Source organism: Elgaria multicarinata, chromosome 7, assembly GCF_023053635.1.
Source record: "Elgaria multicarinata webbii isolate HBS135686 ecotype San Diego chromosome 7, rElgMul1.1.pri, whole genome shotgun sequence".
Taxonomy (NCBI): Eukaryota; Metazoa; Chordata; class Lepidosauria; order Squamata; family Anguidae; genus Elgaria; species Elgaria multicarinata.
In genome coordinates, this window is record NC_086177.1 from 115,368,073 (window position 1) to 115,479,924 (window position 111,852).

At 52.3% G+C, this 111,852-nt stretch overlaps 3 protein-coding genes across 4 annotated transcripts; 1 reads left to right on the plus strand and 2 right to left on the minus strand.

Annotated features, from left to right (window-relative positions):
- The first annotated feature begins 18,298 nt into the window (after positions 1-18,298).
- LOC134401237 (fucolectin-like) lies at positions 18,299-23,943 on the plus strand. Its single transcript, XM_063129987.1, has 3 exons — positions 18,299-18,645; positions 22,141-22,298; positions 23,894-23,943. The coding sequence occupies exons 1-3, from the start codon at positions 18,299-18,301 to the stop codon at positions 23,941-23,943; spliced, it is 555 nt and encodes a 184-aa protein (XP_062986057.1).
- A 12,328-nt stretch (positions 23,944-36,271) lies between these two features.
- On the minus strand, positions 36,272-64,225 carry LOC134401901 (casein kinase II subunit alpha-like). 2 transcript variants are annotated; one of them, XM_063131245.1, is made up of 14 exons: positions 64,082-64,225; positions 59,693-59,923; positions 49,225-49,363; positions 47,192-47,303; positions 46,100-46,201; positions 44,888-44,938; positions 43,206-43,265; positions 42,591-42,674; positions 39,750-39,860; positions 38,889-38,990; positions 38,577-38,677; positions 37,717-37,865; positions 37,033-37,122; positions 36,272-36,799 (listed from the first exon to the last, which is right to left on the minus strand). In XM_063131245.1, the coding sequence occupies exons 3-14, from the start codon at positions 49,323-49,325 to the stop codon at positions 36,684-36,686; spliced, it is 1,179 nt and encodes a 392-aa protein (XP_062987315.1). In that variant the 5' UTR covers positions 49,326-49,363; positions 59,693-59,923; positions 64,082-64,225; the 3' UTR covers positions 36,272-36,683. The 2 variants fall into 2 exon arrangements, with proteins under 2 accessions (XP_062987315.1, XP_062987316.1); XM_063131246.1 differs by lacking the exon at positions 59,693-59,923.
- Positions 64,226-72,759: 8,534 nt separating this feature from the next.
- On the minus strand, positions 72,760-106,000 carry DGAT1 (diacylglycerol O-acyltransferase 1). The gene is made up of 17 exons (XM_063129988.1): positions 105,660-106,000; positions 92,231-92,318; positions 88,655-88,695; positions 86,170-86,255; positions 85,667-85,719; positions 85,281-85,386; positions 83,515-83,634; positions 82,255-82,329; positions 81,856-81,959; positions 81,199-81,237; positions 80,512-80,553; positions 79,889-79,933; positions 78,512-78,624; positions 77,499-77,564; positions 75,267-75,354; positions 74,261-74,323; positions 72,760-73,946 (listed from the first exon to the last, which is right to left on the minus strand). The coding sequence occupies exons 1-17, from the start codon at positions 105,998-106,000 to the stop codon at positions 73,800-73,802; spliced, it is 1,617 nt and encodes a 538-aa protein (XP_062986058.1). The 3' UTR covers positions 72,760-73,799.
- Between the last annotated feature and the right edge of the window lie 5,852 nt (positions 106,001-111,852).

Below are 111,852 nucleotides of genomic sequence, written 5' to 3' on the forward strand. Positions count from 1 at the left end.
ACAGCTAAAGAACTCAACCAGCGCTGAAATACGGTGGGCTCTGCTTTTTCCGCTTATCAACTTTCCAACTATTGTGCATTCCACTCAGCCAAATCCTCTGGGCTGATGCTCTTTCTTGGAAACCTGAAGATCTGTAGAAAGCGTCAGGTGGGATCCTTGCAGCCACGGAATTTTGCAGCCACCATCCAAGGCTCCGACTTGCTAACCCTTGTCCGCCAATGGCAGCAAGAAGATGCATGCACCCAAGTGCAGATTCAAGCACCGGCAGAAGATGACAGCCCTCCTGTGGGCAATTATATACCTGATGGGCTTCTATATATGCATTCTTGCCCGTATTTCCCTGCTGGTCTCGCTCACTGTCAGGTTCTTGACCTCTGTCAGGATGGCCTCTCAGGCCACTTTGGACTCTTTAAAACACTCCACAGAATAACCAGAGATTTCTGGTTGTTTATTATTATTATTATTATTATTTATTTATTTATTTATTTATTTATTTAGCACCATTAATGTACAAGACACACAATGTTATGTTACCTCCTGTGAATTGTGTGTCCATGTGAAGGATCACGCTGGGAAAGCAGAGGGCCTGGTACCTCCTGTGTCAACTCCAGATGGACCCTGGGAAACAGTGATCCTAGACTTTCGTACAGAGCTAACTCAGCCTCCATAACACACAATCAACCTAGTGGTAGTTGATCCCTTCAGCTTATTTTGTACCATGCACAGGCTCTTCTACACTAGACGGAAAAGAACAACTCTATTCCCAACGAATATTTTCACAAGACCTCCTGGACCAGCTGGTGTATTTTTCAGTCATTGGATATAGGATTGCTCTCCTCTGCTCATCACCCTCCAACAGATAGGCAGCTGGAATAGACAAATCAACCTCTGGAACTGCATCTGCGTTGATATACGACCGATCCACATGATAACTGAGCCTCACCAACTCATTCAACCCATGAATGAGTTGGCCTACAACAACGCTGTTCATGTGTTTACGCAGTGCAGCTCATTCTTCTCAATTGATGACTTCCACACCCAGTATTTCCCCAATCCCTGCCCACATCCGACTGGACCATTGGCAGATGACCAATTCCTAGAAGAGTTGCACGTGTCCCGAAGGGCCAGAGAAGAATGGGAACAATCAGAACACTCGTATAAGGCCCAGGCTGATAAGAAGCAACCAGCAGACCAACCCCGAAAAATCAGAGATAAAGTTCGGCTCTCCACAAAGTATCCCAAAATTGTTCACCGCTGTTGAAAGCTGGATTATCACATACTGGGACTTTCCGCCATAATCCAGATCATCGTTCCTGTGGCTTTCGATCTCCACCTTCCCAGCTCCTTCAGCATTCATCCAGTGTTCCATCTTTCCTTGTTGACTCAGACCCACATCAATATCAAGCCCCCCGCCTCCAATACAAATAGATTGAGAAGAAGAGTTTGAGGTTTGCCTGAAGAACAGGACCTTAGAGAGGATCTTCCAGCCAGAACTTCCTGCTCTCCACGGCCCGGCCCTGCCTCCAGCCTGATCTGATGTGGCTGCTGCCTTGCTAAGCATAACCCAGAAGAGACAGGGGTCACTGCGTGACGACCTCTTCGCTTGGGCCTGGACTGGAGCGAGGAAAGCCATCCCTAAAGCTTCAGGGGAAGGATTCAAGGCAAATGCCTCCACCTCCCCTTCGTCCAGCTCACGGGGACACCTCCATCCCCCTCAGTCCACTCTTGAGTCCAAGCGGCACAAAGACAGCTGCTGGACTGGGAATCAGGTGAGCCTGCAATGGGAGGCGGAGGGTCGAGGTCAGGTATTGAAAAAGGCCACCTCACATCAAACTTGAAACCCACCACGCGCCCATAGTCAGGTGGTTTAGCCCCGCCTCTGCCAGAAGCCCCACCCCACCCCCGGAAGCCCCACCCAGATGGAGGCATCTCCTGACGGGGGCCATGTGCCTCTTCTAACAGATTCGTCCCTTTAGCCCCCTGCCATACAAGTGGGGGGATGGAAGCCGTTAGATATAGGGGTTAGGGATGTCCAAGTAGAAATTTGTGTCAATTCGGCTATAAATTGCGCACACTGGCATAAGATTGGCAGAAACGCTTTGTGCACCAAAAAGAGAAAAATTGCAGAAATTCCGCCAGCTGGCCTGTCTTTTTGCCACAGCTGGTGGAAGAGGGAACAGAGTCTGGGGGGCTGAGCTGAGAAAAATGTGTGGAGCTCCACCCCCCAACTGGATCCCTCCGACATCCCTAACGGGTTCGGGCTAAGGCAGGAGGGGTCGACACAGCAGTCAGAGGGCAAAACACAGCCAGGCAGTCACACACACGTTACACAGCCCTAAAGCAGAGTCACAAAGGAGTCCAGGGCCCAGTAGAAATTAGCACCAGTCGTAGGGCAAGATCCGGGAGGGAAGGCAGCAGACCCTGGATCATCCCCCACCCCACCCCAAGACGTCCCAGTTACAAATGTCCTTCCCTGGATGGACGGCATCTCTGATGGGGTGACGTGACCCCTCTGCAACCTCCTCATGCCCTCGATGGGTTTGTAGACAGGTCACCTGACCTCATCCGGTGATCCCTCCCCCCAGAGTAGGACTTCTTGGCATGGGGTCGGAAATGACCCATACGGGGTCACTTCCAGTCCCCCACATGTACAGCAGGGGTCTACGGCCTCATCCTATTGGTCCATGGGGTCCTGATGAGTTCGTTGAGGGGTCACATGACCCCCATCTGGTGATCCCTCCTTCCGGAGCAGGGCTCCGGACGTGGGACTTGCGGGGATGGGATCGGACTTCCGGCAGGGGCAGAGTTAACCACCTCCCACGTTAAAAGAAGGCGCAGGGTTTCCAGTTTGATGTGACGTCGCCTTTTTCCCCCCTCTGATGGGTTTGGTGCCCAATGTGTGGGGGAGACGAGACCTCTCTCTGCCCCATTGCAGGCTCAACCGGCCACAGAGATAGTGCCCCATAACACAGTTCAATGGGGCACAGGGGAGAAAACACCACGGGAGTCCAACTCCTGGGAGGCCCAGGCCCTCTGAGCCATTTCTTCTAGGACTGGACGATATTTTTGGGCCTGGCAAGGCAGGCGTTGCTGCAAGAGGCAGCCTGACATGGAAGAGGCCTCAGAGGATGATGATGCACAGCAGGAAGGGAAGAAGCTTTGATGATTCAGCAATTCCGAATCCTCTGCAACAAAGCAAAAGCAATTTGAGGTCCTATCGATGGAAGTAAATTTCCAAAAATACGCAAAACAGAGAGCCACATTCTCCTCTGCACAAGTCTCCTCCAGCCTTCTTCTGGCTTCTCTGGACTGCAGACCTTTGCCTGAAGAACAGGTCCTTAGAGAGGATCTTCCTGCCAGCATTTCATGCTCTCCACGGCCCGGCCCTGCCTCCAGCACGAGCTGATGTGGCTGCTACCTTGCTCAGAGTAACCCGGAAGAGACAGGGGTCACTGCGTGACGACCTCTTCGCTTGGGCCTGGACTGGAGCGAGGAAAGCCATCCCTAAAGCTTCAGGGGAAGGATTCAAGGCAAATGCCTCCACCTCCCCTTCGTCCAGCTCACGGGGACACCTCCATCCCCCTCAGTCCACTCTTGAGTCCAAGCGGCACAAAGACAGCTGCTGGACTGGGAATCAGGTGAGCCTGCAATGGGAGGCGGAGGGTCGAGGTCAGGTATTGAAAAAGGCCACCTCACATCAAACTCGAAACCCACCACGCGCCCGTAGTCAGGTGGTTTAGCCCCGCCTCTGCCAGAAGCCCCACCCCACCCCCGGAAGCCCCACCCAGACGGAGGCATCTCCTGACGGGGGCCATGTGCCTCTTCTAACAGATTCGTCCCTTTAGCCCCCTGCCATACAAGTGGGGGGATGGAAGCCGTTAGATATAGGGGTTAGGGATGTCCAAGTAGAAATTTGAGTCAATTCGGCTATAAATTGCGCACACTGGCATAAGATTGGCAGAAACGCTTTGTGCACCAAAAAGAGAAAAATTGCAGAAATTCCGCCAGCTGGCCTGTCTTTTTGCCACAGCTGGTGGAAGAGGGAACAGAGTCTGGGGGGCTGAGCTGAGAAAAATGTGTGGAGCTCCACCCCCCAACTGGATCCCTCCGACATCCCTAACGGGTTCGGGCTAAGGCAGGAGGGGTCGACACAGCAGTCAGAGGGCAAAACACAGCCAGGCAGTCACACACACGTTACACAGCCCTAAAGCAGAGTCACAAAGGAGTCCAGGGGCCAGTAGAAATTAGCACCAGTCGTAGGGCAAGATCCGGGAGGGAAGGCAGCAGACCCTGGATCATCCCCCACCCCACCCCAAGACGTCCCAGTTACAAACGTCCTTCCCTGGATGGATGGCGTCTCTGATGGGGTGACTTGACCCCTCTGCAACCTCCTCATGCCCTCGATGGGTTTGTAGACAGGTCACCTGACCTCATCCGGTGATCCCTCCCCCCAGAGTAGGACTTCTTGGCATGGGGTCGGAAATGACCCATACGGGGTCACTTCCAGTCCCCCACATGTACAGCAGGGGTCTACGGCCTCATCCTATTGGTCCATGGGGTCCTGATGAGTTCGTTGAGGGGTCACATGACCCCCATCTGGTGATCCCTCCTTCCGGAGCAGGGCTCCGGACGTGGGACTTGCGGGGATGGGATCGGACTTCCGGCAGGGGCAGAGTTAACCACCTCCCACGTTAAAAGAAGGCGCAGGGTTTCCGGTTTGATGTGACGTCGCCTTTTCGCCCCCTCTGATGGGTTTGGTGCCCAATGTGTGGGGGAGACGAGACCTCTCTCTGCCCCATTGCAGGCTCAACCGGCCACAGAGATGGTGCCCCGATAGGGGAGAAAACACCATGGGTGTCCAACTCCTGGGATGCCCAGGCCCTCTGAGCCATTTCTTCTAGGACTGGAGGACGTTTTTGGGCCTGGCAAGGCAGGCGTTGCTGCAAGAGTCAGCCTGATATGGAAGAGGCCTCAGAGGATGATGATGCACAGCAGGAAGGGAAGAAGCTTTGGTTATCCAGCAATTCCGAATCTCTGCAACAAAGCAAAAGCAATTTGAGGTCCTATCGATGGAAGTAAATTTCCAAAAATACGCAAAACAGAGAGCCACATTCTCCTCTGCACAAGTCTCCTCCAGCCTTCTTCTGGCTTCTCTGGACTGCAGACCTTTGCCTGAAGAACAGGTCCTTAGAGAGGATCTTCCTGCCAGCATTTCCTGCTCTCTACGGCCCGGCCCTGCCTCCAGCCTGAGCTGATGTGGGTGCTACCTTGCTCAGAGTAACCCGGAAGAGATAGGGCTCACTGCGTGACGACCTCTTCGCTTGGGCCTGGACTGGAGCGAGGAAAGCCATCCCTAAAGCTTCAGGGGAAGGATTCAAGGCAAATGCCCCCACCTCCCCTTCGTCCAGCTCACGGGGACACCTCCATCCCCCTCAGTCCACTCTTGAGTCCAAGCGGCACAAAGACAGCTGCTTGGACGGGGAATCAGGTGAGCCTGCAATGGGAGGCGGAGGGTCGAGGTCAGGTATTGAAAAAGGCCACCTCACATCAAACTCGAAACCCACCACGCGCCCATAGTCAGGTGGTTTAGCCCCGCCTCTGCCAGAAGCCCCACCCCACCCCCGGAAGCCCCACCCAGATGGAGGCATCTCCTGACGGGGGCCATGTGCCTCTTCTAACAGATTCGTCCCTTTAGCCCCCTGCCATACAAGTGGGGGGATGGAAGCCGTTAGATATAGGGGTTAGGGATGTCCAAGTAGAAATTTGAGTCAATTCGGCTATAAATTGCGCACACTGGCATAAGATTGGCAGAAACGCTTTGTGCACCAAAAAGAGAAAAATTGCAGAAATTCCGCCAGCTGGCCTGTCTTTTGCCACAGCTGGTGGAAGAGGGAACAGAGTCTGGGGGGCTGAGCTGAGAAAAATGTGTGGAGCTCCACCCCCCAACTGGATCCCTCCGACATCCCTAACGGGTTCAGGCTAAGGCAGGAGGGGTCGACACAGCAGTCAGAGGGCAAAACACAGCCAGGCAGTCACACACACGTTACACAGCCCAAAAGCAGAGTCACAAAGGAGTCCAGGGGCCAGTAGAAATTAGCACCAGTCGTAGGGCAAGATCCGGGAGGGAAGGCAGCAGACCCTGGATCATCCCCCACCCCACCCCAAGACGTCCCAGTTACAAACGTCCTTCCCTGGATGGACGGCGTCCCTGATGGGGTGACGTGACCCCTCTGCAACCTCCTCATGCCCTCGATGGGTTTGTAGACAGGTCACCTGACGTCATCCGGTGATCCCTCCCCCCAGAGTAGGACTTCTTGGCATGGGGTCGGAAATGACCCATACGGGGTCACTTCCAGTCCCCCACATGTACAGCAGGGGTCTACGGCCTCATCCTATTGGTCCATGGGGTCCTGATGAGTTCGTTGAGGGGTCACATGACCCCCATCTGGTGATCCCTCCTTCCGGAGCAGGGCTCCGGACGTGGGACTTGCGGGGATGGGATCGGACTTCCGGCAGGGGCAGAGTTAACCACCTCCCACGTTAAAAGAAGGCGCAGGGTTTCCGGTTTGATGTGACGTCGCCTTTTTCCCCCCTCTGATGGGTTTGGTGCCCAATGTGTGGGGGAGACGAGACCTCTCTCTGCCCCATTGCAGGCTCAACCGGCCACAGAGATGGTGCCCCGATAGGGGAGAAAACACCATGGGTGTCCAACTCCTGGGATGCCCAGGCCCTCTGAGCCATTTTGTCTAGGACTGGAGGAAGTTTTGGGGCCTGGCAAGGCAGCAGTTGCTGCAAGAGTCAGCCTGACATGGGAGGGGCCTCAGGGGCTGTTTCTCGAGAGCAGGAAGGGAAGAAGCTTTGATGATCCAACAATTCCAAATCCTCTGCAAAAAGCGCAAAAACAATTTTCCATTATATCAATGTGTCCAGATTGGGCGCCACACATGAAGAAGGATTGAGATGAATTGGAATGAGCTCAGAGAAGGGCAACAAAGAGGATCAGGGACTGGAACCCGAGTCCTGCAAGGAAAGATGGAAAGAACGGGTAACATTTAGCCTCCCGAAGGTGGATATGATGGCACTTTCCAAGTATCTGAAGGGTTGTCCTGCAGAAGAGGGCCTTTCTCATCCAAGACAAGAAATAACAGGTGTAACTTAGCGGAAAGCAGACTTCGGTTGAACCTGAGGAAAACATCCCTAATGGTCACAGCCATCGGACAATGGAACCAGATGCCTATGGAGGTGCTGGGCTCTTCATCACCCAAAGTATTCAAGCAGAGACTGGGCAGCCGTCTGTCACGGACGCTTGGAAATGCATTCCTACATTAAGCAGGGGGGTTGGCCTCAACGGCCGCTTCCTAGTCTAGGATTCTCTGATTCCCCTGATTCTATCATCAAGGCACGGAAGAATGTTACTCGCAAGAGAATGGCCATGGATGGGCCAGGCGTTGTCTGAACGTCAGAAGGGATGGTCGTTATGTGGGCATCGTAGACCTGCCCCAGTTCCCAAGGCGTGGCATCAGTGGCACGCAGACGCCCATCGTGCCATGAGAGGAGAAGAAACAGAATGACCTCCTCCAACACAAACAGTTGTTGGTCTATCTTGTTTGTTAAAATTGCATATTTTATTGATTTTCTTGTTTCAATCAGTTCATGTGAACTGCTTTGTGAGGTCAGTCTGTATAGCAATGAATAAACACCCTTCATGACTCAAAATCCAGTTGCTCATTGCGTGAATGATGTCATGGCTAGTTTTGCCTTAGATTGAGAGTTTCTGGAAGGCCCTTGTAGCGGCAATCAGTCTAATCACTGGTTTCTCTCTCTGATGTAATCCCACTTTCCCTACCTGCAATCCCGTGAGGTGGTGGAAGTCATGGGACCTCCGTTCAAACAGGGGTGAATTGGGTGAGGGAGAAAATGGCTGACCTCAAACCAGACTGAGCAGCCTCTCTAGAGGAAGGGACATTAAACAGAGGACTGTCTTCTGAGGGACCTTCAAATAGAGGACTACCTTCAGTAAAATAGCACTTCTGGCCACCCTAGTCGTGGGCTCTACAACATGGTTTCTGTTGGTGCCAAAATGTCCTCAGATGCCTCTTTTTGTGTCTGCCAGGGTCCCTCCTTTTTATTTCATAATATTTTTTAAAAAATTAAATGCATGCGTGGTTTTTTTTAAAAAATGATAAATCCTGGCTTCTGAAAGGAACAACAAGCCAGGAACCTGGGTTTGGACAATATGGTAAACGTTCCATTTCTGGTTAGTGTAGCCACTCCTGCGGCCATTGTGTTACACACCAAAATAAGAACGGATACAGATCCAGCTTCTTGTTTCGTGCAGTCAGGGGCGAAGTGTATTCTCTGCCCAGAGCAGCTGTGATTCAAAGGTTTCGTGATATTTGTTTATCATAACTGGCAGATAAATTCACAGAGGAGAAATCTAACGCAGCCTTCCCCACCCTGGTGTCCTCCAGATATTTTGGGGTACGACTACCATAATCCCTGGTCGTTGTCCAAGCTGGCAAGGGATGATGGGAACTGAATCCTAAACAACTGGAGGACACAATGTTAGGGAAGGCTAGCCTTCTATAAACAACACCCTTTGCATCATTCTCAGACGAGTAAAATGCTCGGAGGTCCCCTTTTTATTAACAAACTTTTAGGAGAAAAGTTGACTGCATTTCTGAAGCGAAGAGAGATTTTTCGCTCTTCATAAAGCCTATCTTGTTGCGGAAATGCAAGGGCTGAACACAAAGCCTAGCAGGAACGAGTTTGCTCTTCTCGTAGAGGAAAGTTCAGAATGTTCTCTGCAATAAGAGTTCCTCTCTATTCGGCCCTGGTTAGGCCTCCTCGAGAGTATTGCGTCCAGTTCTGGGCTCCACAATTCAAGAAGGACGCAGACAAGCTGGAGCGTGTTCAGAGGAGGGCAACCAGGAGGATCAGGGGTCTGGAAACAAAGCCCTATGAAGAGAGACTGAAAGAACTGGGCATGTTTAGCCTGGAGAAGAGAAAACAAGCTTATTCAAATCAAGGTTGCAAGTTGCCATAAAAAGCTAAACAGGGGAAAGGCAACTGATAAATCCATGCAATAAATGCATACGCTCAAACCAAGAAAGGGGAACGGTAAAAGGGGGCCACATTCCCTGACAGAGCAGATGTCATATAAACCTGCCTAGGTGTTATTCTCTGCAGAGGCGATGAGAGTGAAGATTAGGAAGAGGGCCTTCTCTGCTGTGGGCTCCCATCTATGAATCTTTATCCCTGGGAGGTTTACTTGGCACACCCACCCCAGGATTTATTTATTTTTTAGGAACCAGCAAAACACTTCATTCTGTTGTTGTTGTTTTTAACTCTTCTGCTGCTTCGTGCCATTTTTAGGCTGGTTGTATTTTTTACTTTTTTATTGTACAAGCACGCCACAATTTTAAAAATATTAGCATTAAGGGTGCTCTAGAAGTTACCTAAACAAAATAAACAAACAGGATGGGGTCAGGATGGGGACGAGCTTGGCTGGGACACTTGATTTCCCCTTAAGGGTGGGCAGAAACTTTCTCCTCACACAAGATATTGGGGAGGGGGTGGTCATGATGGAAGGGGGGGAGAATCAGTGGAGGTGGAGAATGTTATTCTGGCCCGCAACCTCTGCCCCCACCTTAAGATTTGACAAAAATGTTAGTGGGAGAAAAGAAGAACATGAGAAGTACTATTATGGATCAGACCAAGGGTCCATCTAGTCCAGCACTCTGTTCACACAGGGGCCAACCAGCTGTCAGCCAGGGACCCACAAGCAGGACACAGGTGCAACAGCACCTTCTCACCCATGTCCCCCAGCAACTAGAGTACATAGGCGAGGGTGACCCTATGAAAAGGAGGACAGGGCTCCTGTATCTTTAACAGCTGTATTGAAAAAGGAATTTCAGCAGGTGACATTTGTATATATGAAGAACCTGGTGAAATTTCCTCTTTCTCACAACAGTTAAAGCTGCAGGAGCCCTGCCCTCGTTTAAATCTGGTCACTCTAGTATAGCTCCTGCAGCTTTCACTGTTGTGATGAAGAGGGAATTTTACCAGGTTCCCCTTATATACAAATGACACCTGGTGAAATTCCCTTTTCTATGCAACTGTTAAAGATACAGATATCTCCTTTTCATAGGGTCACCTTAACAAAGGCATACTGCCTCTAATACTGGAGGTATTCTTCCTCCCAAACCTAAGAAAAAACAATTTGGGATGGAGTTACAATGAGGGGGGGCAGCTTGCTCTTCATGCAAGCAAACTAGGTAGGGGACGATTATGGGGTGGGGGGATTGTAGGATGGCTGTATGGCCTCTTTTACAGAGAACAGTCCTCTAATTAAAGGGCTGCCAGAGGGACTAGATGTTCTTACAAAGTGATGTATAATCCGGTTTGTTTATTATACATCACTTTGTAAGAACATCTAGTCTGGTTTCAAGATAAAGAACCACCGGAAAGGGGAGCAGGCAGATGGGCTTTGAATTTGCCCACCCACAGGTGGCACCTAGTCATCCCACTGCGCACCTGGCACCCAGCACACCTGGTCACCCTCTTCAACGTGATGGTGAGATGCACCGTATTTCTTTGCTAATTGTAACAAGTCTTGTTGAAATTTGCATGCATACATGGAAATTGTATGCAAATTAGCACATGCAAATTGTATGCAAATTAGCACCCTCTTTCTGGGCGGTTCACACCTGGCCACACCCTAGTGGGGGCAGCTCACCTCACCTGCCCTCCTAATCCCCCCCCAAGAGGCCACGGGGGGGGGGGGTTAGGAAAGAGGTAGCAGTGCCCACCAACCGCTATGTCCCGCCCCCTCATCGGAATCCTCATGAGCCGCTCCAACTTGAGCCACTGCTCCTCCGCGGCACTCCGGGGAATGACCAGCGGCTGCGGCTCCTTCCGGGGCCGGGAATGCCGCGTCGGCCCCGCCGCCATCCCACCCACCCCTTCCCTTCTCCTTTTCCCTGCTCAAAAGGCTGCGGCCCCGACCGATGACGTCACGGAGGGCGACGGTCAGAGAAGAAAGTCCTGCGGAGGCGACGGCGGGTGGGAAGGGGGTGGGGCATCCTGGTCCCGCCCTGTGGCGTTACACCCCACAAGTCAATTCCAAATGTATGTCTGCAGTTTGTGGTTTTTAGAATGTTGGCCGAAGTGGGCGGAGTTAGAATGTCTTGGGAGGGGGAGGAGGGATATATAAGGGAAGGACGGAGGGGATTGAGAGGGACTTGTTAGGTCCTCTTAGAGCAGCCTTTCTCAACCTGGGGCGCTCCAGATGTGTTGGACTACAACTCCCAGAATGCCCCAGCCAGCTGGCTGGGGCATTCTGGGAGATGCAGTCCAACACATCTGGAGCGCCCCAGGTTGAGAACCACTGCCTTAGAGTCTGTAGTGCTCTCTGTGTTTATGGTACTTAAGTTCTGGGAAATTTGAGGGTCAGTGTAGTGAGTGGTGTCTCTGGAGTGTGGTGTGCACGTAGTGGATGTATATTAATCAATACTGATAATAAAGAAAGTTCAAGAGTGATTGTGTGAGAGAAAGGAAAGCGCGAATGTGAATGAGTGACAGGATTGTATGGAAGGTTTCAAAAAGGTTTTTAAATGTTGTTATTTGATTATTATTATTATTATTTATTTATATAGCACCATCAATGTACATGGTGCTGTACAGATAACACAGTAAATAGCAGGACCCTGCCGCATAGGCTTACAATCTAATAAGTTGTAGTAAACAATAAAGAGGGAAGGAGAATGCAAACAGGCACAGGGAAGTGTAAACAGGCGCCGGGTAGGGTGAGGCTAACAGTATAGAGTCAGAACAAACTCAATATTTGAAGGCTACAGGGAAAAGAAAAGTTTTTAGCTGAGTTTTAAAAGCTGTGATTGAGTTGGTAGTTCTCAAGTGTTCTGGAAGAGCGTTCCAGGCGTAAGGGGCAGCAGAAGAAAAAGGACGGAGCCGAGTAAGGGAAGTGGAGGTCCTTGGGCAGGCAAGAAGCATGGCATCAGAGGAGCGGAGAGCACGAGCGGGGCAATAGTGTGAGATGAGAGAGGAGAGATAGGCAGGAGCTAGGCCGTGAAAAGCTTTGAAGGTCAACAGGAGAAGTTCATATTGGATTCTGGAGTGAATTGGAAGCCAATGGAGAGATTTCAGAAGTGGAGTAACATGGTCAGAGCGGCGGGCCAAGAAGATGATCTTAGCGGCAGAGTGGTGAACAGAGACCAGCGGACTGATGTGAGACGAGGGAAGGCCAGAGAGAAGGAGGTTGCAGTAGTCCAACCGAGAGATAACCAGTGCGTGAACGAGAGTCTTGGCAGAAGAGACAGACAAAAATGGTCGGATCCATTTGAAACAAAGCTTGTGAACTTTTAAAAATAAATTTGGATTGTTTGTTTTTAAACTACCACAAAAATCCCACGTGTCTGTTTGGCATTTATCATCTTAAGTTTACACATTTAACACCCACTCTGACAATCATTTACCTCAGCAGATATAACTCACAGCGCATTATTATATATATTAAAATCCTTCTCCAATTTTAACCCCTTTCTCCACATAGTTTGGAGGAAGGTGGGCTTTATCCCTCGCCTCAGGCATATCAAGCGGTGGTGCTGGGCTTGAGCAGGGAGTAGCCTCGGCCGGGTCTGTTGTTCAGAGCCTGTGTCGCCCCATAAGAAGTGGTGGCAGCAGTGGGATCTGGTGTTCAGAGCCTGTGTCGTGGCACGCCCCCTCTACTCTCACTCCTCCTCCTCCTTCTGACGAATAGGTATTTATTTATTTATTTATTTATTTATTTATTTATTTATTTCACTTATATACCGCTCCCATAGCCAGGGCTCTCTGGGCGGTTTACAGAAATTCTAAAATTGAGGTAAAAACAAGTATACAAAATTTAAAACTCTAAAACACAGAATATTAATAAGGCACTTAATATTAATGAGGGTGCGAAAACTCGGCCAGAACTGACGGTTTAAAAAAAGAAGAAGAAGAAGCGGATGGGCACCGCTGCTCCTGAGGCGATTGGAGAAGGGATTCGCGCGAGGGGAGAACTCCCAGAATCCCTCACGGCCATGTTGGTGTTCTTCGTTATGAGCGTGCAATAATAATTCCTGAGGCGTTTTAGTTTCAAATATAAATATAAATATATTTATACAAATATAATTTATACAAATATAAATATACGCCCTGACTTCATGAAAGGTAACAAAATAAAGTGGATTTTTGGCATGGAGGGAGAACCCCAAAAATGCCATTATGTTTTGTTAAGCTTTCGCTGTGTGAAATATAATAAAAATACCCAGGTCACAGTAAAACATAGGATTTTAAAAATGCGCTTTGTTGTATTTTTAAAATCTTGTACTACACCTAAGAAATAGTATACTGAAAAGCACTTTATAAATACTGTCAATAACACACCCGCATACAAGATCACTTATTATATTTGTACTAAACTTCTGACAGGCTCTCAACTTATACAAAATAAATTAACTAAAATCTCCCTTATAATTTCCTCCCACTGATTCTAGTTCTGCCCTCTGGAGCAACAGAGAACAAATCTAAGTGTCTTCTGCATGAAATCCTGTCAGATATTTGACTAGTATGGTCATCTTTTCGGCGCCAGGTCAAGACTTTTCTCCCAGGCATTTAGCAATATGTAATGACCCTGGGTCTGCTTTTTTTTGGCTCATCGTTTTTAAAGTTGGTTTTAAATGTATGTCTATTTTGCTGGTTTTTGTGTTTTTTAATCTTTGTATATTGTTTTTAAGCGTTTTATCTTATGTGAAACGCCCAGAGAGCTTTGGCTATGGGGCGGTATACAAATACAAATACAACAACAACAACAACAACAACAACAACAACAACAACAACAACAACAATAATATATGTCCTCATGAAAGCGGTATATAAAAGGCAGGAGCCACACGACTGCTTTATAGCAGTATTGAAGTGCACTGACAACTGTTGGGACCCATTGACACAGACCATATAGCACTTTCATACTGCAATATCCTGCTTGGTGTGGCTCCTGCCTTTTATATACCGCTTTCATACTGCAATATCCTGCTTGGTGTGGCTTCTGCCTTTTATATACCGCTTTCCTACTGCAATATCCTGCTTGGTGTGGCTCCTGCCTTTTATATACCGCTTTCATACTGCAATATCCTGCTTGGTGTAGATTAGGCCAAGGTTTCTAGATCCTGCACCACCCTGGTTGCTCCAGGATGCTCCAAACTATTCTGTAGCCAACTGTGAATTTATTTATTTATTTATTTATTTATTTATTACATTTTTATACCGCCCAATAGCCGAAGCTCTCTGGGCGGTTCACAAAAATTAAAACCACAATAAAACACCCAACAGGTTAAAAACACAATTACGAAATACAGTATAAAAAGCGCAACCAGGATAAAACCACACAGCAAAGTTGATATAAGATTAAAATACAGAGTTAAAACAGTAAAATTTAAATTTAAGTTAAAATTAAGTGTTAAAATACTGAGTGAATAAAAAGGTCTTCAGCTGGCGACGAAAGCAGTACAGTGTAGGCGCCAGGCGGACCTCTCTGGGGAGCTTGTTCCACAACCGGGGTGCCACAGCGGAGAAGGCCCTCCTCCTAGTAGCCACCTGCCTCACTTCCTTTGGCAGGGGCTCACGGAGAAGGGCCCCTGTAGATGATCTTAAGGTCCGGGTAGGTACATATGGGAGGAGGCGTTCCTTCAGATAACCTGGCCGCAAACCGTTTAGGGCTTTAAATGTCAATACCAGCACTTTGAATTGGGCCCAGACCTGGACTGGCAGCCAATGAAGCTGGAAAAGGACTGGCGTAATGTGATCTCGCCGGCCAGTCCCTGTTAGTAAACAGGCTGCCCTATTTTGTACCAGCTGAAGCTTCCAGACCGTTTTCAAAGGCAGCCCCACGTATAACGCATTGCAGTAATCCAAGCGAGAGGTTATCAGAGCATGGATAACTGTAGCTAGGCTATCTCTGTCCAGATAAGGGCGTTGTTGGTATATCAACCTAAGCTGATAAAAGGTGCTCTTTGCCACTGAGTTCACCTGTGCCTCAAGTGACAGTTCTGGATCCAAGAGCACCCCCAAACTATGGACCCGATCCTTTAGGGAGAGTGCAACCCAGTCCAGGACAGGGCAAACATCACCCCGCCGGACAGATGAAACACCCGCTAACAGTACCTCCGTCTTGTCTGGATTGAGTCTCAGTTTGTTAGCCTTCATCCAGTCCATTACCATGCCCAGGCACTGGTTCAGAACAGTCTCTGCCTCACCTGGGTTTGATGAAAAGGAAAGGTAGAGCTGGGTATCATCTGTATATTGATGACACCTCAGTCCACATCTCCGGATAACCTCCCCCAGCGGCTTCATGTATATGTTAAACAGCATAGGGGATAAGATAGAGCCAGGTTAGGCTTCTTCAGGAGTGGTCTAATTGCCGCCTCCTTTAAAGAGGCCGGCACCACTCCCTCTCTCAAGGAGGCATTTACAACCTCCTGGACCCAGCCGGCGATCCCCTCCTTACTTGATGTAATGAGCCATGAGGGGCAAGGGTCAAGCACACAGGTGGTCGACCGGACTTGGCCAAGCACCTTGACCACATCCTCGGGCCTCAATAACTGAAACTCATCCAATAAAACTGAACCGGACGGTGCTCTGAACGCCTCTACTAGTGGAGCTGCATTAAGTGTGGTGTCCAATTCATGACGAATCTGAGCGACTGAATCCTTGACTTCCTTGTATTTTAGGACCCTGGATTGGAAAAGGACTCTTCTGTGCCTCAGTGTATGTACTTTGTGGAACCGGTAAACTCCCAAGCTGGGCATACAGCCTTGCCTTGGCCTCCCCTCCTCTCCTGGCCTTGATGGGTTAATTGCTGGGGGTTTATCTGCAAGAGATTTACAGCGATCCTCATAATTCAGACTTGGTCAGCCGGCAAAGCCTGACACGCCGTGACCTATCAATCAAGATAACATTGTTAAATGGGAGACCTCGAGAGACATGTTAGGCAACTTTCAAATTAACTTGCTCATGGTTACGGCGGAGTTGTTTCCGAAAGGCATGGGCATAAAACGTGGGGGTGTTGGCGGATAAGTGGACATCTTTCTTCCAGCTGGTCAATGGTTGGTCAGGCCACCCGTGCACCTCGCTTTTGATTGGTGCTTGGTTGTTTCTCCACTCCTCGTGGCTCCCACTCTGACCAGAGCAGGCGCATAAAGGCTTAGGTGGTGAGAGCGTTTGCACAAGTGGGACTTCATTCACTCGCAGGCTTCTGCTTGGTTTTGCTTCAGTTCTTTGCGAGATTATTGGACCACAGGATTTGGGTAACTATGGCTCTCCTTGACACTTGAGCTTCGTACTTCAAATTCCAGATAAATTAAAAACGTTTACTTTCTGAAGTTGGGTCTTGGAATAGTTGTCTCACTTTTAAAGATGGGTCTTAGATCTCTCTCTATATGTTGAACTGTCTTTGAATCAAACTTAGCTAACCGTTTCAGCTCCAGATTTAATTAACCTTTAAGTGCCTATATATTTTAGGTTTTGAAAAGTGATGTAACACTTTTAGAACTGACACATACACTCCCTTCAGGATGATCATTGCCTGGACTTCGCTGCTGGTCCTGGCCCTGCTGGCAGGACCTGCAGAGGCCCAGAGCTGCAAGCCACAGCTGCAAGGCATTTGTAAGTACTGGGGAAAGGAGGAGGATTTGGGCAAGGGCGGGGGCCAGTCCCAGCCCCAATTGTGCCTCTGCATTGGGGCACGCTGCTTCCTTCCCAGACTGGGGACGGCGATGCTGCTCTTGTGTCAGTGAAACCCACAAGAGTCACAGGCTGAGCAACACAGAGGTTGCACACTCACACGATCCATTACAAAAGGCTGAGGTGAACCTACGGCTTGATCCCTGGGCTGACAGGCTGTGCGGCACCAAGAGGTGTCCCGTGGAAGCCTCCACCAGCCCACGGGTCAACGGGCTCTTCCTCAAGAGCGAAAAAAGACTCGTGCCAATTGCCACCAATAAGATGGCCGGAGAAGGCTAATAACCTTTTACACCGTATATAAAATATTTTCACAATGCATCTTGCAATAATGGGAGTGCATAGAGAATAGAGAAGTACAACTCATCCAGATTAGTAGATCTGGATCAGGCCTGTCCCACTCCATCGTCTTGGTCTCCTGGGAAATGCCAAACCACAATGTGAAGAATGAGGGGAGACGATTGAGGGGCGATTGAGGGGAGACATGATTGAGGGGAGACATGAGGGGAGACACGATAGCACTCTTCAAATACTTAAAAGGTTGTCACACAGAGGAGGGCCAGGATCTCTTCTCGATCCTCCCAGAGTGCAGGACACGGAATAACGGGCTCAAATTAAAGGAAGCCAGATTCCAGCTGGACATCAGGAAAAACGTCCTGACTGTTAGAGCAGTACGACAATGGAACCAGTGACCTAGGGAGGTTGTGGGCTCTCCCACACTGGAGGCCTTCAAGAGGCAGCTGGACAACCATCTGTCAGGGCTGCTTTAGGGTGGATTCCTGCATTGAGCAGGGGGTTGGACTCGATGGCCTTGTAGGCCCCTTCCAACTCTGCTATTCTGTGATTCTATGAATGCCCCAAAGCAGGCACCAGTCTCAGCCCGTCTTCGTAGTAACCACATGGTCGGTATAATCACTTACCTGGGACTCGCACACGTTCACAACACAGCACGTGAGCTTTTGAGCTGGCCCCCGTTCTGACTGCGGCCTGTCTGGGCCGCAACGACCCAGGCTCATGCATTGGTGCTCCTTCCCGGCATCAGAACAGGAAGGAGCACCAATACGCCGTTCGAATACCGAGGAGAGGGGAGGAACAAGGCAACTGGCTCTCCTTCCTCTGACCTCTCTCTGGCTGCCCCGTTCCTCTCTCCTCCTGTTTCTTTTGGGGGGGAAATATCCGTAGATGCCCTGCTGCCACTCTGAATCCACCCCAAGGCAAACCCTTTGTGAAGACAAGCCCTACAGAAATCTGCATCAGCTTGGATGTTTATGGTAAAATTATGCACTGGAAAAATAATATTTCCGGTAGTGAAGAGCCACTGTTCTTCCCCAGAAGCCCTTCTGTTTTGGCGTCTTTCCCTCTGCACAGTCCTAATTGCCCTTCTCTTCCCCACCATCTCCACTGGCAGGTGGGGGGGGGCACTGTTGTCCCAAGGGGTTGGCACATTCCTCCCCCGCCCCATTCTCTTGCAGACCCTGTCCTCCTTGCCCAGAGAAGGGGGGTTCCATGACACTCTCTGATGACACCCGTTTCTGCCCCCACCCCACCTTCTCTCCTCCGTGCTGTGTCTTTAGTTCCTAACCTGGCCAGGGGCCGCCCGGCCTTTCAGTCTTCCATCTATCCAAGCCCAAAGAATCCTGTGGCAGAAAGAGCAGTGGATGGGAATTGTGGCGGAGACTTTTACACGTCTCTATGCGTCCACACTAAGTATGACTACTGTCCCTGGTGGTACGTGGACTTGGGCGACCAGTACGACATCTCCGCTGTGGTGGTGAAAAACCGCGAGGACTGCTGCGGGGACAGGCTCAAGGGGGCCCAGATCCACGTGGGAGACTCTGTGGATGCCAATGGCCAGTGCAGCTTCCTGTAAGTCCCAGTTTCCCAGCTCTTCCCTCCCTCACTGTATTCACAATTGGGGAAAGGATCTTCCCATAATTTCAAGGAACACTTCTGGATGGAAACATGACTCTCATCCATATCAGGAGCTGGAAACAATGATGGAACTGGGGTGTGAGTGTGTGGGTGTGGGTGTGTTTGGGTGTTGTGATTCCAAAGTGCTGATTCTAGCCTGGGGGGCTGCTTCCAATGGGGCTGCACGTGTGCTATCGCCCCGCCTCCTTTGCAGTACTTTACATGAGACCCAGATGACGTCATCCTGCATTTGTAACTCATTGGGGGGATCCATTAAGAGAAAATTCTATTTCAGGCTGCATTAATAGAAGTATAGCTTCCAAATCACGTGAGGGTTTAGCCTCATCAATTCGGCCCGGGTTAGGCCTCATCTAGAGTATTGCGTCCAGTTCTGGGCTCCACAATTCAAGAAGGACGCAGACAAGCTGGAGCGTGTTCAGAGGAGGGCAACCAGGATGATCAGGGGACTGGAAATAAAGCCCTATGAAGAGAGACTGAAATAACTGGGCATGTTTAGCCTGGAGAAGAGAAGGCTGAGGGGAGACAGGATAGCACTCTTCAAATACTTAAAAGGTTGTCCCACAGAGGAGGGCCAGGATCGCTTCTCTATCCTCCCAGAGTGCAGGACACGGAATAATGGGCTCAAGTTAAAGGAAGCCAGATTCCAGCTGGACATCAGGAAAAACTTCCTGACTGTTAGAGCAGTATGACAATGGAATCAGTTACCTAGGGAGGTTGTGGGCTCTCCCACACTAGAGGCATTCAAGAGGCAGCTGAACAGCCATCTGTCAGGAATGCTTTAGGGAATTCCTGCACTGAGCAGGGGGTTGGACTCGATGGCCTTATAGGCCCCTTCCAACTCTAATATTCTATGATTCTATGAAAATAAGACTGAATAGCTGCAGAAGGGCTTGCAATTAGTAGCAGCAGGAGCCCTCTGTCTGGAAACACTCCCCCCACCCCCAGGAGAAAAAATGGCCAGTTAGTGCATCATATGACTTTAGATTTAACTATGCTCGTTCCTGGATAGGGATAGCCTTGCCACGGTCATTCATGCACTGGTAACCTCACGATTAGACTACTGTAACGTGTCCTATGTGGGGCTGCCCATGTGTGTAGTTGAGAAGCTGCAGCTTGTGCAGAACGCAGCAGCGAGGGTGCTCACAGGGACGCCTAGCTCTGCCCACATAAAAACTGTGTTAAACGAACTGCACTGGCTGCCTGTTAACTACCGACCCACATACAAGGTTATGTTGTTATCCTACAAAGCACTAAAAGAGCTTGGGACCAGCATACTTAGCAGACCACCTTCCCTTGTATGCACCCGGATGACAGCTGTGATCGTCAGAGGAAGTCTTGCTGGCCATTCTGAAAAGAACAGAATGTCGTTATGAAGAACCTCAGCAGCAGGGCCTTCTCTGTGGTGGCCTCCACCCTCTGGAAAACCCTCCCTTGTGCGGTTTGGGAGGCAGAAAATGTAAGATCTTTTAAACTAGGGTGACCATATGAAAAGGAGGACAGGGCTCCTGTATCTTTAACAGTTGTATTGAAAAGGGCATTTCAGCAGGTGTCATTTGTATATATGGGAAACCTGTATATATGTATACAGGTATATATGTATATATGTATACATATTGTTGTTGTTTATTCGTTCAGTCACTTCCGACTCTTCGTGACTTCATGGACCAGCCCACGCCAGAGCTTTCTGTCGGCTGTCGCCACCCCTAGCTCCCCCAAGGTCAAGTCTGTCACCTCCAGAATATCATCCATCCATCTTGCCCTTGGTCGGCCCCTCTTCCTTTTGCCTTCCACTTTCCCTAGCATCAGCCTCTTCTCCAGGGTATCCTGGCTTCTCATTATGTGGCCAAAGTTTTGCCTTTAATACCATTCCCTCCAGTGAGCAGTCTGGCTTTATTTCCTGGAGTCTGGACTGGTTTGATCTTCTTGCAGTCCAAGGCACTCTCAGAATTTTCCTCCAACACCCCAGTTCAAAAGCATCTATCTTCGCTCATCTTTCCTTATGCTCCAGCTCTCGCAGCCATAGGTTACTACGGGGAATACCATTGCTTTAACTATGCGGACCTTTGTTGTCAGTGGGGTGTCTCTGCTCTTAACTATTTTACCAAGATTTGTCATTGCTCTCCTCCCAAGAAGTCAACGTCTCCTGATTTCCTGGCTGCAGTCAGCGTCTGCAGTAATCTTTGCGCCCAGAAATAAAAAGTCTGCCACTGCCTCCACGTTTTCTCCCTCTATTTGCCAGTTATCAATCAAGCTGGTTGCCATAATCTTGGTTTTTTTGAGGTTTAACTGCAACCCAGCTTTTGCACTTTCTTCTTTCACCTTCGTCATAAGGCTCCTCAGCTCCTCCTCGCTTTCAGCCATCAAAGTGGTGTCATCTGCATATCTGAGGTTGTTAATGTTTCTTCCTGCGATTTTAACTCCAGCCTTGGATTCGTCAAGCCCAGCACGTCGCATGATGTGTTCTGCATACAAGTTGAATAGATAAGGTGAGAGTATACCACCCTGCCGTACTCCTTTCCCAATCTTAAACCAGTCCGTTGTTCCGTGGTCTGTTCTTACCGTTGCTACTTGTTCGTTATACAGATTCCTCAGGAGGCAGACAAAATGACTTGGTATCCCCATACCACCAAGAACTTGCCACAGTTTGTTATGATCCACACAGTCAAAGGCTTTAGAATAGTCAATAAAACAGAAATAGATGTTTTTCTGGAACTCTCTGGCTTTCTCCATTATCCAGCGGATATTGGCAATTTGGTCTCTAGTTCCTCTGCCTTTTTTAAACCCAGCTTGTACATCTGGCAATTTTCGCTCCATGAATTGCTGGAGTCTACCTTGCAGGATCTTGAGCATTACCTTGCTGGCATGTGAAATAAGTGCCACTGTCCAATAGTTTGAACATTCTTTACATATATGTATATGTATATATGTATACATTGTATATATGGGAAACCTCTTCATCACAACAGTTAAAGCTGCAGGTGCTCTGCCCTCTGTTAAATCTGGTCACTCTAGTATAACTCCTGCAGCTTTAACTGTTGTGATGAAGAGGGAATTTCACCAGGTTCCCCATATATACAAATGACACCTGCTGAAATTCCCTTTTCTATGCAACTGTTAAAGATACAGGAGCCCGGTCCTCCTTTCCATATGGTCACCCTATTTAAACGCTCCCTGAAAGCATACCTTTTCATGCAGGCTTTCTCTAGATTTTAACTTGGATGGTTTTATATTGCCTTTTTCACTTTAAATGTTTTAAATTTATCCATATTTGTTGTATTTCGTGGTTTGAATTGTGCACTGCCCAGAGACACTCAACTACTGGGCAGTATAAAAATGTAATAAATAAAATAAATAAAATCAGCTGTGTGTTTGTGGGGGGGGGGGAGACGCTGTGCTGACTTAGTGCTGACCCTGCCTCTCTCTCTGCAGCTGTGGGACCATCACAGACAACAGCCTGGGCTCCATCAGTACCATCCATTGCAATGGGCGCAAGGGCCGCTACGTGAGCGTCAGCATCCCCGGTCGGGCAGAATTCCTACAAATATGTGAGGTGGAGGTCTATGGGGTCAAGTGTCCGACCCCCAGCTGTGCGTCTTGTGCTGCTTTTCCAAGCCAAGACTTGGCTTAAAATGGCTCACAGCCTGAGCAGGAAAAATGCATAATAAAATAAGCCATACCTTCTGAAAATTTGCTAACAATGGAAGATAGTAACAAAATGTCAGTGGTGTTAATGATAACTCTGCAATAACCTCTTGCTGCAAACTTCTCTTGTCTCTCTGATGTCTTTGCCAGGCCCCAAGAAGGGCTTGTGCCACAGAGCAGGTCAATGGCCGGCTAAGCAAGGCCAGGCTGGCAGTGGGGGCGGGTGGTGGTGGTGCAGATCAGGATCAAGACCTGGATTCCTTGAAAATCTGTCCCAGTCATGAGATAAAACTTCACAGCCCTCATATAATCATAGAATAGCAGAGTTGGAAGGGGCCTACAAGGCCATCGAGTCCAACTGTTAGCACAACCACCTCCATTTTCTAAAGGAAGCTATATAGTATCCATTATACACCAGGCGAGAAGTCACGTACTGAGAAAGTCTTCAAGGATGTTTCCCATGTAACTATCCTATCCATCTTAAAACAATGGCTTCATGTCCCCGGGCGGAACGTACTGTTACAAGGAGATAAGGGGGCTCAGTTACAGAGGAAATGTTTTGCAAAAGATAAGGGGGCTCTCTGGTGTTACATTTTGATTGGTTAATATTGCTGTGGGGCACTGCCCCCTTTCAGGCTTGAAAAGCCCTGCTGAATTCCCAATTCTTTGTCTGACTGTTGCTTTCAAAACTATCAGATCTTGATTATAATCAATAAAGCGCTTTGGACCCTCTGTCGCTGTAAGTGTGGTGTCGTTCTTGGGGGCTGAATTGGATCTCGTCCTCGCGACAGACGGAAGGGAATCAGGCAACAACGGTCAGATGTGACAAAGAGACGGGCAGACTAACCTACAGCTGTTTGGTGAGTTGAACCTCTAATCCCTGGGATCCTAACGGAAAAAGGAGGGAGTTGGGTGTTCACAATTGACCTCAGAAATGGGAAGCTCTCAGTCTGTAGTAACAGAAAGCCCTCTGGATTGTTGCCTTTGTTGTTGGAAAGAATTTGTGAAAAATGCAGATTACGGTGTAAAAATGTGTAAAGATGATTTAAGAATGTTTTGTGAGCGGGAATGGACAACTTTTGGTGTTGGATGGCCACCTGGTGGATCTTTTGATCCAAAGTTAATTTCAGCTGTGCATGTTGTAGTAACAAGGGATCGCCACTGGGACCAACTCCCATACATAGATACGTGGCAAAAGAATGTACCTCCTATAGGATCGCCGGCTCCTTGGGTGTTAAAATGCAAGATTCAGAGACATAAGGTTATGTTGATGCAAAAACGTAAGAAAAAGAATTGTCAGTTTGTGTTTCCACCCGGCCCAAGTGATGAATTTGATATTTTAGCTTCTTCACCTTCAGCTCCACCTCCACCCCCACCTTCATTGCAACCGGCTTCTTCTTCCTCCTCTTCCCCTCCTTTGCAACAACTGGCCTCTCCCCCTCCGTCCTCATCTTCTCCCCCTCCGTCCTCATCTTCTCCCCCTCCGTCCTCATCTTCTCCCCCTCCGTCCTCATCTTCTCCCCCTGTTCTGACTCCTCAGCAGACTCTCTACCCCCCTATTCCTTTGCCTCCGCCTTCTCTGAAACCTGAAGGAGGGAGCCCTGAACTGCTCAATCCCTCTTCTCCTATTGCTGCTTCTCTTGTTGATGACTCCCCTGCCTTAACACGCGCCACGGCTCGGGAGAAGGGAATAGCCCTCCCTTCTTTGTGGAAAAAAGCTGAGCCGAGCCTCCAAATGCCTCTACGTGAAGTGATTCAGGGAGATAGAGTTGCCTTCGTCTATGCGCCTTTTACAACTTCAGATCTTTATAACTGGAAAACACAGAACCCCACTTTCACAGAAGACCCCTCAAAGCTCATTAGCCTCATGTCCTCCCTATCCCACACCCACATGCCAACTTGGGGTGATACTCAAATGCTTTTGAATACTCTGCTGCCTGAAGTTAAAGCCCAAATCCTTGCTGGGGCCAGGCAAGCCCTTTTAACACAGGCTCCAAATGCCACAGAATCACAAATAGCAGAAGTGTTGCCAACTGGAACTCCTGATTGGAATCACTTGGTTACCTATTTTGGCTTGGTGCTTGCAGGTATGCGAAAAGCTGCACGAAAGCCTCCAAATATGAGCAAAATTATGGAAATAAAGCAGCAAAAGGATGAGGCCCCCTCTATTTTCCTACAACGCCTTAAAGATGCATATAGAAAGTGGTCTGATCTTGATCCAGATGCGGTTGAAAATAGGGGTGCATTGGTTTTCCAGTTTATTGCTAATTCTCAGAGTGATATCAGGAGAAAAATTCAAAAGCAGCCAGGGGCGGCAGGGAAGACTATAGAAGAATTGGTTTTGATAGCCCAGGATGTTTTTGAAAGAAGAGATGAAGTTGAAAGGAGAGAAGAAGTTAAGCGGCAGGCTAAGTTCATTGGCATGGTTTTTGATCAAAAGAGTGGGAGTGGCAAAGGAGGGCGCGGAAAAGTTCGCCTTGAACGGGATCAGTGTGCATTTTGTCGGAGAAAAGGTCATTGGAAGTCAGAATGTGAAATGCTCAAAAGAAAGCAAAGGCAGGAGCATGAGAGTCCAAATGCCAGCGCCCCACCTCAGCCCCCAACTCAACAGCGTGTCTTTTATGCAGATGAAGATTGACGTGGTCTCAGGACAGGGTATCCCCTTTTAAAGGCTACCAACGCCCACCCTGATCCTATAGTAAAAATTAAAGCAGGGGAACAAGAGTACACAGCGCTCATTGACACGGGAGCGTCCTTATCTCTTTTGCCAACTTCTAAAGCACCTGGTGGCAGAGCAGGGAAAAAGGCCATCGTAGGGGTGGATGGTCGAGTTCAAAATCTTGACATCTCGCGCCCCCTGCTGACAAAAATTGGAAATACTGAATTGCAACATTCCTTTGTTTGTTCTGAAAATTGTCCAGTGGCTCTTTTGGGCAGAGATATTCTAACTAAACTGCAGGCCCAGATTTCCTTTGGCCCTAATGGAACACTTGAGGTCAGATTGCCCAAGCAGCAAGGGAGCAACTATCAGATGGCTTTGTTTGCTCTGCTCCAAGATGAGTCCCCAATGCGAGAGAGCAATGAAGACATGCTGATTTCTGAAGTTGATCCTGATGTATGGGATGATTCTGGACCAGCAAGAGCCCTCAATGCTAAGCCCCTGCAATTACAATTGAAACCTGAAAGCACCCCTGTGTCCTTGCGTCAGTATCCCTTGAAGTTAGAAGCCAGAAGGGGACTACAGCTCCTTATAGATCGCTTCTTAAAGAATGGGTGGATAAAGAAGACTACCTCTCCCTACAACACACCCCTGATAGCGGTACCTAAGCCTACCCCACCTGGCCAGGTACCCCAATGGAGAGCGGTTCAGGACTTAAGAATGGTGAACAGTCAAATAATTCCCCCACATCCAGTGGTCCCTAACCCCCATACCCTTCTGACACAGCTTGAAGGGTCACATGGGTGGTTTTCTGTATTAGATCTGAAAGATGCCTTTTTCTCCATCCCTTTACATGAGGACACTCAGCCATTGTTTGCTTTCACCTGGACTAACCCACATACAGAAGAGGTCTGCCAGTACACCTGGGTTGTAATGCCTCAAGGACTGAATTGCGCCCCCTGTGACTTCCAGGCGCAATTGCAACAAGACTTGCTGCCTTGGAAAGAGAAAAACCCTGATGTTAAGGTCCTGCAGTATTGTGATGACCTGATTCTTTCGACATCTTCAGCAGAGGCCTGTCGTGAAGCAACTGTCTCGCTCCTGCATCACTTAGGAGCCTGTGGATACAAAGTATCAAGAAAGAAGGCCCAGATTGTCAAGCAAGATGTAACCTTCCTCGGATACCACCTGTCACAAGGGAAAAGATGCCTGGGCAATGAGAGGGTGACTGCCATTCACACTTTTCCCACCCCGTCCTGCCCAAGGGCCCTACGAGCTTTCCTAGGCCTAACTGGCTTTTGCAGACTTTGGATACCTGATTATGGAGGAAAAGCTCAACCCTTGTATAACTCCTTGACCAGTGAAGGACTCCAAAAATGGAGGTGGACTCGTGAAATGGATAAAGCATTTGAAAATCTCAAGCTTGCTCTCACCTCACCACCTGCTTTGGCTTTACCTGACGGGAGAAAACCCTACAGACTGTACGTCCATGAGAGAAAAGGAATAGCCTCAGGTGTGCTGTGCCAAAAGTCAGGCCCCACATGGAGACCAGTGGGGTACTACTCAAAAGTCCTGGACTCTGTTGCCAAAGGCTGGCCAGCCTGCCTACGCGCTGTGGCAGCTACAGCACTCTTAGTCGCTGATACAGACAAATTGGTGATGGGAGGTGACATGGAAGTACTGGTGCCTCACGGAGTCCCACAGATATTGGGAAGTGGCGGAGGAAGCCGACACCTGAACCCCGCCCGCCAGTCCAGATATGAGATCAGCCTCCTTATGGATCCAAGACTCACCTTCAAAGCCATAGCTTCATTGAACCCTGCCACCTTGATGCCTGAACCTCAAGGAAATGAAGAAGCTCCAGAGCATGATTGCCTTGAAGTCCTGCAATTTGACACCAAACCACGACCAGACCTGTATGATGAAGCCCTGACAGATGTAGACCTAGAGTTGTTTACAGATGGATCCAGCTATGTGCAAAATGGAAAAAGATACACAGGGATGGCAGTAACTGATGGACATGAAAATGGAGCCCAACTACAACTGAAGCTCCCTAACAGCTTTTCTGCACAAGCAGCTGAACTTGTAGCATGCACAGAGGCTCTGAAATTGGCCTCAGGCAAAAGACTAAATCTATTTACCGACTCAAAATATGCGTATTCTGTAATCCATGCGCATGGGCAGATTTGGAAAGAAAGAGGATTTGTGACTGCCAGTGGGCAACCAGTGGCCCATGGGAAATTAATAGTTGATTTGTTGGAAGCCTTGATGTTGCCAAAAGAAGTTGCAGTTGTCCATGTCAGAGCACATGGAGGAGAATCAGACCTTCGCCTTCGGCAAGGGAACGCCTACGTAGACAAATTGGCTAAACAGGCTGCCATGAGTGGAGCCAGCCGAATCTACCTAGTGCAACCCATCTCTCAGCATCTAAACCCACACTATGAAGAAGAAGATTTGAAGTTGGCTCAAGAACTTAAAGCTTCAAAGAACTCAGAAGGATGGTTTATCACCCCTGATGGTCGATTTGTTGTGCCAAGAACCATCATGACTACTCTTCTCAAAGACTTACACTCCCAAGATGGACATTCATCAGCCTCTTCAATGGTTGAAGGACTTTTAAGAACTATGATCAGTCAAGGAATATGGATGGATGCTCAACGAATTGCCTCTACCTGCCTTATTTGCCAAAAAGTGAATGCATCAAGAAAAGCACCTGCAGCCATGGGAGGCAGACCATGGGCTTGTTATCCTTTTCAAAGAATCCAGATTGACTTTGCTGAAATGCCCCCATGCAAAGGCTTTAGATACTTGCTTGTTCTTGTTGACCAATTGACTGGTTGGGTGGAGGCTTTCCCCTGTCGTAATTGTCAAGCTAAAACTGTAGTGCAAAAGCTCTTACAGGAGGTGGTGCCCGTTTCTCTCTGCCCGAGACTATAGAATCTGATCAGGGAGGCCATTTTACTTCTCAGGTAGTGCAGAACTTGGCAAAAGCCCTACAAATAGATTGGCACCTTCATACCCCATGGAGGCCCCAATCTAGCGGACAGGTAGAGAGAATGAATAGAACTCTGAAAGAAACCCTAGCGAAAATTCAGTTAGAAACTTCCTTGAAATGGGTGGATGCACTTCCAATCGCATTGTCAAAAGTCAGAAAGACCCCCAGAAAGGGTCTTAAATTGTCTCCTTTTGAACTAATGTTTGGTTTTCCTCCTCGGGTTTTGGTGGGGGAGCGAGAAGAGATTAAATGGGAACTGGGGAATGACTTTCTCAGGGAATACGTAACTGCCCTCAAGTCTGCTCTTTTACAGCTACATCGCTACGCTGCACCTTTCCAGAGATTGCCACTTGAAGGACCTATCCATCCGTTCCAGCCTGGTGATAAAGTCCTGCTGAAGAAGTGGAATCCTGAAAAATTGGGAGAAAAGTGGGAAGGACCTTACTGTGTTGTACTTGTAAGTCATTCAGCTGTGAAGCTGTTGGGGACACATAAATGGACACATTGTTCTAGAATAAAACATTTTCATCAACCTCTGCCTCCCCTGAGCAGCCGGAGCTCAGAGGACACAGGCAACGATCATCTGCCTTCTGGTGCACTGGAAGCCACCAGCAACACAGGCGAAGAAACCAGCACGGAGCAGCCAGAGTACTCAGCTCAACACTTAGGGGGCACAAAAGTTAGATTTTACAAGCAGAGCCCATGAGCTTACATTCGTGTGAAGATTGTGTAGCTTTAATTCTGATAATTCTTGTCTTGCTCACAGGTTTCTTACTTTAGTGGTTCCAGGTTCTATCTTAAACGTCATGGCAAAAGTCTTTTGCTTATATCTGTGCCTTACACTACTTATAAGTTACCTAACTTTATACTGTAATTGTGAAACGTTTCTGGCAAACCCTCATAATCACCCTCATCTTCCTGCCCTACAAAAACTTGTGACCACCACACAAGCTAAGAACTGTTGGGTTTGTGAGCAACTAGGGAAGAAAGATGCAGGTAACAAATTACTTCCAGTCCCTGTACCCCTAACCTATTGGACCTCAAAGATAAAAACTGGGTGGTTAGCTGACTGGATCTTAAATTACACACATTCTGCCAAAGGCTTATGGGTGCGAAATTCACGCTCCAGAGGACTCATAGCCTACCAAGTAATACCAAATGAGATAAAACATTCAATATGTATAGAATCAGAGAATTCAACTGGTCAAGATGTAGGATGATTAAAGAGTCAAAATTGTGCACATATATTATGGTTTGATTCTATTCAAGGGCTTTTAGAACCCTATGTAAATAATGAAATGAAAGTTAACAAAGAAAAGTCTACCTGCAGTGGTGTTTACAATTTCACTGACATGCCCAATTATAGTCTTACCAATCCTACACTCCATAGCTTGAATTTCACAGATGTCGCTTGGAAAAATGAATCAAAGGCTCTATTAAATAACTCTGTATTCTTTTTCAGTGAAAACGGAGCAGTTGTCAAAGCTTTACTTAATAGCTCCAGTCCAAAAGCAGATGGAGCTTCACCTGATGTTGTCCCAGTCAGCCTTTTAGAGGTCCTGGCTACCTCCATCTTTTGTGGATTTAAACATACCACAGGATGGGAAGAACGAGTTAAACAATGGCATAAGAGTACTAACCACTATGACAGATGCACATACCACTACATTGATGGTGTAACTATGGTAATGAAGTTTAGAAAAGACAGCAAAATAACTACTGCAAAAGGTAATATCCTTTCTCTCACTCTTGTTGAGCAAGGAATGTACTTCTTATGTGGAGAAAATCTATATAAAACCCTCCCTCCTAAATGGAGAGGAAGATGCACTGTGTCATTTGCTGTGCCACATTTACAAATTGTTAAGAACCTTACTTCTGATCAGATGACTAATTTTGGTAGTTTTGCACACAGAATTGTACAAAGATCTGATAACCCTTTAGCTAGAAGAAACATTGGATTTCATGCTACTATATGATGGCTATTTCCTTGGTTGGGAGTATCTGAGAGAAAACTGTCAAGAACATCTCACTAGAATTAGAAAAAGCTTTTAATAGTACACTGGATGCAATAGAAAGCTTGCAAACTGAAGTTACCTCTCTCAGCAACGTTGTTGTGCAAAATAGAATGGCTTTGGATTTGTTGTTAGCTCAACAAAATGGTGTATGCGCTGTGCTTAACCAATCTTGTTGTTTTTATGTAAATGAACAAAGTAAAATTGAGACTGATGTGAAGAAGATAAAAGAAGCAGTACAAGTCTTCCATGAGACAGGACAACCACCCACTTATGATCTATTTGGATGGCTTACTAGTTGGTTACCCAACCTGGGGTGGTTGAAAGAAGGATTTCTTGCATTTTGTCTCATTCTAATGATTTTGCTAATCCTTGCTTTTTGTCTCCCCTGTATTTTGTCTCTTTTGAAAAATCTTGCAAAATCTGTAATCCATCAGCAAATGTATTTACATTATGAAGCCTTAGCCATGGATGATCTAGAAGAAGTTAGCAAGCTTGATTTTTAATTGCTTTAAAGGAGTGATTGTTAGCACAACCACCTCCATTTTCTAAAGGAAGCTATATAGTATCCATTATACACCAGGCGAGAAGTCACGTACTGAGAAAGTCTTCAAGGATGTTTCCCATGTAACTATCCTATCCATCTTAAAACAATGGCTTCATGTCCCCGGGCGGAACGTACTGTTACAAGGAGATAAGGGGGCTCAGTTACAGAGGAAATGTTTTGCAAAAGATAAGGGGGCTCTCTGGTGTTACATTTTGATTGGTTAATATTGCTGTGGGGCACTGCCCCCTTTCAGGCTTGAAAAGCCCTGCTGAATTCCCAATTCTTTGTCTGACTGTTGCTTTCAAAACTATCAGATCTTGATTATAATCAATAAAGCGCTTTGGACCCTCTGTCGCTGTAAGTGTGGTGTCGTTCTTGGGGGCTGAATTGGATCTCGTCCTCGAGGGCTAAGAACTTGTCTAACACAACCCCCTGCTCAATGCAGGAATCCACCCTAAAGCATCCCTGACAGAGGGTTGTCCAGCTGCCTCTTGAATGACTCTAGGGTGGGAGAGCCCACAACCTCCCTAGGTCACTGATTCCATTGTCGTACTGCTGTAACAGTCAGGAAGCTTTTCCTGATGTCCAGCCGGAATCTAGCTTCCTTTAACTTGAGCCCGTTATTCCGTGTCCTGCACTCTGGGAAGATCGAGAAGAGATCCTGGCCCTCCTCTGTGGGACAACTTTTTAAGTATTTGAAGAGGGCTATCATGTCTCTCCTCAGCCTTCTCTTCTCCACCCTAAACATGCCCAGTTCTTTCAGTCTCTCCTCATAGGGCTTTGTTTCCAGGCCCCTGATCATCCTGGTTGCCCTCCGCTGAACACGCTCCAGCTTGTCTGCATCCTTCTTGAAGTGTGGAGCCCAGAACTGGACACAATACTCTAGATGAGGCCTAACCAGGGCCGAATAGAGAGGAACCAGGACCTCACGCGATTTGGAAGCTCTACTTCTATTAATGCAGCCCAAAATAGCATTTGCCTTTCTTGCAGCCATATCGCACTGTTGGCTCCTATTCAGCTTGTGATCTGCAACAATTCCAAGATCCTTCTCGTTTGTAGTATTGCTACAATTGTCTGATCCAACATAAAACTACCACTTTTCTAAATATGTCGTGGTTGTTATTATTATTATTCACATTTATATACCACCACATAGCCAAAGCTCTCTGGGCAGGTTTCAAAGATTAAAAACATTAAACATAACCGCCCAGAGAGCTTTGTCTATTGGGCAGTAAAAAATGTAATAAATAAATAAATAAAAATTAATATATAAAATTTAAAACCATAAAAGCACAAAATTTAAAAATAAATACACACACACACACTTAAAACAACTGTAAACAGAGAGCTTCGGCTATTGGGCGGTATAAAAATGTAATAAATAAAGACTCATGACACACTAAGCCATAGGGGATGTGTTCAGACATCTCAGGGACTGTGGTTAGCAAAACTGTGGCTCTCTGTGGTTTGCACTAACCACACGCCATACTGTCGCACACAACACTGTAAGCCCAGAGGGATCACATAACAATACTTTAAGCCAGGGTTACAGCGGCTAGCGTTGTTGCTGAACTGGGTTAGTGAAGATGGTCTGACTGTGGTTACAAAGTGACCAGGGTTTAGCAAAACGTATCGCACACAGCACACTAAAGCCTGCTGCTTAACCAGAATCCCTTAATCAGCAGGGTTTGGCATGATGTCTGAACAGGGACAATATAGTCAAAAAATTAAGCAGTGGAACCCGAAATTCATATTTGGACTGAAGGTGGGCCAAGGGACTCTAAAATATCCTCTTTTTTTAAAAAAAAGAATGGTGACCAGAACGGTACACAGTTTTCTAAGTGTGGTCACCCCACAGATTTATATAAAGGCAGTACGATACTGGCAGTGTTCTACTCCGCTCCTTTTCCAATTATGCCTAGCACAGAGTTTGCCTTTTTTACGGACCCACTCTGGGGTATTCATGTTTAACCATTCATTTCCTGGGTTGTTCATAGTTAACCAACCATGGTTTGTTAGTGCAGCAATTAATGGCAAAGTGCCGTTGTGGTGGAAGGTTGCAGTACCATCTTCTTCAGCCATGAGGCAGCCGACTTCTCAGACCAGCGCGTTTAAACCAGGGTTGATTAGGAATGTGGGACGCCTCCCCCCAGGGGAATGGGGTGGGCAGACCCTCCCTCAGGGGGCTATAGGAGCGCCCCAAGACAGGGGCTGTGCCCAGGAGGCCTGGCTTCTTTCAGGTGGGGCAGGCGCAAAGTGTCCCACTCGGACAGGTGCAATCACTTCGCTGTATCATACTAAAGTCTCTCCCAACCTGTGCAAAGCCGGTCCTTTTGCTAATGTGTGTAAATCCCCTGGGGAGCCCTACCTGGGACAAGAAGCGGCTCAGGAATGTACAAATGAAATGAACTAAAAAAGTCACATGCCTTGGGCTTGACCTACAACCCCCCACCTCGCGACAGCCTTCCAGCCCTCTGTGCTGAGGCGTCCCTTCAGCTGCTGCAGCTGCCGCTGCGGACTTTGCAATTTCAGCTCCCCCTCCTCGCACGGCCCCTTGCCCCCGGACAACTGCATCTTGCGCCCCTGGCCATCAGCTACCAAGGAACACTTGCAGGAAATGCTGCACTCCCTCGACGTGGGGCGCAGGGTGAAAGCGCCACCCAGTCCGGTGCCGGCTCTTTTGGCCCAGATTTGGGGAGCCGGGGGTCCGGAATAAGCAATGAGAGACACAGAGGGAGACCCACCTCCTCCCACGAGGATCGTAGAGGCTGGAAAACATTTCTGCACCCCAAAGAACACAGCTGTGGGTTCCCTTGGTCTGCCTGGACTTGCCTCTTCTCATGCTGGGCCGAGAAGCATCTAAACCAGCCTTCATCACTGGATAGAGGATGGTGGGAGTTGTAGTCTAACACATCTGGAGGGCACCGGGTTAGGGAACACTGTTCTAAGCAACAAGTGTACTTTGCTGCCATCTAGAGAAGCCGTTGGGCTACGGCTGGCCTTGGGGGTGGAGATGAAGTGTTCATTTCTAAAACGGGCGGGGAGGTCGTCTTCTGCCCCTGCAGACCACACTGATACACAGCCCCAGGACGTTTCCCGTGAATCCAGCCACAGCAAGCCCTGGGATGGAGATGAGGGAGGGAGGGCCTCTCTGCTTGTCTCTTGCAGGCTTGCGCAAGGCAAACACTTCCAGAGGAGCGGTCAAGAGCTTCCCCCCATGTTCAGCCCTGGGAGGGGGCTTGTGCCTGCCTTCCTGCGGTGTCCCCAGGCAAGTAGCAGCCCCAGCCCTGCCTTGTCTCATCCCTCGCTGTGACCGTGCCCTGAATGACGCCCGTCCTCTGGAGGCCAGCGTCCTGGGCTGGGACGAGAGCCCCAGAGGCAGGGGCAACTTTGGGGTACACTCAGGACTTGCCCACACAAAAGGGGGCGAGGGGCGAACAGGGACTTGAAACTTCCCACCAGAAAACGTCGATTCCACAGGAGGCTCACCCCAAGACCTCCATTTCCACTTCATATCCCAGTGCTGGGTTCTCTCTCCAAGCATCGATCCTTCTCGGAGGACACGGACAGGGGATGGTGCTTGCACACACTGGCCTTGCTCTGCCACCCTGGGAAGTCTGGGGCCCAGGCCCTGTCCTCCTCCCCAGGGAGCCTGTGCTGCACACCCTGCCTGGCAGCCCATGTGCAGGTGGCGTCCCACCCACAAGGGGAGTTTGAAGCATGCCAAAGCTGCAGGGAGTTTGGTAGTGGTCCAAAGGGACCTCTTAAGAACAGAAGAAGAGCCGTGAGGCAAGGGTCCATCTAGTCCAGCACTCTGGTCACACAGGGTCCAGGCAGCCATTGGCCAGGGACCAACAAGGCAGGACACAGGTGCAACAGCACCCTCCAACCCATGTTCCCCAACAACTGGTGCACACAGGCTTACTGCCTCTGATGGGAGAGGTGGCACATAGACATCAGGGCTAGTAGACATTGATAGCCTTTTCCAGGAATTTATCCAACCCCATTTTAAAGCCATCCAAATGGGTGGCCATCACTACACCTTGTGGTAGTGAGTTCCATAATTTAACTAGGCGCTGTGTGAAGAAGTCCTTCCTCTTATTTGTCCTGGATCTCCCACCCATCAGCTTCATGGGATAATGACCCCACTGGGTTCCAGTATTTTGAGAGGAAGAAAAAGGTCTCCCTGTCCACATTCTCCACACCAGGCATAATTTTGTACACCTCTATCATGTCTCCCCTCGGCCTCCTTTTTTCCACGCTAAACAATCCCAGTGGACGTGACTTTCCCTCGCAGGGGAGATGCTCCTGCCCCCTTGATCATTTTAGTCGCCCTTTTCTGCACTTCTTCCAGCTCTATAATATCTTTTTAGGTGTGGTGACCAGAATTATACACAGTACTCTAAATGTGGTCGCACCATAGATATGTTTAAGGGCAGTGCGATACTGGCTGTTTTATTCTCAATTCATAGAATCATAGAATAGCAGAGTTAGAAGGGGCCTACAAGGCCATCGAGTCCAACCCCCTGCTCAATGCAGGAATCCACCCTAAAGCATCCCTGACAGATGCCTGTCCAGCTGCCTATTGAAGGCCTCTAGTGTGGGAGAGCCCACAACCTCCCTAGGTAACTGATTCCATTGTCATACTGCTCTAACAGTCAGGAAGAATCTGGCTTCCTGCCACTTGAGCCCGTTATTCTGTGTCCTGCACTCTGGGAGGATCGAGAAGAGATCCTGGCCCTCCTCTGTGTGACAACCTTTTAAGTATTTGAAGAGTGCTATCACGTCTCCCCTCAATCTTCTCTTCTTCAGTCTAAACATGCCCAGTTCTTTCCGTCTCTCTTCATAGGGCTCTGTTTCCAGACCCCTGATCATCCTGGCTGCCCTCCTCTGAACACGCTCCAGCTTGTCTGCGTCCTTCTTGAATTGTGGAGCCCAGAACTGGACACAATACTCTAGGTGAGGCCTAACCAGGGCCGAATAGAGAGGAACCAGGACCTCACGCAATTTGGAAGCTATACTTCTATTAATGCAGCCCAAAATAGCATTTGCCTTTCTTGCAGCCATATCGCACTGTTGGCTCCTATTCAGCTTGTGATCTACAACAATTCCAAGATTCTTCTCGTTTGTAGTATCGCTGAGCCAAGTATCCCCCATCTTGGGAGATTCCTTTTTCTTGCAAAGCCTAACATGGAGTTTGCCATCTTCACAGCGGCCGCACACTGGGTGGACATTTTCATCGAGCTGTCCACCACAGTCCCAAGCTCTCCTTCTTGTTCTGTCACCGCCAGCTCAGATCCCATCAGGTTATGCTTGAAGTTGGGTTTTTTTGCCCCAACGTGCATCACCTTACCCTTGCTTACATTGAACCGTATTGTAGAGCGCTGACCCACCATCTTTGGTTTGACAGCTGTGTGGGAAATGAGGGAAGGAGGCCATTGCTCAGGCGCAGAGGCCCTGCGTTGCCTGGAAGAGGTCCCAGGCTCACTTGCTCACCCCCACACCGGACTCTCCCCTTAACATATCTCAGGCAACAGGACTGAGACCCCCCCTTGCCGGAGACAAATGGCCAGGCAGCAGAGAATGAACAGTCCACATCCCAATTTCCTGGCTTCCAGAAGGAGCGTTTCTGTCCTCACTTCTAACTCCTCTCAATGAGGGACCCCCCTCCCCCCCCCAGGAATGAACTGCGGCCCACGCAGCCGTTAGGGACATAGAAAATAAATTTTATTCTCCGTTTAGGTGTCTACGCTGTAGTTGCATCACTAACCACGGCCCTCGTGGGAAGAATGCAGCCCCCGTTACTGGACACAGACAACAGGGAAGCCGCTGTCCCTCGCCAGAGTCCGCGTTCTTCGTCGCCGCACAGAGGGGGGGGGTTGGAGGAGGGGCGGCAGCAGCAACAGCAGCCCAGGCTTGGCTCTTTGACATACTCAACAGAAACAAAAAAATATCAAATTCCAGAGACAGACCCCCACCCCCGCCCCCACCCCCTCCTGGCCGCCCTCCTGCCTGCTGCAGGCGGGCGGCAGGGCCTTGCTGAGGCAGGCGGGCGGGCGGGCGAGGGCAAGGCGGCGGCCTTGGCGGTGCGCGAAGCCAGAGGTGGTGATGTTGAGGTCAAGGCTGGGCTCCGGCGGCGGCAGGGACTGGCGAGCCCAGAGCGTTTGGAGAGGAGATGACGGGCGAGGCGGCCAGGCTGCCGATGGGCTGAGAGGCAGACATGGAGGCGATCCCTGGGCAGGCGGAAAGAGAGGGGGTGGGAAGAAAGAGTCGGCCAGGGCAAGAGGGGCCGGGGGGGGGGGGCGCCTCGGTCCCAGCAGCCCTCGGCGTGGAAGACACGGGCTGGGGCACGCGAGGCTGAGCAGGGAGCGGGGGTTCCTCCAGGACTCCCCTGCCCAGCCCAGGACCCTCACAGCAGCCACGTCCCCCCAACCCCGGCCCTGTGCTTGGGGGTGCGGAGACCTACCTGCCAACATGCTGGAGGAGCTGACAGGCGTGTTTGCTGACGAGAGCACAGCGGAGGAGCCCATCCTGGTGGGATCTTTCACTATCGGATCTGCACAGGCGAGAAAGGGCGGTGACTGACTCCAGGGAGCGCGGGCCAGCCGTCGACTCGGCCCGCCCCTAACCCCGCCCCCACCTGCCGCAGGAGCAGCCCGGCCGGAAGGGCATAAAGGAGGGGGAAGCGGGGAGGGCGGCTCTGCACCCTCGGGGGTGAGGGGGTCGGGCCAAAGGGGGAGGCTTCGGGGGCTGGAGAATTCCGTTCAGATGTTCCAGTGGGGAGAGGCAGGCCAAGGGCGGGGCGGGGGGGGGGCTGTGGGCATGGACGCAGCAGCTTGAAAGGCTGCAGCAGCAACACACACACACACACACACACACCCCCCACACAAAGAAGGGCGCCTGATCCCGGGGGCCCTCCCCACACAGCCTCTCCTTGCTGGGCATCAGCGCCAGAAAGGCTGCCCAACAGAGCCTCGCGGAGACCAAAGCAACAGCCCACCAAGGGGTGGAAATGCTAGTGAGTGAGGCCCAGGCCCAGCTCCCACGGGCGGCATGGGCGACGGGGAGGGGGCCTTGGAGCCAGCGGCCGCCTCGGAGAGGGGAGGGCAGCAGGGCTGGCGGGGGAGGCAGAGCTGTCCGGGCAACGTACAGAAGTAGGGGTGCTCCATGGCCTCGCGGGCCGTGAGCCGCGTCTGGTGGTCGTAGCGCAGCAGCTTGTCCAAGAAGTCCAGGGCCTCGGTGCTGACCAGGTGCTGGTTCTCACTGTGCACAAAGCGCTCCCATCGCTTGCGAGAATGTCTGGCCGGGAGAGAGAGGGAGGGAGGGAGGGGGGATGGGGGCCGTGCGCTGCAGGAGCCCTTCTTTCGCAAGAGCCACGGCGTCGCTGGCAGAAAGGGGGCCACCAACCACAGGGGCCACCGACCCACCCTCAGAGGCAGGGGGAAGAGTTCCGGCAGGCCAGAGCCCCTCTTGATGGGCCCTGAGCGCCACCCCCACCCCCATCCACCCGCCCCAGGCTCTTCAGTACCACTCGAGCACAAAATCATAGAACAGCAGAGTTGGAAGGGGCTTCCAAGGCCATCGAGTCCAACCCCCTGCTCAACGCAGGAATCCACCCTAAAGCACCCCTGAAAGATGGTTGTCCAGCTGCCCCTTGAATGGCCTCTAGGATGGGAGAGCCCACAACCTCACCAGGCAACTGATTCCATTGTCGTACTGCTCTAACAGTCAGGAAGTTTTTCCTGATGTCCAGCTGGAATCTAGCTTCCTGTCACTTGAGCCCGTTATTCTGTGTCCTGCACTCTGGGAGGATCAAGAAGAGATCCTGGCCCTCCTCTGTGGGACCTTTTAAGTAGTTGAAGAGTGCTCTCATGTCTCCCCTCAATCTTCTCTTCTCCAGGCTAAACCTGCCCAGTTCTTTCAGTCTCTCTTCCTAGGGCTTCGTTCCCAGGCCCCTGATCCTCCTGAGCAAGGCGTACCGTGCCCAGGGGGGCGAAGCCTGGCACTCACCTGCCGAGGATGTCGTTGAAGCGGGGGTCCAGTTCGATGTTGTACTTGTCGATGTAGTCGTAGAGGTCCTCCGTGCCCAGCACCTTTGCGATCCGCACCAACTAGGAGCAACGGAGGTGGCGAGAGAGCCAGGTAGGAGTGGGGACATGATCCCACAGCCCCCGCAGTGCGGGGGGGGGGGAAACACCCTCCCCAAGCGGCAGAAGAGGGCTCTGCCAGGATCCGTGAAGCAGCAGCCACCACCGGAAGGGGGGGAGGCAGGGAGGGGGGGAGGGAGGGGCAGGCTGGCCTCTTGCCCCCAGCTGGCCTCACCTGGTCGTAGTTGTCGTGGCCGTGGAAGAAGGGCTCCTTGCGGAAGATCATACTGGCCAACATGCAGCCCAGGCTCCACATGTCCAGGCTGTAGTCATACATCTGGGAAAGGGGGGGGGGGCAGAGCGAGCGGTGAGGGGGGGCAGGAGAGGGGGCAGAAGGGGGTCCTGAGCAGTGGACAGAAACACACACCCCTCCCAGGCAGGGGGCATCCCGCTGGAGCAGGGGGGCCCTGGAGGGAAGGCTGCCCTGGAGTCGCCGTTCTGTGGCTGGAGTGCCTCTCGAATGCCCCTTCTCTCCCTACCCCCCAGCAGCCACAGCCACCCCTGCCGGTGCTGGGCTCCCTTGTACCCCACAGAATGAGGCCCACTCAGCAGCCATCCCAGGGAGCTCAAGCTCCCCACCCCACAGCCCTCCTCCGGCTGTGACACATGTGCACCCCCCACCCACCCCCAGGATTCATCATTTCCCTTCTGGATCACAAGGCTTGTGCTTCACACCAGCTGCCTGCCGAGTCCAGCAAGACCTCTCCAGGGTCTCCAGCAAAGGTCATCCGCAGCCCAAACTCTCGAATGGAGACGGCTGGGAAGGGGCCACGGCTCAGCCGCAGCAGCGCTCAGCTTTGCCCGCAGCAGGGCCCAGCTGCACCAGCTCCAAGTGAAAGGCCTGGGAAGTAGCAGCGGATGAGGGGGAAGAACCCCCGACGCTGCAGACCCTGGGGAGCAGCTCAGAATAGATGATGCTGGGCCAAGCGGAGGGACAGCCTGGACTGGCCTGAGTCCGCCTCTTACGGCCCCAGAATTGTGCTCCGGCTCCTCGTTCCCTCCCTCACGGCTGGCCAGGGCTCCGCTGCCGACGTACCTGGTAGTCCACCAAGAGCTCTGGCCCCTTGAAGTACCGGGAGGCCACCCGCACGTTGTACTCTTGCCCCGGGTGGTAGAACTCCGCCAGACCCCAGTCAATCAGACGCAGCTGCAGCCAGAAGGGGGAAGAAAGAGCAGTCCTGAGCCAAAAGTCTTTACATGAAGCCGCTGGGGGCGCTCATCCGGAGCTTTGGAGGGCGCCGTCATCAGTATGCTGACGACGCGCAGCTCTACGTCTCCTTTTCATCTTCAGCAGGAGAGGCTGTGGATGGGTTGAACCGGTGCCTGGCTGCGACAATGGACTGGAGGAGGGCTGATAAACTGAGACTCAATCCAGACAAGACTGAGATGCTGTTAGTAGGTGATTCCGCTGACAGGATGGGGGGTGTTCTACCGGTTCTGGATGGGATTGCACTCACCCTGAAGGAGCAGGTTCGTAGCTTGGGGGTTCTTTTAGATCCATCATGGTCACTTGAGGCTCAGGTGACCTCAGTGGCACGGAAGAGTGCCTTCTACAAACTCCGGTTGGTGGCCCAGCTACGCCCCTATCTAGACAGGGATAACCTGGCTTCAGTTGTCCATGCTCTGGTAACCTCCAAGTTAGATTACTGCAATGCCCTCTACATAGGGCTGCCTTTGAAGACGGTTCGGAAGCTGCAGCTCATGCAAAATGCAGCGGCCAGATTGATTTCGGGAACCAGAAGGTTCGACCGTATAACACCTGCTCTGGTCCGCTTGCACTGGCTGCCTGCATGTTTCCGAGCCCAATTCAAGGTGCTGGTTTTGACCTATAAAGCCTTACACGGCTTGGGACCACAATGTTGTAAACCGCCCAGAGAGCTTCGGCTGTGGGGCGGTATATAAATGTAATAAAATAATAAATAAATAAATTAAATAAATAATACCTGACGTGTATATTCACACCTCTCCCGACGTGAATATACCCGGTCGCTACGTTCAACATCTAAGGTCCTCCTCTGGGTGCCTACTCCGAGAGAGGCTTGGAGTATGGCAATGAGGGACAGGGCCTTTTCGGTGGTGGCCCCCAGACTGTGGAACGATCTCCCTGACGAGGCTCGCCTGGCGCCAACGCTGCTATCTTTCTGGTGCCAGGTTAAGACTTTCCTCTTTGCCCAGGCATATGGCGGCACATCTTAATCACCCACATGTTTAGTTTTTTAACGGTTTGTAATGCTTTATGTGTGTATGTTCTGTGTTTTAAAATTCTAAATTTTGTATACTCGTTTTTATCTTAATTTTAGAATTTCTGTAAACCGCCCAGAGAGCCCTGGCTCTCTAAATAAATAAATAAATAAATACCAGCAGAACTCTGAGGCGGAAGCAGGAAGGGTGCCCCTTGCTCCTCTTCCTCAGGGAACCCCCCAAATTAGGCGGATGCGCGGACTGGGAGCCAGGAGCAGCAACCGGCCCAGGGAGATGAAACAGCTGGTCGAGGCCTGACGCTTGGGGATAAAAACGTCCCACCTTCTGCATTTTCCAGCAATCAAACTGTCTCAGGCTCTGTGTGCATCAAGTTCCAGCTCTCAGCGGCCAGGACATCTGCCATCAGTTGGAGCTACCCCTCTTGCCTCCCATTTCTATGGGAAACCTCACAAATGTCTTCCAGACTGCCCTGGGGACATGTGTGCTAAATTTCAGCTCTCTACGTGGCTCAGAAGTACTAACTGTTGGGGTGCTTTGGACCTTAATATACTGTAAAATGTATTGAATTTCAGGGTTGGGATTTCCAGGAACAACCTTAGCCATTTCAACAACACCCCCCTCCAACACAGGGACACACAGAGTCGGGGCAGGTGAGAGCCAAATCTCTCTCTCTCTCTCTCTCTCTCTCTCTCTGTCTCTCTCTCTCTCTCTCTCTCTCACACACACACACACACAGTTTCACTTGCCTTTTTAAATGGCTATTATTTTAAGGTTATTTTTAGAGCTTTTATTTAACTATTGATTTTATCTTCTGAATTTTGTGTAAATCGTCTTGGTCGGCTTCAGAAACACGGTATAAAAATACCGTAATAAGTAAATGAGGAACTTTTACAAAGAACACAACAGTATTCAAAGTCGCAACGCTTTGGGGTCAATAGTATTATCAGTTAAATGCAGCTTGGTATTTCCAAATAGACATTACTGGAATAGAATCCAAAATGTGGTAAAAACCACCCTTCAAGAATATTACTTTGGTCTATCTCCCCAAAAGCTTGTGTTTAATCCCAACAAGGTCCTGCATCTCTGGAAACAGGTTTTATGCTTCTTGCGGTTATACTGAAACTGAAATGTATGTTTTATATTGTAAGCCACATTGGGAAGACTGCAGTCATGAAAGGCTGCCAACCCCTGCATCACGCTAAGCGGGAAACACTGACCTGCTTTTAATTCAGAAGCGCTGCGACCCCGGGGTACTGCAACTTCAAATACTGGCGTGTTCCTTGCGGTGTCTCACACACGAGGACGGCTTTCCTATCCTCCCCCCCGCTTCCATCCCTTGCAAAAAGGGCCGGGTGTTCAAAGCAAGTGCAGGTCAGAGAGGCTGGACCAACAGCCACTGCCCAAAGCTCTGAAGAGGAGGAGGGTCCAGTTTAGGGCTACCTTTGCCAGCCAGAGTAACATGGAAACAAAAATCAAGGTCATCTAATAGGTACCGGGGTTGATGCATCTCTAATCTCTGGCAGGCACTCCACAGCTGGACCCTCCTTGCCTCCCCTCAAGAACCGCCCGCTGCAGCCCCCCGAGCGAGCTGGTGGAGGAGAAGAGGCCTCCCTGGTGTCCTGCGAGAGCTTTCCGGCGAGGGCAGAAGGCGACGCGCCCTCGGAAATGGCCTTACCTTCCGGTGCTCGTGGTCGATCATGACGTTGTGTGGCTTCACGTCCCGATGCATGACCCCCATGCTGTGGCAGTAATCCAGGGCCTGTGGGGGGCAGGAGGAGAACCAGAGACAAGGGTCACATCAGGATAGCCTCACCTCGCTCCAAAAGCAAACGCGGGCGAGGAGAACGCCAAAATCCAGACTTGGGCTGTTTTCTTATGGCTAAACAACGCAGGGTACAACACCCGGGCAGTGGTGGGCCAGGGGAAGCGGGCCGCCTGAGCTGACAATATCAGGGCAAGCTAGCCCAGTCCGTGGCACGAAAAGTTGGGACTCTCCTCCGTGGGAAGAAGAGGGCTACGTTCATCAGCCCTTTGCTGCCCTGTGCTGGACCTGCACAAGGACAGCCCCACTTCCACCAGAGTGTTGCACTGGAACAGGGAGGTCCACAACGGAGTCATAGAGTCATAGAATAGAATCATAGAATAGCAGAGTTGGAAGGGGCCTCCAAGGCCATCGAGTCCAACCCCCTGCTCAAGGCAGGAATCCACCCTAAAGCATCCCTGACAGGTGGCTGTCCAGCAGCTGGCAGGGCAGCCCATCGCCTCTGTTCCCGTGGGCTCGATCCCTTACCTTCAGGATTTCATACATGTAGAATCGGATGTCGAAGTCTGATAGCGTCTGATACAATTGCTGGGCGAGGGGAGAAGAAAGATGGCAGGAAGGCGGTTAGGCAGACCACTCCAGGGCTGGGCTCACCAGTGTTTAAGAGCAACTCTCTCCCCTAGCACGGGCAAAGCACTAGCAAAGTGCCTTTGAGCATGTGCAGAGTGCCTATCATTGCCAGTGAATCTTCACAACCACCCACACCGGTCTGGATTTGAGACTGGGCACTGGTCCTCCACACTACTCACGTTAAAGCTTCAGCCCTGCCTGTCCGCCCAGCGGGCCTCTGCCCTTTGCCAAAAGTGAGGAGGAGGAGGTGGCCTTTTGCCTGCTCTGGCTACTTGGGCCCCACCCACCACCTATTATTATTATTATTATTATTTATTTATATAGCACCATCAATGTACATGGTGCTGTACCTAGGATTCAGGATCTGAGAACAGCTACTCCCGCCTCGTCATGGCACGTCTCCTCTGGCCCTGTTCTCATGCCCCGGAACCATCTCCTCAACTGGGAGAGGAACGAGCTGCCCCACCACCCCGCCTCAGCACCGCACAGGGATCACCCTGCATCTCGGCCGTGGCAGGAAGGGAGAAGGAAGTCATCCCAGGACTGGCGAGAGGGAAGACGAAGGAGGGCAAAACGCCTGCTGGTCTGTTCCAAGAGGCCCTTCCTCCAAGGCTCGTGGCAGCCTAGGGAAAGGAACGCACCCCCCGCCCCACGGCCAGACAATGCCGGGGCGACTGGTGCAGCCTCTGGACCTTCATGGGAAATGACATTAGCAAAGGGAAGGGAAGAAGGAACCTGCCCACAGGGCAAGGACGGGTTCTCGGGCCTGAGCAACTGCAGGACACAGCCCAGAGGAGGGATGAGCTGAATCTGATAAACGCCCCCCCCCCCCCGTCTCTCTCTCTCTCTCTCTCGGGGTGTTCAAATGATCATGGGGGTGGGGGGAAGAACGCATCGTGGCTTCTCCCCCAACCCCTGCATGTGCTGCACACACGCCCGTCGTTTGCATGATTCCCCGCCCTGCAGTGCAATTTGACACGTCATCTGAAATCAGTGGGTGGCGGTGCAGCTTCATACCCACCCTGCAAATCATGGTTGTAGGGTGGGTTCGAAGCCACGCACACGCACACGCATACACACGCGTTCAGATGACACCCCACTGGGTTCGGAGGGCACGCCAACTCACACTGCAGTGCGGGTGATTGTGCAAACAATGGGCGGCCGTGCAGCCTGCGCAGGGCAGGGGGAGAAGCCACGGTGGCTTCTTTTAGCCACGTGATCATCCCAACCCAGACTTTCTCTCTCTGTCTCTCTCTGACTCTCTCTTTCTCTCACCCCCAATTCAGGTCACAGTGAAGCAGTATTTAACAGCCTTCTGTTTTATTTCTTATCTTTGGAAGCCACTCTGGAAGCCTTTTTGGCTGAAAGGCAGGATAAAAATGCCTTGAATAAACGAATTTTTATTATTCTCTTCACAACACTGATTCCAAGACAAAGAGAGGCTTTCTGGCCATCCCAGAATATAAGGGTTACAGCAAGTAGCCTCTACTGGGCTCTAGACCCGTTTTAAGCCCCCCGCCCGCCCGCCCGCCCACACAGCAGTGGAGAAGCAGGGGTCCAGGAGGACGGCAGGCGCTCACCTTAAAATCTGTGTTGTTGACATGCTCAAAGACCAGGGCGGGGGTCCGAGACTGCAGGGCGGCAAGAGCAGCAACGCCACCACCAGCACGCATTCCCAGGCAGGAGAGGGAAAACAGAGAACGGCCAAGGTTTAGTCTCACATCTCTAGGATGAGCACCCTGCCCCCCGCCCCACCCCACCCTGGGACCAAACCAAGACAAGCAATAGCCTCCCTCGCTCCCTTTCTTCAGCTTCTTTGCAAGATACACCTCCTCTATGGGGCGTAGGAGCACAGGGAGGGAAGGGCAGGAGGCAGACCGTGGCCCCCTGGTAGGCCACTAGCCAACTTCCAGGGGTGCCCACACAGCACCAGATGGGGGGGGGGGAACCCACTGGGCTGGGCAGACGTGGGTCTGAGCCAGGAAGAGTATTGACTCAGGGTCACAGGAAAAGCCCACTTTGTGTGTTCTAAGAGGCCCTGAGCCTGCAGTCTTGCTTTGCAAAGGTAACCTACATTGGGAGAAGGAAGCAGAGGCCCTGTGCCAGTGTGCAGCGCTGGCCCTTGACCCTGGGGCCAAAGGAAGGGGGCGCAGAAATGCCCAGGGGGAAGCTGACCTGCCACACTCTGCCCAGCACCACCCAAGGCTCGCCTCTGGGTGCAAAGCGCTTGGGACAGCGCAGGCTCTTGATGAAGACAGATGCTCCCCATGCAACTGGCAGAGGACTTGGGATCCCAAAGGCCATCTAGACTGACCCTGCTCCCCTGCCCCCAAAGACGACACCATCCTTCAGCATCCCCACCCTGCCCAGGCCACACGCAGAGAGCAGGGGGAATCCCAGATGGGGCGAGTTCAGCAAATCGTGCCAAGCGAAGCAAGCACTGGGCTTGGGTGGGAGGCGCCTCTCCTCAGCCTCCCAGGCCGCTAGCCAGTCAGACAGGAAGGGGGAAATGTCCTGCCTCGCCATCACAACTACCCTGCATTTTTCGGGTGCCCTTGGCTCACGCATCCCACGTCACTCTCCTCCCTGGGCCAGGAACCTGACCCGCTGTACGGCCTCCCTGCCCTCTGGAACGCAACAGGGCTCCTTCTGCCCCAGAGAGTTCCTCCACCCCACTTCCAGGGAGACCCCCTCCAGCTTTTTAGAACCAGATTGAAATGGGGCTGGGCGCTGCAACAGAGACACGAGATGCTGTTCTCCAGTCAATCCAAAAGACACGCCACGTTGCTTACCACGGGGTCCTTGACTATATCTAGAAGGCTGATAATATTGGGGCCGCCTCGAAGGTTCTCCAGAATTTTAATCTCACGTTTGATTTTCTTCTTTTTTACTGGCTGAGAAAAGAAGAGAATTACACCGTCACAAGAGACCGTCCCGAAACCCATTGGTTTGACTCTGCCCTCGCCAACCCAGGCTCTGAAGGAGCAACCAGGGAGGACAACAGAACCGCCCCCGAGGGCCACGGCTGCTGCTTTGCATTGAGGGGACCCCCCTGACTCCACTGAGACACTGCGTCCAGGGAAACCGTGGCAGGAAGCTGCCTGCCTGCTTCGACTTTGCCCCCCTCCCCTCAGCACGGAGCTTTCCCACCTGTTGCCTCCCCTAAGAGTCCTTCTCAACCCCCAAGCGGACACACCTCCAACCCTCTCTGCCGCACCCCTGCTGACACAGGTCTGATCCGTAAGAAGTGGCAGTGACAGCCTTAAACCCCCGCAGGGCAGCCTCGTCCCGTCCCCCAAGAACAAAAGGGGCCCTGCCAAGCTGCATCTTCGAAACTAAAACGGGGAGCCACCCAGCGGCACTCAGGCAGCCTCTAAGTCCCAGTGCAGTGAGGACACAGGAGCACCACCGCCACCTCCCGTGGCTTCGGAGCCTTCAAGAGACGCGGCAGTTGGCCGTAATTTCAACCCTGACTTTTGCGAGTGCAACGGATAAACCTGACAAAGCCAAGATCCTCAGGAGTACAGATTCATGCTGTGCCCAAATGAATGAGTGGCCAACGCAGGGCTTCCTCAGCCACCAACAGCAGCAACCGTCAGTTATAACTGTTGAACGCGCTCACATACATGATCTCCGCAACCGTTACGACAGCCCTGTAAGGTGGGCTGGTGTTATTACCCCCATATCCAAGGATGCTGTGTGTGTGTGTGTGTGTGTGTGTGTGTGTGTGTGTGTGTGTGTGTGTGTGCCTGAAGCGGAGAGAAGGGGGGCTGGCCCATGGCCACTCATTGACCCTACGACCACGATGACCTCCATTCCTTCACTCCGGCGAACACAGGAAGGGCCAACGGCCAGGAAGCCCAGAGTCCAGGCTCCATACGCACCTTGAGGATTTTCACCACGACCTTCTCGTTGTTGGTGATGTTGATGGCTTCAAAGACCTCACTGTATTTGCCGCGGCCGAGTTTCCGCACAAGCTGGTAGTCATCTTGGTTGCTGTTGGAGGACAGGGAAGGCGGAGGGGGAATAAATCAGGCTGCTAGAGGCCCCCAGCTTTGAGCAAGAGCCCCCCCCTCTCTCACCCACATTTCCAGGGGCGTGAGAATTCTCCATGGCTGGCCCCCTCCCCCTCCTCAGCACCTACGGCCCACCAGGGACCAACAAGCCCCAACCCTTCCTTCCCCTCAATTATTCTTCCCTTCTTTCAACAAAAAAGCCAATATATGCAGCAAAACCAAACCAATAATCCAATGAAAATTTGTTCCCCCTTCCTAGCTCTCTTAGATTTTTATTCCTCCGAGTAGCCCGGGGTGGAATATATGCCAGCCACCCCTCGCCATTTCATCTCCACAACCATCCTAAGAAGTAGGTTAAGCCGAGAGAGTGTAATTGGCTGAGCGTGGAGCTGGCCTGAGTTGGCCCTCAATGACCTGCCAGCAGCTGCGCCAAGATGCAGCTGCACCCATCTAAAGGGAGAGAAGGGCGAAGGCTACAGGCCGGGCCTCAGCACCCCTTCAGAAAGGTCCAGACGTCACCAATGGGCCACGCATGTTTGCCCCAGGAGGAGAGGGACGGGGAAGCTCCAGGTGAGGATAGGCACAGCCGTCCCAGCTCACCTGTCTCTTCACCTGCCTTTGACAGAACAGGCAGGCTCTCTGTAGGAGGCAGGGCTTTGCTTCCCTGAAAGAGGTCGGATCCTGCCCAGCAGCTGATCCTTGCCTTGCCTCCCCTACCAGCAATGAGAAGCCCTGGTCTCGTCAGAAGAGCCGCGTCTCCTGGCCACTAGCTGGGCCCTTCTCCACCGCCCTTCCGCTGAGACTTGGGATGAGGATAGAGGCCAGACGTGGGCCTGAGCTGATCAGGCGTATCCCTCAGGAGAGCTGCCCTTTTCTTGCCAGGGGGTGAGAGGAGGGACCCAGCTCCTCCACCCACCCTTTCTTTTGCAGGGGCCTTCTCAGGGTGCAAAGGCACAGGGCTAAGTCCCTGCCACGACCGTCTCAAGCCCTGGCCCACGGCCCTTTTAGCTCTGTGGACTCAACCCTCTTTCCCAGTGCTCCCCCTGTGTCTCCAGAAACCTTTGAAGACGGTTCGGAAGCTGCAGCTTGTGCAAAATGCAGCGGCCAGATTGATTTCAGGAACCAGAAGGTTCGACCGTATAACACCTGCTCTGGTTCGCTTGCACTGGCTGCCTGTATGTTTCCGAGCCCAATTCAAGGTGCTGGTTTTGACCTATAAAGCCTTACACGGCTTGGGACCACAATACCTGTCGGAACGCCTCTCCCGACGTGAATATACCCAGTCACTACGTTCAACATCTAAGGTCCTCCTCCGGGTGCCTACTCCGAGAGAGGCTCGGAGTGTGGCAACGAGGGACAGGGCCTCTTCGGTGGTGGCCCCCAGACTATGGAACGATCTCCCTGACGAGGCTCGCCTGGCGTCAACGCTGCTATCTTTCTGGTGCCAGGTTAAGACTTTCCTCTTTGCCCAGGCATATGGCGGCACATCTTAATCACCCACATGTTTAGTTTTTTAACGGTTTGTAATGCTTTATGTGTGTATGTTCTGTGTTTTAACATTTTAAATTTTGTATACTTGTTTTTATCTCAATTTTAGAATTTCTGTAAACCGCCCAAAGAGCTCTGGCTATGGGGGCAGAATATAAGTGTAATAAATAAAATAAATAAATAAATAAATAAATAAATAAACCAAGTATGCACATCGCACTGGCTATGGTTGCATTTGCAGCATTTGGGGGTGGAGTGGCGGAAGCACAGCAACTTCTGGCCCAGTAAAGAAAAAACAGAGGCGCAGGGAATCAAGAAGAAATGGGACCCCTCCCCAAGGAGGTTTAACAGGTGGGGGGACCCACTCTAAAAAAAAATATATCCTGCAATTGCAGAGCCCGAAGTCATCCTACCCCCATTCCACGACATGCGACTCGTAGTCCCAATATTCGCGGGGTCTCTGCGTGTTCACGTCTGCGTAGACCCTCGCTCGGCTCGGCACCGGGCCCGACATGCCGTCCCAGCGTCGTCACGGTCAGCACCTCAACTGCTCTAAAAACAAACGAAGAGATTGCCGCAAAAACAGAACTGATCAGGCACACAGAAAAGAGAGCCAACCTTGAACCTGGATCCAGGGAACGGGCCCCAAGACTTCTGCTCAAGGAAAGGAAGAAGCCACTCCACAGAATCTTACACACACCCACACCCACACCCACACACATCTTTTTCTTCCAGCCTGGATGCTTATAAGTGTTAGAGAGGGCAGAATATGCCTGGTTATAGCGAGCCTGGAAGGAGAGGAAATCGTGGGAAGACGCACCAGCAACTCTAACAGCTGGTTCGCATGATTCCCCGGAGGGCAGCGAGAGAGAAGGCGCGTGTGCGCACGGACGCACACCGTCCCCTCCTTGTCCCTTGGCTTTCCAAGCCTCGGAGCGAACACCGTCAAACTCAAACCTGGCGGAGCGGCATGGAGAACAGCGGTACCAGCAGTGCGTGCAGCATCCTCAGGACTCCAGGAAGTCATACCGTTCACCAGATAGGGTGCCTGCTTGGATCTGAAGATTTTACAGACTTGGAAGTAGGGCAGCAATCCAACTGCACCGATTCTGGAGAGCTGGGGGGGTTGGGGGCGCAATAAGAACCTCAGAAGCGCCCTGATGCTGGATCACACCAAGGGTCCATCTAGTTCACACAGGGGCCCTCGCACCAGCTGTTGACTGGGGACCCACAAGCAGGACACGGGTGCAACAGCACCCTCCCACCCATATTCCCCAGCAAGTGTGCATAGGGTCACTGCCTCTGATACTGGAGGTGGCTGCCATATATGAAATCAAACCATCGGCCCATCTAGCTCAGTCTGACCCACACTGGCTGGCAGCAGTGGCTCCCCTGGTTTTAGACCATCTTTCCAGCCCTACCTAAAGCTGGTGCTGGTGTTGCGGAACCCGGGGCCTTTGGCATGCCAGGCAGGGGCCCTTCTGCCACTGAGCCACGGCCCTTGCTAGGAGAGGGGGCAGAGGGGGCAGGCAGCCTGCAATTTCAGAGGGGGGCTGCCAGTTTCCAGCGTCAGGACCCCACCTGGGTTCCACCTGAGGCCAGGCTCACCAGGCACAACCAGGCTCAGCCCTGGAACATGGAAAACAAGAACCGTCTGCCCATTTCCCTTGCTGATCCAGGCCTGGAGGTGGACCGGAGCACACACACACACCCCGGCACCTCTCTTTTGGGAACGCAGGCCCTGCTCAAGGCCTCCACCACCTGCCAGGCTGTCACCCTCAGGCACATCCTGTTTGGGGCCGTGCGGCAGACCTCCATCAGGGCTGAGGGGAAGCAGCCAGTGCTGCTGCTGCTGCTGCCGCTGCTGGCCTGCTTCCAAGGAGACCCAGCACTGCCTACAGAGCACGTCGTGGCTTGCTGATCCAAAACCCGCCTTAGCTGCCAGCAGCACAAACACTCCCTCCGCCTTGCACCAACCCCACAGACTATCCGCCCCGGAGGCCAATTAAGCCAGCAACAGAAACCGGCTCTCTGATTTCCAACGCTCCACAGCAATTAAGAGCAAGCCCTGAAGTGCCCTTCCTGAACCCGTCAGCCGCTGGCCCCGCCAAATGCCTGCTGGGGGAAAGACCACCATCTCGGCCTCTGACAGCCAGGGTCAGAGCAGGGACTACGGAGAACGAGAGAAGGCGGCCCCTCCTCAGGGTGCCTCTGGGCAACGCTTCCTAGCCCAGCGACGTCTCTCCAGAGGACACCTTTTGCCCGCACTGCTGGGGAAAGGCAGGGAGAGAAGCAGCTGGGACACCTGACCTGCCCACTTTCTGCCTGCGAAGTACGTCAGCCCCAAACTCTAACCATCCCCACTCCAGACCCAACCCCCGGCCTGGTCTCCAGGTTCAACAGAAAACTGGTGGGAATTCTGCAGCCCAACCCAGGCAACGTTTTACGGAATCACGTCACCTAGTTCCACCAGGGGGAAAGGGACTCCAAGGCCCATCCAGACATAAACAGGGAATGTGGGGAGCCAGGCAGAAGCAACATGGCGCCATTGAGGACTCCGGGAACCCAGGACTTCACTTTAACATGCAGCGTCTCTCAACTCTAGGGCCCTGCAGGAGCTCCAACCCAGCTCCGGTGGCCTCCTTTGCCGGAACGGGAGGAGCAAAGGGCTAGGAGGGGCTTGCTCTGGCCAGTGGCCCAGGCAGCCCCCTCCGGTTTCGCCGTTTCCCATAATCACCCCCTAGCCAGCTGTATAAAACTCAACGTGGCTTAACTAGAATCAGAAAAAAGAAGAAGAACAGTTGGTAAACAAGACAAACTTTCTCTCTCACACGCAGAGACGTGCAATAAAGCAACCAACACTTCTGTAGAACCATTTCACACGACCGCTTCTAATATACAGTAAGATAAAATTCAGATGTACATGGTGTGGCACAGTAAGCCCATAAACAAACAAACACTCTTCAAAGACTTCAAAGGTTGTCCCACAGAGGAGGGCCAGGATCTCTTCTCCATCCTCCCAGAGTGCAGGACACGGAATAACGGGCTCAAGTTACAGGAAGCCAGATTCCAGCTGGACATCAGGAAAAACTTCTTGACTGTTAGAGCAGCACGACAATGGAACCAGTGACCTAGGGAGGTTGTGGGCTCTCCCACCCTAGAGGCCTTCAAGAGGCAGATGGACAACCACCTGTCAGGGATGCTTTAGGGTGGATTCCTGCCTTGAGCAGGGGGTTGGACTCGATGGCCTTGTAGGCCCCTTCCAACTCTGCTATTCTATGGTTCTCTGATTTTGTAAGGCCACTCTAGGTCTAATGTTATCCCCATCCGCCCACCCACACTTTTGTCTATGGGCTTATTGTTTTGCATCATTTCCGATTGAAATTTATCGTACCGTATAATAATTTCATCTGAAATCATTATACCTAACAGTTGGGTGCTTTACAGCATTTTGGGGATGTTAATGAATCAAGGGAGGGCTCAGATCAGGAAACAAGACCGTGGGACGCTGAGGAAGCCATCTCCCCTCTGCTAGTAGCGTCTTAACGAGGCTCTGCTAGTCCAAGGCTACGGGGGAGTTCGGAAACGCGCCCATTTTGCAGCTCCTCCTCACCTCCAGCCAGGAAAAGAATCATAGAATAGCAGAGTTGGAAGGGGCCTACAAGGCCATCAAGTCCAACCCCCCCCCCCGGCTCAAGGCAGGAATCCACCCTAAAGCATCCCTGACAGTCGGGCATCCAGAAGGCGCATAAGACGAGGGATCAGGCCGAAGGGCCACCCAGGTGCCTGAGGGAAAGCACCAAGAATGCAACAGCACCCTCCCGCCCGCGTTCCCCAGCAACTGGAATAGAAAGCCATCAGATACTGCAGATAACATACAGCCATCATGACGGGCATGAACAGCCTTATTCCCACGGATCTGTCTAATCACCTATTAAAACTATCCAAGTTGGCAGTCGTCGCTACAACGCGCAGCAGCAAATCCTAATTCAACTCTGCGCTGTGTGAAATAGTGCTTCTTATTAATCTGTCCTGAATCTCCCACCACTCAGCCTTCATGGGACGATGACCCCCTTGGGTTCTAGCATTATGAGAGGGGGACAAAAAAATCTCTCCCTCTCCACTTTCACCACACCAGGCACCATGTTATGCTCTCTCGTCATATCCCATCTTACTTGCCTTTTTCTAAGCTGAAAAGCCCCAGTTGTAGTAAACTTCGCTCACAGGGTTGCCCTTTTCTGCACCTTTTCCAGCTCTACAATACCCTTTTGAGGTGCAATGACCAGAACTGGGGGTGGGGAGGTGGAGGGAAGGAGCTCAGTGACAGAACCCTTTCTTTGCAGGCAGAAGGTCCCAGGTTTGATCATAGAATCATAGAATAGCAGAGTTGGAAGGGGCCTACAAGGCCATCGAGTCCAACCCCCTGCTCAAGGCAGGAATCCACCCTAAAGCATCCCTGACAGATGGTTATCCAGCTGCCTCTTTAAGGCCTCGAGTGTGGGAGAGCCCACAACCTCCCTAGGTAACTGGTTCCAGTGTCGTACTGCTCTAACACTCAGGAAGTTCTTCCTGATCTCCAGCTGGAATCTGGCTTCCTTTAACTTCAGCCCGTTATTCCGTGTCCTGCACTCTGGGAGGATCGAGAAGAGATCCTGGCCCTCCTCTGTGTGACAACCTTTTAAGTATTTGAAGAGTGCTCTCATGTCTCCCCTCCATCTTCTCTTCTTCTTCTCTTCTTCACATACCCAGTTCTTTCAGTCTCTCTTCATAGGGTTTTGTTTCCAGACCCCCTGATCATCCTGGTTGCCCTCCTCTGAACACGCAGCATCGCCAGGTGGGGCTGTAAAAACTCCTGCCTGAAACCCTGGAGAGCCGTTGCTGCTGCCACGATGGACTCGAGGGCCTTATAGGCCCCTTCCAACTCTACTATTCTACGATTCTATGACACTTGGCTCAGCAATACTACAAGTGAGAAGGACCTTGGAATTGTTGTAGATCACAAGCTGAATATGAGCCAGCAGTGTGATGTGGCTGCAAAAAAAGCAAATACTATTTTGGGCTGCATTAATAGAAGCATAGCTTCCAAATCACGTGAGGTCCTGGTTCCTCTCTATTCGGCCCTGGTTAGGCCTCATCTAGAGTATTGCGTCCAGATCTGGGCTCCACAATTCAAGAAGGACGCAGACAAGCTGGAGCGTGTTCAGAGGAGGGCAGCCAGGATGATCAGGGGTCTGGAAACAAAGCCCTAGGAAGAGAGACTGAAAGAACTGGGCATGTTTAGCCTGGAGAAGAGAAGATGGAGGGGAGGCATGATAGCACTCTTCAAATACTTAAAAGGTTATAGAATCATAGAATAGTAGAGTTGGAAGGGGCCTATAAGGCCATCGAGTTCAACCCCCTGCTCAATGCATTGTCTCACAGAGGAGGGCCAGGATCTCTTCTCGATCCTCCCAGAGTGCAGGACACGGAATAATGGGCTCAAGTTACAGGAAGCCAGATTCCGGCTGGACATCAGGAAAAACTTCCTGACTGTTAGAGCAGTACGACAATGGAACCGGTTACCTAGGGAGGTTGTGGGCTCTCCCACACTAAAGGCCTTCAAGAGGCAGCTGGACAACCATCTGTCAGGGATGCTTTAGGGTGGATTCCTGCATTGAGCAGTGGGTTGGACTAGATGGCCTTGTAGGCCCCTTCCAACTCTGCTATTCTATGATTCTATAAAGGAGGCTGCAACATGCAGCTTCACAGCACTGGGAGAAAAGGAAGTAGCGGCTCTTTGCCTCAAAGGAAGCTGGCTGAGAGGGGCCTCTGGAGAGCATTTCCTCTGCTTTTGCAGCAGCACACACACACATGCAGAGCTGGGAACAGGCTCCACCCAGCTCCTCATTACGCTAAGGGAAGGAGCAGGGGAGGGGAAGGTTTTCTCAAGAGGCTGAGCAGCAGCAGGCCTCCTCCCAGCCGGCACCAGCACTTGGAGCACTCCTGATGACAGGGTCTAGGCAGGGGCCTCATGGAGGTGGCCCACCTGTGGGTCTGAGCTGTGCCACTTCAGGGAGGCGGGAGCTCCTCCTATACCACCGCAGCAGCAATGACCCTGCATGCAGAAAACTGAGGGCTCTGATCCAGTTGTCATCTCCTACTGTTCTGTGTGCAGGAATTCGTTTATGCACTGTTGTAGGAAGTCATGCAGTCAGGTGTGCCCCCACCTGCAGCAGCCTGAAGTGGTCAAACCCACACACAGGTTTATGCCCTCAGGGATAAACCACACATGGGGTGGGGAGAGAATCCATAGTCAGATCCCCACCCTCAAGTTTCTAAAGTTTAAAGCAGCTGTGAAGGCTCAGGTTTTGATCAAGGTGGTGTTGCTAGAGGAAGGGGTTGGAATTCTGCCCTCTCACACACACAGAATTTTCTGCATCTGAATTGCCCCCACCCAAGGTACAATTCCTGGAAGGGAATAATGGACTCAAGTTACAGGAAGCCAGATTCCAGCTGGACATCAGGAAAAGCTTCCTGACTGTTAGAGCATACGACAATGGAAAGTTGCCTGGTGAGGTTGTGGGCTCTCCCACACTAGAGGCCTTCAAGAGGCAGCTGGACAACCATCTGCCAGGGATGCTTTCAGGTGGATTCCTGCATTGAGCAAGGGGGTTGGACTTGATGGCCTCATAGGCCCCATCCAACTCTACGATTCTATGATTCTATGTCCCTATATCATCATGCCAGTTTTGCTCCCAGCCACCCAGCTACTAGCAGACGGGGAAGGGAGACAATTTAGGTTGGGAAAACGATTCGAATGGTGGTCAGGAGCTCTCTGTGCAGCCGGTTCAAACAAACCACCAAGATCCCCCTGTTTGAAACGTGGCTGGAAGCAAGAGAGCCAAGTGACACGTTACACACAAGACAGAGCGGAGAAAAGGATCCAGGGTCTCCTCCCACACTGAGTTGAGGGGACGATTTCTCCCCAGCAGTGGCAATAACTAGGTCCTGATCATAGAATCATAGAATAGCAGAGTTGGAAGGGGCCTACAACGCCATCAAGTCCAACCCCCTGCTCAAGGCAGGAATCATCACCTGCCCCCCAGGACCCCCCACCCAAGAACAGTTCACAAAGGCAGGGGGTCCACACATTTTAGCTGGCCTTGAGAGCATTCAAACTGTGGTCGTCGCTGGGACCCTGCCCACCCCCAGCCCCCAAAAAGAGCAGGTCCCATTGACATGGGCCTCCAAAACCAAGGTTAAAGAGAGTCTACCACGCCAGTGCCCGGCTCCAAACTCAGAGGGGAGCTCATCAGCAACACACCACATGTCTAAGGCGCTAAGAGCACCTCCAAAGGAAAGCACAGCACAATGGTGGGGTTTGGGTGCGCTGCCTTCATGCCCTGGCGACTGGCATTCTGGAGGCTCCCAGCTGACCTCCACAGGAATCAGGATGCTGGGGAATAGATGGGCCCAGCGTTGGCTGACCGAGCTCTTCCCATGTCCTTAAAAGGCTGTCAGAGGCCTCAGTTAAGATCGATATTCTGCCCTTTATTTCTCAGCAACGTTCTACCTTTTCAGAATCACTTCCTGAAAACAACGGAGCATTTCACTTATTACTAAAGCAAAGACTACGTTGGCACTTCACTGATGGATTACCGCAGTAAAAGAATTCTGCTGCTACAGATCAATGGAGCTACCTAAGGAACTGGATATTCACACACTAAGAAGAAGAAGGTTCTCTACAACCTCCGTCCCTTTGGGTACCAACCCATTCCGGGCACAAAAGGGAAACTCTGAAAGCACGGCAAGGAAACTGAGCCAGGCCACTAATATCTCTGACTGCCCTCTGTTGACTGGCAAATGAGCACAACACTGATGTAGCACAGATTGTCAGCACCACGGTTTCCTTTCACTTGGAAGCTGCAGCCCCAGGTGACTTGCAGGTCAAAGATATCCTCTCAAGCCTCAAATCTCCCTCTACCTGCAGCAGCCACAGACGGCCTTGCTTGGAGTCCTAACACGAGCCGCTTGAATATTTTACCTCTAAAAATCACACACACACACCCCTCCCCACAACCACATGTCAAATCCTTATTGCCAAACTGCCGTGGGGGCACAACACGGTACAGGGATGCGAATCAATAACCAAAGCTGGCATGTGGGCAAGCGCCTACATTTGCAGGTATTTCAGCAATAGCCACACTGAATTTTAGCACTGCAAAGGGCCAGCATCTCGCATCAGCTTATTTTGTGGCCACTGAGCAGACCTAGAGATATCCAAGCTAGCTGTCAGGGGTGGTTTAACTCTTGGGAAAAGCTTTCGGCGTCGCCTTCAGCTTTGCAAGTGACGAGCACCCATGACCAGCGAAATACTCTGCTCTGCACTCAGGTGAGATGGAGCATCCAAACCAGCTACAGCATGGCCCTCCATACCCTTTCTGGGGCACGCTATCAAAGCCCCCAACTACTTGGTCCCACTCCCCAGGTCCCACTCTTCCCTACAGGGCATCTTACATGTTTGGTGCCTTTTGAAGAAAGCCCCAGGTCTTTAGGCCCAGCCCACACAACTCCAGCTGCCCCCAACAAGACTTAGGAGAAGAAATGGGCAAACTTTGAATACCAGCGACCCTCTGAAGTATTGCACCCAATTCTGAAGCCATGCGGTTTCATATTCCCTCCCCCTTTTTCCTGCTAACTCCAGCAAAGGTAAACATGGAAACAAAAGGGTCATTCAGAAGGGCCCTTTCACACGTTCACGAAATGCATGGAGGGAGGCCACGCTTGCTCGCATGTTCAACCGGAGGTTGGAGGCATGGCCACCGGACACGTCAACGTTGGGAGCATCGTCTGCAGGCATCGCCCTGTTTTCCCCTCCAAGCATTTGGGGTGGGGAAGAGGTTTGTAAAGGAAATGATCTGCATAGATCTCGTTCCTGTGAAACTGCACTGGCTTCTAAAATGACACAGATCCACAGGCAGAAGCAAGTATATCCGGGATTGACAAAGGTCAGTTGAAGCACTGGTTAGATCGCTGTTGCACACAATCACACACCTGGGTACTCATCAACTGACACAGCGGGAGTTGAATATACTCGGCACAGCTCAGGAGCAGAATTTAGGGTGCTGGAAAATTCAGCTTTAATTTAAAAATCAATTCTCCTGTCCCCACTTTTGTGGGAGAAAGCACAAACATGCATATTCAGACCAGCGCATACTTGTAAGCCTGAGCAAATGGGGAGTTTTAAGTAAAGCTTCCACTGGTTGAGATGAGAACCCTTCCAGCTTCTCTCCCTTCTCCAATGGCAGAAATAATCTGAGGCCAAAATATTTAAAGTCTGCATTGAGGCGGGACATAACCAGGAGAGGTTATGCAAACATAGCATCCATATTTGCCTAATGTCTGAATGTGGTGACAACTGGTACTTCTGAACATGCGTAGAGCAGGACTGTTTTAAAATGTAATTTGAACTCTGGGTGGACAGGATTCTGTGTGTTTAAGAATACAAGAGAACACTGATACAAGAGGACATTGAAGCAAACTCTGTACCAGACTTGTGTACGTTTAACTCAGTATGCATCACTTATTCCTAAAGTCACTGGCCCCATTAAAGATGCATACATAGGTACACATGAGGTGCACCACTGCATTTCATATGGCTGCACACCTCTACTTCTCAGCATACATCAAGCGGAGAGCAAACACAACGCCTGGTGACTGCAGCACAGGTACACACGGCCCCTTCGAACAGGATACTGTATGCGGTACGTCCTTTGTGAATGCAGCCATTGTAAGAACATAGGAAGCAGCCTAATAGAATCATAAAATCATAGAATAGCAGAGTTGGAAGGGTCCTACAAGGCCATCGAGTCCAACCCCCTGCTCAATGCAGGAATCCACCCTAAAGCAGCCCTGACAGAGGGTTGTCCAGCTGCCTCTTGAAGGCCTCTAGGGTGGGAGAGCCCACAACCTCCCTAGGTAGCTGATTCCATTGTCGCACTGCTCTAACAGTCAGGAAGTTTTTCCTGATGTCCAGCCGGAATCTGGCTTCCTTTAACTTGAGCCCGTTATTCCGTGTCCTGCACTCTGGGAGGATCAAGAAGAGATCCTGGCCCTCCTCTGTGTGACAACCTTTCAAGTATTTGAAGAGTGCTATCATGTCTCCCCTCCATCTTCTCTTCTCCAGGCTAAACATGCCCAGTTCTTTCAGTCTCTCTTCATAGGGCTTTGTTTCCAGACCCCTGATCATCCTGGTTGCCCTCCTCTGAACACGCTCCAGCTTGTCTGCGTCCTTCTTGAATTGTGGAGCCCAGAACTGGACGCAATACTCTAGATGAGGCCTAACCAGGGCCGAATAGAGAGGAACCAGGACCTCACGTGATTTGGAAGCTATACTTCTATTAATGCAGCCCAAAATAGCATTGGCCTTTCTTGCAGCCATAGCGCACTGTTGGCTCCTATTCAGCTTGCGATCTTCAACAATTGCGATCTACAACAATACTACTGCCCCGTCTAGCTCAGTATTGTCAACACTGACTGGCAGCAAGGGCTCTCCAGGATTGCAGCCAGGAATTTTTCCAAACCTACCTGGAGAAGCTGGAGAGCGCACCTGGGACTTTCGGCATGCAAAACAGGGGCTCTCCCACTGAGCCACGGCCCCTTCCCTTTCAGCATTCCGTCTTTGACAGCGGCCAGCCAGATGCCACAGGAAAGTTCAAGCACGCGGCATGCATGAGGGATTGCAAGACACAGGATGCAAACGCAGGGTGAGCATCCTGTGTTTACATCTCAGCAAACACAAGTCCCAGGTATGCTCTCTCTCTCTCTCTCTCTCTGAGAAGAGGGCTGACAACTCAGGTCATTGACATAGAGTTCGTGTTACCCAGCATCAAAGATTACTACCTTGAGCCTTGGTTAATCTGTAGCCCCAAAGCTACCGGGAGCCGTCCTGTGAGAGGCAGAGCAAGGCACGTACAGCATTCCAGGCAGGGAGAAGTTGGATGGGGGGTGGAGACACTGGCCAGGCAGTGCCCAGGAGGTACGTTAAGGTGCTCCCACGGTGTCAGGAGGTGTCCATCCAACACAACGGGAGAAACACAAAGCTGGGCGTTCGTTCACAGCATTGCCCTGTCCCTGAAAGAACAGCAAATATGTCTGTAGTGTATCTTTATCCCCTCCTTCCCCCACATTTATTTTTACAGTTGCTTTGGCACACAGGTGTCGCAGCAACTTGCAAACGTATACAAAAATAAAAGCCGTAATGAAAAAGTTGAATGCATCATTCACAATTGGCTAATGCCAAACAAATTAAAACAGCACCAACAAAGGTCTCAGCAGCTAATCCAGAAAGACAAAAGGGTTCCTGAAATATATTTCCCATTTAGGCTGAGGCAGCCTTCCCCAACCTGGTTTCCCCAATATGTGTTAAGACCATGGCTAGCTGGGGAGAACCGGAGTTAATGGTCCAAGACATCTTCAGCGCACTTGGCTGAGGAAGGCTGGGCTGCGGCACGTCACCCCACATCTACATGGAACACATGGATTTAAGATGGGAAGTGGGAAGGGAAGAGAAAGGATTGTTGCTTAAGTTGGAAGTTTAAAACGAATTCCTTGTAACGTAAGAATAGAAGGATGGTCATGCTAACAGCGCCCTCTCGCTCATCTCTCCCAGTAACTGGTACTGAGAGGCAAATCTCCTGGTCAGAACCTATATAAGAAGAGCCCTGCTGGATTAGACCAAGGGTCCATCTAGTGCAGCGCTCTGTTCACACAGTGGCCAACAGCTGCCTGCGGGAAACCCACAATCAGGAGATGCGGGCATGAACACGTTCCCATTCATGATCCCCAGCAACTGGTGTATCTAGGCGTACTGCTTCTGATAATAGAGGTAGCAGAGCCATCAGAACTAGTAGACACTGATAGCCATATTCTCCATGAATTTATCTAATCACCTTTTAAGTTAGGGCACGGAATAACGGGCTCAAGTTAAAGGAAGCCAGATTCCAGCTGGACATCAGGAAAAACTTCCTGACTGTTAGAGCAGCACAACAATGGAACCAGTTACCTAGGGAGGTTGTGGGCTCTCCCACACTAGAGGCCTTCAAGAGGCAGCTGGACAGCCCTCTGTCAGGGATGCTTTAGGGTGGATTCCTGCATTGAGCAGGGGGTTGGACTCGATGGCCTTGTAGGCCCCTTCTAACTCTGCTATTCTGTGATTCTATGATTTATTCCACAGTTTAACTATGAGTTGTGAGAAGAAACATACCCTATTTCTTCAATTCTAAGACGCACTTTCCCCCCCCCATATAAACATCTCTAAAAATGGGGTGTGTCTTAGAATCAAGGGTGTGTCTTAGGGTTGTTTTTTTCCTGTTGGTGGTACTGTTTTTTTTCCTGTTGGTGGTACTGATCGTCTTACAATAGAAGAAATACGGCAGTAAACATCACTGTCAGATTAAAGGCAAATAATCAAATCCCTCTTAAAAAATGGCATCGAACTACTAAGCAACACTGAACAAATGGGCAGAAGCTAGACAGTGATTGACTGGATGAACACTGGCTGAAATGCTGGACCTCGGTCTGACCCAGGATGCCATTTTTATATTATTAAGCAAGAGTGCATATTCAAGATTACTTACTACAGATTACACCACAAGCAGGTGCTCATAAATTTAAAACAGTGGATCACACAGATTCTATTTTGAAAAAGAGAGGGCAGGACCACCAAGCAAGGCTCAAATCAACCCATCCCTTCTTCCACACCTTAGCGCCCAGTGGTGGGTCTGTAGTGGCCCATGGAAGAGAGCTGCCCAATATCTTGATAGCCCAAAGTGCTACAGCTGCCATGAAATGTTCCATGCTTTTTTTTTTGGTTTTTAAATGCGTTGCTGTGTTTTTTAAAATCGTTACCCTGCCACTGGCTTTTACTCTGGTTTTATTCCGTTTCAAACTTTTAAAAGTTAATATATTATGTTTTATCATGAATCATTCGGGGGCTTTAATTTTTGTGAACTGCTCACAGCACTTTGGCAATTGGGTGGTTCAGAAATGCAATAAAATAAATGAATAAATGAAATGAAACGATCTCTACCAACAGCACTGGCAGGGCTTTACTTATCTTCCCATGCCTGAAATCAAAACCGCAGACTTTGCAAAGAGCAGGGTGCAAATGCAGCCTTCCATATCCTAGTGCCCTCCAAATGTTTTGGACTACAACTCTCAACATTCCTGACCACTGAACATGCTAGCCAGAGCTGATGGGAGCTGAAGCCCAAAACATCGGGAGAGTAGAAGGCTGGTTTGACCGTGAAGGAAAGGCCACAAATCAGTGGCAAAGCACTGGATTTGTGTGCAGGAAGTTCCGGGTTCAATCCTGGCATTTTTATCAGGAGGATCTCCAGTGGCAGGGTTGCGAAAACCCAGTGCCCAGGAGACTCCAAGACTCTTCTGCTGGTTGGCTGGATGGAACAATGGTCCAATTCAGAATAAGTCAGCTTCATCTGCTCAGGTGAATCCCACAGAAGGGATGCACAGGCTGAACATAGAATCATAGAATAGCAGAGTTGGAAGGGGCCTACAAGGCCATCGAGTCCAACCCCCAGAGAGCTCCGCCCAGAGAGCTCCGCCCATTGGGTGGTATAGAAATGTAATAAATAAATAAATAAATAAATAACCCCCCTGCTCAATGCAGGAATCTACTCTAAAGCATCCCTGACAGATGGTTGTCCAGCTGCCTCTTGAAGGCCTCTAGTGTGGGAGAGCCCACAACCTCCCTAGGTAACTGATTCCATTGTCGTACTGCTCTACCAGTCAGGGAGTTTTTCCTGATGTCCAGCTGGAATCTGGCTTCCTTTAACTTGAGCCCGTTATTCCATGTCCTGCACTCTGGGAGGATCGAGAAGAGATCCTGGTCCTCCTCTGTGGGACAACCTTTTAAGTATTTGAAGAGTGCTATCATGTCTCCCCTCAATCTGCTCTTCTCCAGGCTAAACATGCCCAGTTCTTTCATCAATGTTCTTACATCAATGGATATAACATCTAATCATGTTTATTCTAATTTTGTTACAAGCTGCATAGGTTCTAGCCTAGCAAAAGTGTATTTCTAAAACTTTTAAGTCACTTAAAAGCTAAAGGCTTCACAAGCACATACAGCCCAGAGCAGGCCGGCTTAACTTGTTGCAGCCTCTCTGGGTGCTTGTCTGCTGCTCCGTTTTGGCAGCAAATACAAGAGAATTACCACTATACGCAACTGGGGACCTGGGGTTGAGTTTAGGGGGGCACAAGTGGTGCTATCCAAATCTGAATGAATACTCTAGGTCTGCTATGCACACCTTCACAAGAAAATTTGGGAGTCCCATCATTCCCAATTACCTAAGAGAGATGATTTAAGGAAAGCCCTATAGACTTTAAAAATACATACACAAATTAAAGAGATTTATGTCAATGTGCATTATTTATTCCAGCTGCAGAATGTGTGCTTCTGATCTCAGAATTCCTACATTTCTTTTAATGCAGGATCGCAGAGGGCCTTTGGGGCATCTGAACCATATGTGAAGGATGGGTCATTTTGGACGCTACCGGCGGCGGTGGGGGCAGAGGAGCCGTGAGTGGGGTGCCCCACAGATGCCCTGTGAGAATGCAGCAGTGTGTCCACAGCGCGCCCATCACCCTATGGGTCGCAACGACCCAAGAGTGACCCTAACGCAGACCCTGGTGGGGTCTGAAACACCATTTCAGTGGCAGGATCCCAACGCTGCTTGCGGTGGGGGGAGAATAATTGATTTCTAATGGCAGGAAGAGAGAGAGAGAGAGAAATGACAGGCAGGGCAGGGCTGCTGCTCCCCATCACACATACAGCTCCAGAGACTCCGAGGGAGCAGAGACCCCCCCTCAAGACCTGGACCCCCTCCCCAAAAGCACATATGGGAATCAGGCCCCCCTCTCCTCCCCCTCCCTTTCCCCCCTGCCTTCTCACTCACCCCACTCCCCACCGCCCTGAAGGAGCCCCACCCCACCCCCCACCCCATCTCCCCCTTCCCACAGATCCTTCACAGCCCCCCCCCTCAGCATAGCCCCCCCCATCCTCTTCCTCCATTAACCCACTGAACAGAGCCCCCACCCCGGGATTCATCCTGCCCCTCTCAGGGCCTTCCCCCCCCCACCGCAGCCCCACAGGGTATGGAGGGGGGGCTCTTCCTGCCCCCTTTACAGTGGCCTGAAATCGGGGTGGGGGGCGCAGGCCCAATATTCCCCCCTCCCCCCCCCTCCCCGCCTCTCGCCCTCGGCCTTTACCTCGCCAGGCCGCTGAGGCGGCGGCGGCAGCAGCAGTGACAGGGAAGAGCTGCTCTCTCCCGGGTCCGCTCCTTGTGGGAGGGGGAGGGGAGGGGGCTGGGTGGCCTCTCCCCGGTCCGCTGTGTGTGTGGGGGGGGGTGACAATATGGCGGCGGCGGCGGCGGCGGCGAGGGAAAGAGGGGAGCAGCAGCAGCGGCAGCAGCGGCGGCAGCCGACGCCTCCCCCGGCGGGCCACCAGGGGGCGCTCGGCAGCCAGCGCCCGGCCAGGCCTCCGGCTTCCGCCTCCAGACCATAGAGAGCGACGGAGGCTGCTGCTCTGGCGCCGGCCAGCGGGGGTGCCGAGGAAGGCAGGGCGCGCCCGCTCTGGCACAGCGTTACCATAGAGGCAGTCCGTGGCCTCATTGCGGAGCCGCGCCCCCCCCCCACGTGCCTTTCGCAGGCCGGAGTTCAACCGGAGAAGCTCCTGCAGAAAACATGCTTATGCATGGTGGAACAGCCTGGGGGCCTGCAGATGTATTGGGCTGCTGGTCCCATCATTTATTTTATTTTATTTATTTATTTATTTATTACATTTTTATACCGCCCAATAGCCGAAGCTCTCTCACAAAAATTAAAACCACAATAAAACAACCAACAGGTTAAAAACACAAATACAGCTGCGATGGGACTTGCAGTCCCAACACATGTAGAGGATGCCAGGTTTCGGAGGATGTGTTAAAAGCAATGGCGAGGGGGTTGCTATCCGTTGGGAAGGGGTCCAAACACCAACACCACCCTTGGTCCATATACTAAGCCTGGAGTGGGTGCGTGGGCCTGGGGTTAGATCAGTGGTTCCCAAAGTGGGCGGTACCGCCTCCTTGGGGGCGGTGGGATTGCATAGGGGGGCATTAAGAGGCAAGGGGGGCACTAAGAGGCAAAGAGGCGGCGGGGGGGGGGGCTCTCGAGGTGGTCTTTTCCGAGAAGCGCCTATCCAGAAGGTCTTAAAACCCAGGGACATTTTTATGGGAGAAGGTAGTTTGGTCCCAAGCCATATAGGGGAAGAATCCACACATGTATTAATACCGTTTAAGAAGAGTCCTTTTAACAGTGAATTGAAAAGTTTCAAAAGCACCAAAACGCTAATGAAGAAACATACCCTGCTTGGTGTGCCCTGCCACACCGGCTGCAAAACAGAGGCGTTCGCTCTCTTTTCCCTCCCTCCCTCGGCAAGCCTGCGGTGGGTGCTTCCCATTTAAAGGAGCCGCGCACAGGGGGCACTGGGCATGAGTTTGTGGAACCAAGGGGGTGGTTACCTGAAAAAGTTTGGGAACCACTGGGCTAGATCGAGGCCTCTGCAGAACACTCCCATGCAGAACAGCTGCCCCTTGTTTGCTACAGTGAAGAAGATGAGGCCTCTGTGGGAGGCCGGAGGGCAAAACCTGCCTTACCTATTGACCCCAAGGGTAGGCCAGGTCCGATGGCCTGCCCCACCCAAGGCCACAGCTGGGCTGCTACCGACGGCCATTCAGAGAAGCACTGACCTAGAACAACGTACAATGATGAGGCGTGCTGTGTGCTAAAGAGACCCTGCCCCCTCACCCCCAATTATTATTAATTGGGCATACTTATTTATTTATTGCATTTTTATACTACCCAATAACCGAAGCTATATTAGGTGTCCTGCCCAATATGCCCATGCCTGGTTCATATCAGATACTGTTCTTGAATGGCATCAACTGCCCTCAAGTGGATTATTGCAGTTCCTCTTGTTAAGATACAGAAGCAAAGAAAGGCTGTTCTGAGCAGCCCTGTACCCAAAAGTATGTGCCCAGCCCACTGGAACCCCCCCCCCCAAAAAAAGACGAAATGCATTGACACAAATTTGCATACAAATTCATATGTATTAATCCAAATTTTGAAATGAATTTAATTTCCCAGCACAGTAAACCTCACCATAGAACTGAAGACTGTATCCAGGAGAAGGCAGTAAAGCCTACGTACACCAGTTGCTGGGGAACATGGGTGGGAGGGTGCTGTGGGTCCCTGGTTGACAGCTGGTTGGCCTCGATCCTCAATCTGCTCCAGCAGGGCTCTGCTTATGTACGGTGATGAGGTGACCTGTGTGCTACCTGCCCATTTGGCTGTCCAAGTGCTAAACTGTTGATGCGCTAACGGTTCTTATGCTTCATTACCTTGTAACTGGAATTGAGCAGGACAGTCCTCCATAAAAGAGGACACATGGCCACCCTAACCGGAACACAGCACCCACACTTGTGATCCGAAGGCTGTCCTGGGCTACACTCAAGTTCATCTCATTTAGAGTTGGGTTTGCAAGGAGAGGAATAAAGACGAGCCCAGTGAAAGCAGCCTCCACAGTCCGTAGGGAGTCAGGACAGACGCCCTGTGACCGGTCGCAAGCTGAATATCGCAAGCAGAATATGAGCCAACAGTGCGATATGGCTGCAAGAAAGGCAAACGCTATTTTGGGCTGCATTAATAGAAGTATTTATTTATTTTATTTTATTTATTTTATTTATTACATTTTTATACCGCCCAATAGCCGAAGCTCTCTGGGCGGTTCACAAAAATCAAAACCACCACAAAACAACCAACAAGTTAAAAACACAAATACAAAATACAATATAAAAAGCACAACCAGGATAAAACCACGCAGCAAAATTGATATAAGGTTAAAATACAGAGTTAAAACAGTATAATTTAAATTTAAGTTAAAATTAAGTGTTAAAATACTGAGTGAATAAAAAGGTCTTCAGCTGGCGACGAAAGGAGTACAGTGTAGGCGCCAGGCGGACCTCTCTGGGGAGCTCATTCCACAGCCGGGGTGCCACAGCTGAGAAAGCCCTCCTTCTAGTAGCCACCTGCCTCACTTCCTTTGGCAGGGGCTCACGGAGAAGGGCCCCTGTAGATGATCTTAAGGTCCGGGTAGGTACATATGGGAGGAGGCGTTCCTTCAAATAACCTGGCCCCAAACCGTTTAGGGCTTTAAATGTCAATACCAGCACTTTGAATCGGGCCCGGACCTGGACTGGCAGCCAATAAAGTTGTAAAAGGACTGGCGTAATGTGATCTCGCCAGCCAGTCCCTGTTAGTAAACGGGCTGCCCTGTTTTGTACCAGCTGAAGCTTCCGGACCGTTTTCAAAGGCAGCCCCACGTATAACGCATTGCAGTAATCCAAACGAGAGGTTATCAGAGCATGGATAACAGTAGCTAGGCTATCACTGTCCAGATAAGGGCGCAGTTGCTATATCAGCCTAAGCTGATAAAAGGTGCTCTTTGCCACTGAGTTCACCTGTGCCTCAAGTGACAGTTCTGGATCCAAGAGCACCCCCAAACTACGGACCCGATCCTTTAGGGAGAGTGCAACCCTGTCCAGGATAGGGCAAACATCACCTCGCCGGACAGATGAACCACCCGCTAACAGCACCTCCGTCTTGTCTGGATTGAGTCTCAGTTTGTTAGCCCTCATCCAGTCCATTACCGTGCCCAGGCACTGGTTCAGAACAGTCTCTGCCTCACCTGGGTTTGATGAAAAGGAAAGGTAGAGCTGGGTATCATCCGCATATTGATGACACCTCAGTCCACATCTCCGGATAACCTCCCCCAGCGGCTTCATGTATATGTTAAACAACAGCATAGGGGATAAAATAGAGCCCTGCGGAACCCCATGGCTTAGGAGCCACGGCACAGAGCAATAATCCCCCAGCACCACCTTCTGGAATCGGCCATCCAAGTAGGAGCGGAACCACTGCAACGCAGTACCTCCAACTCCCAGCTCAGACAACCCATCCAGAAGGATACCATGGTCGATGGTATCGAAGGCCGCTGAGAGGTCCAGGAGAACCAACAGGGTCGCACTCCCCCTGTCTCTCTCCCGACAGAGGTCATCCCACAGGGCCACCAAGGCAGTTTCCGTTCCAAAACGAGGCCTGAAACCCGATTGAAATGGATCTAGATAATCCGTTTCATTCAAGAGTGCCTGGAGTTGTCCTGCAACCACCCACTCAAGCACCTTGCCCAGGAAAGGGTATTTGCCACCGGCCTGTAGTTATTAACGTCCTCCGGGTCCAGATTAGGCTTCTTCAGGAGTGGTCTAATTGCCGCCTCTTTTAAAGAGGCCGGCACCACTCCCTCTCTCAAGGAGGCATTCACAACCTCCTGGACCCAGCCGGCGATCCCCTCCTTATTTGATGTAATAAGCCACGAAGGGCAAGGGTCAAGCACACAGGTGGTTGACCGGACTTGGCCAAGCGCCTTGTCCACATCCTCGGGCCTCAATAACTGAAACTCATCAAATAAAACTGAGCCGGACGGCGCTCTGAACGCCTCTACTAGTGGTGCTGCATTAAGTGTTGTGTCCAATTCATGACGAATCTGAGCGACTTTATCTTCAAAGTGCCGTGCAAACTCGTCACAGCGTGCTACCGAGGGTTTCACCATCTCACGCCCTGGCCCAGAGTGTAACAGGCCGCGAACCGCCCGGAAAAGCTCTGCCGGACGACACTGAGAAGACGCAATGTTGGTGGAAAAGAACTGCCTCTTTGCCACCCTCACCGCCACAGAGTAGGCTCGATAGTGAGCTCTAGCCCGTGTTCGATCAGACCCAGCACGAGTTTTCCTCCACCTGCGTTCTAGCCGTCTCCCCTCTTGCTTCATTGCCCTCAGCTCAGGTGTATACCAAGGAGCTGACCGGGCTCTGCTCAGAGGGAGAGGGCGCTTGGGCGCGATCGTGTCAACCGCCCGAGTCATCTCTGCATTCCACAGAGCGACCTGGGCTTCGACAGGAGTATAGCTTCCAAATCACGTGAGGTGCTGGTTCCTCTCTACTTGGCCCTGGTTAGGCCTCTTCTAGAGTATTGCGTCCAGTTCTAGGCTCCACAATTCAGGAAGGACACAGACAAGCTGGAGCGTGTCCAGAGGAGGTCAACCAGGATGATCAGGAGTCTGGAAACAAAGCCCTATGAGGAGAGACTGAAAGAACTGGGCATGTTGAGCCTGGAGAAGAGAAGATTGAGGGGAGATAGGACAGCACTCTTCAAATACTTAAAAGGTTGTCACACAGAGGAGGGCCAGGATCTCTTCTTGATTCTCCACCAGCATTACCAGTCCCCGGGTGAACTAGCCAGTTGCTTTCAGGGAAGCCCAAGACTTGCTACAGCGGTGTTGGACTACAACTCCCATAATCCCCAGCCATGGCTGGGGATTATGGGAGTTGTAGTCCAACACCGCTGGAGCACCACCAGGGTGGGGAAGGCTGTGCTAAAATTTTTTTAAAAAAAGGTTCATTGTGCAAACCCCAGATTGGGTCTCGGCTGCCACCTACCAAAACACTGGGGACGCTCAGCCTCATAAGGACCAGATCCTCAGTCAAGGAAGCCAATGGGAAGAAGGAACTAGGAACCAGCGCCGACGTTATTATTATTTATTTATTGCATTTTTATACCGCCCAACAGCCGAAGCTCCCTGGGCGGTTCACAAAATTAGACGTTGGCCTAATTGTTTCGCTTGCTTTACTGATGGATTCTGCTTTATCTTGTTTTATTATATTGTGAACTCCCTCTATCCTTCCCCTTGCTTTGTTATAGCGAAAACTGCCTTGAGGATTATGTAAAATGACAGAAAGCTGATTGATATACATCTAAATGTTAAATCAATCCACCCCCACCTGCTTGCTCGCAAGCCTGTTGCTGGAGGCTGCGCATAGGTACAGGAGTGTATTTTCATAACATAAAACCACAAGGAGCTAGAGAACACGCATGCCACCTAAAGCGCCTGCTGGATACAGGACAGGGAAGGAACCACACATGTACAGGGTGTTCAGTCTTGCATGCAGCTCCTAAAACGTTTCCTAATGCCGTGCAGGCTGTGTCTGCCACAAAAGCTTAGTCAAATGCACATCTGGGGACACTCCAGCAGTTCATCCATGTTTGGGTAGCACCGAGGCAGCCGGAGCAGCGAAGGAGGGCCTTTCCTGCTGTGGGACCCCAGCTTTGGAATGAGCGCTTTAGAGAGGTCCGCCTGGCACCTACATTGTACTTTTCTGGTGGCAGGTGAAGACCGTCTCACTTCCCCAGTACTTTTAACATTTTACCACCCGAGTCTTTTAACTTACTGTTTTAAATCTATATTTTAAATCTCTGCCTTGCTGCTTGTTTTTATCCTGGTTATACTTTTATGTTGTGGTTTAAGTTTTATACTTCACTTGTACTTCATGGTTTTAATTTTTGTGAACCACCCAGAGTGTTTCAGCTTTTGAACGGCATGGAAATGCAGTGAGGTAAGTAAGTAAATAAATGTAGTGGAGATAGGCATGCTGGGATGCAATGCCAGCACTTTTTTCTCCTTCTCCCATAAGAGAATCACAGAATAATAGAGTTGGAAGGGGCCTATAAGGCCACTGAGTCCCCCCCCACACACCCCGCTCAGTGCAGGAATCCACCTTAAAGCATCCCTGACAGATGACTGTCCAGCTGCCTCTAGTGCAGGGACGCCCACCACCTCCCTAGGTCATGGGTCCCATTGGCGTACTGCTCTAATAGTCAGGAAGTTTTTCCTGATGTACAGCCAGAATCTGGCTTCTTGTAACTTGAGACCATTAGTCTGTGTCCTGCATTCTGGGATGATCAAGAAGAGATCATAGAATAGGGGCCTAAAAGGCCATCGAGTCCAACCCCCTGCTCAATGCAAGAATCCACCCTACAGCATACTTGACAGATGGTTGTCCAGCTGCCTCTTGAATGCCTCTAGTGTGGGAGAGCCCACAACTTCCCTACATCATGGGTTCCATTGTGGTGCAGCTCTAACAGTCAGGAAGTTTTTCCTGATGTCCAGCCGGAATCTGGCTTCCTGTAACTTGAAGCTAATACTAGAACCCAGGGTCATCCCATGAGGTTGATGAGTGGGAGATTCAGGACAGACAAAAGAATCCTAGAAGAGTAGAGTTGGAAGGGGCCTATAAGGCCATCAAGTCCAACCCCTTGCTCATTGCAGGAAGTCCTTCCCTCAGCACATGATGTAATTCTCTACCACAAGCTGTAGTGATGCCCATCAACTTGGATGGTAAGACACATTTATGGAGGACAAGGCTATCACTGGCTACTAGTCAGCTATGTGCTACCTCTAGTATTAGAGGCTTTAAGCCTGTATGCACCCGTTGCTGGGGAACATGGGTGGGAGGGTGCTGTTGCACTTGGTTCCTGGCTGAGAGCTGGTTGGCCACTGTGAACAGAATACTGGACTGGAGGGACCCTTGGTCTGATCCAGCATGAGGGCTCTTCTGATGTCCTTCAGACCCAAGAGCTTCCCCAAAGACCTGCTGCTGGTAGAGATCAAAACTGCTAGCAAGGGTTTGTTGATCTGGATCCACAGAGCTGCCTGAACCTTGGGACTCCCCTTGGGCACTGCCACGCTGAGCTCCTGCACGTCAACACGGACTGCTGAGCCTGAGGCACCGGCTGGCCGCAGTGGATCAACACAGAGCAGCAAGTAAGAGCTGAACACTTAGCAGAGGGTGCCTGCATGTTTTCAGGTTCCCCCGCCCCCGAGACAACATACTGCGTTCGTGTCCGCTGTAAGCCTCCACCCTGAAGCTCCAGCCCCTCTGGCAGGGCCGGCCCTATCATCAGGCAGTGAGGCAGTGGCCTCAGGGAACAAATGCTGGGAGGCAGCAGCATGGTGTTGCAAGAGAAAGCTGTGGGTCATGGAGCCTGCGGCCCCTTAAGCGACTCTGCTGCCTTTACGGGGTGGATGGGGGCGGCTTTCCCATTGCTAGCGTTGAAGGAAGATTCAACCGCCAGGCCAGATGGCTTTTATAGGTGGAATGAGAGCGGGCGCTGTCTTGTCCTCCACCCACCCACCCAAACAGCAGCAAAATGTCTCAGGCTGGCCCTGTCCTACACCCACATTCCTCTGGCCGGCTGATGAAACTGAGTTTTGCAAGCTGTGCTGCAGCAGCAACAGGAGGAAGGCGCCTCTCCTCCCCAGCCCACCCAGGCGTGCCGCCACTTGCTCCACGCGACTCTAAGTGAAATGGAATCAGTTACCTAGGGAGGTTGTGGGCTCTCCCACACTAGAGGCCTTCAAGAGGCAGCTGGACAACCATCTGTCAGGGATGCTTTAAGGTGGATTCCTGCATTGAGCAGGGGGTTGGACTTGATGGCCTTGTAGGCCCCTTCCAACTCTGCTATTCTATGATTCTATGAAAGACTTGAAAGGTTGTCACACAGAGGAGGGCCAGGATCTCTTCTCAATCCTCCCAGAGTGCAGGACACAGAATAAAGGGCTCAAGTTAAAGGAAGCCAGATTCCAGCTGGACATCAGGAAAACCTTCCTGACTGTTAGAGCAGTACGACAATGGAACCAGTGACCTGGGGAGGTTGTGGGCTCTCCCACACTAGAGGCCTTCAAGAGGCAGCTGGACAACCCTGTCAGGGATGCTTTAGGGTGGATTCCTGCATCGAGCAGGGGGTTGGACTCGATGGCCTTATAGACCCCTTCCAACTCTGCTATTCTATGATTCTATGAAACACACGCAACGGACTCTACTGGGGTATGCCTCGAAGAGGGGTGAACCGCAGTTGTCAGCCCTGACCAGGGTTACCCTGTTGGCCCAAGCAGGGCTATGGTGTCAGTAGGTGCCTCCCCCACCCCCGCCTTCCCATAAGCACATGAAGAGAGTCAGTTCTTTTGGAAAATATGCTTTAATCACTTCGCATTAGGCAGAGACAGTCTACAAACTCTAAAAAGTTGCTGGGTTGACAAAACATGGTAGTACCACACAGCGCCAAGGCCTACCCTGGCGAGAGAGTCGGGCAGCAGCCGTCATAAGGTACAGGGGGCCATGGAAGGGACCCGTGAGCTGCAGGAAGTCAGCTCTGGCGCTCCAAGGACGGACTGTGGTCAGGAGGCCACACGGACAACTGAGGCAGCTCTAGAGGAATGGTGACAAATTCAAACACGGCCAGCGGCTGGGATGCCGCCGGGACGCCAATGCCCCATCGAGGCCGGAGGAGTCCCAGGGACCGGGGCGACACCTGTTCCCGTAAGGCCAGTGGAAGAGAGAAACTCCGCCTTTCGCCGCAGGAGGGCTGCCCGTAGCCACGAACTAGGGCAGGCCTGAATGCCCGGAGCCCTTGGCCTGGACTGCAGAGAACCCAGTGAGCAAGAGCCCTATAACGTGCCTTGGAAGCAACTCCGACCGGAGGGAGCTGCCCCCGTGCTTATACATTCCAGGGCCCCCCCAGCCCTCGGAGGAAGCTCACGGGACGCCTCCCTCTGGGAAGGGAGAACAAGCTCCCTCTCGCCGCACAGCGGGGTTCAGGCCGTGATTTCTCTTGGGACGGGTTCAAGGAGGCCCCAGAGCCACACCGGGGAAACCCAGGAGGTACCAGCCCCAAGCCTCAATCCTGCCTGAGGCACGGCTGGAAACGCTGGGCCGCCCCGAAGGTTATTGCATTGATCCAATGTTCAAACTGAAGAGTACCTGACCAGCAGCCGTCACACGCACACACACGCACACACACACACAGTAACACACACAGCAACTTCCCAGAGCAAAGGTGACGGCGGCGGCATTGCTGCCCCTGTGCTGGTGCTACGGTGAGTCGTGGGGCCCGCAGGGAGCAGCAGGAAGACTGGGCCGTTCAGCCCCCACCAGGCATCCCGCTGATCGTCAGGAGTGTGCGTGGGGGAGGTCAGGAGAGGCGCAGCTCAGCTGCAGCGTCACTGGCTCCCTTCGTAGTTGAGCACGTAATAGTCGTGGACGTACATCAGGACCGCAATCGGCTGCCCGATAATCAAGGAGATCCACACAGCGGCGTTGCCGTAGTTGCCCTGGAGAAAGCGCCCCACAAACCAAGCCAGAGGGATCTGGGGGGGGGGGGAGGGAGAGAACAAGCGGGAGGTCAGCCCAAGCCAGAGAGGCCAGTGCAGCGGGCAGCGGAGCGCTAGCCGGGGGCTTCTTAGTCCGCTGAGAAGGGAAGGGGTCTCTCCCCGACCCCACGGCCAACCCAGGGAAAGGGGAAGCAGCAGCAGCTGACGACCGGGCTCCCTTCGGAGCTCACGGCAGGCCGAGCCCCTGGATGGCCTGGCCAGGATCCAACCCAGCCTCTCCGGTTGGCTCCTCCACCCCTCCAGCGCAGGAGGCAGAGCTCGCGCCCAGCAGGGGAACTCCCGAGCCTTACCTGAGACATCATCCCCATGAACGCCCAGGGCCGGAACATCTTCAAGGGCACGCTCACCAGGTACTGGGGCCAGAGGAAGGAAGGAAGGAAGGAAGGAAGGAAGGAAGGAAGGAAGGAAGAGCACAAAGGCGTCAGTCCGGAGAGAGGAGGGCACGGAAAGGCGTCCCCCGCCCTGTGCCTGGCAGGTGACACTGCGGCCTCCCCGGGGTCTCGCTCCCTTCTCTCAGGCTGGGAAGGGGCGCGCCTCGGCAGGAGGACACAGGAGCGAGCCCAGGAAACAGCTGGACCTGGGCCACGGAAGCCGCCAAGGGACAAAGCGACGGGGGGCCATCTCCGCACATGACCAGCCCGCCCGACCTCCCTGCGAGAGAGGGAGCCACTTTTCCCGATACAAACCCCGTGCTGAGGAGGGGAGGGGAACACGCGATTCCCCTGCTCAGGGCCAACCCCCGAGGCAGACCTTCTCTCACCCCCCCCCACCCTAATCCGAAAGATGCTCCTCCTCCATCCTCCTCCAGAACAGGAGCCCCCCCCCCATGTCCCCCAGCAGCACCTGCCTGGCCCAGACGCACGTTCACACCCCCTCTCCTCCCCCGGTCCGACATCAAGCAGCCACCTTAAATGTTGCAACGTGCATTTTCCAGCCGGACCCTTCATTCTCCTCCCTAAGGGCAAGTCCTCGGAGAACTGCCATTGACCCAGCTCACAAATATGGGCCCGGTTTGCGTGGTGCAACAACCCAGGGGCTGTTGTTGTTTAAACCATGGGCTGTTGGGAGTGCAGGGTCCTGCTAGAACAGCCTGCCACGTCCCTCTTGCCAGGGCCAGGGCCTCGACAGCCCAGGGATAGGGCCCCCACCTTCATTCATTGATTGATTGCATCTCTATACCACCCAATAGCCGAAGCTCTCTGGGCGGTTCACGAAAGTTAAAACCAAAGTATAAAAATACTACATAAAAGCACACCCAGGGACACGAGAACCAGAACCTCGAGGGCATGTGCTAACCTCATGGAAGAAGGCAGAAGCCAGGAACACCGCAGCCTGAGCCGTACATTTGCTGACGCCCCTCCTGATCATGGGCTTGTAGAAATGCCTACAAGCACAGGAAAGACAGACAGAGGGGGGGATTACTGCTGGGTCTTCAGCAAATGCAAGGAAGCAGCGGTTGCATTTGCGGGCCCAGGCTTCCCGTCACGGCAGGGGCATAGGACCCTTTTTCAGCCCAAGGGCCAAATTCCATCACAGGGAAGGTTTCGGGGGCCACGTTCCAGTGGTGGGAGGGGCAAAGGCGGCGTGGGGGGAACACCGCAGAGCAGCAGCCCTGCCACTGAGCCACAGCCTTCCCCTGGGGAAAAAAACTATCACCCAAACAGACATTCTACCATTACATGGCCCTCCAACACACCTCCTCCTAACCTAGTGAGCTGTAGAACAACTTCCATGTCCGGGAGCTTGCTATGGTTTAAGCCAGAGAACTTGGTGGCCCTCTAGTTGCTGTTGGACAAAAGTTCCCATCATCCCTGAGGCACCGGCCATACTGGCGGATGAGAGATGCAGTTTAGCAGCGCCTGGAGGGCTAAACTCCATTCGCCACCAAACCTGAATGAAACTAGAAACTCCTTTAACCACTTCACAGCTGCTTTCATGGCGTGGGGTCATCGAAGGGTTCCCCGGGCCCTCCTCTCTCCTGCTCTGACATTTATCAAGTCACACAATGACTTGAGGGCTTTTAATGGTTTGAGGGGGAGGGTCTTAATGGAATTATTTCAATGTGGGTTGAGGATTTTAATGGAATTGATTTATATGTTATTGTAAAGTGGTGTGTCAACCGGTTCTGGATGGGGTTACACTCCCCCTGAAAGACTGCGTTCACAGCTTGGGGGTGCTTCTGGATCCGACGCTCCAAATGACAGCCCAGATAGATGTGAAAGCCAGGAGTGCCTACTTTCAGCTTCGGCTGATACGCCAGCTGCACCCCTTCCTAGAGTTGGAAGACCTAAAGACGGTAGTGCACGCACTGGTAACTTCAAGGCTTGACTTCTGCAATGCACTCTACATGGGGCAACCTCTGTGCCTAGTCCGGAAACTTCAATTAGTCCAAAATATCGCAGCCAGGCTGGTCATTGGTACACCTAGGGGTGACCACATTACACCAGTTTTAAAATCTCTTCACTGGCTGCCGATTAGTTTCCGGGCGAAGTACAAAGTGTTGGTTATTACCTTTAAAGCCCTACCTGGTTTGGATCCAGGCTACCTGCGGGATCGCCTTCTCCTGTACAATCCGCCCCGCACACTCAGGTCCTCTGGGAAGAATCCACTTCAGCTAGCAAAAACTAGATTAACAACTGTTACCCAGAGGACCTTCTCTTCTGCTGCTCCCAGACTGTGGAATGGCCTGCCGGAGGAGATTCGTCAACTTGACAGTCTTTTAGAATTTAAAAAAGCAATAAAGACTGATCTATTCCGGCAGGCCTATCCAGTGAAATTTTAGAATGTTTTCAGGATGTTTTAATCATGTCTGGTATGTTTTAACTCGTTTTAATGTGTATTTTATATCATGTTTTTTTACTGTTTGTTTTACACGTTGAAATGTTTTAGTTTTTGTGAACCGCCCAGGGAGCTTCGGCTATTGGGCGGTATAAAAATGCAATAAATAATAGTAATAAAAATAAATATGCTTTAAATAAATAATAAATAAATAAAAACACAATGCCAGCCGGTGTCGGCTTGTGGGTCCATCCTCCATTATCAAAGGGGCAGGTGACGGCACGGCCTCAGGGCACATCACACGACCGCCTAGGGCACCTTCAGGCACATGAAGTTCCCAGGATGGTATTTTGTCGTTCTTATTATTCCAGCCTACCAACACCAACTGAATTCCGGGCCATCCTGAATACACACGCCCTTCATGAATGTGGATCATTCTAGATCATCCATATTAATAATTATTGGAATGAAAGCTCATTTGTATTGGAGGGAATTTAGGCTGTAGTTTGATGGTATTTCTGTGACTAGGAGTGAAGGTGAGAACTGGTGTGGACACAGAGCCAGGAGTGGCAGTAAAGACAGGTTGGGGAGAGGCACGTTAATCTCAGGTGACGCTCCTCTCTTTCCCAAGGTTTTGTGAAACCGCTTAGCTTAAACCGAGCCAATCCAATTAGGCCCATGGGAATTTGCCTGTTGCTTCCTTAATGATTTCCTAAGATGAGGCAAAGTCACGGCTTGGCTGAATCCTACCTCAGGCACCATTTGTGGACAGGGATGTTCCAGTTCTGCCAAAAATAGGTCACTGTCTCAGAGTTCCTGGAAGGAAAAAAGAAAGAAAAAGGACCACGTTGCGAGGCAGCATCACGGTGAAACACGGTTAACCAGGTACTTTCCTTCGTCACTGCACAGTGGGCTCCGCTTACCCCCCCCATTAGAAACTTATGGGACAAAAATACCCCCCTTCCCCACTCTCCCTTTTGGACTGGGGCCAACCTCCTTCAACCTCACGTATGAGCAGCCAGGCTGCCCTTGCCGCCGTTCAAAGCCTCCGCAAGGAAAGGCAGCAGGGAGCCGGAGCCCCACCGCCCTTTACTGCTTATCGGGACCCCCATCATAGAATCATAGAATAGCAGAGTTGGAAGGGGCCTACAAGCCCATTGAGTCCAACCCCCTGCTCAGTGCAGGAATCCACCCTAAAGCATCCCTGACAGATGGTTGTCCATCTGCCTCTTGAAGTCCTTGAGTGTGGGAGAGCCCACCACCTCCCTGGGTAACTGGTTCCACCGTCGCACTGCTCTAACACTCAGGAAGTTTTTCCTGTTGTCCAGCCGGAATCTGGCTTCCTTTAACTTGAGCCCGTTATTCCGTGTCCTGCACTCTGGGAGGATCGAGAAGAGGTCCTGGCCCTCCTCTGCGTGACAACCTTTGAAGTCTTTGAAGAGTGCTCTCATTTGAAGAGAGCTATCACTACCCCACGTGCCGTGCAGGCCTGAAGACCTACAACCCAGAGGGAAGGGAAGGAGGCGAGGGGGAGAGGCCCGCGTCGCCCATCGTCCCTCACAGTTGCAACAAAGCAAAGAAAAGGGGGGGAGGGGGGCTCCCCTAACTGCTCAGGCCGAGGGAAGCCTCTTCCAATCCGTCCTTGGCAAATGCAGGGAAGCCCGCGGAATCCGTCTCTGGCCATTCGGCACAGTTGATTCTGAGCGCCCCCAAATGGTGGCTCTTTGGGCTGCAGGCGCTTGTCGCCAGAGAAGCCAACTCACCACCAGTCCCTGTAGAACTCCCGGTCTCCAAACTGCATGACTTCCGCGATGACGTTCAGGGTGGAGTGGAAGAACCAGTAGAAGAAGATGAGCCAGATCAGGTGGTTCGGGACCTGGGTCAGGAGCCACAAGGCAGAGGCCCCCGTCATGCGCTCGGCTTCCCACCAGCAGAGGGGGATCCAGTGGGGCACCCCCCACTCAACTACCGTAAACCAAAGGTGGCACAATGCAACTAGCCCAATGTCAGCACACCAATGGCGCTAGGAAGGGTAGACCACCGGATCTTATCCACAGCCAGGACAGGTTCTCCACTACCTGAAGCAGCCTAGCCCCAGGACCAGATGCGGAGGAGAAGCAGGGGGCAGACACACACACAGACACACACACTCACACACAGACACACACACACCATGCTGCCTTGAGTGAGAGCTTCCTCTGGACATTTTGGGACCTTGGTACTTGAGGGAGCGCCTCTCCCTATATCTGGCTGCCTGGGATTTGAAATCTGTTGGAGGACCCCTCCTCCATGTCCCACCATTATGGCGGGACGTGGGAGAGGGCCTTCTCTGTTGTGGCACCCTGGTTGCGGAATGCCCTCCCCTTGGAGGTCCGACTGGTGCCGGTGCTGGCTTCATTTCAAGGCCGAAAGGCTTTTTATCAAGGGTTTTGAGGGTTAAATTCTCCACCATCACACATAGCTTTAATTGCATTTAAAAAGAATTCGACTGTTTTTAATTGATTAATGATTTAATAGGTCTTTAGCTATGCAAATTAGTTATTATATTGTTCTGATTTTATCTGTACACCGTCCTGAGATCCCAGTGATGTGGGATGGGATACGAATGTTTTAATGTATAAATAAATAAATAAAATCTTGCTGGCCACCAAACTGGATGGGGCTTGTGCCTCGATGAGGATCAGGCCATGCATAGAATCATAGAATCATAGAATCGCAGAGTTGGAAATTGAATTTTTGTGAACCGCCCAGAGAGCTTCGGCTATTGGACGATATAAAAATGTAATAAATAAATAAATAGGAAGGGGCCTACGAGGCCATCGAGTCCAACCCCCTGCTCAATGCAGGAATCCACCCTAAATCATCCCTGACAGATGGCTGTCTAGCTGCCTCTTGAAGGCCTCGAGTGTGGGAGAGCCTTTTCCAAAAGATGCTGCCCTTCTCTCTCTCTCTCTCTCTCTCTCCCTCTTTCTCTCTCTCTGCTACTCAGGTCCCAGAAGCACCGTGCATTAGGCCAGCAGAGCTTCAGCGCCCGCCTGGCTGTGCTGGATCGGACTAAGCCCTGCTAAGCCCGGCTCCCCTTCCCAGCCCAACCCTTTGCCTGGAAGGCCTGGGGAGGAAGCTCAGCGAGCAACACTCACCGCCAACTTCAGGAGGCGTTCAATGATCCTGGAATAGTCCATGTCCTGCAAATAGAAAGCACCCTCAGGATTCTCACCCAGGCCCACGCTGCCTCCACCTCCTCTTCCTTTCTTCCCTTCCCAGGTCGGAATGGGTCACGTATCGCCACCGCCACTGCCACGAACCCATCACGCCCTGACCCATTTGCCCTCCCAGACTGCTTCAGGAAGGTGCCAGCGTGCTGGGTTACTCTCCCCTGGCTGGCTGATAGCGGGAAGGGAAGAAGCAGACAGGATCTGGGCGCTTCGTGGTCTTGGCATGGGCCAACGCCAGCTCCCTCGTGGGCAGGGAGGGGGAACAGGCCCTCCCTGCCTCCTCTCCCGCAAGAGGGGCCAAGTCAGGCACCCACGGGCCTGCTGCAAGGCCACCAAACTGGCAGCCCTGGGGGCAGGCAAGCTGGAGCAGCCGGCGGAAGACTCTTTGCAATGGAGCACACCAGAGCACAGCTCCCATCTGCTTCCTCTCCCCCACCCCAAACACACCGGGTCCCCTGGGAGCCCCCTCCCACGACACTCCCACCGAGAGCTCCTGGGGTACATTGCAGGCCGGGGCAGGCCGGAAGTCCACCCGCAGCACAACCTACCCGGAAAGGCTTCATGGAGTTCTGGATCGTGGGAACCATCCACTGGAACGAGAAGACGTGAAATCGGATTAACAGGGCTGTTCCAATCTGACACCTTTGCGCGTCCCTTGGGCAAAGACTCCCATAATCTGCAACTAGCGTGGGGGAAGTTATGGGAGACGCAGCCCCACGCACCTGCAGGGCAACCGCGCCTCCCAATTCGCCGTTTGTCCAAAGGCACGCCCTCCTGCCCCGGACGGAAGGAAGAGGGGCCGCCTTTGCGGGATGTTGAAGGGGAGGGTTCTCTGGAGCATTTGCTGCTCAGCTGCAAGGCGGGAGGCAGCCAGGGGGAGGCTGGTGTTGGGGCTCTCGCCTCTGCTCCAATGGAGCCATTTCACAGAGACCCTCATGGCAGCCACGGAAACACGGGGAGGGCCGTGGCCCAGTGGCAGAGCCCCTCTTGGCGTGCAGAAGGTCCGAACCCCCCTATCCCCACGGCTGCCGTCTTCACCGCCTGGGTCCTTCAGCCACTTCCTCCTCCGCCACCCCATCCTGCACCGGGCACCTCCAGCTGCTTTACGAGAGGGCTTTCCCCCTTCGAAGTGCCACAAGAGCCTGCCCAGCGGCCGCCTCGCGCTCTCTTCCTCCCCAGGGGTGGCCCCACGCGCTGGCCCTCAAGCAGGCACAAGCGCCCCCTGCCCCACTTACCTGCTGGATCAGCCCCACCAGCAGCTGGATGAAGAAGAGCTGGAAGGAAAGGAGGAAAGCGCACGAGTGGGCCCGGGGCCTACCAGGCCCATCAGCCTGCATCGAAGCCCCCGCCACCACGTCCCAGACCACGAGTCCCGCCTGCCCTCCATCGCAGGCTCTTAACAACACGGACCCTTGTGACCCCACCCAGCCAGGAGAGGCAAGCACAGCGGGGCCCGGGTCCGTCGAGGCTCCTGCCTTCCCGTCCGCCCCTGGCAGTGACGTGTCCCAGCTGACGAGCCAACGGCCACAGCTCAGTGGCCGGACGCCTGCAAGAGGTTCAAGCCCTGGCACTGCCAGGCTTCACCGGGAAAGACCCCGGCGCCTGAAACTCGGGAGAACAGCGGCTGGCCCAGAGCAACAACGCCGAGAGAGCCCTGGCTACAGGGGCGGTATAGAAGGATAATCAATAAAGAAACAACGATTTTGGCGCGGAGGGAAGCCCGTCTCCCCCGCTTCTAGTCCGCTTGGCCAGGGGCAGGCGCCTTAAGAGGAGCCTTCGCTGCGCTCACGGTTCAAGCCTCTTCACCGCCAGGACACCCGGGGCGCATGAAGAAGCAGGGCGAAGAGGACAGGAACACGCGCGCGCACGCACACACGGGGGGGGGCGCTCACCATCTCAAAGATCCTGCGCAGCAGGAAGCGCTTGCGGATGCGAGGAGAACGAGGGAAGTTCAGTTCGTAGCACAAGGTGGGCGCGAACAGGAAGTAGTACATATCTGCAGTGGGAGGGAGGGAGAGGTTAAAATGGGGGGGTAGGGGAGAAAGCAAAAGCCATCCTTCCCCCTCGCAGGACAGGGGTGGAGAGCCCCTGGGGACCGTTCCCCTTGAGCCAAGACCCTCAGGGGAAGGTGGGCGCCCCAGGCCAAGGTCCGGTCCGCCTGCAAGCATCAGCTCTAGGAGGGCGCAGCCGGACACGCACTCGCTGGCCGACGTCTGCCGGAGCACCCCACCCGCTGCAGGACGGGCAACACCCCACCCACACCCCACCGACAAGGTCTTGGGTCGCTTTACCTTTGTAGTTGAGGTTTGCTGGGTAAGACACACCACCCGGTGCCACATCCCCATTGGCCTTCTGTGCCGCAGAAGCTGGAAAAGGGAAGGAGAGTCAGCGCTCGTGGCTCGCGGCCCTCGCCTGCGCACTCCAGCACACCAGTGCCCTTTGCCACAAGCAAGCTCGCTCCACCTTGGTTGCTGAACTCGCCACTGGGTGTGTGTGTGTGTGGGGGGGTGACAGTAGGTGGCATCAGCGTGCCGGAGGTGGCATCAGCGTGCCAGAGGTGGCATCAGCGTGCCAGAGGTGGCATCAGCGTGCATATGTCTGGGATAGCAAGAAGCGCAGAGCAACCCCAACGGAAATGGATCAGCTGCCAGGCATGCAGACACCACGGCACACCCTAGCTAGGCTGAAGGGTCTTTCCCAACCTGGCTCTGCCCAGATTCGATGGACAACAACTCCCATCATCCTCAGCCAACACGTGCCATAGGAGTTGCAATCACATCTGGACAGAGCCAGGTTGGGAGAGGCTGGAGTTACAATTCTGAGCAGTCTAGAAACAAGAGGCAGCTGGGCAACCGCCTGTCCGGGATGCTTTGAGGTGGGTTCCTGCACTAAGCAAGGGGTTGGACTCGATGGCCTTGTAGGCCCCTTCCAGCTCTGCTATTCTGTGATTCTATGAAACGCCTTCCCCAAACGCTCGTTCCAGTTGGTGGCCCCTGCCTGGTTTGCAAGCATCAGCAGAAGATGTCCCCAGTGGGGGATACGCAGCAAACATTCCTCAGACATGAAACCTCCCTGCTGGGGGTGGTGGGGGGCTGCCTTCACGCCCCAATTCAGAAGGAGCCAGACCAGCTGGGCCCCCAAACAGATCCTTCCTCTCTCGCCTAAAACCCAGACTCTCTTTGATCCCAAAGAGAGAGAGAGAGAGAGAGATCATGGACTCTGAAGGAGAAGGCTTTGGGTGGGGTGGGGAGAGAGAGGGTGGGGAGAGAGAGGGAGGGAGGGGAGAGGAAGAGATACTCCCCAGCTGCAAGTGAGCATTTACTTTGTTCACACTTTGGCTGATGTGGCATCAAGGCACTGCCCCCCACCCCACCCCAGTTGGGCTCTTTCTACCCACAGCAGTGGGCAGAAGAGTTCCCTCCTCACCAGCGTCCTCCACGCCAGCTCTCAGCCACATCTCCCCATCTCCTCCAGAGTCCGTGGGGCTCACTCGGCCCTGCTGCTCCCCTCCACCCAAGGGGCAGCGCTCACGCGCTCGCTCACTCACTCACCGGGGCGCGGACGGGCGGCCTTGGCTTGCCTCTTCTCACGGGACCACTTGTTGACGTCCTTGAAGGAGAAGAGCTTGAGGAAGAGGACGGTGTGGATGGAGAGAGAAAACACGGCCCCAACTGCAGAGGCAGACAAGAGAAGTGGGGCAGGAGAATGAGATACCTGGCCTATAGGCCCCCCTGAGGCAGGGCAGCCCCACGGAATTCACACTGGCTCCTTGAGGGTCTTGGGACGAAGCGCATGTGTGAAGGGTCCAGCAGGCAGGGGGGAGAGAGGGCTGGCCAGAAGCGTGGCTTTGCTCTGCAGCACACCTGGGGGCCCAGCGCTGGAGCCAGAGTGCCCACTTTGCACCCAGGAGTTCCACCCCAGGCACCTCCAGCTCGGAACTTCCTGACTGTTAGAGCAGTACGACAAGGGAACCAGTGACCTAGGGAGGTTGTGGGCTCTCCCACACTAGAGGCCTTCAAGAGGCAACTGGACAAGCATCTGTCGGGGATGCTTTAGGGTGGATTCCTGCCTTGAGCAGGGGGTTGGACTCGATGGCCTTGTAGGCCCCTTCCAACTCTGCTATTCTATGATTCTAAGTGGAAGACCTTTGCGTGTGGAAGGTCCAGGCAAACGAGACACGCTGGCCGACATCCAGAATTGCACAAGCAGACCTGCCCTTGTCCAACCACCTTCCCCCCCTCTCTTTAGCCCAAATCCAGAAGGGGCCCCCACCCCCCCAGAGTATTTTAGGGGGAGGGAGCAGGAAGGCACAGGGGGAAAACCGTCCCACCAAGCAGGATGATCAGGGGTCTGGAAACAAAGCCCTATGAAGAGAGACTGAAAGAACTGGGCGTGTTGAGCCTGGAGAAGAGAAGATTGAGGGGAGACATGAGAGCACTCTTCAAATACTTCAAAGGTTGTCACATAGAGAAGGGCCGGGATCTCTTCTCGATCCTCCCAGAGTGCAGGACACGGAATCGTGGGCTCAAGTTACAGGAAGCCAGATTCCGGCTGGACATCAGGAAAAACTTCCTGACTGTTAGAGCAGTATGACAATGGAATCAGTGACCTAGGGAGGTTGTGGACTCTCCCACACCAGAGGCCTTCAAGAGGCAGCTGGACAACCACCTGTCAGGGATGCTTTAGGGTGGATTCCTGCATTGAGCAGGGGGTTGGGCTCGATGGCCTTGTAGGCCCCTTCCAACTCTGCTATTCTATGATTCTATGATTCTAAGCTCTGTTGCCCGTTCCGCTGGGAGATGGACACCGTTGGAGACAACCCAAGGCCGGAAAGCCCCTCTGCCTGGGTAGCTCAGGCCAGGGGCTGGGGGGCGCTGCAGATTTGGCTCGATACCAGGGGCACTCCTCTGCCATCAGGGGAGAGGGGGGAGCAACATGGCTTTACCAGGGGCAGCCAGGCACGCAGGCGTCCCCCCTAGCAAGCAGCAGCCAGGGGTCAGGCTGGCCGATGGCAGCTCTGGCAGAGACTGGAGCCCCGTTCCCCCAGAAGAACTCTGCTTCAGGGGAAAGGCAGGGGCTGGGGTCAGGGGAGAGGTAGGAGAGCCCCAGGACCCCCAAAAGTGACGGAGCTCAGAGCCTGGTGGCTTCCTGCCCACTTCTGCCTTCCCAGGGCGACTTCTTCCTGCCAGAGCCTGGTCACCACTAGCCGATGAACTTCTGCCATGCACAAAGGGGGCGGCCCGGGGGCAAGGACAGAACGAATGGTCTGCGCTACAGAGCGCGCCTCCCCCCTGTCCCCGCCCCGCCAGGCACTCACCAGGCGTGATGGAGGTCACCGCCAGCACCACGAGGGCAGGGAAGCAAAGGATGGTCAGGAGGTTGAGGGTGTGGAGGAGGGTCCCGCTGCGCTCCGACAAGGAGCCCTGCAGAGGCGAGGGAGAAGTGGGCACATGGGGCACCCCCAGGGCTGCCTTGGCCCTCCCCACTTGCCCCACCAGGTGCCCCCCTCCCCCGCTCCTCCGCAGCGCCATCCCTTTGCCCTCTGGGTGGGAAGAGACCGAGAGAGGCGCTCAGAACAGCAGCACTTTGCCCGCCAGGGGCAGGACGCGCGGCGGATTAAGCGCCACCCCCCCCCTCGAAGAGCCTCTTTCCAAGTCCCCACCCCCCACCCCCCCAGAGCGCCACAGGCCGGATCGTGCTTACCGCTGCCAGCCTCTTCTCTAGGTGCAGAGCCGCCAGGGCAAACCCGTTGGCCACTGAAGAGAAAGGACAGGCTGATGAGCGCCGGGAGGTGCAGAGCTCTGCCCAGGTTTCAACGGAGGAGACCCAGGCCCTAATGCCCAGCTAGCCCTGGACGGGGCTGAGGGGCCCCCGCCTTCTCAGGAGCTCAACGTGTAGCTAGTCCGGGCAGCCCCTGAACCTCGCGGGGGGGGGACCTCCCTCCGCCAGTGGGCCCTGCAGCCGCCATCTGCTCCCGGGCAGAACAGGCGCAGACCCTTAAAGCCGCCTGTCCTTCACGCCCCTCGGCCTTCACGCTCTGGCCAAGGGGTCTGCATGACGTAGCCAAGTGTCAGGGGCCGACCCGACGCCAGAGGCCACGAAGACTCCTCTAGGCAAGAGCAGCTCCAGGAGACACGAGGGGCAGCGATCAAGGGGGCAGCTTGGAGAGGGGCCTCTGCGAAAACCCCAAGGGGGGCTGGACTCACCTATAACAAGGCACAGGGACGGCCAGCTGTAAGGGTCCTTCAAGAACAAGGAGATGACCTGGATAGGGTCCACCAAGATGCCGTACCTGAGGGAGGAAGGAGCGCATGGCTAGAGAGGCGGCCGCTGCTGCGTGCGCAGGCGCCCTCTCCTCCCACCCGAAGACTGGGTGGGGACGAGCGTCCAAAGTGGGGCAGCCCCTCTCTCCCCCTGCAAACTCTGAGCAGGCGGCTTGCGCGTGGCCACTCTGCCTCCCTGCGCCCTGCGCTGTGCCCACTCCTCAGCAAGCATGGGCTGGTCAAGCAGCCCTGCCAGCTATCGGAGGGCTGCACGGGGGGCCTTCGCTGCCCACCCAGCACTCCTGCCAACCTCTGGGAGGCACTGCAGGAAAGGGGGGGTGTGGCTGGGCGGGGTGCGCTGGGCTGTCCTCTGGGCACAGGGGCGTGCTTTGCCTTACATCTCTCGCAGGGCCTCCCTGGTTCCTCTCCCACAGGCCCATCGGAGCCCAAAGGATGGAGCCAGGGCGTCCTCCTGCCCCTGCCCAGGCCTGGCGTGCGGGAAGAGGGAAGCAGGAGGCTGCAGGGGTGAGAGCAAACCCCAAAGGGGCACGAGAGGGAGTCCTGGGGGCAGAGGAAGCGCAGAGCAGCATCTTTGGGAGGCACAGGCCGGCCAGCCTGGTCCGTGCCATTCAAGCGTCCCCGCTAGAGATGTAAAATTTCTGGAAATTTTGAAGCCATGGGGGGAAAACTGTTTCCCCCCCCCCCGTTTTTTTCTGGGGGGAAACGGAAATTTTCAGAAAAATTGAAATAGTGCAATATTTGCACTTTTTACAGATTGAAGGTGACTTTGTTACTTTAGTAACATAAAATGTAATTATGTCCAAGTTGGTTTGGCATAAAATTATTACATTTGGTATATTAAAAGTACAGTGTATTCAAACAAATATTACATATTTAATTAACTTTTTTCCTTTTTTTTTTTTGGTAACAAATGGAGCTACAAGCTCCTGAACTGTAAGGAACATCTTTGGTTCTGCCAGTTTATGAGGAGCAGGCAAAAAACAATTTAAAAAAACAAAAACAGAAGAACCCACCAACATTAGTAACAAAGAAAATTATTTATGTCTCCGCTAGTCCTCCAGTGTCAAGACATAAAACCCCCATTCCCATAAAAAGAACTGAGAAAAAAGGGGGAACCAAGATTCAGTGAATGTGCATGAAATTTAATCAGGCTCATTTCCTGAGCTATAGCTATCACTATCAGTTTCAGTCTCTGCTTCAGTGGCAGTGCTGCCCCCTAGAGGCCAAAATGCATCTTGCTCTTGCATTTGAGAGTTGTAGTCTCAGTTTGCAACCTAGGACTTGCTTGTCCTCGGTGCACAGACGTTGTAATAATCTGATACTGTACAGTTTTTAGAAATCATTTGGAGAAGTAAATATCTGAACACCTTGTCTTAAGCATTTTATTCATCGTGCTAAAATAAAACATCCAGTAATCTGTTTTTTCTTCTTTTTTTCATTTTTTCCAATTTTTTGGGGAAAAAACAAAAGAGGCTTCGGAAAAACCCCATTTTTCCCCCGAATTGTTCCGTTTTTTTCCCAGGCCTTCACATCTCTAGCCCCCACTCAAGGCCGGAGGGGGCCCAGGGCCAAGCAGCCCCCCGCCCCGCCCCAAGAAGGCTCCACAAGCAACCTGTTATTATCGCGGGGACCCACTTGCATGGCAAGTGCACTCCTGTCGTTCTAGCAACCAGTTGGGAAACTTACGCCTCTTGAAAGAGGGCAACAAGTCAGCAATTTTTAAGTTGGCCTTTTGCCCCTCAGGGTTTCCAGTGACAGGTTTAAACTGACTCGATGTAACTGATCCACTTCCCCCCACCCTCTCCTCGTGGGGTTTTAATGGAATTGTTTTGGGGACTCCAGAAGCAGGAGGGAGACCCAAGATCAACGGGACGCAATGCACCCTTGTGCCACAGGGTGGCAGCACCTCCGCCTAAATCTCCAGGAGGTTCGAAGGGAGGTTCAAGCCCCAAACCAGCCCTGGAGAGCCGGGGGGGGGGGGGGGGCAGAGACTCTGTGGGTGCTCCAAAAGGGCCCTGCGGTTGGACCACAGACCTTCAGCCAGACCGGACATGGCACCACCAGACCTCAACCAGCACCGTGGGACTTCCGGCAGCCACACAGGTGTGGCTGGGCGAGAGCCTTTCCGGAACCAGCGGCCCAAAGGTGCCGATAGATGGGCAGGAGCCCTGAAGGGGTCCTGCGAGGCCGCTGGGGGGGGACACCACCACCACCACCACCACCACCACCCTCACACCTGTGGGGACGTGCCGGCTGGGGTCCAGGAATTGCAGCCAGAGGCGCCTACACCGAACTGCAAGGGTTACATCCAAGCGCCCTAGGAAGGGGGTCACGCTCCCCTCCCCTCCCCTCCCCTCCCCACCCCACCCCGTGCCTCTGATCAGCCTAAGGAGAGCACAGCACTTACTTGATGAGATTCTCTAGGAAGAGGCGAGCGTTGCTCAGGACCTGGGGGAGGGGGGAGAAGAGAGGGGGGTGAGTGAAGAACAGCAACGCCCCCCCCCCATTACCCCAACAGAGTCTGCAGCAGGAAAAGCAACAGGAGGAAGGGGAGAGCTGGGTTTGCCCCTCCCCCCATCCCTCTGCCCCCCTGCCCCAAAGAGGCTTCAGGAGGAACCGTTTGAGAACAAGAGCATCCTAGCAAAGGGGTGCGGGTGGGCGTGTGCACATGCGCGCACGGAGAGGGGGCTGGGGCTGCGCATAGGGAGGGCAAAATACAGCCAGCTCTTCAGCCCATCTCTATCGGATGCCGTCTGCATTGTTGGGAGTGAAGGAGCAGCAGCATTGCACAAGAGGACAAGGCACACGCGGGGATTCAGCAGGGAGAGCGCCGCCCCCCCCCCCCAGCCCCGTGGACCCTCTCCCCCCATGGTGAGGCCTGGCAGGATGACGCTCCTGCTCACTAAGGCCTAGCAGTGGTGCGGAGGAGGAGGAGGAGGAGGAAGGTTACAGAGGCCAGAGGTGTTGAGCTCAGCCGAGAGCGTCACCCTGCCCTGCCTCGGCTTGCACAATCGAGGGCTTGCAAAGAAGTCAGAGCAAAGGTTACGGGACCAAAGGGGAAGGAACAGATGCAGGCAAACAGCCCACGCTGCCCTCCGGCCTTCCCCGTCTCCCAAAGAGGTGGCCGGCACCAAGCCAGCGGGGCCACTGCTGGGCCCTTAACCGGAGCCCAGGGGCACGTGATGCTCCACCCTGCCTGCCAGGCGACCAACTCGGGGTTCGCCCGTCCTGCTCACCCCCTGCCTGTCCAGAAGCCAGCGCTGGATGGAGCCGGACGCCCCTCCTCAAGACCAAGGCAAGCGGAGCCTGGCCAACACCGCAGTGGTCCTTTGGATGCCCTTTCGGAGAGGGCCGTCTGCGGGAAAGGAGGGAAGAGCCGGAGCTGCGAGAACTCGGCCATGTCTAGGCTGCAGCTCAAGGAGCCAAGGCGCTGGGGACCGGGACCGGGCCCTGCGGCTCCCAGCCAGGGCTCAACGCGGAGCAGAAATCTGGGGGCTTTAAAACGAGAAGGCACCACCACCACCACCACCACCACCTGTACAGGGGTGGAAATGCGAAAGCCACGACTGCCATTGGCGGAAGGTTAGCCGACCTCCCAGGAACGTCAGGCAGCTTTACAACCCTGTACGGGAGACAGGCCCTGGGGCGGAAGTGACATGGACAAAAGGAAGGGAAGGCCGGCAATACGGGCCAGGTGTGGGCCCTTGGTGCTGACTCCTCTCCCCTCTGCCATGGCAGCACTGCCAATGGGGCTTCCTCCTGGGCGAGCACTCAATTGCAGACCCACCCCATCCCCAGGCCACTCAGCCAGAGGCAGCGGGGGGAGGGGGGCACAGGCACAACATGCCCAGGTGAAAGCAAACGGGCCGCCAACTGCTCCTTCCAAGTCAACCCTGCTCAAGTAGGGCTCCAAATCCAGGATCAGCCAATGCGCCTCCTTGCATTGCCTTCATAGAATGGTAGAGTTGGAAGGGGCCTACAAGGCCATCTAGTCCAACCCCCGGCTCAAGGCAGGAACCCACCCTAAAGCATCCCTGATAGATGGTTGTCCAGCTGGCTCTTGAAGGCCTCGAGTGTGGGAGAGCCCACCACTTCATCAGGCAACTGGTTCCATTGTCGTACTGCTCTAACAGTCAGGAAGTTTTTCCTGTTGTCCAGCTGGAATCTGGCTTCCTTTAACTTGAGCCCGTTATTCCGTGTCCTGCACTCTGGGAGGATCGAGAAGAGATCCTGGCCCTCCTCTGTGTGACAACCTTTTAAGGATCCGAAGAGTGCTCTCATGTCTCCCCTCAATCTTCTCTTCTCCAGGCTAAACGTGCCCAGTTCTTTCAGTCTCTCTTCATAGGGCTTTGTTTCCAGACCCCTGATCATCCTCCCTTCCCTCCTCTGAACCCGCTCCAGCTTGTCTGCGTCCTTCTTGAATTGTGGAGCCCAGAACTGGACGCAATACTCTAGAGGAGGCCTAACCAGGGCCGAATAGAGAGGAACCAGGACCTCCCGTGATTTGGATGCTATACTTCCATTAATGCAGCCCACAATTGCTGGGCCAGGCTTTGCTCTCCCTGCCATTCATGCCTGACTTTGCCACACAGGCCCAGGATCCTGCCAGGATGCCTTCAGGAGAGGAAGGAAGCAGCCAGTGATGCCAAAGCCTCCCTTCCTCCCGCCTCCCAATGAAAGGAAGGGATTTGCTCTAGAAACACTGAATCCTCTATAAGGGGACCCCATCCCTTTGACTCCAGCTGCCTCTCCAAACTGGTCTCCAGCTTCACCAAAACAGCGAATGCAAGACCCAGGTGAGACTAGAAATGCACCTGGCTCTTGGGTGATGCACTGGATGAACGGGGTGTTTGTAACTTAGGTCCCACCAGAAAGGCCTATTTATAACCCAGCAGCATCTGCAGTCCTGGCCATTTTCGCACTTTTTGCCTTCAAAGGCACCAGATGCCACTTTAGGGAGGAGCAGATGTGATTTTCCTCCTCCTCCTCCTCCTCGCACTGCTTTTGCATCGGGCAGCAAAGCTTGAAGGGTTTGGCAAGACCCCGAGGCTGCAGCCGGGACTTTTTAAATGCTTCACCTGGCTGGCGTGGTTCTGGGGGGAGTCAGGGGCGCTGCCACCACAAGCCCTAGCTGGGCCCCCACGGGGGGGGACACCCACCCACCCCATGTCGTGGCTCGCAGCCTGCTCAGCCTCCGTGGCATTTCATCTTTGGGGGCAGCATCTGCAAGTCACACTGGGAGAGAAAGGGACACAGACAAGCTGGAGCGTGTTCAGAGGAGGGCAACCAGGATGATCAGGGGTCAGTGACCTAAGGAGGTGGGGGGCTCCCCCACGCTAGAGGCCTTCAAGAGGCAGCTGGACAACCATCTGCCAGGGATGCTTTAGGGTGGATTCCTGCCTTGAGCAGGGGGCTGGACTCCATGGCCTTGTAGGCCCCTTCCAACTCTGCTATTCTATGATTCTATGATACACTCGAAGACAGCTCCCCAAGAGACTTCAGAAAGCCATTTGGATTCATTAGATTTGGCTCCCTGCTTTCCACGGTGTCTGCCAGACAACTCCCTCCTTTGAGGGAGGTCGTCTCAGGACGACCCTCAGTTATTCCAGTGCAGAATCTAGAGCTTTGCACAGCCCGAGAGCTCCAGCCCCTCATAACGGCGCACGGCATCGCCCCAGCGTATGGCGCTGGGCTGGCATCCCTTGTTCACAGGCCAAGAGGCTGGACGGCCAGGCTACTGACACCACAATCGCCTCTCTGTGCCGTCCAAGCGGCCACAGCCTCATCCCCCCCCCACCCCAGAGCTCGTCTGGCTGGCGCCTGGCCCGTTCCTCCACCGGGAGGATGAGGAGAGAAGCGCTCACGCTTCCGCGACTCAGGAACTGGCAGCTGCCGCCTGGAGGCTCCATCGGCCGGAGGGGCAGAAATGGACCTGATTCGGGCCTCACCGCAGCAAGGGGGCAGAGAAGTTCTTGCTACTCACCAGCATGACAACACACCAGTTCAGGATGCCCCGGTAGTTGCTGTAGCCGCTGGCGGAGCTCAGCAGGGAATCCTGCAGACTGTGGCACCTGGGAAGGAGGGGGCATCAAGAGGTTAGAGGAAGCCAGGCGGGAAGCCGCATGGGGGCGGGCAGGCAGGCAGGCAGGCAAAGAGAGCGCGGACGAGCCCCCAGAAAGCTAGCGAGAACTCAGTCAAGAGGAGGGTGAATACACGGCCACAACTGCCCCCGAAACACCCAAGCCAACCCTTGACTAGAGAATGCTAGAAATGTTTGGGAAGCCAAGTTCCTAGACCTCATGGGAAAGTGAAAGCTAGGGCTGCCACAGCCTCTAGTGGTGGGTGGGTGGGTGGGTGCAGCCTGGGTTCGGCTGCCTGGGGGAGGAATGCATTTCCTTATGGGTCCCCCTCCCTTCTCCAGACTTCCCTTGCTGGCTGACGGAACTTCAGGTTTTGAATCAAGTCGCTCACTTGGACCAGAGTGGCACAGCTCCAGCCCTGGCATCTCTATGGCAAGAGTCCCACGGGCGTGGCACACGGCTCCTCCCGTGTACACAGGATGCTTTCCGGATGCAGGATCCAAAGTGCAGAACTGGCAGCTTTTCCCTGCCGCCACCCAAGGCGCCTGGAGGCAGCTGCCTCCCACGGGCACACGGACAAGATCCCTCAGGGAGCAGCGCAGGGCGTCCCAGTGAGGAAGGGCTGAGGTGGCGTGGCCCAGGAGGCCACCCATTGCACAGACGTGGCACTCTGGTCACAACAGGCGTCACGCCAGAAGGCAAGGCCACCTGCAGGGAACCCACCATTCGTGGCCTGGCCTGGCCAGCTCTGCGTGAGCCGAGGAGTCCTTCCAGGGCCGCAGGCCACCCTCAGCAATACAGGCGTGGAAGAGGACAAGAATCAGTGGGTGACAAGAAGCCACATTGGAAATCGGTAAACGCTGCCCAGGAGGCATTTTCCTTTCCGTCTCCTTCCCAGGATGCGGCTACACGACAGACATTCCTCCCTGCCTCCCATTACAGAACTCCAGCAGGGTGGAGGAACAGAGGAAGATGCCCTTACACCGAGTCAGAGCCTGGGCCCATGCAGCCCAGGGCTGCCCACACGGAGTGGAAGCAACGGCTCTCCACGGTTCCAGGCGGGACCCTCACCTGGCCCTACCTGGAGATGCAGGGAGGTGCACCTGGCACCTTCCGCATGCAAAGCAGGTGATCTTTCCACGCAGCAATGGCTCCTCCCCTCCCAGCACCTCAAAACTATTCGTTTCATTTCAAGTTTACCACCCACCACCACCCCGACCTTCCACCAAAAGTGGCGCCCAAGACAAAGTTCTACAGCTCCCGGCATCCTTTCAGGAACCCACGGGCTGCTAAATTGGTATAAAATGGACACATTTGTAATACCGATATGCACACAGACACACACCCTCAGACCCTGCCTTTCCATCTACGGGGACTCGGGACATAAAGGTTTTTGTCCCCACTTGGCCATGAAGCTCACTGGAGGACTGTGGGCCAGTCTACCTCAAAGGGTTGTTGTGAGGATAATACAGAAGGGAGAAGGAGTAAGTGAGCCGCCTGGGTGTGTGTGGTGGTGTTCCTTGCAAGAGGATACAGGCGCAATTTTAAAGAGCAACGTCTCCACCCAGTTCAATGTCTCTGATCATCACAGCTCCAGCAACTATTGATCATATTTTTAAAGCTGATGCCCCAGATTCAGTGGGCAAGGACATCAGTTTCTTTTGAGACAGGGGACCCCAAACCATCGCCTCTGCAGCCCTTACAATGAAGCCTCCGTCCTATTTCTCAACTGTCGAGCCCCCAATCCCTCGTGGAGATTTTAACAGCCCTTTTCTGCGGCAGTGCCCAGCCCCGGTATGCGCCTATGGATCTGGGGCGTAGCACAGGCTTAGAATCATAGAATCATAGAATAGCAGAGATGGAAGGGGCCTACAAGGCCATCGAGTCCAACCCCCTGCTCAAGGCAGGAATCCACCCTAAAGCATCCCTGACAGATGGCTGTCCAGCTGCCTCTTGAATGCCTCTAGGGTGGGAGAGCCCACAACCTCCCTAGGTCATTGGGTTCCATTGGGTTCCTCCCTAGGTTCCATCGTCGTACTGCTCTAACAGTCAGGAAGTTTTTCCTGATGTCCAGCTGGAATCTGGCTTCCTTTAACTTGAGCCCGTTATTCCGTGTCCTGCAGTCTGGGAGGATCGAGAAGAGATCCTGGCCCTCCTCTGTGTGACAACCTTTTAAGTATTTGAAGAGTGCTCTCATGTCTCCCCTCCATCTTCTCTTCACCAGGCTAAACATGCCCAGTTCTTTCAGTCTCTCTTCATAGGGCTTTGTTTCCAGACCCCTGATCAAAGAGGTTTCTAGTTTGGCTCAGAGGCCCTTTAAAACGACCCTTTTCCCTCTGCTGCAGCACAAGGGAGTGCTTTCCCCCCCCCTCCCAATAACTTGACACGCCATATACAGCTCAGGGAATCTTCTGGCCACTCAAGATATTTGAGTGATTTCAGCTGCTCCCACTGCTTCCTTTAATCCCAGGAATTAAGCCGTAAGTGAGTGAGTGTTGCTTTAGCATTAATCACAGCCCCTTAAATCTGTTAATCCTCTTATCTTGGCCTCTTGGCTGACCTGGGAGCCACTCAACGCCAGGGGGCACGTGCTGTGGGCCAATAGCAGGAGAAAGCCCAAAAGGTCCCTCCCCCCCTCCACAGTCGAGGGCGTCCGGCCAGACCCAACCCTAAGAGAGACAAATCTTATCCTGCCAGGATCAGCAATCATCAGGAACTGAACTGGAACTGAACTGATTCTCCACTCTGCAGAAATCTAGCTGTAGACACTCAACCCTGGCTACTGCACCATTGCGGACATAAAATAATCCTATATATAGAATAGCCAGTTCCTCTGTCCACACAAAAATATCTCAAACACTAGAAGGCCTAGGAGGCTGAAAGTTTGCATACAGGTACCCCCTGACCCACAAGAATGCAGGAATACTTGGTGACTGAAAATTCCCATGGGGGGGGTCCCCAAAAAGGGGGGGTGTTCCGAAAAAGCATCCCTGACAGATGGTTGTCCAGCTGCCTCTTGAAGGCCTCTAGTGTGGGAGAGCCCACAACCTCCCTAGGTAACTGGTTCCATTGTCGTACTGCTCTAACAGTCAGGAAGTTTTTCCTGATGTCCAGCTGGAATCTGGCTTCCTTTAACTTGAGCCCGTTATTCCGTGTCCTGCACTCTGGGAGGATCGAGAAGAGATCTTGGCCCTCCTCTGTGTGACAAACTTTTAAGTATTTGAAGAGTGCTATCAGGTCTCCCCTCACTCTTCTCTTCTCCAGGCTAAACATGCCCAATTCTTTCAGTCTCTCTCCATAGGGTTGTTGTTGTGAGGATAGATTATGTACGCCCCCTTGGGTTCCTTGGGTGGGGGGGAAGGTGGGATAGAAATGTAATTAAAAATAAACAAATAAATAAATAAGGATAATACAGGAACAAACATGACCGCGGGGCCGAAAGTTCCCAGATACCTTAAAAGAAGTGATGCTGCTTTATCCCAACTCTGAACCCATCAGTCAACCTAGCCCACTATTTTAAGATGGAAAAGTGCAATTCCGCACATGTTTAGACAGGAAAAAAAGTCCTACAACTGTCGGACCGGCTGGCAGGAAAGGACAGAGAGTGAAACCAGAACAGATGTTCCAGCCCTAAAAATAAATAATTGGAACCACCTGGAAGGGAGCGCACCTGAGGGCTGCACAAGACGAAGACAAAGCAAGAGGCCCAGAAAAATGGAGCCGCAATGGCCTAATAACCAATAAGCCTTCCCAAAGGACTCACGGCTGCATGACCCAGTACCAATTGGCGAAAGGACCCTCTGAGATTTGGCTGGAACTGTCGACACAGGGACAAGAAACTTTTACAAAAAATAATAATACCTGAAAGTATATTAATACTTGTGCCCCTTTCTAGACACTGAGAAACCCCGGAGCAGTCATGAAAAAGAAAGCATTCCAGTTTCATTGTATGCCTAACTTGGTAGGGAGTACCTTCCATCCTACTGGGCACAGAAATGGGACAACCCCCATTTCCTTTCTCCAGCCATTCCGGGCTGGAGAATATTTGCTTCTTTCTGTTGCCACAGTGCACACTTCCCTATACAATCCACCAGCCGAAATCTGGGGCATTAGGCTTCGAGTGACTCTGACCCGCTGTTCTCTCATAAGACTGTCCACTCAACGGTGGCAGATTCTACAGCTCCAAACGTACCTTCGAGATCATGGGAGCCGCCCCAGCTGAAACACACCACCTCTCCACTCATACAAGCAGACCACTGCTGTAGGTGCAGAGCGCAGCACACGTCTATTCCTCAATGTCTGCGCACATATGCGCACACACACACACACACACACACACACACACACACACACACACAGTGCTATGCAAAGGATGCTCTCTAACGGCATTTTGTCATTTATTTGCTGATTCTGGTTTGAGCTCGTCTTCTACTACTCCAAAAACACTTACAGCTTTCAGTAGAAATACAGTTCGTTTTTTTATTATGAAACATAATTTCTCACGATCACCTTCACTATAATAATACTAATAATACTAATAATACTACTACTAATAATAATTTTGTTACCCGCCTCTCCCTCTGGATCGAGGCCAGGTACAACACAAATGCAAACACCATAAAATACATATAACTAATTAAAACATTTAAAACTAATACATTATTAAAAGCAGCACATTATTAAAAGGCAAATTTGAAATTCAACTGGGTAGGCCTGCCGGAAGAGATCAGTCTTTATGGCTTCCTTAAATTCCAGAAGACTGTTAAGTTGACGAATCTCTCCCAGCAGGCCATTCCATAAACTGGGAGTGGCAGAAGAAAAGGTCCTCTGGGTAATAGCTGTCAGCCTTGTTTTTGTTGACTGGAGAAAATTCTTCCCAGAGGACCTGAGTGTGTAGGGCAGATTGTATGGGAGAAGGCAATCCCGCAGGTAGCCTGGACCCAAACCATGTAGGGCTTTAAAGGTGATTACCAAACATTTTATACTTCGCCCGGAAACTAATTGGCAGCCGGTGAAGAGATTTTAAAACTGGTGTAATGTGGTCACCCCTAGGTGTACCGGTGACCAACTTGGCTGCCATATTTTGAACTGGTTGAAGTTTCTGGACTAAGCACAAAGGTAGCCCTATGTAGAGTGCAATGCAGAAGTTGAGCCTCGAAGTTACCAGTGGTGCACGACCATCTTTACGTCTTCCAACTCTAGGAAGGGGCTCAGCTGGCATATCAGCTGAAGCTGATAGTAGGCCCTCCTGGCTGTCGCATCTATCTAGCTGTCATTTGGCGTGACGGATCCAGGAGCACCCCCAAGCTGTGAACACAGTCTTTCAAGGGGAGTGTAGCCCCATCCAGAACTGGTTGACACACCTCCAAACCCAGGTTGTGGCCTTTGACAGCGAGGACCTCCGTCTTGTCTGGATTCAGCTTCAGTTTGTTTTTCCTCATCCAGCCCATTACGGCCTCCAAGCATTCATTCAGAGGAGACACACTATCCTTAGCTGACACTGCTGTTGAAGGCACAGAGAAATATATTTGGGTGTCATCAACATACTGATAGCACCCCACCCCATGCCTCCGGGTGATCTCTCCCAGCGGTTTCATGTAAATATTAAATAGCATTGGGGAAAGGATGGCACCTTGTGGTAAGCCACACGGCAGCTCCTTCTTTGAGAAGCAACTATCTCCAAGCATCACCATCTGGAACCTGCTTGAGAGGTAGGACCGGAACCACTGAAGCACAGTGCCCCCGATTCCCAGGCCCCTCAGCCGATCCAGAAGGATACCATGGTCGATGGTATCGAAAGCCACTGAGCGGTCCAAAAGTACCAGCAGGGACACCCTCCCCTGATCAATACTCAGGTGTAGCTCATCCGCTAAGGCGACCATAGTGGTCTCAACTCCGTATCCTGCTCTGAAACCGGTTTGAAATGGGTCTAGAAAATCTGGATCATCCAAGACTGCTTGGAGTTGGAAGGCAACGGCCCTCTCGACCACTTTGCCCAAAAATGGAAGATTTGATACTGGTCTGTAATTATTAAGGTCCAGGGAGGGCTTTTTTAAAAGTGGCCGTACTACTGCCTCTTTTAGGCATGATGGAAAGCTCCCCTCCCTGAGAGATGCATTAATAATATAGGTGCTACTGGATTCCTGAACGGCCCACCTGAGCAGAGCCCAAGAACACAGCAAGGAGAGGACGACGTTCTAAGGTGCCCCCCAGAACCGGCAGGCTTCTGGGTCAGCGTCGGAAGGCAGCTCAGGTCAGGTCAGCAGCGGCTCAACTGGAACTCCTTTGAACAGAGATACACAGCTGCCAGCCCCCCCGCTGCCCCCCCTCCTGAAGTCATCACAGAGGCCCTGCTCCCTTCTCCGAGGAGCAACGCGCTTTTGATCAGACCACCATGGAGTCAAGGAGCAGCCCCCGGCCGAGCTACAAGCTTGTGCTGCCCCGGAATAGCAGGGGGGGCTGGGGAGCCACCCCTGCACATCTTCCAAGGGAAGCGGAAGCAGCAGCGCTTCACCTGCCCTGCGGCTGCCTGAGACACCGACTCTTCAGCATCCGTGGAGAGGACCGTGGGAAACGCCTCCCTCTCCAATCCCTGGGAAAGACGCTGCTAGCCAGAGTGAATAAAGTGGGTGGCCTCCAGACGTGTTGGGCTGCAACTCCCACGCTGGCTGGGGATAATGGGAGTTGCAGGCCAATGCATCCGGAGCGCACCCACTTGGGGGAGGCTAGAGGAAAGCGTGGCACTGAGACGATATCAGGCACGTCCACTCCAAAGAGTAACAGTTTTGCACGGCTCTCTCAGAAGCCTCTGCCAGCCAGGGGGGACAGCCACACTGTTGCTGTTTGCTGCCTGTTCTGCACAGATGCGCCAAGTCCCCCTCCTCCTCGGCAGCGGGCTTGGGCACCCCAGGAGGCTTGGCCACACGGGACATTCCCTTATTCCCTCCCCCCCTTCCTGGCCTGGCATCCCAGGCGTTGTGGCCCCCTCGTCCCTGCTCTGCCCCAGCACACGCCCCCCCCGGGAAACAAAGGCACTCCTTTTGCAAGCAAGCCATGCCAGCAAACGGGCCGGCTAGCACAAAAGAGCACCTCTGTTTGCAGAGCGGGTGAGGAGCAGCCTGCTGGAACTCGTCGCTAGTGTGAACTGGTATTCCTCCAGGCTCCCAGGCCGGTGAAGCAACCGCCTAGTAGTCAGCAGCCATCTCCACCCCAGAGAGAGGCAGGACCCAAAAGGGTGAAACTAGTCAGCTTAGTGAGGGGATCCACGTTGCCCTGGCGCCACAGTGCCTACAGGAGCCACCTTATAGATGGCACACCCTACATCCGTGGAGACCAGGAGCTGACAGCGCACCAGGCGAGGACTGCTTTCTACATGGCAGACAAGGCCTCCTCCTTTGCCGTCTGGTGCTACAGCCCAGAAGCCACTGTGGCCTTTCAACAGACATAGAATTATGGAATCGTAGGGTAGGAAGGGGCCTATAAGGCCATCAAGTCCAACCCCCTGGTCAATGCAGAAATCCACCTTAAAGCATCCCTGGCAGATGGCTGTCCAGCTGACTCTTGAAGGCCTCGAGGGTGGGAGAGCCCACAACCTCCCTAGATAACTGGTTCTATAATGTACTATCATGTCTCCCCTCAATCTTCTCTTCTCCAGGCTAAACCTGCCCAGTTCTTTCAGTCTCTCCTCATAGGGCTTTGTTTCCAGACTCCTGATCATCCTTGTTGCCCTCCTCTGAACCCCCTCCAGTTTGTCTGCATCCTTCTTGAAGCATGGCGCCCAAAACTGGACACAGTACTCTAGATGAGGACTAACCAGTACCAGATAGAGAGGAACCAGTGCCTCGCGTGATTTGGAAGTTATGCTTCTATTAATGCATCCCAAAATAGCATTGGCCTTTCTTGCAGCCATATCGCACTGTTGGCTCATATTCAGCTTGCGATCTACAACAATTCCAAGATTCTTCTTGTTTTTAGTATTGCTGAGCCAAGTATCCCCCATCCTGTAACTGTGCATTTGGTTTCTATGTCCTAGATGCAGAACTTGGCATTTATCCCTATTAGATTTCATTCTGTTGTTTTCAGCCCAGCACTCCAGCCTATCAAGATCTCTTTGAAGTTTATTTCTGTCTCCCAGGGTATTAGCATTCCCACCCAATTTTGTGTTGTCTGCAAATTTGATAAGCGTTCCCTGCACCTCCTTGTCCATATCATTAAAAAAAGATGTTGAAGAACACTGGGCCTAGGACTGAGCCCTGCGGTACCCCACTCGTTGCCTCTCCCCAGTTTGAGAAGGTTCCAGTGATAAGTACTCTTTGAGTCTGATTCTGTAGCAAACTGTGAATCCACCTAATAGTTGTTCCATCTAGCCCACTTTTAGCTAGTTTTTGTTAAGCAGAATATCATGGGGCACTTTGTCAAAAGCTTTACTGAAGTCAAGATTGTTGGATCCTGGAATGGATCCTTGTTATGTTTTCCATTGATTTGTTAATTGCTGAGGATCTGGAGGAACAGAAGACTCAGCAGAAACTTAAAGGTCAACTCTACACCTGGACATTGAGTGTCATAATTGAATAATTGTCTAACTGATTGTCTTCAATTAAGGGTTGCAAGGAGTTGCATCATTTTACAGGGTGCCTATAAAAGTAAAGGTATTTTCATGTGCAAGTATAACTTCCATGTCCCTCATGTGAGCTGTATTGACTGACCGTTTGTAAGTATTTGTATCTGTACTGCCATAACTAAATTATATATTTATTTGCCAGTAAAAAGGTTTGTTTTAACGTACATAAATATCTGTCTTAATTCACGTCTTTGCTGACTTGGCTGAGAACCGCTGTAATCTCTGCTAGTCTCTGTAGGGCCCAGACAGAGACTTAACATAAAAGGTTATGTGCCAGAAACCCAGTCTGTGCAATAAATAAACAGCTTCTAAAGCCATAACTCAACAAAGATATATGACGTCCACAACATTCCCACGGTCCACAAGGGAGGTTACCCGATCAAAAAATGAGATCAAATTAGTCTGACAGGACTTGTTCTTGACAAATCCATGTTGGCTTCTAGTAATCACCGCATTGATTTCAAGGTGTTTACAGATTGACTTCTTTATAATCTGCTCCAGAATTTTCCCAGGGATGGATGTCAGACTGACTGGTCTGTAGTTCCCAGGTTCCTCCTTTTTGCCCTTTTTGAAGATAGGGACAACGTTAGCCCTCCTCCAGACTTCCGGCACCTCACCCGTCTTCCATGATTTTGCAAAAATAATAGACAAAGGTTCTGAGAGTTCTTTTGCCAGCTCCTTCATTACTCTAGGATGCAGTTTATCCTAGAGTAATGCACCTCTGACATGAAAGGCAGCTGGGCAGCCCCCTCCCCCGCTCATCCTCCCTCCAAAGCTGCCCCCCACCTGCCCCTGCCCCAAAGCACCTCCAGCTATTTGTGGCACTTTATAGCCTACCTCTCTTCCATGATGGCCCTCAAGGTAGTATAGAGACAGTTCCCTGGAAGACTTCCATGCCGATTTGGGAAGTCTTGCTGAATCCTAGAGTTGGAATAGGGCCATTGAGGCCATCAAGTCCAACCCCCTGCTCAGCAAAGGACTCTGGCTTAAAGCATCACTGAGAGAGGCTTCATCTTGTGCCTTCAGGCCATGTCCTTGGACCATTGTGCCTCTGGGGCAAGGGCCAGATAGCAAGCCTCGGCCCAAGGCTGCACACCCCCACCCAGGCTGGGAGCAGCCCCTTCGAAGCGCTGCTACTTTTGGCATGAGACGGACGCTTGCCCTGCCTAAGTCCAGCGACACGCACAAAGGCCCCGGGCTGGGCACTTGTTGCATGAAGCTCCACTGTGGAGCTTCTGCATCATTAACCTCACGGCCCCCTCCCGAGATGATGAGGCCAGCATCCCCAGCACCTGTGTCCCCTTCACCTGTCAGCCAGCCCTCGCCACAAAACCCCAGCAGAGCCTCCACCCACCTGGACATCGTACGCAGGGCGGACTCCACAGGCCCCTGTCAGGCTCTCACCGCTTCGCCCTCCTCGGCTCAAAAGGGAAGAATCATAGAATCATAGAATAGCAGAGCTGGAAGGGGCCTACAAGGCCATCGAGTCCAACCCCCTGCTCAACTCTAGAGCATCCCTGACAGATGGTTGTCCAGCTGCCTCTGGAATGCCTCTAGTGTGGGAGAGCCCACAACCTCCCTAGATAACTGATTCCATTGTCATACTGCTCTAACAGTCAGGACGTTTTTGTCCAGCTGGAATCTGGCTTCCTTTAACTTGAGCCCGTTATTCCGTGTCCTGAACTCTGGGAGGACCGAGAAGAGATCCTGGCCCTCCTCTGTGTGACAACCTTTGAAGTATTTGAAGAGTGCTATCATGTCTCCCCTCAATCTTCTCTTCTCCAGGCTAAACATGCCCAGTTCTTTCAGTCTCTCTTCATAGGGCTTTGTTTCCAGACCCCTGATCATCCTGGTTGCCCTCCTCTGAACACGCTCCAGCTTGTCTGCGTCCTTCTGGAATTGTGGAGCCCAGAACTGGACGCAATACTCTAGATGAGGCCTAACCAGGGCCAAATAGAGAGGAACCAGTACCTCACGCGATTTGAAAGCTATACTTCTATTAATGCAGCCCAAAATAGCATTTGCCTTTCTTGCAGCCATATCGCACTGTTGGCTCCTATTCAGCTTGCGATCTACAACAATTCCAAGATCAAAGTTTATTCCAAGGGAGGACGCTTCTGCCTTATGGTCACAGTGGGGTGCGGCCTAACAGGTAATCCTTGCAGAGGTGTTGCAGTGTAACAAGTCTCAAGGAGAAGAAATAATCTTCTGGAAGAGCAAGAAAATTACCTGTCTCTGGGCAGAGATCCAGCCGCTCAGCGGGTTTTCAGAGATTCCCCCAGGAAGGCAAAATCCATTCCCATGAGCATTAGCGGACAGGTGAGGGGAGAGAGGTACCACCAAAAAGACTCTTCTCTGAACTAGACTGACCCAGGAGGCAAATGAGCATCTTGCAGATTGTTTTTGCAGAGACGGATCAGGGCTGGACGCATTCTGCACAAATCAAGCCCAAGGGCTGAGCCAAGGAAACCCAAGCAGCTCTGTCATCTGGCTGAAGTCCTCAAAATAAATAGACACCAGCATTCCCAGCCCCACGTACGTATTACTGCCAAGATCCAAGCTTCAGACAGTGTTTCTCTCAAAGAACGGCTAGAGCGCCCCTTCCCAACCTGGTGCTCCCATAACACCCCACCCACTGGCTGGTGGATTATAGGAGTTGTAGTCCAGCACATCTGGAGGGCACTACGCTAGAGGGAAGGGCAAGGAGGTGGGGCTTGAGGCCAGAAAGCCTGTGGGGCACCAGCCACCTTCCAGAAGTTCCAGCGATCGCCTCCTAGACATATTTTCAAAGGTCATGGGGGGGGGCGCACATTAATAAGACCGGAACCCAATTGCTCAGGATGGTTGAATTGTGGAAAGCAAGGTGCAACATTTCACCAGGTTCAACCTAAATATTACAGGAGGGAAGACCCTGACCACTCCCGTCGGAGGACCTTCCTGTGAGGATTCCAGCGAAGGAAGGAGCAGGGGGAGAGAAGTCACCAGACGTGCCCAACTCCAGGCTGTACGTGTCTCAAGTGCTGCGGGCTCCCAGCACACCTTCACAGGTGACGGAGGCAGCAGCAGCAGGGTCCGTGGCTCAGTGGCAGAGCAGCTGCGTTGCATGCAAGGGTCTGACTCTGTACACGGCAGCTTCCTAAGGCCACAATCCTACACACAGCCCACCAAGGGAGTGCCAGCCCCGGGTCCTCCCACATGGCCCTGTAGCTACTTAAGAGAGAACGTACCTTCGTCCTACAATCCCAGTTTGACACCAAAGCACCAGACAAGAGTGCAGGAACAGCCTCGTGCAAACACGCCCTGCCCTGCATGGTCAACTGAAGCCCAGGGATTACTTTGTGGAGGGCTGTGGGATTTGCACTCCAAACGCTAGAACACCGCTTGTGCCTGGCTGACTTTCAAAAGCCTTCTGCGGAGCCGAAGGCCAGCAATGGCTACTGGCCCTGATGGCTATATGCAACCTCCAGTATCTGAGGCAGTAAGCCTGTGCGCACCAGTTGCTGGGGAACATGGGTGGGAGGGTGCGGTTGCACCCATGTCCTGCTTGTGGGCTTCCCATTGGGGAATCTGGTGGGCCACTGGGTGAACGGAGTGCTGGACTAGATGGACCTTTGGTCTGATCCAGCCTCAGGGCTCTTTGGATGTTCTTAAGAGACACTGCTGGGCTGCAGCGGCAGAGAATGCAGCAGCCTCAGGCGGACTTGCACTTCAGGAGGAAAACCTGACAGGGCTGCATTCCTGCTGGCTCCGAAAAACAGCCCCTGCCGTGTGGAGCAAGGCAGCCTGCAGACTTCTCCAAGGCCGTGACCCAGAGGCACCGAGGAAGAGGCACTTTGCACCCAAGTCGTTGACTAAGGCCGGGCCAGGCGCTGCCTGGAGCCAGCAGGAAGTAGCCCCCAAGAAACCTCAAAAGAGCAAAGAACAGGATGAGTCACAGCGGGGCGGAGGGAGCAGCCAGCCACAGAGGGGGCCAGGGGCTGAACCCGCCGCCCGAAGAAGCCGCACCCTGCTGGGCTCGCAGAGGGGCCCTTTCCTGACCCGGTTTTGGCCCTCTGGACGAAGGCGGCCAGGGCGCAGCAGCTGCACGTGCGAACTCCCATCCCAGCCAAGGGGCGGAAGCAGCCAAGCGGCGGCTCAAGGGCTGCCGCCCCCCAGAAGCCCCCCAACGCATCCCCTGGCCCAAGCGGCTATTGGGGGGGGGGGGGCGCCCGAGAGCCCCCCGCCCACCCTTCCCCCAGGCAGCGGAGTGGGGGGGGGGAGAAGGACCCGGCAGCAACCCAAACAAGGGGGGAAGGGGAGGGGGCGACCGGGTTGCCAGCATCATGGGTCCCGATGGCCGCGCGGCGGGGGGGAGCCCACAGGGAGCAGGTTTGCAGACTCTCCTCGCCCCCCCCCCCCCGCCGCCTGAGCCGCAGGAGCCCACCTGCGCCCTCCCCGGGGGTCCTCGGCAGCCACTTCCCCAGGACTTGGGACACCCCGGCCAAGGTGGGGTGGGGTGGGGTGGGGTGGGGGGAGGACTGTCCCGCTCACTCCACTCCCCACCACCACCACCACAAGAACCGCTCAACCTCGGGCAGCTGCTTGGCTGGGGAGGGGGCTGCAGCGACCCTCCCTCCCTCCCTCCAGCCCGGGCTGCCTGCCTGCCCCGCGCCTTAATTGGGGAGGGGGCTTCGGAATCAGCAGCTCCCCTCCCTCCCTCCGGAGCGCCATACCTGAAGTCGGCGGGGGCGGGGTCCGCGCCGTCGGGGGGGTCCGCGCCATCCCCGGCGCCCCTCCGGGCCGGGCGCGGGTCGGTCTCCGCCGCGGGCTCGCCTTGCCCGCCGCGGGGCTGCTTCGGCCCCGTCCGCCGTCGCGGCAGCGGCGCCTGGTGCTGCTGCTGCTGCTGGGGGGCCCCGCCGGGGCCGCGCTCGACCATGGCGGCTGCAAGCTGCGACGGCTCCGCGCTCCCTCCCGCGGCGGCGGCTCCTCCAGCATCCGCCGCCGCCGCTGCTGCCAGCCCGGTTGCTAGACGCACGTCGGGCTCCGCCCCCTCGGAACCAGCCGCCTCCTCCATGGCGCAGGGAAACTCCGCTTCGCGGACACCGTAGCTCGCGCGCGGCACCACGGGAGATGTAGTCGCAGCTTGCGGCGATGGAACGGGCAGGTGGTGGTGGGGAGACGGACGGGCGGCGCCTTTTGTGCCCGGCGGCTGTCCCGATGCATGGCGGGAAATGTAGTCACCTTCCGCCGCAAATGAAAGGGCAGGCGCGGCGCATGCTGGGAGGAGGAGGAGGAGGGGGGGGAAATCAAGAGCAGCCTGTCCTTGAGATTAACCCCTTCGCCCCCAAGAGGAAGCTGCGCCGTCATTTGAGACGTTGTAATTTTATCAGATTCGTGGTGTTTAGGCTGAACCTATGGAAAGGAGGATTTTTAACAGTGGCATAGAAAAGGGGATTTCAGCAGGTGTCCTTCGTATATATGGAGAACCTGGTGAAATTCCCTCTTCATCACAGCAGTTAAAGCTGCAGGAGCCCTGCCCTCCTTTTCATAGGGTCACCCTAGTGTTCTTGTTTTTTAAAACGTTTAATATAGAACAGGATTTTCTTAAGTGCAATAAATAAATAAATCTGGTCACTCTAGTACAGCTCCTGCAGCTTTAACTGTGGTGATGAAGAGGGAATTCCACCAGGTTCTCCATATATACAAACGACACCTGCTGAAATTCCCTTTTCAATACAACTGTTAAAGATACAGGGGCCCTGTCCTCCTTTCCATAGGGTCACCCTAGTGTTGTTGTTTTTTAAAACGTTTAATATAGAACAGGATTTTCTTTAGATAAGTCCTGGGCCCAGGGCTCCTCAACAGTTTTATTAATGATTTGGACGAGGAGGTGCAGGGAACGCTGATCAAATCTGCAGATGACACAAAATTGGGTGGGATAGCTAACACCCTGGAAGACAGCAACAAACTTCAAAGGGATCTTGATAGGCTGGAGTGCTGGGCTGAAAACAAGAGAATGAAATTTAAGAGGGATAAATGCCAAGTTCTACATCTAGGAAATAGAAACCAAATGCACAGTTACAAGATGGGGGATACTTGGCTCAGCAATACTACAAACGAGAAGGATCTTGGAATGGTTGTAGATCACAGGTCCCTTCCAACTCTGCTATTCTATGATTCTAAGTACATAAATTAAATTAATCGTTTCATTGGTAAGGGATCCACATCTGAAGGATTCAGACTTGTATCTGTCCTATCCTATATGATGTTGGAGATGCCTTCAGTCCGGACTTTGGGGCAGGGGTGCAGGGCCCCACTCAGCAAGATGAAAGCAGGGGGTCCCCATTACCACCTGATAAGGGAAGGGGGATGCCTCCTCTCTCCCCGTAAAGCCATTAAGTCTGGAGACTAAAATCACCTCACTGTGGCCTTAGCTAGACCTTAGGTTTATCCTGGGATCGTCCCGGGGTCATCCCGGGAGCAGGCAGGGACGACCCCCAGATAAACCTTAGGTCTAGCTAAGGCCTGTGTCACTGTGCATGGCAGCCCTATACATATACAATCAGAAGAATGGTGGACAGCTTGATGAGAATGTCCACCCAGTGTGCGGCAGCTGTAAAGAAGGCAAACTCCATGTTAGGCAGTATAAGAAAAGGAATTGAGAATAAAATGGCCAGTATTGTACTGCCCTTATACAAATCTATAGTGTGACCACACTTAGAATACTGTGCACAGTTCTGGTCATCACACCTAAAAAAGGATATTATAGAGCTGGAAAAAGTGCAGAAAAGGGCAACTCAAATGATTAAGGGGCTGGAGCATCTCCCCTACGAGGGAAGGTTACATCACCTGGGATTGTTTAGCTTGGAGAAGAGGAGACTAAGGAGAGATGCGATAGAGGTGTACAAAGTTGTGCATGGTATGGAGAATGTGGATAGGGAGACATTTTTCTCCCTCTCTCAAAATACTAGAACCCAAAGAGGTCATCCCATGAAGCTGATTGGTGGGAGATTCAGGACAAGTAAAAGGAAGGACTTCTTCACACAGTGCATAGTTAAATGATGGAACTCACTACCACAAGATGTAGTGACGGGCACCCATTTGGATGGCTTTAAAAGGGGGTTGGATCAATTCCTGGAGGCGAAGGCTATCCATGGCTACTAGCCCTGATGGTTGTGTGCTATCTCCAGTATTCGAGGCAGTAAGCCTGTATGCACCAGTTGATGGGGAACATGGGTGGGAGGGTGCTGTTGCACCATGTCCTGCTTGTTCATCCCTGGCTGGTTGACCACTGTGTGACCAAAGTGCTGGACTAGATGGACCCTGGGTCTGATCCAGCATCAGGGCACTTCTGATGTTCTTAAGCATGCCCCATTCAGTTCAGTGCACCTTATTCCCAGAAAACTGGGTATGGCTATTACACTCCTACAGTGCAATTCTGTCCTTGCCTTCACCGCCTTAAGCCTTACCTACTGAGTTCAGTGGGACTTACCCTGAAGTGTGTCTAGGGTTGCAGCCTTAGAAGGATTCCTTATCCCACCCAGACACAGAGGTCTCAGGATAGTTTACAACTTTACAAACTGCCCTTTGCAAAATGGTCTGTATCTCTATATTGTTATGGCTGCAGGCCAGGCCAGGCCTTTTGTCATACAAATTGCTTGGCTAATGGCCAGGATGAAAAATTAACACAAGAATGTAAGAAAAGCTCTGCTGGATCAGACTGAAGGCCCCTCAAGTGCAGCATTCTTTTCCCACAGGGTTCAGACAGATGTCTATCAGAAAGCCAGCAAACATGAAATGAGCGCATGAAGGGATTCAACCTCTGGACGTCCTGAGGAGTGGGTTCCTGATTTGGGTTCCTGAGGTGTATTCCTGGGGAGAGCATGCAATGGAGCTGGGGTTCCTGAGGAACACCCAGCACAACAAAGTTCTGTAGCAGCTTAAAATAGGGTGACCATTATTATTATTATTATTATTATTATTATTATTTATGTATATAGCACCATCAATGTACATGGTGCTGTACAGATTACACAGTAAATAGCAAGACCCTGCCGCATAGGCTTACAATCTAATAAAGTTGTAGTAAACAATAAGGAGGGAAAGAGAATGCAAACAGGCACAGGGAAGTGTAAACAGGCACCGGGAAGGGTGAGGCTAAACAGTATAGAGTCAGAACAAACTCAATATTTAAAAGCTATAGGGAAAAGAAAAGTTTTTAGCTGAGTTTTGAAAGCTGTGATTGAGTTTGTAGTTCTCAAGTGTTCTGGAAGAGCGTTCCAGGCGTAAGGGGCAGCAGAAGAAAAAGGACGAAGCCGAGTAAGGGAAGTGGAGGTCCTTGGGCAGGCGAGAAGCATGGCATCAGAGGAGCGGAGAGCACGAGCGGGGCAATAGTGTGAGATGAGAGAGGAGAGATAGGCAGGAGCTAGGCCGTGAAAAGCTTTGAAGCCATGTGAAAAGGAAGACAGGGTTCCTGTATCTTTAACAGTTGCATAGAAAAGGGAATTTCAGCAGGTGCCATTTGTATATATGGAGAACCTGTTGAAATTTCCTCTTCCTCACGACAGTTAAAGCTGCAGGTGCCCTGCCCTCTTTTAAATCTTGTCACAGTATAGCTGCAGTATAGCTCCTGCAGCTTTAACTGTTGTGATAAAGAGGAAATTTCACCAGGTGCGACATGCATACAAATGACACCTGCTGAAATTCCCTTTTCTATGCAACTGTTAAAGATACAGGAGCCCGGTCCTCCTTTTCATATGGTCACTCTACTTAAAATAAACACAAACACACACACACACACACACACACACAGGGTGGGGGGATTGGTACACGCTTGTCCAGTGCATGGAGATAAAAGCAGGGTCATTGTGGCTGTGTGAAACCACTATAGCTGAAAATATGCTGTAAGGAGGATGAAAATGGAAGACAACCAAACACCTGGCACTTAGGATTAATAAGAATGAACTCTCCCTTTGGCTCATTCCTGCCCCGCTGATTTGGAGTGGGGCGTAGTAGCTCAGTGGCAGAGCCCCCGCCTTGCTTGCAGGAAGTTGCAGGCGGAGTTCACGACGTCTCCAGGTAGGGCTGGGAAGGGCTCCAGCCTGAAACCTTGGACAGTGTCCGCTGCCAGTCAGTGCAGACCAGACAGTACGAAGCTCGATAGACCCACGGGTCTGATTCAGTGTAAGGCTGCTTCCTCCGTTCCACCTAGTGGCCCACTCAGGAGGAGGCTGGGCGCTCCCCTGGTCCTGCAGTGTCCCCAGGTGAGGAGCTGAGCTGCTGGTAGGAACATAAAAGCTCAGCCGGATCAGACCCAGGTGGGCCCCTCCCTCATTTATTTCAACATCCCACTTCCAGCTGCGGACAATCGGACTGTAACCGCCCTCGCCTGTTGTTGCTCCCCAGCACCTGGGCCTTGGTGAAATGCCAACTCCGAATACGGGGCCCGTTCCATAGAGCCCTCCTCCTCCTCCTCCTCCTCTGCGGCCACCAGGATTCTTGCCTAATCCCCCTTGAGTGTAATTTAAGCCAATGACCACCTTGTGGCACCAAAGTCCACCAATTCATTAGGAAGAAAGTGCAGCCTTCTGTTTATCACAGAATCATAGAATAGCAGAGTTGGAAGGGGCCTACAAGGCCATTGAGTCCAACCCCCTGCTCAATGCAGGAGTCCACCCTAAAGCATCCCTGAAAGGTGGTTGTCCAGCTGCCTCTTGAAGGCCTCGAGGGTGGGAGAGCCCGCAATCTCCCTAGGTAACTGGTTCCATTGTCGTACTGCACTAACAGTCAGGAAGTTTTTCCTGATGTCCAGCTGGAATCTGGCTTCCTTTAACTTGAGCACGTTCTTCCGTGTCCTGCACTCTGGGAGGATCGAGAAGAGATCCTGGCCCTCCTCTGTGTGACAACCTTTTAAGTATTTGAAGAAGGCTCTCATGTCTCCCCTCAATCTTCTCTTCTCCAGGCTAAACCTGCCCAGTTCTTTCAGTCTCTCTTCATAGGGCTCTGTTTCCAGACCCCTGATCATCCTGGTTGCCCTCCTCTGAACACGCTCCATCTTGTCTGCGTCCTTCTTGAATTGTGGAGCCCAGAACTGGACGCAATACTCTAGATGAGGCCGAACCAGGGCCGAATAGAGAGGAACCAGGACCTCATGTAATTTGGAAGCTATACTTCTATTAATGCAGCCCAAAATAGCATTGGTCTTTCTTGCAGCCATATCGCACTATTGGCTCCTATTCAGCTTGTGATCTACAACAATTCCAAGATCCTTCTCGTTTGTAGTATTGCTGAGCCAAGTATCCCCCATCTTGTAACTGTGCCTTTGGTTTCTATTTCCTAAATGTAGAACTTGGTGTTTATCCCTATTAAATGTCATCCTGTTGTTTTCAGCCCAGCACTCCAGCCTATCAAGATCCCTTTGAAGTTTGTTTCTGTCTTCCAGGGTATTAGCTATCCCACCCAATTTGGTGTCATCTGCAAATTTGATAAGCACTCCCTGCACCTCCTCATCCAAATCATTAATCAAAATGTTGAAGAGCCCTGGGCCCAGGTTATTCTGAATCTACCACCCATCAATTCCACTGGAAGAAACCAAATTCTATCATTATGAGAGACTGAGAGAAAGAAACTTTTCCTTGGCTGAATCTACACTACTGCTTTAAAGCGCTTTATAACAGTTTTGACAATGGTATTTGGGCCCCAACTGTTGTCCAAACTGTTATAAAGCTCTTTAAAGTGGTAGTGTAGTTCCTGCCCTTGTCCAGTTTCTTGACAGTCCGCACACAGTGCGTGGGTGTGGATTGTATTTATTTTATTTTATTCATTTAGAGTATTTTTATTCTGCACCTCGGCCAAAAAGGCTTCCGGAGCAGCTTACAATCAATCAGTAAAGAAGACAGTCCCTGCCCTCAGGCTTACACTCTAAAA

What these genes read in the sequence shown, in the direction of transcription:
- LOC134401237 (XM_063129987.1), top strand. Translation starts at nt 18,299, where the DNA reads ATGACACCCGTTTCTGCCCCCACCCCACCTTCTCTCCTCCGTGCTGTG. An exon ending in AATGGCCAGTGCAGCTTCCT is followed by an intron (nt 18,646 to 22,140) that starts GTAAGTCCCAGT and finishes CTCTCTCTGCAG; the next exon opens with CTGTGGGACCATCACAGACA. An exon ending in CAAGTGTCCGACCCCCAGCT is followed by an intron (nt 22,299 to 23,893) that starts GTGCGTCTTGTG and finishes CTGACTCCTCAG; the next exon opens with CAGACTCTCTACCCCCCTAT.
- LOC134401901 (XM_063131246.1), bottom strand. Translation starts at nt 49,325, where the DNA reads ATGTCGGGCCCGGTGCCGAGCCGAGCGAGGGTCTACGCAGACGTGAAC. An exon ending in TCGACCACGAGCACCGGAAG is followed by an intron (nt 39,861 to 42,590) that starts GTAAGGCCATTT and finishes TTCTGGCTGCAG; the next exon opens with CTGCGTCTGATTGACTGGGG. An exon ending in CTCCTCCAGCATGTTGGCAG is followed by an intron (nt 36,800 to 37,032) that starts GTAGGTCTCCGC and finishes CCGCCTGCCCAG; the next exon opens with GGATCGCCTCCATGTCTGCC.
- DGAT1 (XM_063129988.1), bottom strand. Translation starts at nt 106,000, where the DNA reads ATGGAGGAGGCGGCTGGTTCCGAGGGGGCGGAGCCCGACGTGCGTCTA. An exon ending in TTCCTAGAGAATCTCATCAA is followed by an intron (nt 86,256 to 88,654) that starts GTAAGTGCTGTG and finishes TTCCTCCCTCAG; the next exon opens with GTACGGCATCTTGGTGGACC. An exon ending in TGGTGGGGCTGATCCAGCAG is followed by an intron (nt 80,554 to 81,198) that starts GTAAGTGGGGCA and finishes TTCTCGTTCCAG; the next exon opens with TGGATGGTTCCCACGATCCA.